The sequence below is a fragment of the Notothenia rossii genome (assembly GCF_949606895.1).
Source record: "Notothenia rossii genome assembly, chromosome: 10".
Classification (NCBI taxonomy): Eukaryota; Metazoa; Chordata; class Actinopteri; order Perciformes; family Nototheniidae; genus Notothenia; species Notothenia rossii.
The window spans coordinates 34,965,816-35,078,982 of NC_136908.1; the positions used below are offsets into that span (position 1 = coordinate 34,965,816).

General features: G+C 42.4%; 3 protein-coding genes and 1 long non-coding RNA gene across 5 annotated transcripts; 2 read left to right on the forward strand and 2 right to left on the reverse strand.

Annotated features, from left to right (window-relative positions):
• Nucleotides 1–13,401: 13,401 nt before the first annotated feature.
• On the reverse strand, nucleotides 13,402–36,369 carry LOC307022457 (ankyrin repeat and MYND domain-containing protein 2-like). 2 transcript variants are annotated; one of them, XM_079655265.1, is made up of 10 exons: nucleotides 36,277–36,369; nucleotides 35,645–35,709; nucleotides 23,394–23,532; nucleotides 23,002–23,100; nucleotides 22,768–22,928; nucleotides 21,637–21,851; nucleotides 16,965–17,100; nucleotides 16,080–16,208; nucleotides 15,861–15,984; nucleotides 13,402–14,122 (listed from the first exon to the last, which is right to left on the reverse strand). In XM_079655265.1, the coding sequence occupies exons 1-10, from the start codon at nucleotides 36,341–36,343 to the stop codon at nucleotides 13,941–13,943; spliced, it is 1,317 nt and encodes a 438-aa protein (XP_079511391.1). In that variant the 5' UTR covers nucleotides 36,344–36,369; the 3' UTR covers nucleotides 13,402–13,940. The 2 variants fall into 2 exon arrangements, with proteins under 2 accessions (XP_079511391.1, XP_079511392.1); XM_079655266.1 differs by lacking the exons at nucleotides 35,645–35,709; nucleotides 36,277–36,369 and adding an exon at nucleotides 26,469–26,602 and having other exon boundaries at nucleotides 13,417–14,122.
• Nucleotides 36,370–45,298: 8,929 nt separating this feature from the next.
• On the forward strand, nucleotides 45,299–46,913 carry LOC307022876. The gene is made up of 2 exons (XR_013803497.1): nucleotides 45,299–46,594; nucleotides 46,814–46,913. It is a non-coding gene; the product is annotated as an uncharacterized lncRNA (long non-coding RNA).
• Nucleotides 46,914–54,326: 7,413 nt separating this feature from the next.
• LOC307022756 (myosin heavy chain, skeletal muscle-like) lies at nucleotides 54,327–102,651 on the forward strand (the record flags this gene model as incomplete). The annotated part of the gene is given in 19 exon segments (XM_079655649.1): nucleotides 54,327–54,413; nucleotides 54,779–54,835; nucleotides 72,007–72,093; nucleotides 72,797–73,042; nucleotides 76,211–76,328; nucleotides 76,815–76,942; nucleotides 77,079–77,275; nucleotides 85,066–85,198; nucleotides 85,282–85,498; nucleotides 85,612–85,748; nucleotides 85,918–86,021; nucleotides 88,092–88,284; nucleotides 88,425–88,628; nucleotides 88,718–88,843; nucleotides 88,936–89,106; nucleotides 89,729–89,896; nucleotides 92,091–92,374; nucleotides 92,377–92,521; nucleotides 101,358–102,651. Coding segments are annotated over 19 exon segments (2,982 nt in total). The 3' UTR covers nucleotides 101,538–102,651.
• Nucleotides 60,645–61,945, reverse strand: LOC307022428 (general transcription factor II-I repeat domain-containing protein 2A-like). The gene is made up of 2 exons (XM_079655240.1): nucleotides 60,807–61,945; nucleotides 60,645–60,701 (listed from the first exon to the last, which is right to left on the reverse strand). The coding sequence occupies exon 1, from the start codon at nucleotides 61,878–61,880 to the stop codon at nucleotides 60,807–60,809; it is 1,074 nt and encodes a 357-aa protein (XP_079511366.1). The 5' UTR covers nucleotides 61,881–61,945; the 3' UTR covers nucleotides 60,645–60,701.
• Nucleotides 102,652–113,167: the final 10,516 nt, after the last annotated feature.

Here is a 113,167-nt window from a genome sequence, read left to right on the forward strand (position 1 = left end):
CCCTGTGCTCCAGTATACTTGACTAGATCTCCTGTGCATTATTGGCATATGCTGAGGACACCTAACAGGCATGCAGGTTCTTGTTGAGGGATCAAAGAGCATCCAATCTCTTCCAACATGAATTAGTGTTAGACGGATGTTGAATGCAGCTCTAATGACAAAGCACGGTCACCTTATTGCCTCTCAATCGTCCCAGCTCCTTCTGAAGGTTATTAAATGGCCTAACAATAATTCCAAACGGGTGCTCCTAAGATGGTCCACTGAAGCAGACATTAAGGATACAGAGTTTACCCACTAGGCTATCCTATTGTAACACACACTAGCCCCGTTGACAGGAGAACAAAAAGCTGTGCTGTTTGTTCCTCATCAGGTATTAGGTGACAGCAAAGCATACTCAAGAAGCATTTGATAGCCTTGTTGTTTTCTCGATGATCTCATCCTACATGCGTTAGCACAGAATTCTATAAAATCACAATCCTTATCTTTGATTATGCATTATAAATATTTCTTAATTGAGTCACATTTGTTTGTTTATGAAGGGATCCTTAAAGGGGCTCTATTCTGCTCATGCTCGTATTGTATGTAGTGTCTCTACTGGGACAAGTCTCCATACTTAGATGTTCAAAAGCTCTTTATTTTTCTCATACTGCCTGTGCTGCAGCACCTCTTTTCACCCTCTGTCTGAAACCAGAGCCCAGTCTGCTCTGGTTGGTTAACTGGCCGGCTCTGTTGTGATTGGTCAACTGCTTAGAGACGTCTCGTCCTTAGCATATCCCCTATGTGTCGCCAATGGAGGCGTTTCAGTCAGGGGGGGAGTGTGTGAAACTCCCTCTGGAGGGAACACAGGGATTGCAGTCTTTGCAGACCATTTACATGCACAGAAACCTATAGAACACACTACAGGAGAGGGGAAACCCCAAAAAGCATTATTAACTATGGCAGTATTGGGCAATGGTTGGTTGGTCAGGGTTCAATTCACTATAATGACCAACTCGCTGCACTCTATCCTGCTAATCACGTTATTACTTACAAATGAATCGATAATTTTGGTTTTAACATATGTCATGTTGAGTCCATTCTACTGTTATAACAGCTGGAAATTCTCTGACAGCAACGTAACATAAAATGACGGAAGCACTAATCTTGAGTCCATAGTTTTGTGCTCTGCACAAATGTAACAATTTAATATTCCTGATGTTTTCAGACAGAGGAAAACAAATGAATTCTCTTTGGCCACAGCTGACCTTACTCTTAAGCCCCAAGCCTCTTTTTCAGGTTTCAGGCTCGAAAATGACATTCCCAGAACAAATGACCATATCTTCCCTTCTAAAAGGGTTAAATTAATAATGTTTTTTCTCAAAGTAATGATAAACCTGTGAGTTGGACGTAGAAAAGTCAGAATCAATATAGATGTTTTTTATTTTAAAGAAAATTCAGATTGAAGATAATAATAATAATAATAATACATGGGACTTTTATAGCGCTTTTCATGAAACTCAAAGACGCTTTGACAGAGAATTAAGAAAAGACAACAAAAAAAAAGACAAAGAAATACAAAAAGATAAACAAAACAGAAAATAGGGGGGGGAGGGTGGTCAGTGGTTGAATGCAGTGTTGAACAGGTAAACATGGTAAAAAACTGTAAATTATAGTGTCCGTCCCAAAAATATGTTGTACTTATAGTGAAAACTAACCTTGGATGATGGGTTAGTAGACTAAAAGCTTTAGGAATCCAAAGTACAACATATAATAAGTACCCTGTATCAAGATTGATGCAAAACAAGTGATATTTTTCCTTTTTAGACAGATTTAACAAAGAAAACCTCTTCTGGGGCCATTTGGGTGCATTTTCCATATCTCTGGCCCCCCTTCTTCGAACTTGACATGTGACAGCTCTTTCTGACCGTTAGAGCCAATAGAATCGAAGGGAAATCGTCCTGCACACACTCATGTTAAAAAAAAAAGATGGCGTCTTCGCCCATTCAATGAAGCTATAGAGCCTAGGAATGGCCTGCTCTACTTTTTTAAAACGGAATTGCAGTTTTATTGCTTATAGATTATCAGAACATTTCAAAGGAGACACAGCCACATTGGATATTAACCTATGGATTAACTACATCATCGTTGTTCTTGTTTTAATGCCATTGAAGACCAGTTTAGACCAGACAAAGACGAAAGTAAGCCATGTTAGCATTGTGAGCTACCTAGCGCCACTTGTTTTGATGTACGTTTTTGTTGATAACGTCGCGAGTTTGTATCTTTCAGTGTTGAGGTGGGCACCGTTAGATTCTGTGTCTTTACGATCATAAACGATGTGTTGGATGTGCAGCTAGGATAAGTAATAAGGGAGCTAGGAGTGATTTTTGGTGCAGTAATAGGTTAGCATTTTTCGCTCGGGGCTAATTCAGAGGCTCACTGTTAGCATTGTGTGGTTTAAATTTTTTTTTTTTAAAACGGAACCGGGTCCGTGGGGCCTAAAAGGTTTTAAGCAACCCTGTCTCCTAAAAATTACGTTCCCACAGAACTAAACTGCATTCTCAATCATGTTTAGCTAGAAACCTATATTTTCTCCCACGTTACGTTTGTTATGAACGTATCTTAAATACGTTTATTTTCTACATATCTTCTAGAAACACATTTTCTCCCACGTTACGTTTGTTATGAACGTATCTTAAATACGTTTATTTTCTACATATCTTTGCCATTTATTGTCTTGCTTATAATAATGATAATACTCATTTATAAATATCATTTTAGAGCACACATTTGAAATCGACAATCGGGCTCCATATATGGTTAAATTAAATTAAGTAGGCGAGGCTGCAATTTCGCCAGCTGTTACTCTCATGAGCGAGGCAGAAAATAATAATTTTAACATGCCAAAAAGCTGCTGTGTCGTTTATTGCACCTCAAACATGAAAACAAATCCAGAGTTACGGTTTTCTGTACTTCCTCTAAGAAGAAAGGACAGTAAAAGAAGATCTCTGTAGCTTCAGGCTTGATCGCCGTTCAAATGACAGCGTTGGTTTCCCCAAAAGTGGGCGGGGCTTGTGGGATTTTTTCATTTGGGGACTGGAAGAAACCTGCCGCCCCAACTCAGATGTTCAATCTGACCATTGATTGACAGTTTTAGATTTAACCTGCTCCATATCTGGGGATAAGATACTGTTTGATGAATGTTGACATGTTTCTAATATTGATTGAGTTATAACAGGTAACACAGATGCAGAATCAGTGGCCAAGGGGCTACTGAGAGAGGTAATTCCAGAATGAGAATACCAGAGAAGGTGAACTGTGATAATGAAAACAATTTTGTAATATTTCAACAGGTATTAAGTAACTGAGGTTTGAAATGTAGAAAGAACATATTACAGCTAAGTTAAAACATAGTAATGTAATGAGATAGAATTTAATTTCGACAACATCTTGTAACTAGCCTGGTAAAGAAGTAAAAGCCATAGACTGTTTAGATCATTATGGGGATGTACATTTAATTTAAATTCATAATAGAAAGACATTTGATGACAGTATGTTGGATTTCTGTATTCATTTTTTCAGCTTGATAATATCTAAGCAGTGACAGGTAGAAGCAGTCTCGCCTGGAAATTATTCACTTTGTCAGTATCATGATTTTAGTTGTTTTTAATCCATAACATTAGTGTGTTCCATTACCAGAGACATTAGCAGTTAATATTATATTTAGATTTTAAATAGGATCTCAAGGATTTCATTTAAAATAACACAGATGCTTGTCAGAAATTCAGAGCTATTGAGATATGTTATTTAGTTGAACTGAAGATGTTGGGGTTTATTTTGTTGACACAGGCCAAGTATTAGAATTCTGAAGCGGCCTACCAGTGGTGGGTCAAACACCTGAGGGCCCAGAAGCCCTGAGCGTATACTTGAGGGGTGGGTATCAGATTTCTCCACACAGGTTGCTGACGCCAAAAGGGGGACCCGCGGAGTAGGAGGCCGACACAGCGGAGTTCGTCAGGCCTACGTGACTCAACCCCAAGTTCTCCGGCCTCTACAGAGTGATCCAGAGGACATCTCATGCCGTCCGCCGAGGAGCAAAGGGGGACATCTGGTACTACTGGAGCCAGTGTGCGGCGAGGAAATCACCGGCTAGGACCATGGAGGACATCAGGACGGACCTGGCTATCGTCAACGAGGACATCCCTACAGCAGACGACTCGGAAGCTGTCATCAGCGGACTGGAGGAGAAGGACCTCGCGGACATCCTAACTGCAGACTACTCGGAAGCGGCTGTCAGCAGGCTGGGGGACTTCTCGAGGCAGCAGAGGAGTCTACTTCTCTCTGATCAGATTCATCAGTTCCACCTTTGATGGAAAGGCCGCATCTCCCCCTCCCTATCAGCTGCCCTTGTTGGCGTTTTCCGCGGGGGGGGGGGGGGGTTCGCACTCTGATAGTTCCTTCACTGACATTGAAAGTTGTGTTCTGTTCACAAAGGTATACTGTTGGGGAGCAGACACAGTGGCAAGGAAGGACAGTAGTTGTGTTTCAAATGTCGTATGTGTGTTGGTCTCGTGGGGGTGAGACCAAAAGGGGGATTGAAGTATTATTTGAGTTATTTGAAGTATTAAAGTAACGTGTTATGGCAGGAAAGTTCAATCTGGTATATTCATTTTAATGTCACCTTATATAGAATGTGTGTTAAACTTGTGATTTCTGCATTGAGTGACTTCTGCCTAGCAGATACCAAGAAGAGGCCCCTAGGGTCTCTCTGTTAATTATCAATAGTCCTTGCAATTAACAGGGGAAGTCCCAGATACATTTTCAGATAATGTAGTTAAAGTCTTGTAGAATTAATGTTTATCTCCTACACATCCTGCAGGCCTTGAGACTTGGGTCACCCAGCAGTAACCAAGATAAACGTCCTTTTGAGCTTATCAATAAAATGTATTCATTCCTAGTAAGCTGACTTTGGGGTGAAGGGAAGTTCAGGGAAGCCATTAAGCCACAAGAACAATTAAACTTCTGTTAATCAACCAAAACTCATGACTTTCACGGGACAGGACATTCGGACCTATAACAAGGGTCACTTCCTAGAGAATATGTGTGTGTATTTCTTACTGTGATCAGATGTCCTGTATAATCATTTATCAACTATTCCTGTATTGGTATTTTATTTGATTCCTCTGCTTTTATTCTTTCATATGTGGGTACTGGAGGGCTACAAACATTGTGGAGAAATTAGCTTAAACATGTTTTATTACTCTATGGGAAATGGAAGCAGCTTTTATGACAGGGACGAGAGAGCTGGGGGAGGGGACATTCTTACTGAGATTTGCAGCATGTCAAATGATCAGGGAAATCTACTTGTTTTAAATAGATGTGTGTGGTTGATTACTTTGTATTAATAATAACAGTATGTGTAAAGGAAGCTGGAAATATGCAATGTGAAACCTTTTATTTGAAATAAAGATTCTGCATGGAATATTCTTAAAGAACAATAGCTCAAGTGTCTGGAAGAGTTGCAGGCTAAATGAGTGTGCGGTACTTTTTAACTGCTTGAGATCAGAGCTGATGTTTTCCTCTTGTTATTATTGTTTGAGGTTAAGGTAACTCACATGTGTTATTTGTATAATCCAACTATAAAAAACTATATCTTAAAACTATCTTTATAAAATGCCAAAAGTATGTGAAACTTGCAAGGAGGGGTTTGTTATCTCGAATGTAAGGGTCGCCTCTGGCTCGCGCTGATTGGCTGTCTTTTCTAAGTGGAGGACCCCTCGGGGGGGGGGGGGGGGGGGGGGGCAGCCGAATAGCTCCTCCTGGGGTTTTGGATATAAGCCTATGTTCTCTTTAGACCAGCCTCTTCTTTTCTTCAAACTGACCAGATCCGTGAGATTGGAGGAAGAGCAGGAAGTACTTCCTTTGTGTTTGTATTTGTATTTGTATTGTTACTTTTTATCATTAAAACAAGATTATTGTTTAACTTGCATTCTGGTGTTTCTTAATCCCTTCCTTTTTACGAATTTACCCAGCTTACCAAACGACACGCGGAGACGAGGTTGGTTTTAAACATCCTCCAAATCTCCAACAGGCTGTAAAGTGACGTAGATTTTACTCTCATCTATTATTCAAAACCATTGTATTTATTCTAACGTAAATTACATGCCAGTGTTTTATCTTTTTATTTAGCGATTTGTTTTTGCATCTTTAACTCAAAATGTTTCCATGTTCGTTGATTGGATGTTTTAGCCGCAATGCACGTTGGGATATGATGTTAACGCGATATGATATCCGAAAAAAAAATCAGAGTTTAGGATGGCCGAAGACACTACACTACCCATAATCCCCAGCTATCGTTTGGGACTACAGTGCCTTTGACAAACGCCGTGATTAATCTTCAAGCTCTGGGATTGGATTTTGGAGTGGCAGTGCGCCAAGGTTACGTCCAGCGTCAAGCTCTTTGAAATGGAACGAAACCACGGCAGACTATTCAAAACTGGACTCGAACGCCCCCCGAGAACTACACATGCTGGCTATTGTGTTTTGCAACATGTTCTCTATGCTGGCACGTCTCTACTGGGAATTGTAGTTTTAAAAGACGTTTTCGTTTTTCCCAAAATTAGAAGTTGACAGTATTAAACTGTGTACAGCCCTGGAGGTTTAGGCAATAGGAAACACATTGGTGTGTACACATTTAAAACATGTAATTAATAAATGGGTGAAAATCGCTTGTATCCATAATGGGCAGCATTAATATATACCCACATGACAGCTCATTGTTACTTTGTAATTCTACTCCTCTACAATTCAGAGGTTAACCTGGTATTTTTACTCCACTACATTTATTTTAATTACTTTGCAGATTCTGATTAATGATGGGAAATATAAACAACCCTTAAATCAGACTTTAGTTACACCTGAGTCAAATTCAGTGAAGGTGATTGTCAAGTGCCAACAATCAGGAGAGATATTTGATAGTTGGTGCTTGAGAAGACTAAACATTTATCTGCAGATCTCATAAAGTATATTTATTACTCGTCATTCTCTACTAATAGTTAATTAAAAACTGTATATAATTTCTAGTTTGCACATCCCTTTCAAGATTTCAAGATTTTCAAAGGTTTATTGGCATATCATATACACAACTACGGTGTAGTTATGCAATGAATGAAAAACTTGGGTCGCAGGTTCCTCAACAGTGCATTACAAGACATCTATCAATATGTGTGTATACCTCCACCATTAAACTGTCAAATTCTGCACATTTCTTATACTATCTACATACATAAGAGTATAATTAATGTGTATAATATCACTTAAAGAGCATCTTGCAGGTTTTTATTTTTTCTACATTTATGCTTAAACTTGCTTGAAAATTACAATTAAAAAAGTGAATGCAGGATTTGATATGTTTTACGAGACATAAGGGCAGGAATTCAGTGGGAAAGGAGCAATTTTGAGCTCTGCTCTTAAAAACGGCTTTTTTTTAAGGTCATAAGTCAAACGCGTCATATTACATCACACAGGGGAAAACAACCGCGGGTATAGTAGAATTGCGTTGAGTAGAGCGGTTGTGTTTTAAGAAGCTGGTATTTTTCGGTAGTTTTACATTGTATTTCACCATTTGTAATCATGGTGCAGTATTGTGTTTGTGCAGGTTGCACAAATACCAGCCTGTCAGGACATCGAGTCCACAGTCAAAAGGACCGGAGCTAGCGTTCGTTCCTGGGTGCATTGTGCATCCACCTCCCTGCAGCATATACTCTCCACAGCTTTATCAGGAAACCGTATTACTTCTCTCTCCCCCCCCACCTTCACTGCTCTCTCTCTCTCCCCTCCGGTACACGGCACCGTAACACATAGTGTGGAGTTGGATTAGGTAACGCTGTGGTGGCTGTACTGCTCCAGCCGTCCCCTTTGTGTTTGTTTGTTTCCCCCTGTCTGTGTTGTTTGTGTGTGCGTGGTGGCTGTCACTCCTGGCTCCCGGCTCAACCTCCACTCACCTGCTTCAATCAGCTGTGCACCCTCCCTGACTACACACCTGCTTTCCATCAAGCCATTTACAACGACATATCAACGGAGGCTCCACAACCTTTCTCCGCCAGATCGTCAAGTATCAGCCGTATCTCGCGTCTCTCCTCCGGTACACAGCACCGTAGTGTGGAGTTGCATTAGGTAACGCGAGATACGGCTGATACTTGCGCATTAGTTTCTGTTATGGATCAGTATCAACAGTCCTGCCAGTAACGTTACTATATTATCAATGCTACTTTAGTTATAGCCTGATATATGATAGCTAACTTTACAATGTTGTGATGTGACGTTAGCTAACATTCTGTAGCTAACGCCGGTCACTCACCAAGATAGCTGCCCAGTTCTCCACTGGTTCTCCTCACACCACAGCTCAATTTCTCTCCGATGGCCGTTATTTCTTCTAATCCTTGGCTGCTCCTGGCACCTTGGATGCCTAGCAGGCTCATAATTATAAGGTTGTGGTCCGTCATATGCATTCGAATATTCATGTTCAACTTCTTCTGTGTCTTCTGTGTCGAAACTAGCATTGGGATCCATGTTGATTAATACATTACACCGGCCGCTCTCCCCCTTGTGTCCCCCGTGTTACACGCGGGAGGTCACGTGCCGAGGCTTTTTTATGCGGAAGTGAACATTTCTTACAAAAACGACGCCAGATGTCACTGTAGTGTATATTTCTGTATATTTTTTTGAAAATCTAGTGTATTCATCATTTTCCTACACATTTATTCACAGGTGTCTTTAACCTGGAAGTTGCTCTTTAAAATAAGTGCTTCAACACAGTTAACATTGCTGGAAAGCAATATATTAGACATTAAGTATTTTGTCAGGCTTAATATTTATCTGTGGATAGAGACCCCCAAAGCTTTTTTCTTATTTAAAAGAAGACCTTAACCTAAAGTATTCTTTAATGTGTTGATAAAGGTTAATTAGTTTGTCTGTTTTGCACATCCTCCTATTAATATCTTTGTACATCCAGCACTAAACTGTTTTATTGTAGAGATCACTCACAGTATCTTCTTGATTTTTTATATTCTATATTTCTATCATTGACCTTATACTTTCCCTATGAAAGTATGTACTCTTAATATGTTTTTCATCAAATAACATTATTCAACAAAATAACATTATTCAACTAAAATAATTCAATAACGTGCTTTAACCACTAGGCGGTGCACACAAGGTACACACAGCATACTAATAATAACTTTGTATTATTAGTGTAGGACACTTCTGTATAACATCTGAAGATGTGTAGTTTTATTCATGTTGAACTAATGGGAATTAATGGGGAGACAGCAAATAAATGCTGCCATCACAACGAAGTTAGAGGCCTTTGCATATTTAAAACCAGTGCCAAATATGTAAAATCTGTAAAGTTTATTCATGAAGTACGTAGAGAACTATAGCCATATGCTGCCTTGTCATGTACCTTGGAGAAAAGGAAGAGGACTGCATTCTGACTAAGCATTCTGCGTTAAATGTGTTCATACTTTTTGAAATAATGACTGTCGGCAGAGTAAACATCTTTGTTACATCTTTTGTAAAATTGATGTGCGTGATCTGCAGATTGGTAGCCGTTGAGAGTTTGTTACTGTAGTTTTACAAAAACTTTACAGATTTTACATATTTGGCACTGGTTTTAAATATGCAAAGGCCTCTAACTTCGTTGTGATGGCAGCATTTATTTGCTGTGTCCCCATTTCCCATGGTAATATGGCTAATGTGTTATTTATTATTTGTGAGGCAATTTAAATGTGTTATTTATCTTTTTTTTCAATATTTAAATGAAGCTCAGCACAAGTTCTTTCAGGAAGACTGGGTGTATACATTCACTCCACAGCTGCATATAATCAGCTCATCACAGGCGTTCTCTTTAACCTATTACATTTCACCTCTTTCTCCAGCAGCCAATCAACGTGCTGCAGCCAAACTATAAAATGGTTCTCCTCTCTCCTGCAGTCAGCTGTGATTTCAGGTGTTCATGCACCTTATCATATGGCATGTGTCAATAAATGTTCAAACTAAATGAATTCTCTCCTGATTGAAACATCATGTGTTGAAATAAACAACTGCAGTTCAAATTAAAAAGTGAATTGCCTAATATTTTTGTTGTGGAATCAATTAATTTCTTTCTTTAAAGGCAAAAACATGAAAAAGCTAAGAAAAAAAACTATTGAATACAATATATTTGGAGCAACTTCATTAATAAATGGTTGTCAACTTAAAAACGTGTGTTCACAATGATGGTAATTAAGTACATACAACTTAAAATTCCTTTTAAGTCATATGTTAAATCTAGTTGGAACAACTTAATTTTTGGAGTTATCAACTTAAAAACTTGTATCCCGAATGAGGGTAATTAAGTACATATAACTTAAAATTCCTTTTAAATCATGTGGTAAAACTTGTCGGAACATCTTAATTTTTTGAGTAATCAACTTCAAAGCTTGTGTTTATGCCACCAATTATTAAGTAAGTGGTAATTAAAAACACCTCTGATTGTAGAGGAAAAGCCTAACTCTCCCCTAACTCAAATAACTTTGTTGCTTTAAGACAATTTCATTAGAAGTTGTCTTAACTCAATAAACATCGATGCAAACTGTTGTGTTGATTTTCTTTGTTGAGCCAAGGCATTTGTTTTTAGAGTGTAGTTGAGGGGTGAGTAATTCCAATGTAATTCTCTGGATCACTTAATTCTCTGTTAATATTGGAGTTCTTCACTTAGCCTCATCCAGCCAAGTCTGAGTGCATGAGCTCATCATCATGATGTATTCGTATGTCCATTATCCAAATCATACAGTAGCCAGACAAAGCCTCCTCTCCACCTTTATCCTGCCGAATGTTGGCCCCTGGACCAAAGGTGTCCTCTTACAAGCCTTTCCCAGGGCCCTCTGACAATGACTTTCCTCCAACTTTCCTTGTCTCCTCTTTGTTGCCACTTCTCCCCCTATTTGCTCTCAAAATGATCTCCTATTACCCTTTAAAAGCTGTGTTTGTCACATCACATCATCGAAGTGGAGATATGGATGAGTAGCAGCTGAGAAAAAAAAGAACCTTGGGGGCTTCAAAGACGTTATTTGATCGGACGGAGCATTTGCTAATTTTTACATCTCAGAAACCGGAAATTTGAGATCAACCTTTTGTACTTGGTTACGGTCCAGAGTGAGTGTGACACCCATATAAGGGAAGAGGGAATAATAGGGTGAAAACAGGAGGATGGGGCTACAGTTGTGACCCCATTAACAATCTGTGTGACAGTAGCCATGCTTGATGCTAATGCCTAGGAACATAGTGACAGGTCAGTGTGCTCCCGTGGGAGCAGAGCTGTGTAAAATGAGGAACAATGCAGTCAGAGTGAAGGCAAGGCTCCACAGAAACCCAAAGCATCGCCGAAGGATGTTCTTCGCGTGTGAAAATACAAAGCTGAGGAGGAGCCATTTTTTTATCTTGTCATTACGTCTTCAAACGGTCATAAAATTAATATCTAGATTGTCGGTTTAGTCAATACATCAAAGTTAAAGGTTATGGGAAATTAATGAATGTTTAAAACACATTTCTTGAATGAATGTTTAAAACAAATCTATAATCAGGGGCCATCTCCAAATCCCAGTAAGGGACATTTTACTGTCCTCCTAATAGTCCATCCCACATAATCAAACGACAGACAGGAAATTGATTTAAAGCTCCAGCTTTACTGTAGACTTGTCGATTGTGATGATACAGCGAAGGATTAAAGCTGGAATAAACAGAAATATGCATTGAATTATTTATCTGGAAATAGTAGATGTAAAGTGATACGTTTGATAAAATGTTACATAATACAAAAATCACCAAATGTGCCCGAAATAGCCTATGCTAAATGTAACTAACATGTGTTAGAAATTAAAATCAATGTTTTGATGGTATAATGTAGCTTAAACATACCGTCAGTTTAAACGCTCTTTTATACTGAAAAACCAGAAATTCTTGTGCACAAGCAGTTAAGCTTTTATTCTGAAAATCCTTCATCTACGGTTAGCATGTAGCATGTGGTTAATATACGATTTCCTAAAGAGGTGAATTGAGGAGCGAAATGACTTGGTGTGGTGAAAACCGGAACCTACTGATTTAACACTACAACGATAGATGTCGAGATACTACCATGTTGAATATTAAATGAAAGTACAGTTTATTTGAATACATTATTGTTTACAGACGAGAGTAGCATGTGACAACATCCGGAATGACCGGCAACCAAACGAGCCGAGAAGTATTGATTACAGCGTTTAGAATGTGTTAAATGAAAAGTGATGAAAGAGAATATGAGGAGAAACGGCGTGTTAAGCATATATTGAATGTGAAAAGAACCTATCCTCTGTTTAAATGCAATAACGGACATTGGAGACGAGGTGAGCCGGCTGGCGGGGAGGAGCCAGCAGAGGATATATATAGCAGCGCCGGGGGAGAGATCCGCGGTCTTCTTGCTCAGGAGAACCGGACCACAGCTGTTTGTCTGACGGAACAATATTCTGTCTGTAACACTACCGCGCCTTTTTTAATTAAAGTATCCCATTTGAATCTTTTCAGAGACTCCATTTAGTCTCATTTTAAAGCTTCTCTCCTGGACGCGAGAATAAAGAACATATTTAACACATGCTACTAATATATGTAGAAGGACTCACATACTAATCATGACATTTATAGCGTGAATGGGACAGAAACTCCCTCTGGAGGATACACAGAGATTTTAGCCTTTGTAGACCATTTACAATCAGAGTTACTCCAAAACAACCTAGCACTCTGATTGTTCACTCTGTTTTCTCCTTTAAAGGTGCAGTGTGCACCTGCTTCAAATAGGGGGCAGCATTTCACCACTGTTACTGACCAATACAATCCGGATGTACAGTTACCAGTTATTTAGAAAAGCTATTTTAAATCCAATAAACAAACTGTCTAAGAGACATGGACCATAGCGGTTTTATATCAGCGATATTTCATATTTTTCTGTTTTCTAATTAAATATCCAACAGACAGGATTGGGGAGTAACAGGCTACTTAGATTGGGATTAAGCAATCAGGATTTTAAAAAATAACTGTATTCCCTCACAGTTACATTACAAAAGATGCACATTAGTATCTCAATGGTCTCTAATGCCCTGGGCTCACTCAATCACATGGTAACCAACAGCCTGTCATCATTCATTCTTACCAGTATAGAGAATGCTCTACCACCAAGGCAAGCTAATGGTCAAATAATGTTAGGTTCTGAAGAGTTCCTTATGTATTGCCATGTTAGGCCATTATTAGGTAGTGACAGTAAAGAGATACAGGAAGTGGAGAGAGAGAGAGAAATGTGGATCAAAGCTCCTCGGCCCAACACAAACTGAGCGGTTCCCCCTGCTGTTAAAGGTTGGAGGGAACAGGAGGACCAGGTTCTAGTTTTTATTTTAACAACTCTACCTTATCATAAAACCGAAAAAGCCAGCTGTCCAACACCTTCATTGGGATAAAAATGGAGGACATTATTCTTCTGATGTCTTTATTGATATGACGGACCTTTTGGTCTACATGCCCATTAATCTGTTCTGAGGCTTCTTGCTAAGAAAATGATAATATCATAACATTACAGAACGAAAAACAGGAGAAAGAAGTCACCATTTTAAAGATTTTTTTGATAAAATTGTTGAGGTCAGGTTAATATGAATCCAAATGGACTCCTGACAGTACTGAACTGTTCCACCCAGAAAATGCTTGAAATAGCAACATTATACTTTATGCTTCTCATATTCCCTGATCAGATTTAGCATGAATTTATTATATTTCTTATTATACATTTTGAAAATACCTCTACTTATTGCAGCTGCCACTGGAGCATGTTATTGCTAAGATGGTTTATGTTCAGCCATTCCTCTCCATTTATAACTTTTGTGAAAATTCGCAGTCCTCCTTCAGGGCCCCTGTTGGGCTGTTGCCTCAGTCTTGGGTGAAGGAAGGTCCCTCAGCAGAGGGGGGGGGGGGAAGGCACGGAGCTCTTCAGGGCAGCCTCCAGCAGCAGCCACCTGGTCCTCCGCCCGCAGACACAGCTCCTGCAGGAAGTTGGCTGTCTCCATCACCAGGTCGCTCTCATCATCTAAAGCAGAAACACACCGAGTGATAAGGGCCCGAGCAGCGAGTCAGAGCAGAGGACCTTTGAAATCCCTCAAGATTGATTCTCTTTGTAGCAAAAATGAATCACATTTTTGAGGGCCTAAAAGTGTACCCAACATGTAAGTTGGCAGGATAATCAGGACTGGTGAAAATGTTAATAATGTAGGGGGCTCGTTCTCGGGGTGTCGGTAAAAAGCTCTGTAAAAAGCTCTATACGCTCCCTGCAAAGTTGCCAAAAGGCAGCCCCCCCACTCAGGTTCACTTAGACATTGGGTAGGTACAGTATATGTAGCTTGGTGAGACGCACTAAAAAGCTTCTTGGAGGCTTTTTTCTCACCAACTCCTCCGACGGTTTTCATCCAAACAACTTCAAATTAAGTCAGTAAGTCTTAAGACCACGAGGTTAAAAAGTTATTAAAAGCTTTAGTCTACATTAAACAGCCTCGCCATGACATGGCGTGGAAAATGTGCCATTGGCTGTAAAAAAGGAAGTTGCTGTAACTCAAGCATTTATTCTCAAATATGCTTCAGATTTCTTATGGATGATCAGAGACCAATCCTGAAGATATTTGCATGCCAATATACACTCATTGACATAGCGCCACATAGCGTTTGGCCCTTTAACGTCCTCCTCCAGGCAGATTATGAAGGCGACCCAAAGACTTTTACAGGTCAACATTGGGTCATATGTATAGCGCCACCTAGTGGCACGGGAATGTTTAGTCAGGTTTATGTGCCAAACATCAGTCAATTGACATGGAAATGACATGCAGCCTGCTAATGGAATTAGCACATAATCCTTAGCGCCACATAGTGGACACCAGAGGTGCTGCAAGATTCACAATGTCATTTCTAGAGCATCACACTCCATTCAGTAAGTAATGTTCATTACGTCTGGAACGCTCGTGCCAATTCACTGCTGCGGCCACAGGAGTCCTGGTACTAACCCTGATGGTATGGATGTGTGAGGGCCTGTCCACCACTGTCTGTAAATGTAATTATGACTGGTATATTTACCACAAGAGGGCACACTAGACTGTCAATAACACCGCAGCCTGATGTGCAGCACTAGTTTAAGACTTCAGTGTTTTGCTGCCATAAATTACATTTATAAAACAGGATATTGGGTTTAACCATAAATTATAGTAAATCTGAAGTGGATCAAAACTTAAATCCATCTCCAACAATATACCTTTTTCCCAATTTTTTTTTACTTGATTTGATTTGACTTGTTTATCAGAATATATCGGAAAATGTGTCGTGCACTCCCAACTAAATAGCTCAAATTCAAAATTCAAAAATGTAACTATACTACAAACATCACATCAGGGCCCACATTAAGGGTCATTATTGAATGATCAAAAGCGCATGGTTCAAAGCACATAATGCAAGTAATTCAAGACTTGTCCAACTCCACTTTTGCAAGCTGAACAGCGCATTATCTGGTCACAAAATAAGGCACAAGGAGCTAACTTTCAAGTTTGAGTTATTTTCACCTTTTGCTGTCACTCAGACCCTTTGATTAGGTCCCGCCCTCAACCTGTTGTTTCAATCTGCCCTAGTTGGCTCTAAATGTTGAACTGCAGATGAGATTTAGTGAGTGCTGTGAATTTTCTCTCTGCTACACAGCCTCAAGCTCATCATAATCATCGTTGTAGAAGATTATTCTCTTCATATGGAATCAGAGTGATTTTTTCTTAAAAGAAGATTCTTCTACACACCTTTCAGTTCTTTGAGCTTTGGAGAATCCTTCTCCAGGTCAGCATCCTGCTCCTGTAGACACCTGCACATATTTTTATGGGCAAACCAGTGGAGGTTTTGGCACGATAAGCTACAGTAAGTCACCTTAAAGACAAATGAAATAAAACGTGACCTGGGGGTAGTTCCTTCCTGAGAGTTGACACCATTGCATTATACTAGAGATGGGGGCATTCACTCACTGCTTTACAAAGGGAGCATCTCTTGTCTGCTCCCTTCTCCCCACACGTAGCACAGTAGTTAGCATCTACAAACGCCATCTGACCAGTGATGGCCTGGTTCAACACCGAGAACGCTGTGGGGTCGTCTCCCTGGAAATAAGATGATGGGGTTATTAGTTATTAGGTCAAGTTATTAGACAAACCAATACAAAAGAAAAAGGATTACTTAGTAATCTTTTATCATCAACTTCTATAGAGTGATGCAGTGATATCGAATTTGTAGTCCGACCTTGAAGTTAGCATTGTAAGGGCTGCCCCGACTAAAAGGAATTCGGAATATTGGAGTAAATAAGATCTGTGGCAAACACAGGTTCATGGTATTCCCAAGTTTTGTTAAGAAGGATCATCTTGTCGTATTAACACCATCTCTGTCTAAAGTGTAAAATATGATCCCCAGAAGTAAAAAGCAGAAGTTAGGCTATAAATCAACTACATCACAGTCGCATGGCTGCACATCACCAGCGCTAAGCTAAAGATGGCTAATGTTTGGCGGGATGACGTTTGAGAGTCTCATTTAGTTACGTGTTAGCTACTGTTGTTTCTAAGACACATAGAAGCTTAAGACATCTATGAGGGGGTATTTACTGATTCATTGTATGTCTTTATGTTAAAATCTATGAAGCCTTTGTTAACAACATACGTACCTTATTTCAGTCAACAACAAAAAAAACAAGGAAACCAGATGTAATAAAATGCTAACTCAATGTTGGGTTTGAGGACTCATTCCTGCACCACTCATTTAACAACTGTTCTAACATCATTCTCCCTCATTTATGCTTACCATGGTATTTTGGTAATTATATACTGCATATTACACTTCAATTCTCTGATATGTTCTTCACTTACAATCTCTACCGGTGCTATGCTCCTCACCAGCTCCTGAAGCAGTGTGGCCTCACAATAAGGAAACTTCCTGATACAGTCCCGAATGAACTTCTCCTGGTACTGAGGGAAGCCATCGCTGTCTCTCCCCTTCAACAAGCTGGGGCCGAGCAGCATTCAGGCAGGTGAAGGACAATGAAAAAGAGAAATGGATAATTATATTTATCCCAATGTTACTCTCCATAGATTTAATTTACCATTTTACACATCAGATGTAGGTACAACCTTGTAGATTAGTTTGAAGATTATTCAAAGAAGCCCTATTCTGCTTTTTGTGGTTTTCCCTCTTCTGTATGTTTTATAGGTTTAAGTGCATGTAAATGGTCTGCAAAGGCTAAAATCCCTGTGTTCCCTCCAGAGTGAGTTTACCTCCCCTCAACTCCTGAACAACAACAAAAAGCTGGCGTTTTATCCAGTTTGTACACAACAATGGAGAAACTTGACAAGCAGCAGTGGTCCACTGAAGAGACCAGCTACCTACTGGGAATCTGGTCTTCCGAAGAGGTACAGAGGAAGCTGGAGCACAATCGGCCGTTGTTGTTGTTGTCGGTGTCAGCTGTGAGGGGTTTCCGGTTTGGCTTTATGAAGCAGGCACGCAAACGGTTACGTCATGACGCAAACGATGACGCAATGACGCAGCACCAGTCGGACTCTGGGCAGTGTGAAAAGAGCCGGAGCTAAACCGAAGAACCGGTTCTGAACCTGAAAAGCTCTAGCACGGAGCTTGAACCGGTGTTGCGTTGGTGTGAATGAGGTATTAGCAGTTTACCGATCACCTTAACACAGCATGGGGCCAAATTATTTAACCAAATTTCCTCATGACAAAATATGGTTCATGTATAACACAGCTAGCAATTTGGTCAGCATGCATATCTTCTAATGTGAAATGTTAAGCAAAAACACAAACATTTTATAATACAGCATTTAAAATGGTGCAGAAGAGAAGGATTAGGCCTTACGTCTGTCTATATATTGATCTAACCATGGGCGGCACTTAGTTAGAAAAAGTGGTGGGGACCCTTTTTTCAGATAAAAAAAACCATTACTGCATTAAAGGTCCCATGTAATGGCAATTTCTACTGATCATAATTCCATTGTTGAGGTCTACTAGAATAGATTTATATTGTGCAATTTTCCAAACTCACATTGGTTTCTCATACAGCATCTCTGTCAAGTATGTGACCCCCCCCCCCCCCCTCCCTGTGAGCCCAGTGTGCTCTGATTGGTCGGGACGTTGAGAGGCTCGTTGCTGCGATCGGCTGCGAGGAGTGACTGTCCGCTCCTCGCAGCAGATCGCAGCAACGAGCCTCTCGGCGATACAGCTAGAACAGTGTTTCTCAAACTTTTTCATACCAAGGACCACTTAACCAATAAAAAAACACTCGCGGACCACCTAACTCCCCAAATATAAAAAAATACATCGTTTTTCTAGAACAGATTACAAATCGCCTGAAAATGGTACAAACAAGTGGCAACATGTGTGATGAAGGTGTTGCGCTGGGCTATATCGAGGGGTGAGAACCAGAGGGCCGTAAGTGACATTTTGGTCAAAAATGAGTTATATATATCAAATGAAAGCTCTCGATGAGCTCTACTGCCAAAAGGGTGCATGTGAATTCTAAACCAATCCAGAGTTATTCATCAAAAACCAAAAGACCTAACACAGAACACACTGAACTATTTGGCCATCTCCATTATTGACCATACATTCATGGAGTCTGGACACAGCAAGATGGAATGTGACAGTGTTCATGCAGCCATTGAGACCCACAGAAAAAAGGGCCTTTGTACAGTTCGGAGGGGTACTACACTCTTGTAAGGATGGCAAGGAGGCCATAGAAGATGATTGAGCTTGGGCACAGTGACTTTCTGGATTTCAAGTCCCTCTCACAACACACTAGGGCTGCTCAATTATGGCAAAAATCATAATCACGATTATTTTGGTCAATATTGATATCACGATTATTAAATACGATTATTCATTGACTTTGAAAACATCCATTTATTATTGAACTTAAAAAAACAACAGTATCTTTTTAACAGTTGATTACCCTGAACTTTAAGTATAACTTAACAGCAAAGTATTCAGCTGAAGCCACATCTTTTTTAACTTCCCGACAGCATTTGTCATATAGGGCCGGCAGTGCAGATCTGGTTAAATGCCGCCGAGATGGCATCGCTTAACGCTTGTCCATAGTGTTAGCCAGTTGCTTAAACCCCTGGTTGCTAACCGTGCTAACCGGGCACATGTCTTTAGCTATGTAGAATGTGATGGCATGTGTTATATCTTTGTGTCCTTGCGAGCTGGTTAAGTGGGCCGTTGCACTGTAAAGTGCATCCTTAATTGATGACTGTGATAAGGTGGATGAAGTCGAGGGGGCACGCTCGTGAACTTTCAACAGGGGGGCGGGGGGGGGGGGGGGGGGGGGCCTCGCTGCGGGGAAACTGTGTACCTCGTTGCAAGCCAAAATCGTAATCGAGATTAAAATATGATTAATTGCACAGCCCTACAACACACGGTCCGAAACAGAACCAAAAACACACGGAGGGACAAACAGTTTGTTGGCAGAAAATGAAATGGCTGCTACACAAAAGAGGATCCGAAAAGGATTCAGTTCAAATATGAGCTGTCCGACCAAGATGCAAGCTGGAAAGCAGGAGACCAGAGGTGCTCATGCAATTGAACCAAAGAAGATGCACACAGGTCCACCTGGGATCACTGCTGTGAAAAAGAAAAACGTACTCACACAAATGGGAGTATCCCTCACTCCTATGTGGACTTCGACCAGTCTTTGCAAGTCATTCAGGCAGAGTAGGCTAGTATATCGTTTCAAATCAATCTGAAACGTACATGATCTGCATGAAATATGCTGTTGTCGTATATAATTATATTTGACATTCCCAATGTTCTAAAGTATTTTTTGATTTGCCAAACAGTTATTAGGCCAGGTTTAATGTAATTTATTGTTATTCAGTGAACTAATGTGATATTGATATGTTATATGATCACGATGGACTCTGTAGCCTATTTTCAATTGGTTATTTGGGGAAATGGCTAAATAATTAACTATTTGGCAAAGTGGTTATTAATGTTTTTTTTAAATAATTACATTCAATGAACTAATATGATAAGGATATTTTCATATAATGTTATTATAACAATTGATTACTGTTACTTTTGAACTCATTAATGTAAAGCCTTTTTCCTATTTTTATCAGATACGCCCTTTTTCTTAGTTCATATGAGATAAAATCTTAGTTCCAAAAAGGCGCATGTGACTTTCTTCCGAATAAAAAAAAGATAGAAGAATATTTTTTTCAATGAAAGTCAGAATATTGTTCATTAAGTATATTGTCATCCACATGTTTAGGAAGTTTTCATATTAAAGATTGAATTTAATAAACATAGTCAGGACAAACTATGGTCATTTTTTGTTTTGGCTCTCCTGTAAAGTTGGTCAAATGTCACTTACGCCCCTCTGGTTCTCACCACTCTATATCATGCAATCGATAGTGAAACTTAACCTCACTCTATTGCGGAGATATTCCCGCGAGAGTGCGGAAAACTGAAATGTATTTATTTATTTAAAATGTGAAATGTTACCAATATACTCACGGACCACTAGGGGGCGCTCACGGACCACCAGTGGTCCGTCCGCGGACCACACTTTGAGAAGCACTGAGCTAGAACAAGCTAAACTCATCCTGAGCACACACAAACACTCACAGCCGAAGTAAAAACAATAAGTGTGGCTTGATATTGAGTAAGAAAAAGGTTTATGAAACTGTGAGAATGGGTCTGCGGTCATTTCTCCGCCATCCCAACTTAGTCCGAAAAACGTTTACCCATTTAAACAGTCGTGGTAGATACCTTGTTTGTTTTAAACATCATAAATACACAAACAACAATGAATACTTACAGGTTGTGTACCCGAATCTCCCGCTGGTCCAAACAAAGTAGGAACAGCATCGTTCTTCAGTGCCCTACGCTGTGCATATCCGGCATGAATGCTGAAAGGTTTGGGAAGCTTTGTTTCGTGAAAGGCTGGCAGAGGGCGTGGCTACTGGGTATTCACACGTCACAGTACCCAGGAAGTAAATGAGAAATCTCCAACGAGGCGTTTTGGGGAGGTCTTTTCTGTGTTAGAGTTTCACTCCCTACAGGGTGTACTTTGAGGGTTTTTTGACACTGCAGACCGTTTACATGCATAAAAACGTTCATAACACACAAGGGAACGGGTAATAACCGGAAAAGCATGACATGGGACCTTTAAACATCCCTCGCAAACAATACATACTTACAATACTTTTTTTGACAACTAGTGCAATAAGCTACACTGCAGCAAAGCAGGGGCAACAATTGCTTTTCTATTCTCCATTGAATTATATATAATATTAGACGTGTCGCAGGTCCAAACTACACCACTTGTGTTACCAGAAATACACCCAACAAGTGAGAACAATCCTCCAGATTTGACATGTTCTCTTGCTTGTGCAAATAAAGCTTTCTCAAAGTGTACAATTCTTTGTGCACAACATTTTAGAACAATGTTAACAAATGATCCTAATGCAAAGGGTTGGGGAAATAATGGGAGTGCTGCTGTGTCTATAGACTCATTCCACTCAGAAGCCTCACCTCTTGACAAGTGCGTCCAGCTTGTCATCTCGTTTTTGCAGGAAGGCCAGGCATTTCTGGAGCACACAGCTGATGTAGTGCATCTTCATCGCCAGGACCTCGTTCATGTCCTGCTGCTTCACACACTGCTCACACAGCAAGTCCATCACCTGGTGACACTTCTCCAGAGCTGCCACGTTCACCAGCACAGGGTTCTCCTTCACCAGCAAGACTATCTGGAGAGGCGGAGGGGAAAGTGTAGTAGGTCAGCAGATCACTAAAGATAATGTTCATCCTCTGGGCACCAATAGTATGTGAGTTATTCAATAGGATAGAAATGTAACTGAACACCATAATTATGAATTATGTTATGTTACATTGAAGCTGAGTGCAGAGCAGCTTTAAGTATTTTGGAAAAATGTAACAAGCGTTAAAAAAAGCTCTTTATACTCAATAATAATGTATTTTCTTAATTTCTTGGCAGGTACAGCCAAGGTATGAGAGCAACCCATCTGGGTACTTTCCCTATTTGTCATGGCCTCACATCTTTTTGGGTGAAAAATATCTGGTGTCTTTTGACCGGCTCTAAATATAAAGATTTGAAGGTCTTTGCCAATCAAATAAAAAAAATTAAGAAAACCATAAATGTTGTATCTACACGAAGCCCAAATATGATGGTCAGTCAGGCAATCAATATACTATGGTAAAATTAAAGCTATAGTGGATTGATATTTTTAATTTCTATCTAACAGTGGATAACTCTTAATCTGGCATTTTCCTTTGATTGTCAGTGGTTCATTACCTTGACTTTAAACACCAATGTTAACTGTGGTGATTGAGGTTAGCCTCATTAGCATCATTATGTAGCTGTGAGGAAGGGTTTCCCAAAAACCTACGTTCTGGATCATTTTTGTTGTAAAGACATTATGAAACTACATTTTAACGTTTTGCGCCAATTCTTTGTTTTCACCGAAAAATGGGCGGGGCCGTCTTTTGAGGTGCAGTGATGTAGTGCTGCTCCCATCGTTTGGATGGATAGCCATTTCATGTGGGATTGATGTTCAGCATTCCCAGAGCTTGAACCCTAATGACTTTGCACTTCACTTCCCCATTAGTGCTGCCATCCTCAGTAGACCTGTGAGGAAGCCTCACCTTGACCGGGTTGAGGTTGGTGGTCATGATGATCCTGTGCAGGGGCCCAGCCAGCGTGGGGGGCAGCCTGGGCTCCCTCTCCAGCCCATGTGGCCTGGTGTAGAACTCCAGCTTTGCGAGCGAGAAGAAGTTATTGATCACTGTGACACAGTCGTGCTGGCCTGTGAGGAGAGAGCACAGGTTAACATGAACCCCCCCCACAGTCACCTGACAGCCAATCTCAACTTGTCTCACCAACAAACGCTGCCATCTGAGCCGCAGTGCGACCCACAGAGTTCACTTGGGTTGTCTCTGCACCTGCATTCAGCATCATGGAGGTGATATCTGTCCTCCCTGAAAGGTTAATGAAAGTCTAGTTCAGGGGTAAGCAACCTTTACAATCAAAAGAGCCATTTTCCCCTGCCATCACGTAAAATGTGTCCACTGTGCAAAAAAAAGAGGAGCTTTAGCTTTTATTTATTACTATGTAATACTTTGTGAAAGCCACATTGAGCCAAGGCAGAGCGGATGAAGGGCCACATGTAGCTCAAGGGCCGCGGGTTGCCGACTCCTTTCCTAGTTAAATCAGATTTAATAATACAAAAAAACGTCCAATGTAAGCTGAAAACCTGACTTCACAGTTTTACCTGACAGGCCAGCAAACATGAGAGCAGTGTATCCGTATTCGTGCTGGTTGCAGTTGACGTTGGCCCCATGCAGCAGCAGCAGACGACACATGTCCGCCTTGCCCTTATAGGCTGCATGAATCAGGGGAGTCATGCCATACTTAGGAAACCAAGCAGAGGAACAACATTACATGAGGAGATGTTTTTATGTATAAAGGAAAAAGAAACATGTCAGGTATAAAGCAGCATTAATTGATTTGATGGCCACAAGCTGAAAAAACAACATATGAAGCTCAGCACAAGTTCAACCAGCATCTTTACTCATTCATTCACATATTCCCAGTTTACTACTCTCTCTCCTCTCAATCAGTGATCAACAGCTAAACCTATCACTTCGCCTCTATTCCCTTCCTCACAGTTGTCATTTCAGCTGACTCAATGCAGCCCTCCTCCCCCACTTCCACCTTCCTTTCTTCAAAAATCCAGGGTCAAGGTTAAACTACTCCTCTTCAGACCGACCTCGATCAATCCCTTCATGCCTCCACCACCACCAGTGTCTAGACCCCAGGGGGGGTTTCATCGGTTCGGCTTTTCCCCTCCCGAATGATATTCCAGCGGGGTCTAATCGCCAAACACCATTACATGCATCTGTGTATTCCCGGCAATACATTTATATTGTTGTATCAAAAGAAAACTTGTCTCTCCTGATTGAATTACATACAGTGGCGTAACTATCGATGGTGCAGCCAGCACAACGCACCGGGGCCCATAGCCGGCCATGCAAAAAACTAAAGAAAATAATATTATTTTAATTTCTTTTTTGGGGACCAATGGCATTGACCGGTTCACGCAGTCTTCAAAGTAACCAAGCAACCTAAATGAATGTTTAATTTGTCTGTCCAATGACCTTGCTCCCTTTCATGTCATGTGATACCTTGCATGACGAGCGAACCGTTTAATCAACCTGTACTGTACTGTAGCTAGCAGCAGCAAGTTTCGGCAGCATTGTAAAAAATGTAATAGCTTGCATTTATAATGTACAGCAAACCAAAGCACAAGAATAGCGCTCAATAGAGAAAGGACAAGAGAGAATAAGGAGATGTAACAGCTAAACTGACAAAATTACAGTTTTTGTCATACATCGTCCTCAAAATCGAGCGCTAACGTTAGCAATGTTGACGTGCAGCCGGAGCCGGAGGCTAACGATAGCTCACCTGCCTCACCACCATCATTGCCATCTAGCTCCACAAGTGAAGCTATATCCGTGGCCGTGGCTGTGCAACCTTCTTCTCCAGCCAGCCAGGAGGAGAGGCATTTGGCTGTGTTGGTGGTCCAACAGTTCCCCCAAGGGCCCCAACCGATTCTATGGCGCTATTGAGACCCCCTACGCCAAGATCAAAAGCTATAATATAGCAACATGTCCATGTAGGCCTACCGGCCCATTCCCCAGAGACAAACATCAAGGAAACAGGTTTCATTCTCTTCTTAGTTCGCTGTGCCATTGTCAGGCTGTGGTGGTCTGAGGCCAGGGCAGGCAGTTGTTGATAGCCTATACATGTGGCGCTTCTGAGTGGTTGTGTATGTCCGTCATAGGCGGCGCTAGGGGGTGCTGAAGCTCCCCCTAGGATAGCCATAGCACCCCCAAAGCACCCCCAAGAAATGTATGTCTTTTTTTATTTGTACGTGTGAAATTCATAATTTGAAAAATTCATAATTCGAAAATAATATGCCACAGTACAGAACAAGAACTTCTGGGTCTCTATGTTTCATTCAAGCTCGGCTCTGTGTGTGTGTTTGGCAGGCACGCATTTGGTGTGATTAAGCGAGAGAGAGAGAGCGCACCGGTGCCAGGGACCGTGTTGTGTTTAGCTAGCTGCACTAACGGATATAAGGAGCTGTTTTCTACAACAAGGTGAATGGAATGTTCTCTCCTGTCAGACTGAGGGACTAAGGTGAGCTAAAGGACTCTCTGAGTTTTTAGATAGTTAACTTTAGTCTAAGTTATCTCAGTGGGTCTCAAATGGTTTGGTCACGATTAACGCAAAAAATTATTTCCGAGGCACACCTTCATACGATCATTATAGTTATAAAACAATAAGAGAATACATGAAAAACAGTTATGAAATACTATATGACAGTAAAACACGATTACAGTTTAAAAGGGGAGTGATTTGTAAAATATCCATAAATAGAAAGTAAATCTGTTTACAGTTCTGTTTCATATGGATGTTGACTGTCGAGAGATTTATCCATTGATCTCTTCATTTTGCTCTCAAAGTGCAACAGATTGATGCATTTAACTTCAATATTAAAAAAAAAATCTTCCCGGGGGAGCATGCCCCCGGACCCCCCAAGAGGAGGTTAGGTCCACCCCCCACTTAAATATAAATATCTTTTAATATAAAAAAATAAATAAAAATAGCACTTTACCCCTGCTTACACCTATATGCCGTGAGCTGATTATCGAGCCTTCATTAACAAGTGTATATGTGACCTCCATCCATCCATCTTCTCCCGCTTATCAGTGGTCAGGTCGCGGAGGTAGCAGTTCCAGCAGAGAGCCCCAAACTTTATTTTCCCTGGCCACATCAACCAGCTCTGACTGGGGGATCCCAAGGCGCTCCCAGGCCAGCGAAGAGATATAATCCCTCCACCTGGTTCTAGGTCTACCCCTTGGTCTCTTCCCAGCTGGACGTGCCTGGAACACCTCCCTAGGGAGGCGCCCAGGTGTCATCCTAACTAGGTGCCCGAACCACCTCAACTGGCTCCTTGTATATGTGACCTGCTCCATAGAAATCAGTCGCATTGACCGAAAGACACATTTTGAGTTGTATACACTGTTGGAAAGAGGAGATTCCTAGCTTTCTAACAGTGCCGTGCGGTGAGGTTCATGGTTGGTGAGGCACTGAGTCAGATATATAATTACAAATATTATATTTTGACCTTAATCAAAATATTTGGTTATTTTCAAAAGCTTTTTTAGTCTGGTGCTTCGATTCATTTTAACCGACCACTCAACAAAAGGATACCCAAAATCTAAATATTGGATTGTTCTTTCTTAGTAAGATCCCATTTTCATTACAATTGTGGTCTTACCTTGACTTGAAGATTAAGTCCATTCTCTCCTTCTGGACAACAATCTCTATTAGTTTGTTGTAAAAGTCCTGCTTATCTTCCTGTAATTTCAAAAGTCTAGTTTGTTGTTTGCGTCTACTGTCTCTGCGTAGAATAACAGTAGCAACAAGAACCTGTGGGCTCACGTGCGCCCCCTTCAGTGCGGCAGAGGTTATGGCTGCCTCTCCTGCTGCTTTTTTCATTGCCGTTATATGATGAGACCAGCGAGCCTAAATATCATATATACGTTAAATAAGATATTTAGAGACTATGGATGGCGAGGATACATTTAATAAAGGGATCTACAAACATTACATTGGTGTCATACATTGAGATGGTAACAGGCATGAGCTTAGTGCCCGCTTTCCAGCCAGTTTCTGTGGGGTGACACATTCTGAGGTGAGGCAGAGCTCATCTGTGCCTCACCTCACCCCAAAGTAACTGGCTTGAGCGCGCTCACAAAATAAGTTCAGCTAAATTAGTGCCCGTGCTCCAGCAAGTTACTGTGGGCTTAAGAGGCAGAGCTCGTCCCTGCCTCACTTCTCATCGCTACCCGTAGTTGCAGCGGAGCTCGGCAAATTTGCTGATTTTGACTTTAAAAAGCGATTGGAATCATACATAAATCACACTTACATCATAGATCAGTGGAGACATTTTATTATTATTACTATTTCGTTTTTCTTTAGTTGTTTTTCCGTTACATTGGAGTATGACAGGTGAGGCTCTGCCTCCCCTGCCTCCCCTGACTGCACGTCGCTGCTTTCTAATGAAATCAGGATTGTTGTTGTAAAATATTTCACATTATATAATGACTGTCACCGAGTCATCATTTTGAGAAAAAGGCCTTCAAAGTTTCCTCTTCTCTGGAATCCATCAATCTGATTGATTATTAGCGGAGCAAATGATCAAAGTACGGAGGGAAGATATTTTCGTTTGGATTGCCGGTCTGGGGGAAGCTTGCGAGTGTGTGTGTGTGTGTGCGTGTGTGTGCGTGTGTGTGTGTGTGTGTGTGTGTGTGTCTGTGTGTGTGTGTGTGTGTGTGTGTGTGTGTGTGTGTGTGTGTGTGTGTGTGTGTGTGTGTGTGTGTGTGTGTGTGTGTGTGTGTGTGTGTGTGTGTGTGTGTGTGTGTGTGTGTGTGTGTGTGTGTGTGTGTGTGTGTGTGTGTGTGTGTGTGTGTGTGTGTGTGTGTGTGTGTGTGTGTGTGTGTGTGTGTGTGTGTGTGTGTGTGTGTGTGTAATTTTGCATTTGTGTGTATTGTGTTTGTTTCCCGGGGAAAACCCTCACGAGAAACACCGGCTGTTGTTATGCTGTGACGTCAAGTTACTCCGTTCTCCGCTTGTAATTATGCCGTTACAAGCTTCAAAGTTGTATTTATCATCTGAATTTGCCCAAACAAGTTTAATATTCTGAAAGCCAAAACTTTGTTTAATTGAAATCAGATGAAAACAAACTGTAACGGACCCTGCCGTGTTATCTATGATTCAAGGGCGCCGGAAGCAATGGCCCCCCCACTTTACAGCCCTGCCCCACATTTTCGCAGCAGCGGATGCCGCGGAACACTGTACACATCCTGTTTCAATAATTCCGCTCTACTCTAAAGTTGCATCTAAAAAGAACGCAATCTGATAGCTGTGTATATTTTGTTATTTTTTATTGTTACATTCAATCTCAATAGCTACAGGCATTTTTGAAGCTTGTAAAGGGAAGATGACAGCTCGCCTCTCACTCGCCACTCTGCTCTTCCACAGCGCCGCTTCCCCTCTCTCCGGCTGAAATTATGAATATAAGGCGTATAGTAATCATAGATAACACGGCAGGGTCCGTTACAGTTTGTTTTCATCTGATTTCAATTAAACAAAGTCTTGGCTTTCAGAATATTAAACTTGTTTCGGCAAATTCAGATGATAAATACAACTTTGAAGCTTGTAACGGCATAATTACAAGCGGAGAACGGAGTAACTCAACGTCACAGCAGGCATAACAACAGCCGGTGTTTCTCGTGAGGGTTTTCCCCGGGAAACAAACACAATACACACAAATGCAAAATTACACAAACACACATACACACACCCGCGAGCTTCCCCCAGACCAGCAATCCAAACGAAAATATTGTCCCTCGGGACTATTGTTGATAATTTGCTCCGCTAATGATCAATCAGATCGATGGATTCCAGAGAAGAGGAAACTTTGAAGGCCTTTTTCTCAAAATGATGACTTGGTGACTGTCATTATATAATATGACATATTTTGCTTAATATTTACAACAACAATCCTGATATCATTAGAAAACTAGGAATCTCCTCTTTCCAACAGTGTATACAACTCAAAATGTCTCTTCGGGTCAATGCGACTGATTTCGATGGAGCAGGCCACTTTGCATTCGGTAAAATAAAGCAGGCAGACATAACAGGAAGAATATGTACATTTGAACCCAATCAAATAGGACATTGTCACACCATTCAAATGTATCCATGTGCATTACAACCAATAAAAAAGCTTAGATGTGTTTATTTGTTACGTTTTTTACGTTATTTGTTACGTTGTTCTGTGTGTGTCAGCCGTTAACCTAGATAGATAAACTTGCAAACATGTCCCTGACATCCACAACTCCGGGGCCTGGCCCTTCAACCATAGAAACAGCGCAGCCAGATGAAACCAAAAGCAGCAGCTCTGCGGCCGCAGAGACTGTCAAAACCGCTGCCGCCGGCATCGCTGGACCGAAACAGGCTGGTTCCGACTGCATGGAGGTTTGTTGTCGGGACATTGAGACGGGCAAATAAAAGCTTATTTGCAGGGGTGCACATAACGTTTTTTGCCCTGGTTCTCAAAGGAGCACCTGCAGATGTTGCTTGGTCCTCATCCTTAAAATGAAATAAACCGTAACTTTTGAGGGGCTCTTGACTTTATTTGCCAGACACACGGCACTACCACATTAGCATGACCAGTAATCCTACAAGCTGTCATCAATACCCTCCTGACTGTTCTCTGGTTGAGTCTGCGATTAGCTGCTTGCATCCACAAGTCAACAGCTGGTTTTGGGTCGAAAGTCTCTGTTGTCATCTTAGACACGTGGATGCAATCAAATAAGTATGTACATAACCATTAACCAATAACCTACCATAGCCAATAACAAATGAATGCAACTTATTTTATTTGTGTCGTTCATTCATATCTTATTTTTACCTTAACATTTATTTATTTATGCATTTTTTGTCTCTCCAGTTTTAAAGGATATTTTTGGTTACTGTCCTATAGTATACATTGGAATGATTTCAAACCTGTTCATCCCAATAATTATAAAGGAGTGCCTTGGAAATATGTGTTTACATAAATTGTGACCAAACCGTTGAACTTAGACTAAAGTGAACTATCTAAACACTCAAAGTCCTTAGCTCACTGAGCTGTAGTTATCAACCTCTCAGTCTGACTGGAGAGGACTCTCCCTCCACATTATTGTAGAAACATCTTCTTCTAATGCGTTTTCAGCTCCGGCTCGGAGCTGGAGCCTGAAAAGTACAGGTTTTTCCTGTTCACACCGCAGCGGCGCCGCCTCTTAGCTCCGGTTAATCTAAGAGATATCCGGTTCACTTCCAGCTCCAAAACATTGTCGGTGTAGAGGCAAGAGCTAAGAGGCGGTGTCGCTTATGTTGAGGCGTGCAGGAAACTAAACCCACCTCCCCTGAAAATGGGTCGACTGAAGAGTCTCGTCATGCCTGCCTACAAGCAGTAGTGCTGAGCAAAGTGACTAGAAGGCAACCACACACTTATTAAAAAAAACACACTTAATACAGTCAGGCAACATTAACCAGGCTTCGTGTGATTCTGTTTATTTGCATCTTACTTTGACCATCCGTTCACTGTTATTGATCATTGTGGATAGAGGCAGACGTTTTGTTTTGTATTATAGCAGCTATCGGATGGTTGTCATGTCCGACTATCACAAGTAGAATCATAATAAAAATACGCCGGTAAAATGTGCCTGTAGAAAACGGCTTATGCCACAATAGGATAGCAATAGCAAGTAGTCAGTTTACCTTTGGTTGCTATGCTAACATCACCCATTTATACCAGAGACACTTTAATAACAGCGTTGTGATGCCAAACAGCGTCAATTCAGACTGACACACATTCACTTAAGGGGAACTGGGGATACGTATGTATCAGCTGCTTGTGTGACAGTCAGACAGTGAATACTTTAGAGAGGCCGCTCTAAAGTATTAGCTAACCCGGAGCTAACGGGAGAATAAACTCCAGTGGACAAGCAGCACTGCAGCGGTCGGTAAATGCCGCTGAAACACATTAATAAACAATGAACCACGGCACTCTGGAGAAAAGTATAAGCTTGGAGAAGTCGTTATTTTATTTAATCTGACTTCGTATGATTAAAAGCAACACGATCATCGACCCGACGCAGTCCCCCGTTGTTGTTGTTGTTGTTGTTGTGAGCGCCGTTGGGGAGCAAATCAGCTATTTAAACGGTGACGTCATGACGCAGCAGCGGCTGCACCAGTCGGGCTCTGGGCGGTGTGGACAGAGCGGGAGCAGAAAAGGGAAACCGGAGCTGAACCAGAAAAGCTTTAGCTCGGAGAAAGGGAAAAGTGCTGGTGTGAAAGCCGCATTATATCCGTTAGAGCAGCTAGCACCGGATTCTAATAACAACATCGCTGGTACCGGTGCACCCTCCCTCTCTTCCTCGCTCACTCTCATTTTGGCTGTGAGCTGCGGGCGCCAGATAAGCCAAAATCCCCCATTTTCATCACTTACAGCGCCCATCGTACAGGGCAAATGAAACATGTAACCGGGGTGAAAATGGTGTTACATTGACTTAATTATGAATATTGTTACATCAAGGCCGAAAATTAGGATGAGCACCAACGGTCAAAAATGTTTTTTTCCCTCCCAGAACTGCCAGCGCAGTGCCTCCCCAGGTCTGGCGCCCTAGGCGAACATCTATAACGAGGCTACGGGCCGGCCCTGAGTTCATATCATAAGTTGATATGCAACTCGCAAATATCTTTCTCTCTCTCTCTTCTCTCCTCTCTCTCCTCTCTTCTCTCTTTTCTCTTCTCTTCTCTCTCTTCTCTCTCTTCCTCTCTTCATCTCTCTCTCTCTCTCTCAATGTTGGTACGCAAATGCGCCTTTTTTCAAATGACCCGGTGCTCTTTTTTTGGGGGAGGTGCGTATGCGGATACAAAAGGTACTGCTGGATACAAAATGCATAGTAGTAAAGATATTGTAACTTCAATGCATAATGGTACAAAAACAGAGAGTGGTTCATTCTTTGCAAAACCACTAAACGAGCCTTCTCTGAAATATGCAGATTTGCTGCTGTCAAACGACTTGTAACTTTCTCCAAATGTGGAGATGACTGCTTTGTAAATACCAAGTTAATAACTGGAACTTTTCACAGAGCTTACTTCAGTCAAACACCAGTCAACATTCAGCTTGTCAAACAAGAGCGTATTGAGCAGAAAAAAAGAAGAGATGGAATAAGCAACTGCGCTGTCATATGTGTGGGCTGGACCTGTATAGTTTAATTTACAGTAAAGGAGTGAGCAGAGGGTAGAGTTGTCCATTCTTGTTCTGTTTTCTGTGACTATCTTCCTCCCCATGCTGAACACCCTCTCAGACTTTCAGTTACGTGCGCTACTAAGAGAGGCGTTACTAAGGGACGCGTTACCATGGAAACCAAACAATGATGTAGCTGTCTTGAAGTCCGAGTGGAAACAGTAACATTTGGAGCGTTATGTTAGAATGAAACAGGTCGTGACTCACAAATCAGATTTGGTCAGAAATCGAGAGAAATGAGGGATAAATATGACCCCGGGAGGAAAACGGGAGTTTCCCGCGAAAATCGGGAGGGTTGACAAGTATGTAACATACACACGCACTTTTTGGCCCCCCCACTTCTGAAATGAATCCGGCGCCGCTGCTCTGATTACTATACGACTTACATTAATAATTTCAGCCGGAGGGAGGGGAAGCAGCGCTGCGGAACAGCAGAGTGGCAAATGAGAGCTGTCATCTTCTTTACAAGCTTCAAACATGTATTTATCGTGTGATTTTAGAAATAAAAGTTTCATATTGTGAAAGCCAAGACTTTGTTTATTTAAAATCAAACAAAGCACCCGAACCCCCGAAAAAGTATTTTTTTACGCAAATCCTCGTTTACTTTTAAATGAGCCGTTGCGACTTCCGACTGATTTCGATAGAGCGGGTCACATATGTACTGTGTATGTGCGTGTGGGGAGTGTTGCATTAGAAAATTCCACTGTAGCGCCTGGTAGATTAAGGGAAAACCCTAAATGTTTGAGCACCTTCTGTGAAACGTCAAGCTACCCCACAGCACCCCCAAAAGAAAATATCTGGCGCCGCAACTGATGTCCATGCGTGTGTGAGCGCATCAGTGTGCACTTATGTTTTGGGCGATGTGGGGGGGGGGCCCCAAAACAATATTTGCACCGGGGCCAATCACAACCTTGTTACGCCACTGATTACATATATAACGTTAATATGGCTAACATGTTCAGAAGCATTTGTTGACTTACACATTCAGCCTTCACAGAACAACATAATTCATTTGGAGTCTTTGTGTTTGTGTCCACATGATAAATATCTTTGTCTTTTAGCTTTGATTTGGTCCCCACCGTCTGAAAGATATGGCTGCTAAATTCAGTTATCAGTTAGTTAATAAAAATTATAAGAATTCTATTAACATCATTATTATTATTATTTTTAATTAATTGATAACGGCTGCATTGGATGGTCATGTTTGAATTTAATTTTTTGAAAAATGTAATTATTGTAATTTATTCATTATTATCTGATTCAGTATAATGCAGCTGGTGACCCCCTCTTTGCAGAATCCGACCCCCAGTATAAAGTAATGGACGTAGCCAGATTTAAGAAAACCCTAATAATAGACTTAATAAACCAAGTTTAAGTGTGGTTACAACTAGGGCCGGGACTTTAACGCGTTAGTTAAGATTAATGAATTACACAAAAATTAACGCGTTAAAAAAATTAACGCATTTTAATCAAACTTATTTTTGCACCGCGGAACGTTTGTCACTGGAAGAGTTTCGGGGGTACCGGTTATACTGGAGCACCAACTAACGTTCATTACTTCAGACAACAACAAACCACAGTGAACAATAATCAAACATGAACGAAGAAGCTGATGAGACCGCTTTGGTTGGCCCCGTGGATGGGACATTTTGTTTTAAAAAACGGACGGATGGAAGCGTCAATAAGAGCACGGTTGTTTGCAAATTATGCAAAAAGGAATTCGCATATCACCGCAGCACATCAAGCCTCAAGTATCACCTCAATGCAAAACATATAGCAGCTAGCGTGGAAGCTAGCGTGGAAGCTAGCGTGGACGTTAGCCCGACTCGGAGTACAAGGACCCACACCCAATTCGCGTTGATCAAACAGTGGCCTATGCAACAGAGAGATTTTATTTTTCATCAGGATATTGGAAGAATTGGAGGGATTGAGGTCAATCACTGGCACTTTTTTATTTTATTTTAAATGGTACAGTACACTTTATGTTGAACTATTTATTAGGTTGTTGCTGCAACTGGCACTTTATGTTGAACTGTTTATTGTTTTGGCCAAGGTTATTGAGAGAGTTGGACTGAAATTGATTAGATTTTTTAAATCAACTGTTGGTAAATCAACAAAGTCTGTTATAGCCTCTGAAGCATCAGAGAGATGTTTTCTAATAGTCAGGGTTTCCAATGTTCTGAATGTACTTGAAAGTATTGTGTTTTACTTAAAAAACAAAGTGTTATAGTTTACAGAAGGTCTACCTACCTATAGGCTACCTGAATCTCTGAAATGTACTATATTCCTAAATATGCTATTGCTACACTTTATGGCAAAAATTGCACTTTTCTGTTGGTCTTGGTTAAGTACCACCTTGAAAAAAATAAACAATGTTTTGTTGCTTAAGCTTATGTATTCAGTCATTATTCAATGGTATACTAAAATCCATGTGAAAAAAATTGCTTCTCACTGTTCTCAGGTCAAATATTTATATGTGATTAAAAATGCGATTAATTTCGATTAATTAATTACAAAACCTTTTAATCGAGTCCCGGCCCTAGTTACAACACAATAACCATCACTCCCACATGTTTTATTCCAGACACTTTAAGCATCTACTTTATTTATCTTAAGTTTGTTAAACATACCAATGATGGAAACATTTGAAATAAAAAGTGGACAGTATAACAAGGTTACAAATAACTATGAATTAAATACCAGGCCCTGCAAAACCCCAACATATTCAATTGCCTATTATTTAAGATACAAATAATGTTTATTTTTATTTTACAACCACATAATGTTGAATTTCATTATTTAATTTGACTTGTCAGAATGCAGGACCCTGATATGCAACAGGTCCTCGATAAGATAATCCTGCAGGCAGAAGTGCACATTTTTAAGATTGAATAAAAAACATATGCCTTACATCACACCCAGAAACACTTTGGTGCCTGTGTTTGTGTGTGAGGGGAGTGTGTGTGGGGGAGTGTGTGAACACCTGCTTCTGACAGACAGGCAGTACGAAGGGTCTGTGAGCTACTTGTAGTGGCGTGAAGCTTTATCAAACACCTTCAAGGGTCTGCCTCTCAATAGTCGCCTCCATATGTCCCGATCACAATGGATAACATATGTTACAGTGACATAATTGTTGCATTGTGGGTGGAGGAAGGATATATATATTATGTATATATTGTTTTATTTTTTGAAAGGTTGTGGAAGAGTTTCTCAACTTTGGGTTTGGTTGAATTTATTGAAAAAATGTACTTCATCAAAATACATATCACAGTTGTACAATACAACACGTGCTAGCAGGAACAACTTTTTAGTGTCTAAAGTCACAGTTAGGAAAGGTCATGAAAAATCTGCACTTTTGATGCTTTCGGTGGACTGGTCCTTTCAATATGGAAACATTTCTTGGTATATACTTTATTTACTTCAATATATTATTTAGTGGAGCCTGAAGGTTATTTTTGACTTTGACCGGGTTGTTTGATGTTAAACACTTGCTATTTTCTTAGCTTTGAAAGCTTAAGAACATTTGGCAACAAAATAAATACTGTTTGTAAAATTCTTCAACTAAAAACGTATAAAAATTGCTTTCATACCTCATCCAAACAGTTGACTCGTACTTCTTCACTGGCCAGCAGCTGGGCAGCTTCCTGTACGTCACCTGCACAACAGAAGTTTCTAGTAAACATGAACCTGTGGACATTAAGTAAGAAAACTCAGAACTGCAGGGAGATTGCACCAGCGCCGTCAACACAATTCCTACACCAATTATATATAATGTTGTTATAAAGGATTTTGGTTAAGCGTTTATTTTATGGCTTTGACATTTCTGAGTAATAACCCTTTTCTGTTTCCTGGGAATATATATATAATCCGGTACCAATACACGGAAATCAATATCTTTCTATAAAAATAGGTAAATTGAATATTAATTCTTTTTTTATTTATTATTATAGATTCAATTTTTCATATGTACACTGAACTGCACTTTATAAGTCATATTGTAATACGTTAGCTGGTGGTATATTAAACAAACTGTATCCAGAAAACCTTTTTTAAATATTCAAAAATGACATAAAAGTTTGGACAATTTCTTGCTACAAAATTACTTGAAGTGAGTGGGTTTGACAAACAACTTGGTCCTGACAAAATAAATTGCAAGTTATATAAGCTTGTGTGAAACACAGTAAATTAAGTTTAAAGTGTAATAAAAGGAACCAGTACTCACCTGCAGCGATGACCTGCAGGATCTTCCTCTCTGCTGATGATAGATCTCCTTTCTGCTGGGCCGCCATCCTCTGTGATCTCTGGGTGATCTGTGTCTCTGTCCTGCCGACAGTCACAGTGTGCATGTAGGCTGAGTCACTGCATGGACTCAACCAACATCCCTGGAACATACCAAGCAAAGGGGGGGACCACTGTGGTCTGCTGGATACAAAATGCATAGTAGTAAAGATATTGTAAGTTTCTGATGATTCAATTTAGATAATTTATAACTTAAAAGATAAAGGTTTTGCTGTCCAGGTCTGACTGTAGTTTAAATAATGTTTTATTTATAGAAAAACTAAGAAGGAACAAAATAGTTTTGGCTAAATTCAATGACCCCTGGCCCTGATGTGGAACACAGATTGCACCAAAATGTGTTGTTCGGTGTTCACATTAATACGTGGAAGTACCATTTTTAACACGCCTGCTTTGAAAGCCCTAAAGCGTTTGGACCTTTAAGCTTTCACGCTAGTAATTGCCGCTAATATGTACCCCCTATGCCCCCTACGTGCCCGACTCCACCTGCAGGTACAGTGCATGACATTAAGGATTTTGGTGGGCCATCTAAGCTAATTTACAGATGGCCCTGAGCCCAATAGAGATTGCCCTGAAAAATGCGCGTAGACGAAATGACACACGAAGGGTTTGGGGGGCCTCCCCCTAGAACATTTAGATTTTTGCAGGCCTTAGATGCTGTCTGGTGCATTCTCTAGACTGAATTATAAGATGAACCACCGCAATATTATATTGTACAATTTCAATGTTATTCTTCATTTCACTTGTTTGTTTGTTGTTGTTTGTGTTTGCTCGCTTGCATGTCCTGCATAGCTATAAGAAATAATTAAGTTGTTGGTCAAGACACTTTCCATCTGATGAAGGCAAATGCCTTCCCAGATGTAAAAAAGTAGAAAACATTACATTCAGTTGTAACTGCCAAAACAAACATTATTTACACTATTATGGCCCCTGTTCAAAATGTTTGTAATGTTATCTACTGTAAGTTGGTCGAACGAATGCCTCCTCATCCGGAAGCTGACCGAGCAGACCCGAGCAGCAGTCGAGAGGAGCCGAGCGCATCCGCGAAGCACACAAAATGGCGACGTCAGAGTTCCCGTTAGCCGGCAAATCTAAATCTCTTCGGTCAAAATAATTTCCCTTTAGCGCAATACCGCTTCAGTTGCGCCACTTATGTGACAGACAAGAATAGTCAATTCTTATGTCTAACACTTAATGTGGAGCAAGAGATGTCCTGTATGGGTTGATTGTGCGTTGATCTGTTGGTAATGCCTCGGGGTTCCGGTGGGCATGTAAACAAATGCATAATGCTGCGCTATACTGTGTGGCCTCACCCGGTTGCATAGCGACACTTATTGTTTAGGTGTCTTTTAATAAGCAGGTAGTCATATCATTAGCTAGAACTAGCTGGATCTGATCGGTATGGACATAAACGCGAGTGAAGTCTAATTTGACGGGAGAGAGAGATCAGCTGCTGCTGACGAGTCGACACGCAGCTCTGCATGATCACATGCAGCGGTGAGCGGACAAAACACACACTTAAGGTTTGAATATCGCACGTAGCTATTTTAATTACCTCTCAAAGTACCGTAACTAGTTATAGATATGTTTAGTTTCACTGTCGGGTCACTCATTACTGGATCCGCAAGCTGCATGACACTGGCATAATAGATTGCCCGATCGGGCAACCAGCAGGTGAGGCTTCATGGCCCGAGCTAAATACTAGATGGCCCTGGGCCATCGGGCAGCCCTTAATGTCGAGCCCTGAGGTAGATCACAGACTTCCTGTCTGACAGGAACCAGCACGTGAGGCTGGGAAAACACGTCTCTGACCCCCGGACCATCAACACCGGTTCCACTCAAGGCTGCGTTCTTTCCCCTCTGCTCTTCTCCCTGTACACCAACAGCTGCACCTCCAGTCACCAGTCTGTCAAGCTCCTGAAGTTCAGACTATACCACCCTCATCGGACTCATCTCTGGTGTGGACGAGTCTGCCTACAGGTGGGAGATGGACCATCTGGTGACCTGGTGCAGGGACAACCACCTGGAGCTCAACGCTCTCAAGACAGTGGAGATGGTTGTGGACTTTAGGAAGACCACAGCCCCACCCACCCCCATCACTCTGTGTGACTCCCCAGTAACTGCTGTGAAGTCTTTCTGCTTCCTGGGCACCATCATCGCCTAGGACCTCAAATGGGAGCAGAACATCGGCTCCCTCATCAAAAAAGCCCAGCAGAGGATATTCTTCCTGAGGCAGCTGAAGAAATTCAACCTGCCAAACACGATGATGGTGAACTTCTACACCTCCATCATCTAGTCCATCCTCACCTCCTCCATCACCATCTGGTACGCCACAGCCAAGGATAAGAGCATGCTGCAATCTGCCATCCCTCCACGACCTGCACGCCTCCAGAACCCTGAGGCGGGAAGATAGTGGCCGACCCCTCCCACCCTGGACACAAACTGTTCACCCCCCTCCCCTCTGGCAGGAGGCTGCGCTCCATCAGGACCAGAACCTCTCTCCATCAGGACCAAAACCTCTCTCCATCAGGACCAAAAACTCTCTCCATCAGGACCAAAACCTCTCTCCATCAGGAACAAAACCTCTCTTCACCTGAACAGTTTCTTCCCCTCCGCTACCGGCCTCTTAAACAAGGCCCGGCCCCCCCACTGACACTTTACCTCTGCCACAACGCAGACTCTATATGCATTACATTAATGCACACAATAAAATTGTTTAAATATTGCTTACTGCACATATTTTATATTTCACATTTTATATTCTATAATTCACTGCATTCTATTTTGTTGTAAATTACTGCTTTATTGCTATCTTACTATACTTTTATTAGTGTTCTTAATATAGTTCGCTATCTGTGTACTTTTTAAACATTTTGTTTTAAATTTGATGTATGTGTAACAGAGTTATAAAGGTTGGTGTAAAATCCGGGTTAAATTGGAGAATTACGCCAACTGGTGTTACAAACGCGTGCCTGCATAGAGAACTGCAGTGACGCGTCGTAAAACCCGGAAGTAAACTTCTTCCGGTTCCTTCGTGAAAAACCAATGCAAATTCTCCATAGGATTTTGGAAAATAGCTCGAAATAAGGTCTGTGGTTGACACACATTTAAGAGAGGGATCACGTTTTGTTCAGCCGGATAATCTCCACATGTCAACCCTACTTTTATAATTTTTTAATCATAAATCTAGTCGCCAAAAGCGAAATGCTAACGTTATGCTATAAACGAACTAAAAGCCAGTACAGCAGCAGGGTCGCACGACTTCAACGTCACGCCAACTTAAGATCGTTTCAACTGACTTGCACTGAAACTGCACTTTGAACACTTTAAATATATTAACATTTTAAACTGTATACCCCGGTTATCTAGGCCCTTTTTGTTTTGTTTAATGTGTACCATGTTTATCTAGGCCCTTTTGTTTTGTTTTATGTATACATGTCATACTGTGGGAAACGATATTTCGATATTTCTGGATGTATAACACATGTAGAATTTTTGACAATAAAGCTGACTTTGACTTTCGCGTGCTTGCATATTTTAACAAAGCTATTCATTTTAGCAACACTGAATTTAACTAGAAGTCATGGCTGTGTCAATTACCAGTCTCATATCGTTTTACAAAGATGACAAGAAGAGTGTATAGAGGAGAGAACCACTACAAGTCAGGACACGTTACAGTGCAGCCTAGATGAAGGTGTGCTTATCGGTGTTGTCAGGGCTAGCATGAGTGTCGCTGAGTAGTGATAGCAAGAGTACCGTTATCCTAGAGTTAATTTATTCATATTAATTCCCATCAACAAATCCATTTTATGTGTCACATGAAATCTTTATTAGGCAAGGCAAGGCAAGTTTATTTATATAGCACTTTTCAACACAAGGCAATTCAAAGTGCTTTACAAAAAATGAAAGACATTAATTTTTACTCGCTTCATGGTGTACTTTAAGGTTTTTGACTCTGCACACCGTTTACATGCAGAAAAACCTTCATAACACACAAGGGGACGGGTAATAAGTTAACCGGAAAAGCATGACATGGGACCTTTAAGAAAATGGCATTTAAAATCAGTCATTAAAAATAAAAGCTAATCAAATAAACATTAAAAGAAAAAATACATGGATAAAGGTTACAGTGCAGTCTAAGATATGAATAGTTCGATTAAAAGCAGCGACAAAAAGAAAAGTCTTCAGCCTGGATTGAAAAGTAGTAAGAGTTGCAGCGGAGCTGCAGGTTTCTGGGAGTTTGTTCCAGATATTTGGAGCATAATAACTGAACGCTGCTTCTCGATGTTTAGTTCTGACTCTGGGGACAGAAAGCTGACCAGTCCCTGAAGACCTGAGAGATCTGGATGGTTCATAATTTAGCAGGAGGTAGACATGTATTTTGGGCCTAAACCATTCAAAGCTTTATAAACCAGCAGCAGTATTTTGAAATCTATTCTTTGACACACAGGAAGCCAGTGTAAAGGCTTCAGAACTGGAGCGATGTGATCCACTTTCTTAGTGTTAGTGAGGACTCGAGCAGCGGTGTTCTGAATCAGCTGCAGCTTTCTAATAGATTTTTTAGTGAGACCTGTGAAGACACCATTGCAGTAGTCCAGTCTACTGAAGATAAAAGTATGGGAACGTTTTTCCAAATCCTGCTGTGACATTAGTCTTTTAATCCTAGATATGTTCTTTAGGTGAAAGCAAGCTGATTTAATAACTGTTTTAATGTGACTGTTGAAACTCAGGTCAGAGTCCATGACTACACCTAGATTTCTGGCTTTATCTGTTGTTTTGAACATTGCAGGTTGAAGCTCAGCGCTAACTTTTAAACGTTCTGCCTTGACTCCAAAAACCATTAGCTCAGTTTTATCTTTGTTTAATTGGAGAAAGTTCTGACACATCCAGTCATTGATTTGTTCAATGCACTTACTCAGTGTTTGAATTGGAGCATAGTCTCCTGGTGAAATGGTGACGTACATTTGTGTGTCATCTGCATAGCTATGGTAACTTATTTTGTTGTTCTTCATTATCTGAGCCAGTGGTAGCATGTAGACGTTAAAGAGAAGAGGCCCCAAGATTACAAATATTACACACCAGAAAACACAGAAATATCCATGAAATAAACATACCTTAGGCTGTAAACAATGAAAGGGATAATTGGGAAGGCTCTACAAATGTAAATATATTTTAAATAATAAAACAATCCCACCACCACAGGTATCTAGGAGAAGAGGGAATTCTCTCCACAAAATGTGAATGCCCATGTGGAGAATGGAAATGCAGTCATGCGGCTGCATGAGCCATCTTTGCCATCCACAATTTCAGCTGCACTGACACCCCCTGTCAGTGGAAAAGCCAAAGGCAGCTAAACGTATGCATTCAGTGGAGGAGCTATTTCCTCCAACCAATAACTAATTTAACCCGCTGACAAGAGAGCCCACCTCCGAAGATCGTGACTGGCTGAGGGACAGACTCGGGGGCAGGTTCTCAGGAATTTCTTGGCTTCTCTCCCCCGAGCCAGAAGAGGAAAACTGCAGCTTGGAAACACTTACTGTTCCTGAAATTATCAAATCTGTTGGGCATCAGGGACCTGAGGAAATTGTGGCAAGCATGGCATTGTCTGAAGAGCAACAGAGGGCAATTCAGGTGGCTACCACTGGTCAGCGAACCAACCCAAACTGGCATTTGTTCAGGAAAGGAAGGTTGACTGCCAGCAACTTTGGAGCTGTCCTGAGGTCAAAGCGTGTGAATGCTTCCTTTATTGCCAGGGTACAGTGGGGGACTATGAATGAATGTGAGGGCGTCAGGGCATTCACCACTGCAACCCAGATGCAGGTCCATGAGTCAGGTTTGTGGCTCTCCCTATCAGGATTGTTGGGGGCATCTCCAGATGGTCTGGTAGAGTCTTCCGCTGTGCTGGAGGTAAAGTGTCCCTACGGAGCCAGGGAAATGACAATTAGAGAAGCAAATCAAGGGCTTCTGTGTTAGCAAGGAAGGAGAAACATTCAGCCTGCGTGAGGAACATCCTTACTGGCACCAAGTGCAAGGTCAGCTTCACCTCACTGCAAGAAAGAAGAAGAAATAAAAAAATTGTGAATCGTTTTTAATTTACATTTACTCGCCTTTGCAATGTTGTGGTTGTTAGAGTGTTAGGTGTCCTGTCAGCTCGTCTGTTGGGAAGATATAAAATATTAGTTTCATGGAAGTCACACTGCCACATATAAGAGCATTAAGACATACAGTACATGGGCTAAAACAAAACATCTAAAGATATAACCTTGCACTTTGATAAGTCTCGTGAACATTTTCACTATTTTGACATTTTTATAGATCAAAATTGAACTAAAGAAATAAATGTTAGATTAATCCATATCGAAAATAGGTGTCAGCTACTACACTAATTATAATAGTTATATTTCTTATTGAATTAAGATAAGATATTACTGTATTGATCCCAATTTGGGAAATGTTTGTGTTGCAGCAGCATAACAAGAAAAACAAAATATAAGTTATTATATATACAAAAGTATGTGAGGGATGGGATATCAAATTGAATATAAATGTAAAATGTACATGTGATTTTACGTCCAAGAGAAGCTATGGAGCAGAGAGTTCTCTGCCAGCCAGAGTTGATTTGTTATTAGTTCAATATGTCAAGCTGATTTCCCTGACTACAATCTTTAGTTACATGGTGAAACGTTATGCTGCTTGTACTAATTAGACTTATATAAGCCACGCAGGTTTTAATAGGATGTATTCATTATCTTTACTTATGTTGCGGTCTTTTCAGCAGCGCCATCTCTAAAACGGCGATACAAGTCACTACCCATCATTTACATTTCACCGTGACATGGACAAAAATGTAACGTCAGCTTGTCTCATGGCACGAATCCAGACTCTCCTTTGGAAAACATTGGCCGGGAAACGATAGAACAAGCACGTTTCATGCGAAGACCTGTGGCTGCAACCCGGAGCAAAGCAACAAACCATTGCGTGGCTAACTAGTGTTAACTGTGTTCGTTATTCTCCCGACCAGGAGAGAAGCTTTAAAATGAGACTAAATGGAGTCTCTGTGAAAGTTCAATTGGGTACTTTAATTAAAAAAGGCGCGGGTTGGTCACAAGCATGATATTGTTCAGTCAGACAAACAGCTGTGATCCGCTCCTCGATAGGGAAGAGAAGAGAATGGATCTCTCCTCCGGTGCTGTTATATATCCTCTGCTGGCTCCTCCCCGCCAGCCGGCTCGCCTCGTCTCCAATGTCCATTATTGCATTTAAACAGAGGATAGGTTCTTTTCACATTCAATATATGCTTAACACGCCGTTTCTCCTCATATTCTCTTTCATCACTTTTAATTTAACACATTCTAAACGCTGTAATCAATACTCTAAACAATACTTCTCGGCTCGTTTGGTTTCCGGTCATTCCGGATGTTGTCACATGCTACTCTCGTCTGTAAACAATAATGTATTCAAATAAACTGTACCTTCATTTAATATTCAGCATGGTAGTATCTCGACATCTATAGTTGTAGTGTTAAATCAGTAGGCTTCGGTTTTCACCACTCCATATCATTTCGCTACTAAATTCACCTCTTCAGGAAATCGTATATTAGCCACATGCTAAATGCTAACCGTAGATGAAGGATTTTCAGAATAAAAGCTTAACTGCTTGTGCACAAGAATTTCTGGTTTTTCAGTATAAAAGAGCATTAAAACTGACGGCATGTTTAAACTACATTTCTCCATTAAAACATTGATTTTAATTTCTAACACTAGTAGCGCTAGCTTTAGCTAACGTTAGCTAACGAAACGAACTGCCGAGTAAAATTGGAAAACACTGGTAATTAATTATTCTATAATTTGTAAAACTACGGTGTTAAAAACGACAATTTCAAAAATACAGATTCTAATGGTCAGATATAGATATACAGATACTAAAGATAGGCATGTACTTGCTTTCAAGCAGAATACAGGGGAAACAAACTTGGCGGGAGTGTTTACGTGTTAGGCGTAATGACGTACAACGGCCTCGACAATTTCTGTAGTCCTATTCAGCCACTCGGTAACAACCGACTGGACTGTAAGGACTGTCTTAGGTAAGACAGCTTTTATGTGCGCAGCTCCACTTGCTTGGAACAGTCTACAGGCAAAATTGAAATTGAGCATTTTTATTTCTCTGAATGTATTTAAGGCATGTCTAAATGAAATGCTTTCTGACACTCTGGGTATTTGTAAATGTTGAATATGTAAATATGATATCCTCTGTTGTTTGTATGTTGTTTTTATGTTTCATGTGGAACTAAATGATGCAGGTCTCCCTTGTAAATGAAATCGATGATCTCAAGGGACCAATCTGTCTAAATAAAGGTTTGAAATGAAATTGAAAAACCATCGTTTTTCAGACACGTAAACTCTTCAAAAATCACCAGTGGGTTCACTGCTGATGTATTTAATGTCGTAGAACAAAACGTGATTTATCTCTTAAATTTGTGTCAACCACAGACCTTATTTCGAGCTATTTTCCAAAACCCTATGAAAAAAATGCATTGCTTTTTGACGAAGGAACCGGAAGTGCTAAAAATGCTAACTTACTTCCGGGTTTTTGGACGCGTCACTGCGGTTCTCTATAGAGAGGCGAAGTCCCTCCCCTTCCGGGAGCTTCCATGGGACCCCGGAAGCGGAAAATTATACATTGAAGTCAACGGAGAGAGAAAAGTTATGTTTTGATCCCGTTTGAATTGTGTCACGAATGACACATATGATATTTGTCAATCTTAAACAATCATTTCCATGTAAAAAAAGTCACATTTTGTCGTAAAACTGTTGAAATATAAGACCATGAAAAATACGCAACTAGAAAGACTACAAATCCCAAATCGCATTCTGGGTCGCGTAAGTGATGTCATAGGCGATAATGGTCCAAGACTGGTTGGACTCGCAATTAAAGCAAAGAAGAAGAAGAAGATCTCATAACTGATTTATTCCCTCCAATAAATATAAGAGATTGCTCCAATAAATTCACTTTTACAAGATGCGTGTGTGCTTTGTACCAGGTTGTAATCACAAAAGTGATCATACCACTTGCTCGTTCTATCCCTTCCCGTCTGATGAAAGGACCAGGAGTCGTTGGACCAAACATATCAGGTAATATACATGTTTTGCATGGAATATTTAGCTACCTAGCTAGTAGCGAGCATGTTAGTTAGCATTACATTACATTTCTTAGCCTTGTCATTTGTATTAGCCTTAACATGAAGTAAACCAAAATGTTAAACCGTAAGAGTAGTCATGATGGTAAGTATTTTGTGAAACATTTGAAGAGTAGCCCCCTCCACCAGGTGCTAAGGGGGCGGGAGGTACTGTAGGCTAACGCCACATTAGCATCGGGGATATTTTCTACTTCATGCTATCTGCACAAATGGTTAACATTGAACATTAAAATATCAGGCAGTTCAGGGAGAGTTGAAGGAAGGCAGGCAGGCAGCTTTGCATGACATTCTTCTGGACGTGTTTCATTGTGTGTTACGGCTGCTGCCTTCCTGGTCGTCTGAGTGTTTTCAGCTGTGTGTGTTCTATGTAAATGAGCTGTGCGGTTGCCCTCCCGGCATTGGCTGCCATCTCCTGGTCCGCCCCTGAAGATTGCGATTGGAGCACGCCGGGCCCGAGGCACTCCAATCGCAGCGCACAGCCGGCGCACACCTGCTGGAGATTATTACAAAGCTTGGGGACAATCATCATTCTGGAGGCTCTGTATGTGGACAGATGCCTCTCGCTACTTGCTCTTTGTTCTAGGGTTAAAACGTGTGTGATTAGTTAGAGTGTAGAGTAGCTTAGTTAGTGTTTAGAGTAGGTTAGGATTCTGTGACGGTTGCCTTTAGTTTAGCTGTGTTTTGTATTGATTCTTTGGTTAGTTGTACCACTTTCAAAGTGAGGTTTTGTTTCATTCTTTATTTAGTATATTAGTATTTATTTTCCCTGTATGTCTTTAGACTCCTTTCTTAGAGTCCTCCTTTTGTTTGGTTATTTGTCAATATTATTATTATTATTTGTACCAATTACATACTGGTGTGTGTTGCATTCCTCTTCCCCTAGTTGGGACGTAACATTGTGTAAAAGAGATAATTATTCAGTGTTGTTACTTTAAAGTGTTGTTACTGACCTTTTTCTCTTTTATTTTCTTTACCTCACCTGTAACTGCTGAGACCCTGAGGAACATGCACACTGTACTGACCTGCTCTGGCAACCTGATTTCCACTGTACGTAATAGTATTTGGTTATGGTATATTACTTATATACATCAAAGGCACAATGCACCCCCCAGAGACACACATGTATTGAGTGTGATATTTTTGCATTGGTCATGTGAAATCGTCTTTACATACTAGAAAACTGTAGGAGCGGCAACTTGTTTTGAAATTGAATTTTTAATATCCGATAATAAAGTTGATGTTTTCTTTATTCTTCTCTCTTCCCAGCTCCATCCATCACCATTCTCTGTTCCTGCAGCTCCTGCTTGCTAATCAATGCTCATATGTTTTTACACAATTACAAATAAAGTCAATGTATTGTATGACATGAAGTTGTGCTTCATTCTGAGTCAATAATAAATTCATTCTGCCTTCAACTGCAAAATTATTGTGGACTGCACCGACATCCATGTAGCTGCCCCCAGTAAGATGAACCAAGCAAAGTTGACACTCAACATACAGCTGTGCTCTTAAGTTTACATGAAGAATTTGTGAAATATTGGTAATAACAGGTTTAAATGATTATTAGTAATTAATTATATAATTTTCTCATTGTAGACGAGCAGACAGGGAGCCAGATGAGAAAAGCAGAATATGCAGCTGCCATTTTCCACATGGAAAAGAGAAAGGGCCACGTGTATTTGAGTGGACAAAAGAGAAATCCCAAATACAAAAAATAAAATTATACAATTTACAGATATGTATACAAATATATATATCCTATATACACCATGTATAATGATGGTGTATGATGTAGAAGGAAGTGTGGTAGATAACAAGTAAATATAGAGTTACATACAGATCCATGTTACAGCAAAAGATGAATAATTAAGAAGCATGCAGTATAATAATAATAATAATTATATGCAACAATTAAATAACTGCTCAGCATCTCCACCACAATCCCAATCTGCTGTGTCCTGTTTTCCTCCCCTCTGCATAACACCCCATCACACATACGAAACACAACGCAGAGTCCGAGGGTGTTAAAAATATGTTTATTTAAATGTCCTCCTCTCTACTGGCCAACACAGGGAGCATATGCTGGGTGTAGAATTTTTCCAGGAGGAGGAGATTTCCATGCCATGCAGGGTCTTTGGGGATGGGGATGATGATCGCCTCCTTCGTGGTCCACAGTAGCAGAGACTCCGGTCTGTGATGTGCAGCTGTTATATAATATACAATACATTTTTGAAAAACATTTGATCAACAAAAAAAAAGGATTTGCTCAGGATCTAGAGTCAGTGTGTAGTTTATTAATTAATCAATGCTCTCTACATTAGGAAAACACATACCAGTGTACCAGAGGGAGTCACACACAGCTGTGCCTAGATAACCAAACAAATTGACAAGATAACCAAAATCCTTGAATCTACACAAAGCAAATAAACTCAAATGACACAACGAGATGTAAAAGGAGATCACACATATAGTCGATATAAAACTGGCCGCTTCAATCTGAAGAGCAACTAAAACAAAACACGGGAGTGTATCTTGTTCTTGTGAGCACTCATATTACTCACTGAAACCTTGTAAAGCCGGTCCCGCATGCTGGCTCTTACAGAACCGACTAATTCCCCTTTCGTGTATGTACAGCTCTCAACATGCCCATACTTGTAGTGATTTTCACCTCGTTTTATACTTTTTCGCCTCATTCTGAAAGAAACAGGTGAAATTTGCTAACGTGACGGCCATCTTTGTGATGGTGACGCGTATTGTGCGAGACCAGAGACCTGTAGTTCACTGAGCGGTTTCACACAAAACATTTTGTAACTTCACAGTTTTACGACGTAAAACAATTCAAACGGGATCAAAAGATGACTTTTCTCTCTCCATTGACTTCAATGTATAATTTTCCGCTTCCGGGGTCCCATGGGTCCGAAGTAGATGGGCGGGACTTCGCTTCTCTATCGGCCGATACCGATCGCCGATCCGATCGAGTGGGCGGGGCCTATGGGGATCTTCCATTTAAAGTGATGTTTAAAACTCAGTTAATGGGGCTCATTCAATGGCGCTTCCATAAACAACAACCAACATAATTATTACATTCAAATGAAGTACATTATTCCAGTTTACATTCACTTGGGATAATAACACGGGAGAAATGAGCGGAAGCGCTCTTTTCCTCTCTCTCTCCCTCTCTCTCTCTCTCTCTCTCTCTCTCCTGACAGCCTGTCAGTATCTCATGCAGCTCTCTGATTCAGTAATGAGTGACCCGACAGTGAAGAATAAATACATTTAAACTAAACTAGTTTAGCTTGTTCCAGAGGTTGATAAAATAGCTAAGTGTGTTAGGTCTAACTCTTAGTGTGTGTTTTGCTCCGCTCACCGGTCCGTCACTGTGGGTGGAGCTGCAGGATTTCTGCTTGACAGACGTTGCATACCGCTATTTTATTGTCATTTTCGGACACTTAAAATACTGCCAGACCGGTGAAGCCATTTTGTAGAGCTTGTTTTGCCGCGCACAGAGAAAAGTGTCATGTATTTTACGTCATGCGATCGGCTCTCGCGATCGGCATTTTTAGAGAGCATCGATCAATCGACAGAGAGTGAGTATCGGCCGATATCGATCGGCGGCCTATCAATCGGAGCATCCCTATTGAAAATGGAACACAGAAAATTACATCAAGGAATTGTACTGTTCAACAATTCAACATGATGACTTCCAACTTCACTTCCAGTCATTATTTGGCAAAACCAGGTCAAGTTTGCTGTCTTTCTGCAAACCGCTTTCTTTTGGATTTTTCCCTTTCATAACAATTTGGAAAATGTTGTACAGTTTAGTTGGGTTGAACCAAAAAGACCACACAAGACTTCTGGTTTGTGAGAGCCTCATCTCCTCATGCCCTTCTTTTTGGAGAATCGTTTTACACACACTTAATTTATCTGTCCCCTGTATTCCTTATTTAAAGGTCCCATGTCCAGCTTTTACGGTTATTACCCGTCCCCTTGTGTGTTATGAAGGTGCTAGTGGAGCCTCGCAGATGGGGGTGCTGCTGCCCCCTCATCACCCCCCCTTTCCCGCGTCCATTCGTGATGTCTCGCTGTCTCGCAGCAACCAGGAAACCACACCAGTAAGCCAGCTCCAGTGTTTCCCACATAATTTGATTATATTTGTGGGGGCACAAGCAAGAAAAGCCAAAGGCCCCTCAACCTATTTGGGTGGCCCACGCATCCACCCCCCCCTAAAATAAGAAAATACATGAAAGTTCATGGCTACTGTAGACAACATTCTTGTTGCTCTGTGTTGCGTTGTTAATGAGTGAGACACACCGGAGTTGAGGATCTGTGGGGTTTATTCTCCCAAAAATATAATTTACAATTTAGGCATTTAGCAGACGCCTTATTCCAAAGCGACTTACAATGACCAATTACAGGGACATTCTCCCCGGAGTAACTGAGGGCTAAGTGCCTTACTCAAGGGCACACGAGTAGTGGTGTTCCAGGCGGGATTTGAACTCGCAACCTTTCGATCATCAGCCCACCTCACTATCAATAGAGAACCGCAGTGTTAAAACCCAGAAGTAAACTCCTTCCGGTTCCTTCGTCAAAATTGCAATACAATTTCTCCATAGGATTTTGGAAAATAGCTCGAAATAAGGTCTGTGGTTGACACAAATTGAAGAGACAGATCACGTTTTTTTTCAGCCGGATAATATCCACATGTCTACCCTACTTTTATAATTTTCGAATCATAAATCTAGTCACCTTAAGCAAAATGCCAACGTTATGCTATAAACGAACTACAGCAGGGTCGCTGCTTTAACGTCACGCCGACTTAAGATTGATATTCAAACATACAGATTCTAAATGGTACAAGTTGAAGCGTTTGTTTGAACCGTTTGCAGGAGGCAGGTACTTGCCTTCAAGCCGAACAGGGCAAACAAACTTAGCGGGAGTGTTTTACGTGTTCGGTGTAATGACGTAAAACGGCCTGGACAACTTCTGTAATCCTATTCAGCCACTTGTTAACAACCATCGTTTTTCAGACACGTAAACTCTTCAGAAATCGCCATCGGGGTCACTGCTGATGTATTTAATGTTGTAGAACAAAACGTGATCCGTCTCTTCAATGTGTGTCAAACACAGACCTTATTTCGAGCTATTTTCCAAAATTCTATGGAGAAATTGCATTGCTTTTTGTCAAAGGAGCTGGACGTGGTAAAAATGCTAACTTACTTCCGGGTTTTAGGACGCGTCACTGCGGTTCTCTATTAGACCACCAAAATAAAAACAAAAATGTATTTTTAAAATAAAAAAAGATTATTTTTTTATTTTTTATGAGATCCATTTGTAAGAAATACAGTACATTACACAGACTAGTGTTTAAAGAATTGGATGAAATGACAATAATTTAACAACTGCATTGCATGTTGAGTCCTTAATGCTGCTTGGCAAAAAGCTTCATATACTTCCAGCCAGGACAAGGGTTCAACTAACCAAACACAAATGTAAGGGAAATGGCACTGATTCGTCTTTCTGCCGGGACATAGCAGATTCACTTAGACTACAGATAATGATGGTGGCTATGGACATTCCTGCTCTTAATTGCTACCTGAGAAAAAAACGAGAGGCGTGACAAATTGCTAGTAAAAGCAGAATATTTGAAACCGCCCAAAAAACCACAAAGTGAAATAGCAATAGCAATATAATATTAATAGTAAACAGTCAGAAGGATAGAGGCCCTGTTCGGCCGGAGGATACCCGCACGCCTTCTGATATCCTAGTAGTATTACACATGTGTCACACTCCTAGGCTCATGTCACGTTGGTAGTTTTGTATGTTTAGGTTATGTCACGTTCTATGTCTAGTTTTGGGTGTTTTGCTGTTTTCCCTGTCATGTTTTCCTCCTGTTAATTGTCTGGTCCTTTTCCCTGTGTTGTTTCTCCTGTCGTTAGTTTCCCTGGTGTGTCTAATTGTCTGATTATGTTCACCTGTGGCCCCTGTGTTTCCTCCTCCCTCCTCACCTGTGTCTTGTTGTGTGATTAGTCTTTTGTGTATTTAAGTTCTGGGTTTTCTGTCTGTCTTTGTCGGTTCGTCTTTTGCCTTGACTAGTTCTGCGGTGAGTGTTCTGTTTTGTCTTTGCTAATATCATAGCCTTGAAATAAAGGAGTTTTTTCAGTTTATATCTGCATTTGGGTCCTGCTTCCTTCACAATCCGTAACAGAACGAACCGACCAAGAATATGGACCCAGCGGATATGGAAGATTTTGAGTTAGATCTGTCCGATCTAGACTTTTCCCTTCAATGCTCTCATGCCGAGTGGAAAGGAACTTCTTCTAGGAAGGACAAAGAGGCTATTCTCGAGAGAGCACGAATGGAGGTGGCCGAAATGCCTTGGTTGAGAAGTTTGTTGCCGGATTGGTTACAGCTTTTCACAAGTTGTCCTGAGGACTGGTCCGACGCTTCTAACCCTTTCCTCGGATCCGACTACGGTCGTGTTGGAGGTCCACGGAGTCTCCAAAGAGCCTCTAGGAGACACAGGGCCAGGATTCTAGCCCGTGCTCCAACAGCCATGATCCCGGGGTGGGATTCCCAACCTGGCACCATATACCTCGGTGGGATCCGTCTGAAGACAACCCATGCTTCTGCCCCAGTTCCTGCTCCTGTCCAGGAGTCGTATGCTGGAACTCGTCTGGCTTATGGAGGTCCACGGAGCCTTCAGGCGGCTGCTAAGAGAAGGAGTCGCAAAGCCAAGCTAGCAGCCCGAGCCCCAAGAGTCATGGCTCCTGCCCCAGTGCAGGCCCCAGCAGCCATGCCTCCATGCTCTAGTACCGGCCCACGCAGCTTTGCTTCCATACTCCATTACCTGGCTTACACAGCCGGGGTCCAGGCTTCCGCTCCGCGCCCAACAGCCATGGTTCCAGCTCCAGTGCCGGACCCAGCAGCCATGGTTCCGTGCTCCAGTACCATCCCACATAGCCATGGTACATTACCTTACAGCCATGTTTCCGGCTCCAAAACCGGCCCACACAGCCATGATCCAGGCTTCAGCTCCAGACCTTACAGCCATGTTTCCGGCTCCAGAACCGGACCATACAGCCACGTTTCCGGCTCCAGTGCCGGCCCCAGCAGTCATGTTTCCGGCTCCTGAACCGGACCTTACAGCCATGTTTCCGGCTCCAGAACCGGACCTTACAGCCATGTTTCCGGCTCCAGAACCAGACTTTACAGCCATGGTCCCGGCTCCAGTGCCGGCCCCAGCAATCATGTTTCCGGCTCCAGAACCGGACCTTACAGCCATGTTTCCGGCTCCAGAACCGGACCTTACAGCCATGGTTCTGGCTTCAGTACCGGCCCCAGTACCCATGGTTCCGACTCCAGTTTTGGCTCCAGGACTGGCTTACCGGCCAATGCCAGCTTCCCGAGTCCTGTCAGCATACCGGCCGACTCCAGCTCCTCGTCTCCAGTTGGCTGTTCAACCGACGCCAGCTCCCCGAGTCTTGTCGGCATACCGGCCTACTTCAGCACCTCGTTTCCTGGTGGCTCTCCAGCCGACTCCAGCTCCTCGTGTTCTGTTGGCGAGTCAACCGTCTCAAGTCTCTTCTCAAGTACCCTCTCGAGTCCCTATTCAAGACACTTCTCAAGTATCCTCTCGAGTTCCCTCTCAAGTCACCTCTCGAGTTCCCTCTCAAGTCACCTCTCGAGTTCCCTCTCAAGTCACCTCTCGAGTTCCCTATCGATTCCCCTCTGAAGTCACCTCTCAAGTCCCTTCTCGAGTCACCTCTCGAGTCTCCTCTCGAGTCTCCTCTCGAGTTCCCTCTCGAGTCGCCTCTCGAGTCCCCTCTCAAATCTCTTCTCAAGTCCCCTCTCGAGTCACCTCTCGAGTTCCCATTCAAGACACTTCTCAAGTCACCTCTCGAGTTCCCTCTCAAGTCACCTCTCGAGTTCTCTCTCAAGTCACCTCTCGAGTCATTTCTCGAGTCCCCTCTCGAGTCCCCTCTCGAGTCCCCTCTCGAGTCCCCTCTCGAGTTCCCTCTCGAGTCTCCTCTCGAGTCACCTCTCGAGTCCCCTCTCAAGTCTCTTCTCAAGTCCCCTCTCGAGTCACCTCTCGAGTTCCCATTCAAGACACTTCTCAAGTCACCTCTCGAGTTCCCTCTCAAGTCACTTCTCGAGTCCCCTCTCGAGTCTCCTCTCGAGTTCCCGCTCAAGATCCCTCTCAAGCCATCTCTCAAGTCAACTCTCAAGTTTCCTCTCGAGTCTCCACTCAAGTCCCTACTCTTGTGCCATTGGAGGTTCCGCTGGGGGTCCTGCCAACCTTATATCTTGTGCCGTTGGAGGCCCCGCCGACTACTCTTCTGCCGGGGGTCCTGCCAACCCTATGTCCTGTGCCATTGGAGGCCCCGCCGACTACTCTTCTGCCGGGGGTCCTGCCAACCTTATGTCTTGTGCCGTTGGAGGCCCCGCCGACTACTCTTCTGCCGGGGGTCCTGCCAACCCTATGTCCTGTGCCATTGGAGGCCCCGCCGACTACTCTTCTGCCGGGGGTCCTGCCAACTCTATGTCCTGTGCCGTTGGAGGCCCCGCCGACTACTCTCCTGCCGGGGGTCCTACCAGCCCTATGTCCTGTGCCACTGGAGGGCCCGCCGACTACTCTTCTGCCGGGGGTCCTGCCAGCCCTATGTCCTGTGCCGTTGGAGACCCCGCCGACTACTATTCTGCCGGGGGTCCTGCCGGTCCTGTGTCCTGTCCCGTTGGGGGTCCCGCCGACTACTCTTCTACCGGGGGCCCTGCCAATCCCATGTCCTGTTTCGTTAGAGGCCTCGACATCACCTGTATTGCCGGGGGTCCTGCCAACACCCGTTCCACCGGCTCCGGTTTCTGTCCGGTCAACACCGGCTCCTGCCCGTTCCCCTGAGAGCTGCTCCTTGAACTCTGCCTTGCCCCCGGGCTGTCCGTCCGAGTTCCCCTTTTTGAACTCTGCTTTGCCCCCGGGCCGTCCTCACCTGTGTCTTGTTGTGTGATTAGTCTTTTGTGTATTTAAGTTCTGGGTTTTCTGTCTGTCTTTGTCGGTTCGTCTTTTGCCTTGACTAGTTCTGCGGTGAGTGTTCTGTTTTGTCTTTGCTAATATCATAGCCTTGAAATAAAGGAGTTTTTTTAGTTTATATCTGCATTTGGGTCCTGCTTCCTTCACAATCCGTAACAACATGTAGACAGACTGTTTCAACACAAACCTTTTTTCTCTCTCTATAGGCTCGCATTGAGGAGCTGGAAGATGAACTGGAAGCAGAGCAGGCCATCAGAGCCAAGGTATGATACTCTTATAACGGGCCCAGTATAATATTTCCCCCCTCCCTTGATGAAATAAAGGTCAGATGTGTCGAGCCACAAATGTTTTTTGGTTCCAAATGCGAATAGGCTACTTGCTCCCAGCTGGCCCTGAAACCGCTTTGGTGGAAAAGGGGTACGAGTATCACTTTATTTAATTATGTTTTTCGTGTCATTGTAGTGTGTTAACAATTTTAAAAAAACGTAATAGTACATAAATCTTGGTTTTCATGCAGCTGTGGTCAGGGAATAATCTTGATCTCACGTGAGGCAGAAAACATGGATGACAACATCAGAGTCACCGGTGTTGGGGGTAACAAGCTACAAAGTAACGCATTACTGTAATCAGATTACATCTGTCTGTAATGCAGTAATGTAACATGTTACTTTTGATAACAGAAGTAACTACATTGCAGTTACTTAGCACAAAATTATCTCATTACTTGGGTTACTTTAAGGTCTTAAACTATCTGCCTAATGGGAGGACAGAAAATATATATGTCTCATAGCAGAGATAAACAGGCTTGTTTCAGTAAAAATCGTGGAGAAAATGTTGCCTGTTTCTACGGTGGAATCGCCATCTTTCCAAAACATAATGAGCAAGATACCGTCAAGGGGCAGGAAGGCTCCATCAGACAGGAACACTTTAGAATCTACCTGGACCAGTGTTATGATGAAACTGAGCTAAAGAAAACATGATGTTCAAACAAATAGCAGAAACAGAGGTCTGTGTTCATTACTGTCCTCATTAGATTTTAAGGATTTGTGTTGATCTAGTATAGTTGTGTAACTAATTACTTTCAGTAGTGAGTAATTGAGTAAACTAGGCATTTATTTTTTAAGAAGTAGCTTCTAATATGTAATGCCTAACTTTAGTAACTATCTACCCAACACGGAGAGCCACACACAAACAACAGAGAAACATTCCTACTTCAAAGCGTTGTGCATAGAGTGAGTGGTGTTGGGTGGTGCTGACCTGCATGTTGACTCAGCCAGTGGTGCGCAGGGGAGCGATGAGTGAGCCAAACACAGGTTTCTGAGCCTGAGCCAGGTGAATGAGGGAAAGCTTCAGTGAAACGTATCGGTTTTCATGTTCTACTAGAGATATGACGTCTGTAGCTCAGTGTTGCTTTCTCTCTCTCTCTCACACACACAAACACATTTCTTAAAAAAGCATGTGTATTTATGGTACAATACTTTGTTTCCCCTCTTAAGACCTGCATGTTGTATTCATGTGACAGTACTTAAAGGCAGAAATGCACAAGTACATACATCACCCTGAGTGTTGAATAGAGTGACGACTAGCCGACTTTTCCCCATGGTGGGTGGCATTCCTAATGGTGCTAGCTGCCCCCCAGCAGCCTCCAAAGCCTCAGAGCAATGAAAGAGGCAGGTAGAGACATGCAGTTGTTTATCTGTTTTAGAGTAGGATCTCAAACACGGCATACCTCTGCACACAGGCTGGCTATTGTTTAGCTCAGCTCCGCAAGTCGACAGGGAAATATCATCAGGAGATAAAGGCTGACATACAGCACTGTTTTCAAGAGATCTTTTCACAACTGGAATGCCATCCACTCACACATATATCTGTACAGAGGAATGTTCTCATGCACTCAAATGCACACACACCCAGTATACAATAGTGTAATGGACATTGCTGGAACAGTATGTTGCAGTATTGCTTGTACATGTATTTGCTAATTGGTGTATCTGGAAAGCTGTCTTTTTGGCTGTGTAAGACGCTCTGGTAGACGCAGCCCTCGCACCCTGAATAGTACGCACAACATCTTGAGAGAAGGCCAAGCCTCTCTAAGCATTCCCTTGAAGATGCAGAGATATGACTTTGAGCTTATCTACACATATGGAAAGCACCAACAGTGGATAATGTGAGTACAAGTGAAGAGGATGTGCAAAGTCATGTGAAAATTGTGTCTGCTGCTCTTCCTGTATCAGACACAAAGTCCAGACAGATAGCTGAAGAAATAGCAAAAGACACAGAGCTGCAGTGTGTCATTGCACATATGCAAAATGGATGGCTTGTAGGTTCCTGTCCGCTCTTCTACAATTTTAGAGGTGAACTGAGTGTCGTTGATGCACTATTACTGAAACAACACAGGATTGTCGTTCCACGCGCATTGAGACAGGAAGTACTACAAAGAATCCATGAAGGTCATCTGGGTGTGGAAAAATGCAAAAGACGGGTGAAAGACAGTGTTTTCTGGCCTGGAATTAATAAAGATATTGAGAGACTGATTTGTACATGTGACAGATGCCAGACACACAGAAACAAACCCATGATGGTGACTTATGTGCCAACAGCACCATGGCATAATGTCGGAATGGATTTTAATCTCAAAGGTAAAGACTATTCACACAAACTTTCCTGAAATGGCACTACTGTCAAACTCATCATCAATGTGTGTCATAACACATTCAAAATCCATCTTTGCCAGACATGGCTTACCTAACACAGTAGTGAGCAGGGTTCGAGTTATAATCTGAGCTTTATGGGGGTCTTTAAAACTAACTAGTTTTAAAGACTAGTGCTGGCCTATCACCGGGTAATTCCTTATCCCTCCCTCTGCCGGGAGTTCCTGAGGGTCTACCTGACAGCAGCGGGCGTAGGCAGAAACCATGACGGGGCTCCGGGGCTATCGGGATCGCTGACAGCAGCTCCTCCTGCACTTAGTCCAGGAACCGTGGAATCAGCTGGACTGGTGGAAAAGAGTATAAAAACACATTGGGCCATTTGTCCCACGCTCTGAAGGAGAACCAGAGGGCCCACTTCCCGTTCCCTGCGTGCGGCGAACAGGTCCACCTCCACTCTGCCGAACTTGCTCCAAACCTAGGAGACCAGTTCGGGATGGAAGCTCCAGTCCTCCTGGCGAGGACCTCCTCTGGACATAATGTCTACCCCTTTATTCAATTTACCAGGAATATATACCGTTCTGAAGGACAGTAAGTGTGTGTGTGCCCCCAGCAGCCGTCTGGCTGTGTTCAGAAGCTGCGCTGAGCACTCACCTCCCTGGCTATTTATTTAGGCTGCCGTCGCCTTGTTGTCTGTGTGAATCAGCACATGTTGATTCTGCAGCAGCCGGACACAATGCTGGATTACTTTCCACACAATGAGCAGTTCCAGCGTGTTAATGTGGAGAGACATTTGAACCGGCCACAGCCCCCCCCCCCCCAGCTTCAAGGATGGATTTCTGCTACCTGTGGACCTGCGTCACCCAAGAGAAGCGATTGATGCGCGTCGGGTGAGTGAAGCGCTGGCCACCTTGCTGATCTTCGATGCCTCCTCCAGAGACATGGCGGTGGACTGAGCCGCCAGCTTTAGGAGAGAAAAAGCCAACAGGGAAATGTTGTTAGCCTCCGCCGAAGCCTGCATGGAGGGGGCGGAATCGTCACATGGTCCCGAGAGGCAAGACGCCTGCAGAGAGAGAGCCAGGCCGGCGTGCTGTGTACTATTAGGGTATTCGTTATTCTCGCGTCCAGGAGAGAAGCTTAGGATAAATGAGACCAATGGAGTCTCTGGCATAAGGTTCAAATGGGTACTTTAATTAAAATGGCACGGTAATGAATCAGACAGAAGGTAGTGAGGAGAGAAAGGCTGCAGCTTCCTCTCGCAGTGGCGGCCGTGGAGAAGTGCCCGACACACATTCGTTCTTCCCGCCTGCCTGCATCCCCCTTTGCTCCTCCTCTCTGGGGCTGTGACGTAATCTTCCGCCCTCCTTTCACCAATGTCCGATATCGCAAATAACAGAGGATTTCGACATTTACATTCATTGCTTACTTCCACGCCTTTTCTCCTCCTTATCTCTTTCATTACTTTTTATTTAATACATTTTAACGGCTGTAATCGTGTTTTCCGTAAAACCTGAAGTCAAGCTACTGTTGGTATTTCGGAGATCCCTTCCGGAATTTCAAGTTCAAAATAAACTTTAACCACAGGCGAAAGCTAACCGGAAATATTTTCACAATAAAACCGTTATAAAATTACTGTATGTTTTATCATTAAATATTGATTTTAATTTCTTACAATCCCTCCTTACAGACCCTTTTAGGGTATGTAAATAATACTGAAATCAATGAGTTCTTCATCTGAAATTTGCATAGTACATAAAGTAACTCATATAAAAAACATACAATCAAAATGGAATGGTTCAATAACCGTTATCAAAAATACAAAAGATACTTTGGTTGGTCTTCAACATAAAAGTTTTTCTTTGTGCATAAGTTCTAGTGTTAACATTCAATAAAACTCTTCAAAATAGCGAAAATTAGTTTTTTTATCAGAAAATGTCTTACTCCCTCCTTTCACTGAAATTGTTTCATACTACATTCAGTGTTAAGGCACTTGTTTTTACAAAGTGTAAAAGAAACAAACTATTTTAGAATAGCACAAAGTAATACTACTACCTAGTAGCTGGTTCTTCATTCTAATGATTTCATCATTAACAGTATCACATCCTTTGGACAATCTCATCATCTACATCCATGTCTGTTTATGGGGGTGGGTTATCTTATTCTGCTAGCATTTGTAACTGTTTCCTCATGAGAAATGTACCCTCCCTCCTTTCATACCATTTAAGGTATGAAAGTAATATGTTCTCTAGAAGAGGCCGTCGTTATCAATCGGTACGTTAGGACATGGAATGCAACTACAACATCTAGCCCTCCCCTGGGCACCCCTATGCTATCCTTGTACACTGTGGAGCCTAAACTCCCCCTGGGACTGGTCTCTTAGCCCTACTGGCTTTGGGGTGTTTCGCCATGTTGATTAACTACATAAAAACATCACCGGATGTGCTAGTGCACAGGTCCCAGTCCAATCCTGTGGCAAGACTGAGTACAAGGTTTTAGTTCCACGATACCACCAAACATCTACTCTGGGATACGGCACTTTGGACATAGTTATTTCTGGGAGAAGAATTTGGTCAGTTACAACAGTTGTGGAATTTCATCACTTAAAAGTTCCTACTTCACTACCTTTGGGTGGTCTGTTCTAATGCTGTGATGCAGTCCCTGAAATGGTGTGAAAACCGGTGGAATATCAATAACTCATTATAATAATGTATCTTCAATTCTGGTCTACTTAAATAACTATGCTAACCCCTTTAACAGTGTGTGGAACCTTGGGTGCCCGAGCATGTGATAATTTCTCCCTCCTTTATCAAGGATTTTAAAAACAGAAGTCATTTCATTCATGGTTTGTGGTTCAATTTAGGAATTTTCACTTGTGGCAGGTATGTTTGTCCTTTAAATAACATCTCTAAATTTCAGATCATCACTGATTAAATGGATAACCATTAGGAGGTGGTGGCACTTGTCTTTTAAAACTCATAGTCTGGTGCCGTGCGCTCCCTGTGAAGCGGCAAGTAAGATTTAAAACATCTGCAGGGTGGGTCGAGCGACCCCTTCTCCCTAAACGATATTGGTTGTCAAGAATATGCACCATTACAATGAGTGATCCAAGGCCCCGCATGTATTACTCCCAATTATATTGCTTTTTTCTAAATTAAAATTTGCAATCGCTCTTTGCCCAGTTTATTTTTTAAAACTCTACATCTTGGACGACAAACAAATGTTATTTCCACCTTTAACAGTTCTCCTGTGGTAATAACTATGCTACAAAAGAGAAATCAATATTTTAGATTTGGAATACTATATTTGGCTTGGTACTAGCGCTACCTTTAACATTTTCCATACAAATAAAGATGTGTCTGCTCTTATAGAGTGGTTACTAAAACTATCCCTTTAAACTGTAAAACTATCCCTTTAAACCAGGGGTCTCAGACTCAATTTACCTGGGGGCCGCTGGACGTAGAGTCTGGGCAAGTCTGGGCCGCTTCAAGTATTCCGCAAAACATTTATTAAAAGATACAACATTAACAGTTCTTCAACATCTTCTTAACATGAACTGTTCTTCACAACATAACTATGTCTTTCTTACCTACTCCTTGCTGGTAGAGACCTGGCAGCGCTTCCTCTCACACAGCTGAGCCACATTTGGTTTGAGGGAGGAAGCAGTTGAAACCCTCAGTATGGCTTGAAGATGTGCATCAGTAAGTCTGGACCTGCACTTTGACTTATTGAAGTTCATGGTGGAGAAGAGCTGTTCACACATATATGTGCTCCCAAAAAGGCACATGGTCCGCTTGAACATCCTGGAAATCTCAGGGAAGGAGGGGGGCAATTCTCTCATGAACTGTCCAAGCTTGTCTGCTTTCCCATTCACTTCCCTGAACTTGGCTTTGAGCTCAGAATTGCACTGCAGGTCGATGAGCTCCATTTGAAGCACACCAGGGGCATTTTCCACATCAAAGGAGAAGGGGTCTGCAAACATTTGGAAAGTGGCTCTGTGTGTCTTGAAGTCTGCAAACCGCTGATCGAATTCCTCCTGTAGCTTCACAATGGCATCAATATACTTCTCACCACTGAATGCTGTGCACCTGTCCATGAGAGCCTTGCATGCTGGGAAATGGCAGAGGTTTTTCTGAGGGAGCTGGGTTTTCCATAACATCAGTTTTGTAGAGAATTCTCTGACATTGTCATATGCTACACTAACAAGCTGGCCCTGGCCCTGCAACTTCTTATTCAGAGCATTCAGCTCCTGCGTGATGTCAACAAGAAAAGCTAAGTCCATGAGCCATTTGGGATCACTCAGCTCGGGAACAGCCATCCCACCCTTCTCCAGCATGAATACTTTCAGTTCTGTTCTCAACTCAAAAAACCTCTTCAGGACGTTTCCCCTGCTGAGCCAACGTACCTCTGTGAAGTAGAGCACATCCTCATATTCTGACTCAATTTCCTCCAAAAAAGCACGGAACTGGCGGTGCTTTAAGCCCCTGGATCTGATATGGTTGATGCATTTCACAACGACAGACATCACATTGTCAAACTTCAAGCATTTGCTGCAAAGGGCCTGCTGATGGATAATGCAGTGCAGAGCAATAGCCTCCTCCACACCCTCCTCCTCCAGTTTTCTTTGAACAAGTGCCACCAGCCCGTTTTTTCTCCCTGTCATTGATGGCGCTCCGTCCGTCGTAATTCCAACAAACCTCTTCCATGGCAGACCGATATCCGCAATGGCATCACACAGATGCTGAAATATCTCCTGAGCGGTGGTCTGGTCATGCATTGGTTTCACTGCAAGCAACTCCTCTGTCACTTCAAAATTGTCATCAACACCACGGACATACATCGCGAGCTGAGCGGTGTCAGTGATGTCTGTGCTCTCATCAAGAGCCACAGAGTATGCACGGAAAAGTTTGGCTTTGTCGCACAGCTGATCATATATGTCACTTGATAAGTCAGAAATGCGCTCTGCCACTGTGTTAGCTGACAGGCTGATGTTGTTGAACTGACCCTTCTTTTCCGGACAGACTATACTTGCAGCCTGCAACATGCATTTTTTTACAAACTCGCCTTCCGTAAACAGCTTTCCCGCTCTAGCAATCATCTCACTCACCACATAGCTAGCTTCGACTGCTAAATCAGCCTCATTGCTTCCTTTCTTGAAGAGATTTTGTTGCTTCCATAGAATTTTTTTTAGCTCTGTGACTTTTTTCTCTCTCTCATCTCCCAGGTATTTTGCATACTCTGCATGTTTAGTTGAGTAGTGACGTTTGACGTTATACTCCTTGTATACAGCGATTTTCTCTGTGCATATAAGGCACGTTGCGTTTCCCCTGTACTCAACAAAAAAATATTCAGTCTCCCACTTCTCCTGAAATGTTCTGTGGTCATCACCGATTTTTCTTTTCCCTGAAAGTTTTGGTGAAGACATGGCGATATATTTTGCTTCCACTCTGTGTCACTTTGGATCACTCTGGATTGATTCCGCTGCGCGCATTTGATTGACGTGTGGCGGAGTTCCCTCGGAGGGGGGAGGGGCGAGGGAACTCCGCGCAGCAGTTCCCTGCCAGCAGCAGCAGCAGCAGTGGGAAAAATAAAATTGAAATATAAAGCGCAAACGTCAACGCGCGGGCCAGATTAACACTATTACATGATATCAACAAAGGGGCCATGAGAAACTGTGTCGGGCCTGGAGTCTGAGACACCTGCTTTAAACTGTAGAACTATCCCTTTAAGCTGTAGATCAATATTGTAACAAATCAAATCTTCCCCAAATTCGCACATGAATAAGAATCTCTTAAAGAATAATTTGTTTATATTATGAAAAGATTGAATGATATGTTCTACCCTCAGTGTGTTTTTAGGATTATTTTCTCATTTTACTTTAATAGTTTCCTCTTTATTACTTTCTAAATCTACCAATTGATTAATTCATGGCTAATAAATATTTTTCTTTACGTATTTTCAAGTCAATTTGAGTTCTTTAAATGTGGTCCTTTCTTCTCGTTTGTGAATAAGTGTGTTTATGTGTAAATTCACTCACTCCCGTTTTCCTTTTCTCCCCCTCTGGTTGTCAAGCCACGACCCCCTCACGTTCTGCTGGACCATGCCAACTCCTCCGTCCTGTCTTCTCCTCTGGTCCGGTCTTCTCCTCAGTCCATCCGCTCTTGAATCCTTCCGCTGTACCTCTTTTCAGTGGCCCAACTGCTTTGCATTTCATCTCCTCCTTTACAGTCTCTTCGCTGTTGCATGGAGGGCGTATTCCGCTCTCATGTCCCACACTCTGCTCTTGTGCCAAATCTCGCGGCTCAGCTTGGAACTTCATGTCCTGTCTGAGAGATCGATGACAGTATGCCTCTTTATGTCTGCATGCTGATTTGGTTCTGGATGCCTCAGGTGGAGATGTTTCTGGATGCAGTCTCGTCGTTGTTGGTTCAGCTCCGGTTCTCTGTCTATTCGATGGAGAAGGAGGAGTCTCCTGTGGTGAGGTAATGTCAAGGAGTGAACTCTGAGGCATGAACTCAAATGCACGACTCAGACTCAGATAGTGTTCAAAGTAAAGACTTTACTGGAATAGACACAGTAACAAAACAGGAAAAACAATAACACTCTTTTGAGGAAAAACAAGAACTAAGATCAGGAGCTTAAAGGTACGTGAGATGTCCGTGGAGTAGGCTTGTACGTTAGTCCTGAATGAGGAAACAAACTGGCAATAGACAGGAGGGAGCTAGCACAATATATACACAGGGTAAGGGGAACAGGTGGAAACAATCAGGGCGGGGAAAACAATCGCGGACGCAGGAGACAGATAGGGACGTGGAGGCCTGAAACGAGAGGGAGAATTACTTAACGAAATAAACATAAAGCACAGGACAAAGGGACATGACAAAACTAACATAAAGAATAAACTTTCACAATAAGTTTCTTAGACACGACAGGTAATTTGTCTGCTTGGAAGATGGGGTCGTAGCGGTCTGACAGGCAGAGAGAGAGAGAGAGAGATCTTGGGACGCATTACCTATAGAAAATTCTAACACACTGAGGTAAAATAATCCAATCTTTTCCACTCTATTTTCCTAAACATACTATCTGTCTTAGATGTTAAATGCCATCTAAACACAAATAATCTCTCCTCACATTTTTTACCATATCCCAAAACATTGCTTTCACCCACCGTAACATGTTTACTCCAATTAACTCTTTCAGGAAACCATTTTCTTCTATAAATTGAAATATCTACATGTTTCAAGCACCACATATTTCACACACTATAAAAGAACGTCCCCATATCTTCTCCATCATTTTAAATCTCACTGTTATTTAGAACATAAGAAACTTTTGTGACTGGACATATCTGTGCAATGTCGCCACAATCTGCTGGGGAATTTTGTTCATAGAGTTTGTAGGTACGGTTGTCCTCGTGGGTTAGTAGCCTGTTTCTACTGTAATAATTTTCAATAATTGTGCTCAGATCGGTCACCAGTCGGTTGTTCATAGTCTTAACAGGGGGTGTTTCTGATACAGACTACAACATGGATCCAGTGTATTTGGAGATTCCCCTAATCTGTTAATCCCCATCACTTACATATCCCGATCACTTAAACCCATCTCATCATTTGATACAAGAACTGCATATAGGGGCGGTGAATCATCTTGATTATAACCGCCTCACCTTTGGGAACGAGTATTTCTAACTCCTCCTCTTGTTGCTCAGCTGATCTTTTGGCTCTGGGGATAAGTGAAAGTCTTTGAAACACAGCTGGAGTCTTGTTAGTGATGTGGGCATTCTCTATGAGTGAACTAATTGATCCATGTCTTACATGATATTGTACTCCCCATCCAACCAGAAAGGTGCCAAGTGTAATGAACACAATCAACATTGCTATTCTGGCTCTTATCCCTAGGGGACCCCACAATGGCTTTGGCTTTGTTCTTGACATAATCTCTATTTTATCCATGGTTTTGTCAGTTACAGAATATAAATGATGAGTACAAAAATAACGTATACAAAAATATAAACAAAATGTTGGACTCTTTTTCAGGTGCAAAACAAAAAATAGGTTTCCACTTCAGTGCACAATCTATAAAAAGACAATTTGTCTTTTGAGCTGTTTCTATCTTAATCTTATTTCTATTTATTGTTTTGTTCCAGCTCTGCCAAATCAGTCCTAACTCCCAATAATGTTCTGGAAGTTGCCAGTGAAGGGTGACAATGTGTGAGGTGGTGTCAATTTGCTCCTTTTTCTTTACCCTTAAACCGGAGCGTGTGTGAAGTTTGTTACAACTTTTCACGCTTCCGTCCACCGGGGATGAGCCCACTGTCTTTTGTGAACTTTCACCCTCACCCAATCACCTGGCCGAACAGGAGTCTCTTCTGGTGTCTCGTCTGGTATCTCTGTATCTTTCCTAGCCTGTGTAGACAAAACAGTTACAGAGTTCTGACATATTCATCCACTTCTATTTGTCTAATATCCAAAACTGGACCACTCCCTTATTGGAGGAGGCCCAAGCTTTGGCATACCTTTTGTCGTTATGAGACCTATTGTTAACTACGTTATTATGTATTAACTACTACGTCACTTAAATCGATATATCTGTATAATCATGACACTCCCTCCTTTGAGCATAACATGCTCAATTAATATTGCAATGATTACCCTATTATGAACAGAACATGGAAAACCCATAACGTTGTATTAAATAAATATAACTTCTCCGTGTACCCATAAGGCGTACAAAAATATCGTATGATGTATGGTTTTCTGATGGTATAAATGCATATTCACTAAAGATCTGCCATTAGCACAAAAAATAGTTTACTTGTTCAATAATGGCTTTTGTCATGGTATTATGCATCATTGTTGCTGCGAAAAACAATACCCCTGGTTTTGCTAATGCGTCTTAATTGGCTCTAGGATTAGAGGATTGGTTGAACAAACATATGATAAAATAATATTTCTCTAAACTAGAGGGAAAATACAAACTATTCTCACAGAGGGTTACATGCAGGAGAACATGAAGGGCTGGTGCCCCTTACTCAAAATGAGATATTGCCTTATGCACTACTACATCATAAATCAGTAAAGTCACTCAAGAATAAATAAATAAAAACTGATTCTTGAAACTGTTGTAAAAACCCTACAACTTCTTCATCCAAGCTCTCTATCGGTGTTATGTTATTTAGTTTGCAGCTCATGCCTTAAAACAGATACTTCAGACCGATTATAAATTGTGTTTATGAGAAATATGTAATCTGACTCCATAAATCACATAATTGTTTGACTAAAAAAACTACACTTCCACGAACAATAAATGAAGTTCCCCTTTAAACACAGCCCCGGTCTTCTGACGGGGTCTATCTATGTACTGGCTGGAAAATGTTGTGCCAGTCTCTGCCGCTCCGTCACTGTTCTACCGCTAACAGTCACTCTCTAGTTCAGCTGGGTTCTTGTTGACTTCTTTACTGGTTTGAGACAAGCGACCCTATCGGACACCTCCCTTCGTAGCCAGACTTCACCACAGCAGAATCGAGTTTCTGTTTTCAGGTCTCAACAGCTTCACGTCAGGTGTATCGTCGCCCCTTGAGCTGCAGTCGGTGTAAACAGGAGGATTTGGTAAGGACCCTCCGTATTGGGCGAGTAATAGGTTTTTCCTCTTCATCTTGGAAACCCGTCGTCTTGACCTCACTCGCTGTGTGGACACAATAGTTTTCTGTGTGGGGGAACAACATCATTCGTAATGTTTTTTCCTTCTCATACTTACAAAAATAGTCTGCTAAATGTTCTACTATGTTTTAATCTTCAACTACTAATCTGTGGATGCTTTATATGTAAATGCAATATGCTACTTATTATCTCTTAAATAACTTTCAACCTCTCCCTCCTGTGGTGACAGATGTGGATCAATGTAGCTGGATTTCAAAATACCCTTCTGGGCTGAAGATGCATCACCTGGTGGTCTGGCCCTCTGAGCTTCCTCATTGTTGTGGTTGATACCAAGCTGTCGGTGGTATTTGGTTCATGTTTGGAAATCCTGTTCCTCTTGGTTGTGTCCTCCCCGGTGCTGATATTGTACGGGTGTGTACACGGGTGCTGGTGGCTGTGATTGGGTGGGGACATACACAGGGGTTTGTTGTGTCTGAAATTGGGGATAATACTGTTGTGTCTGAGGCTGCTGAAATGGTGTAGGAAAGTATTGTGGTGCTTGTGGTTGCTGTTATTGGTTTAGCGGACATTCATTGGACCAATGTGACATCTGTCCAAATCTGAAGCAACCACCATTCTGGACACCTCTTCCTCTGCCTCTTCCTTTTCCTCGGAAACCTCCTCCTCTTTGTTGATTCTGTATCTGATTGTCTGGCACTTCCTGAGCTTGAACTGTTGGCGGTGTCTGCACTACGGTCTCAGTTAGTATGGCCTCTATTGTAGCTGCCATTTGCCTTGCCACTTTCTTGTTTTTATTAGCTTCGGTATCTCTCTCAGCTATTTGTATCTTCAAGAGTCTCCTAGCTAGGATTTTGTCGTCTTCATCAATTCCCGTCTTTGTTGCCTGGTATCTGATATCTTGGTGAATGAGATGTTGTCTCCATTCTTCAGCGGGTTTAGTGTCCAATCCCACCACTTCTTACAGACGGGCCTGCACTGCTAGGGGAAGGGCTTTAATGACAGAGTTCTCCCACAACATTTCAACAGATGGAGAAAGATCATGTCGTTCTCCCGTGCTGTCCTCCCACACTCCTTCACATCTCTTCAAGAAGGCATGCATGTCTTCCCCCGGCTCCTTCCTCAAGCTGGTGAGGGCATGTAAACTGCGTGTTGTCGGGTAGATGTGACGAATAGCAGCCCAATAGCTCAACCTGATATTGTTGAATGAAGTGTCATCTGGGTCGTGCATGCAATTGGCCTCGGAATCTACTGCTCTTGCCTCTAGTCGTCCTTCAATCCGTCCAAGCAGGGCCCTCATGTCTCCCAAGCACAGGTTATCTTCAATCAATCAATCAATGTTTATTTATATAGCCCAATATCACAAATGTTACATTTGTCTCAGTGGACTTCACAGTTTGTACAGAATATCAGTATGACAATACGACACCCTCTGTCCTTAGACCCTCACATCGTACAAGGAAAAACTTCCAGAGAAAACCCACAGTTTAAAGGGAAAAATGGGAGAAACCTCAGGGAGAGCTACAGAGGAGGGATCCCTCTCCCAGGACGGACAGACGTGCAATAGATGCCGTGTGTAAATTGAAAAGATAATACATTTGCAACATAGGTAGTCCAAATGTTTGGAAATGCATGTGTGTATAATAGGAAGATGAATCCACGAGTATATCCATCCAGGACTTATGATCCAGGACCACAGCCACGACTCGCAATCCAGGACTCGCAATCCATGACACAGGACCGCAGGATCATCCATGACTCCGGATCCCGGCGTATATAGACACCAAAAAGAAAGACATTTGGGGAAGCTGGGTTAATCGGAACATGAGAGTACACAGGTATAGACAGAGAGAAGGAAGAAGTAAGATGTCCCCCGACAAACTAAGCCTATATCAGCAAAACTAGGGGCTGAATCTAATCAGCCCTAACTATAAGCTTTATCAAAAAGGAAGGTCTTAAGCGCACTCTTAAAAACGGATAGGGTGTCTGCCGTCCGAACACAAACTGGAAGCTGATTCCACAAAAGTGGAGCTTGATAAGAAAAGGCTCTGGCTCCCATTGTACTTTTAGAGACTCTAGGAACAACCAACAACCCTGCATTCTTGGAACGCAATGCCCTAGTAGGACAATAGGGTATAATGAGTTCTTTAAGGTAAGATGGCGCCTGCCCATTAAGGGCTTTGTAGGCGAGAAGAAGAATTTTAAATTCTATCCTGTGTTCTATAGCCAGCCAGTGTAAGGCAGCCAGAACAGGAGTAATGTGGTCCCTTTTCCTAACTCTGGTGACTACACGAGCTGCAGCATTTTGAATCAGCTGAAGCGACTTGACTGACTTCTTGGTACACCCTGATAATAAGGAGTTACAATAATCCAGCCTTGAAGTAACAAATGCATGGACTAGTTTCTCTGCATCGTTTTGAGGCAAGATATGCCTGATTTTTGCAATGTTACGTAGATGGAAGTAGGCGGTCCTTGAAATTGATTTTATGTGGGTGTTAAAGGATAAATCCTGATCAAATATAACACCAAGATTCCTTACAGTCTCACTGGAGGCCAAATTAATGCCATCCATAGTTAATATATCTTTAGATAATTTGTTTCGTAGATTCTTCAGGCCAAGTACAATAACTTCAGTTTTGGTCGTGTTTAACATCAAAAAATGTAAGGTCATCCACGTTTTTAAGTCCTTGAGGCAGTCTTGAATTTTATTTAGATGATTAATTTCATCGGGCTTGATTGATAAATATAGTTGAGTATCATCCGCATAACAATGAAAGTTTACAGAATGATTCCTTATAATATTGCCTAACGGAAGCATATATAGGGTGAACAAAATAGGTCCAAGCACTGAGCCCTGTGGCACTCCATGGCTAACTTTGGTTTGCATGGAAGATTCATCGTTGACACGTACAAACTGAGAGCGTTCAGATAGATAGGACCTAAACCAGCCTAAAGCAGTTCCCTGTATGCCAACTAAGTGCTCTAGTCTTTGCAATAGGATATCATGGTCGATAGTATCAAATGCAGCACTAAGATCGAGCAAGACAAGAATAGAGACAAGTCCCTTGTCAGAGGCTATTAGAATGTCATTTGTGACTTTAACCAGAGCTGTCTCTGTGCTATGTTGTGTTCTAAAGCCAGACTGAAAATCTTCAAATAAATCATAGTTTTTTAAGTAATCACACAGCTGTTTTGCGACTGCTTTCTCAAGAATTTTTGAGAGGAACGGAAGATTAGAAATAGGTCTATAGTTGGCTAAAACCTCTGGATCGAGGTTGTGCTTTTTAAGAAGCGGTTTTATCACTGCTACTTTGAATGATTGTGGAACATAGCCTGATAATAAAGACATATTCATAATATTTAATAAAGAAGTGCTAATTAATGGAAAAACTTCTTTTAACAGCTTAGTTGGAATCGGGTCTAAGATACACGTTGATGGTTTAGAAGAGAGAATCATTGAATTTAATTGTTCAAGGTTTATGGCTGAAAAGCATTCTAGTTTACTATCTAGTGTAATATTAGAACTTACGTTAGGGCTGGGCTGTGTATCTCTCCAGATCATTCACCCACTTCTGACCTCCTTTCGTGAGTGGAGGTAGTTTTCCCACAAATGCTTCCATGTCCCTGTGAGTCCATGATTGGTATTGAAATCCTCCTTTTCCAGCTGCTATCAATGGCATGACGCTATGTGCGGTGCTCCTGAGTCTTTCAGCTATGGGCCCTGTCCCAGTTTGTTGTTGGTCGTTTCCGCCCTTGTTCACTGAGGGTGTTGTAAGACTCTGTTGTTGCTGTGTATGTTCCGGGTATACTGACTGTCTGCTGGTTACAGAATGTGCACTGTCGTTGTCATCTCCATGTCCTTGTCTTACAGTAAATACAGATGTTGAATGTAGTCACCGTCCTACACAGTACTAGCACCTAATTCTGCAGTTTTCCTCAGTTCTACAGGAATGTAATATATTTAATCATTTCACTGTTGCTCAAACTATAACCTTCAGTCTCAGCACTCTCATCAACTTTGCTTCCTGCAGCAGCCTGAGCCAGAGTCTTGCACGGGTCTGATTTTCAAGACCCGCTCCCGCCCCGCACCCGCGACGTGCAATACCGAACCCGCCACGCTACCCGCACATATTACCAATTAGTTCCGCAACCCGACCCGACCCGTCGGCACAGGATCCGCAACCCGACCCGAACCTGCATATATGAGCAGTGGGTCCTGCATCGGCAGTAGGTCCTGCATGAGCAGTGGGTCCTGCATCGTACCCGACCCGATGCAGGACTCTGGCCTGAGCCCCTGCAGTCAGACAGTTTGTTTTCCAGTTGACCAAGGTGGACATTTTATAAGTGTAAAGCTGCCCTCTCAAGATCTGCGTTAGTCTGCGCTGGCTGTGCCGTTGTTCTCCTAAGGAGACAGCGCTGTCGCCCTACTAGGCAGGAAATCTGCCCTTGGATTGGACATCGCTGCAACTTAATGTGGAGGTGGAGTGGTCATCCTCTATTCAGAAAGATGGTGGTTCCATCTCCTGACCCATGTGAATGTGTTATTGGGCACTTAACCCTTGTATGTGTGTGAGAGTGTGTGAATATTAGTCTTCCTTCCCTTTGTATGGCAGCCTCTGCCTCTGCGTACACGTGTGGGAATGGGTAATGCTGACCTGTATGTAAAAGCTCTTTCAGTCATCATAAAGATAAATGTAATCCATTAACTGTAGGCCTTTCCCCTTTAACAGTCAAGAGGAGTTCTGAACTCATCTATTATTTTATGTATTTAGCATAACAATGTTTTCTTACCTCATTAATTTGTTTACTATCCTTATTGTATTTGCCTTTTTTTATGTGAACTGTCTTCAAGGTAAACAACGTAAAATCTTGTTTTTTTGATTTATTTACATGCAGTGTTTTCGCTCCCTTTTCACTTTAGGACTTGTTAAGATTACGTTCTCTTTAGTGGAGAGGTAATACACATTATTTCTACTCAAGATAGAATATAGTAGATATAGATATATTGTGCTATGCATTCTGTACATTATACCATGACAGAAACATAATAGGGTGTTGAATCATCATGGAGTCATTCTGATCATTTAGTATCAAGTACATACCATTTTTTTTTAACTGCTCTAATTTTGGTAGGTTGAGAAGCAAAGAGCAGATCTAACCAGAGAATTGGATGATCTCACTGACCAACTGGAGGAAGCAGGAGGGGTCATCACATCACAGGTCAACTATATACATTCAAAGAAACACACACACACACACACACACACACACACACACACACACACACACACACACACACACACACACACTCATATATGCTTTTTTTGCCAAACGTTAGAACGTTAGATTCAGATAACTTTTATGTCCATTACATTTAAATACAATTGACATTTGTCTCTGGCACTGTCAAATAAAACAACACATACAGTTCATACTGTAACAATACAAAGGAAAAACAAACGTGCATCTTAAATTCCTAAAGAGACAGTCATAATACAAATGTGAAGCTGACTTCTACTGGTTATGGTTAGGCATTGACCTCCACTATATCTGTACATAGCAAATAGTTGTTGCTGCTATAATATTACAATTTAAAATCATAACATTGGGGTCCTCTGAAACTGAAGAATGAACCTAAACTACAGTGTCTAAACTGACCCAGTGAGCTAGCCATGGACCTTTCCATATTACTTATATGCAGACACGTCCAGTTTAACTGTGCCTGAAGGAGCGGGGCATTACCAACGGAGGACACATGTCTCCAAAAGCTCCTTACGTTAGGACATATGCAGCACATAATACAACATGCTACAATGTTATGGGTGCCTTTGGACAGAAAATACCATTTGCGGAGGGTAGAAGTTTGGCACACGTTGCATCATAAAATACAGACCTTGACAACATTCCTGTGTGTTAATTACAGATGGAGGTGAACAAAAAGCGAGAGGCTGAACTGCAGCGTCTCAGACGAGACCGCGAGGAAGCCTCTGTCCAATCAGAAGCGCTGACCGCGTCTCTAAGGAAACGGAACAGTGAGGCCATGGCCAAGTTGAGCGAGCAGTGTGAGGCTCTGCAGCGCAGCAGGGCCAAACTGGAGAAGGAGAAGCAGAACATGGGAATGGAAATGGAGGAGTTGGCTGCTTCTGTGGACAGTCTGCTCAAAGCCAAGGTCAGGAAGTTTTTTTTTTTATTGTTGCAGTTTTTCATGTTTTTACATTTGAACACTTTGCTTGTGGCCGGGCTTGCCACGGAGCCCGGCCGGGCACAGCCCGAAAAGGCAACGTGGGCAACACCTCCGCTTCTCCGTCCCGCGGGCCCACCACCTACGGGAAACAGCGATGGGGTCGGGTGCGCTGCCAGAAGGGTGGCAGTGAAAGCAGAGGGTCTCAACGGACCAGACCCGGGCGACAGAAGCTGGCTTTGGGGACGTGGAACGTCACCTCTCTGGGGGGGAAGGAGCCGGAGCTTGTGCGGGAGGTGGAGCGTTACCAGTTGGATCTGGTTGGGCTCACTTCTACGCACAGCGTCGGCTCTGGAACCTTACTTCTGGATAGGGGTTGGACTCTATTCTTCTCCGGAGTTGCTCAAGGTGTTAGGCGCCGGGCGGGTGTGGGGATACTCACAAGTCCCCGGTTGGGTGCTTCGTTGTTGGAGTTTACCCCAGTGGACGGACGAGAGGGTCGCCTCCCTACTCCTGCGCGTTATGGGGGGAAAAACTCTGACTGTTGTGTGTGCTTATGCACCAAACAGCAGTTCAGAGTATACAGCCTTCTTGGAGACCCTGGAAAGAGTCCTGTATGGTGCTCCTGAAGGGAGACTTCAACGCACATGTGGGCAATGATGGAGACACTTGGGGGGGGTGATTGGGAGGAACGGCCCCCCTGTCTGAACCGGAGTGGTGGTTTGTTACTGGACTTCTGTGCTAGTCATGGATTGGCCATAACAAACACCATATTCGAACATAAGGATGCTCATAGGTGTACGTGGTACCAGAGCACCCTAGGCAAAAGGTCCATGATCGATTTTGTTATCGTATCATCGGACCTGAGGCCGTATGTTTTGGACACTCGGGTAAAAAGAGGGGCGGAGTTGTCAACTGATCACCATCTGGTGGTGAGTTGGGTCGAGTGGCGGGGGAAGCCTCTGGATAGACCTGGTAAGCCCAAACGTGTAGTTCGGGTGAACTGGGAACGTCTGGAGGAGGCCCAAATTAAGGAGGCCTTCAACTCACACCTCCGGCGGAGCTTTTCGGGCATTCCTGTGGAGGTTGGGGACATTGAACCAGAGTGGTCGGTGTTCAAAGTCTCTATTTCCGAAGCCGCGGCAGGGAGCTGTGGTCTCAAGGTCTTAGGTGCCTCAAGGGGCGGTAACCCTCGAACCTCCTGGTGGACACCGGTGGTCAGGGAAGACGTCCGACTGAAGAAGGAGGCCTTCAGGGATCTGTTATCCCGGGGTACTCCCGAGGCAGTTGCAAGGTACCGACAGGCCCGAAGGGCAGCAGCCTCAGCCGTGGCCGAGGCAAAGCAGCGGGTGTGGGAGAAGTTCGGAGAAGACATGGAAAAGGACTTTCGGGCGGCACCAAAGTTGTTCTGAAAAACTGTCCGACACCTCAGGAGGGGGAAGCAGGGAACCATCCAAGCTGTGTACAGTAAGGATGGGACGTTGTTGACCTCAGCTGATGGAGTGTTAGGGCGTTGGAAGGAACACTTTGAGAAACTCCTGAACTCGACAACTCCGCCCCCTATGTTAGAGGCAGAGCTGGAGTATGACGGGGGATCGACACCAATCTCCCGGGGGGAGGTCACTGAGGTCGTCAAACAACTTCACAGTGGCAAAGCCCCGGGGGTGAATGAGATCCGCCCAGAAAGGCTGAAGGCTCTGGGTGTTGAGGGACCGTCATGGTTGACACGTCTAATCAACGTTGCGTGGAAGTCGGAAACAGTACCGAAGTAGTGGCAGACCGGGGTGGTCGTTCCCCTTTTCAAAAAGGGGGGTCAGAGGGTGTGTGCCAATTACAGAGGCTTCACACTACTCAGCCTCCCCGGGAAAGTTTACTCTAAGGTACTCGAAAGGAGGGTGAGGCCGATTGTCGAACCTCAGATTGAGGAGGAACAATGCGGATTCCGTCCTGGTCGTGGAACGACGGATCAGCTTTTTACTCTCGCAAGGATCCTGGAGGGGGCCTGGGAGTAGGCTTATCCGGTCTACATGTGTTTTGTAGACATGTGTTTTGTAGACCGAGTTCCCAGGGAGTTACTGTGGGAGGTGCGGCGGGAGTATGGGGTGAGGGGGTCTCTACTCAGGGCCATCCAATCTCTGTACTCCCAAAGCGAGAGATGTGTCCGGGTCCTCGGCAGTAAGTCTGACCCATTTCCGGTGAGGGTTGGCCTCCGCCAGGGCTGCGCTTTGTCACCAATCCTGTTTGTAATATACATGGATCGGATTTCGAGGCGTAGTCGTGGGGGAGGGGGTCTGCGGTTCGGTGGACTAAGGATTGCACCACTGCTTTTTGCAGATGATGTGGTTCTAATGGCTTCATCGGTCTGTGACCTTCAGAACTCACTGGATCGGTTCGCAACTGAGTGTGAAGCGGCGGGGATGAGGATCAGCACCTCCAAATCTGAGGCCATGGTTCTCAGCAGGAAACTGATGGACTGTCCACTCCAAGTAGGGAATGAGTCCTTACCCCAAGTGAAGGAGTTCAAGTATCTCGGGGTCTTGTTCTCGAGTGAGGGAACAAAGGAGCGTGAGATGGGTCGGAGAATCGGAGCAGCGGGAGCGGTACTGCAGTCGCTTTACCGCACCGTTGTGACGAAAAGAGAGCTGAGCCAGAAGGCAAAGCTCTCTGTCTACCGGGCCATTTTCGTTCCTACCCTCACCTATGGATGGGTCATGACCGAAAGAACGAGATCGCAGATACAAGCGGTCGAGATGGGTTTTCTCCGCAGGGTGGCTGGTGTCTCCCTTAGGGATAAGGTTAGAAGTCCAGTCATCCGGTAGAGGGACTCGGAGTTGAACCGCTCCTCCTTCGCGTCGAAAGGAGCCAGTTGAGGTGGTTCGGGCACCTAGTTAGGATGCCACCTGGGTGCCTCCCTAGGGAGGTGTTCCAGGCACATCCAGCTGGGAAGAGACCAAGGGGTAGACCTAGGACCAGATGGAGGGATTATATCTTTTCGCTGGCCTGGGAGCGCCTTGGGATCCCCCAGTCAGAGCTGGTTGATGTGGCCAGGGAAAATAAAGTTTGGGGCTCTCTGCTGGAACTGCTACCTCCGCGACCCGACCACGGAAAAGCGGGAGAAGATGGATGGATGGACACTTTGTTTGTGTTGTGCTGCAGACGTCCTTAGAAAGCCAGATGAAGAAGCTGGAGGAGCAGCTCTCAGAAGCCAGCAGGACTGCAGACGACCTGCAGAGGGCCCAGATGGAGCTCAGTGTGGCCAGAAACAGACACACAGGTACTTCTCCTCACTCACATTCAAGAACAGCTTATTTTGTGTCTGCTCCAGGGGATTTCCACCTTTTGCATTTGATATAGCAAATAGTCCATTTCAAATCTTCCAAAAATAATTTCAATAGATACTGGTGACTTAAACATTTCTTTTATTTAGGATACACATCCAAGCATGGTCCTCACATTGTTTTGTTGACAAACTGAATAACAATAACCAGTATTTTACTTATTCACCACAGAGCAGTGCAGAAGGCAGAGATAGGAGTATAGGTTACTGGAAAATGAGTTATTGTCTTCATTAGTCCTTGCTACTTTATACTGAAATTATTTTTACTGCTCTAACCAAGCAGATGGTACAACCACAGGACAAAAAAGATCAAATTGTATTCTTGTTTTATTGCTTATTGCACCAGATCATGGCCTTTGTATAGTGCTAAGGGCCTACTATATGCTACAGTGTGAACATCAGTTTCCTTGCGTGTCCTGTCAGCTGATAATGCAGACTTCAGTCGACGGATGGAAGGGGCAGAGAGCAGGGCCGGCCAGCTGTGCCGCTCCAAGAAACTGCTCCAGTCCCAGGTCCAGGAACTGAAGAAACAACTGGAGGAGGAAGTCAAGGTCAGAGTGTGTTTTGTATGGAAGTCTCAATAATAAAATATCCAGAAAACAAATAGATGTAAAAAATCACTCAAAGTGATTGTATATATGATAATAAATATAAAGTAGTATTCTATGCACTCTGCTGTGGCTGCAGTATAAGCAGGCGCTCAGCAGCAGTCTGAGCTCTGAGCGGCAGGACTGCATGGTGCTGAAGGAGCAGCTGGAGGAGGAACAGGAGAGCAAGCAGGAGCTGCAGCGCCACGTCTCCAAACTCAGCAATGAGGTGACACACTGGAGAAGCAAATACGAGCTGGACACCATGCAGAATGCCGACGAGCTGGAGGACACCAAGTACGTTACTGTCATCCATCACATTTGCCTCTTTAAATAATAATAATAATAATAATAATAAACTTTATTCGTATAGCACCTTTCATGCACAAATCATCCCAAAGTGCTTTACAGAAAACATAATAACAATATTGAAAAAAATACAGAACAAGATAAAACATCTACAGTGATCCTAATGAAATTCCTGTGAATTAAAGCTGACAAGAAATTAAAATATGTTAAAATAAAACAATAAAAAGAAATTGTTTAGATAGTTCACTTTAGTCTAAGTTATCTCAGTGGGTCTCAAACGGTTTGGTCACAATTTATGGAAACAAATATTTCCAAGGCACTCCTTTATAATTATTAGGGTAAATAAAAACAGGTTTGAAATCATTCCAATGTATACTATAGGACAGTAAACCAAAAATATCGTTTAAAACTGGAGATATAAAAAAAAAAACATGAATAAATAAAAGTTAACTAGGAAAAATAAGATATAAATGACCAACACAAATAAATTACATTTTTTTGTTATTGGCTGTGGTAGGTTATTGGTTATGTTCACATACTTATTTGGTTATTAAAATGTAAACCGATCTTTTTCATATGGGTGTTTAGAGTTGTACCCCCTAGATCTAGTCTCTTGTAATTCTGCTCAAAGTGCACTAGATTGAAGAATTTTACTTTAAAATATTAAAACAAATCTTTCTGGGGGGGCATACCCCCGGACCTCGCTTGAGGGTGTGACGTCCATCCCCCAATTAAAATATGTTCATACAATAATTAATAAATTTGAAACCTTCTTTATGTATATAACCAGCATGTCAATACGTTTCTGATTTTGTAGTGTATTGGTCTTTTGTAGAGATTTTTCATTTATTTTTCATTTATTCTTTATATATTCTATTGTGTATTGCTTCAAGGGGGGGCACCAAATCATAATCTCGCCTAGGGCACCAAAAATGTCTAGGACCGGCCCTGTAAGTAGTAGTATGAGTTCAAGTAGCATTACATCTATAGGGCTTTTATTTTGAAGGGGTGTGTGGTTTTGGGGAGTGTGAGGTGTAGAAAAACAAAATGAGATGTCTGACGTCAATAAATGGGAGATTATCCCATAAAAACAATGGTTAGGTGGGCAAAGGCCTTTGGTGTGTGTGTGTGTGTGTGTGTGTGTGTGTGTGTGTGTGTGTGTGTGTGTGTGTGTGTGTGTGTGTGTGTGTGTGTGTGTGTGTGTGTGTGTGTGTGTGTGTGTGTGTGTGTGTGTGTGTGTGTGTGTGTGTGTGTGTGTGTGTGTGTGTGTGTGTGTGTGTGTGTGTGTGTGTGTGTATTAGAGACATCCTGTGTATGTGTGTCTGTCTTTACATATGTATTAGAGACATCCAGTGTTTGTGTGTATGTGTCTGTCTGTGTGTATGTGTGTCCCTGTCTGTCTTTCTGTCTGTGAACATATGTAGTATAGACATCCAGTGTGTGTGTGTGTGTCTATCTCTGTATATCATGTCTGTGCGTGTGACCATATGTAGTATAGACATCCAGTGTTTGTGTGTACTTGTACCAGTCTGTCTGTGGGCGTGTCTGCTCTGATTAGATGATGTCACTCAGGTGTGTGGCCCCAATCTGCCCAGCAACAGCACAGTAACCAACTGCAGCACTGAGTCCCACTAGAGAATGCAATTCCTGAAGAAATTGATAGTGGGAATGCTTTATGCTGAACGCTAAGTTGGAACGAGCGGAGAAATGCAGAAAAGTGAAATGATTTGAATTAAAATTGTTACAGCTCAAATGCATTGCAATGACTTTGTTGAAAACTTGAAAGTGAAATGTTAAACTGGAAGAGTAGGAAAAATAGTGAAGAAGCTTAATATTTAAAATAAAATGTTTTAAAAGGTATAAACAACCAAATGTATAGCCTCAATGTCCTGAAATAGCTGAATAAGTTAATAGTTGGTTGGTTTCTGTAACTGAAAATAGGCTGAAGGAGTTACATATCAGATGTACGTAGTAGTGAATGAATGTGTATTAAGAAAGAGAAAAGAAAGTAAAAAGGCTTTGAAAAGCAGCAGAATATTTGAACTGCGAACTTTTGAACTAAAATCAAACCTCACCAATAATGTATAAAATATGTTGAACGTGTTGAAGTCAATGTGAAGTCTCAAATCAGACAGAAAATAATAGGCTAAAGGTTAAACTCCAGTCGGTTTGTTTGTGTTTGAGGTGTGTTTGAGGTGACAACGTTATGAAACACCCGTGTGTGTAAGCCCATAGATAAAAGGTTACCATGGTGATGACGTTATCAAACACCTGTGTACGTGAGCCCAGAGATCAAAGGTTTCCATGGAGATGTGAGATTGTTCTGAATAAGAAATAAACCTCTTACATTTCTAACTATAGTTCAAAAACGGTAGCTGCTTTCGTAAAATGTCAACGCGTGGAGGATGTCAGGACCGCGAGGAGCGTCGGAATTTGCTTTGTGTGTACTTTTGGGTCCATAATGTGGCATTTTTGGCAGATTTACTAAAGGTGTGCAGCTGCTGCTCTGAGGACAGATCATGCAAAAATGTGTTTATGCCATAGCCGAGAATAGTATTTTGCAAGTCCTGCACACTGGAGGCCATGCCCAGTTTCCACAAATGTAGGTATGGAGGAGGTGTCTTTAGGTTTTTCTGTCCTGTTTCGAGCATAAAAACACTAGCAGAGAGGAAGCAAACTCGAGAGGGGGGGTTTTCCCCTGGTATGCTCTCTCCCGGTAAGTTCTCTCCCTGGAGAGCTGGGTTTTTCCTCTGTAAAGTTCTCTCAAACTTGGTAAATATTGCTCGAATTTATTCGATCAATCAATCAATCAATCAATGTTTATTTATATAGCCCAATATCACAAATGTTACATTTGTCTCAGTGGACTTCACAGTTTGTACAGAATATGACAATACGACACCCTCTGTCCTTAGACCCTCACATCGTACAAGGAAAAACTTCCAGAGAAAACCCACAGTTTAAAGGGAAAAATGGGAGAAACCTCAGGGAGAGAAACAGAGGAAGGATCCCTCTCCCAGGACGGACAGACGTGCAATAGATGCCGTGTGTAAATTGAAAAGATAATACATTTGCAACATAGGTAGTCCAAATGTTTGGAAATGCATGTGTGTATAATAGGAAGATGAATCCACGAGGATATCCATCATAACCTATTATGATCGAGGACCACAGTCACGACTCAAGATCCAGGTCTCGCGATCCATGACACAGGACCGCAGGATCATCCATGACTCCGGATCCCGGCGTATATAGACACCAAAAAGAAAGAAATTTGGGGAAGCTGGGTTAATCGGAACATGAGAGTACACAGACAGAGAGAAGGAAGAAGTAAGATGTCCCCCGACAAACTAAGCCTATATCAGCAATACTAGGGGCTGAATCTAATCAGCCCTAACTATAAGCTTTATCAAAAAGGAAGGTCTTAAGCGCACTCTTAAAAACGGATAGGGTGTCTGCCGCCCGAACACAAACTGGAAGCTGATTCCACAAAAGTGGAGCTTGATAAGAAAAGGGTCTGGCCCCCATTATATTTTTAGAGACTCTAGGAACAACCAACAACCCTGCATTCTTGGAACGCAATGCCCTAGTAGGACAGTAGGGTATAATGAGTTCTTTAAGGTAAGATGGCGCCTGCCCATTAAGGGCTGTGTAGGCAAGAAGAAGAATTTTAAATTATATCCTGTGTTCTATAGGGAGCCAGTGTAAGGCAGCCAGAACAGGAGTAATGTGGTCCCTTTTCCTAACTCTGGTTAGTACACGAGCTGCAGCATTTTGAATCAGTTGAAGCGACTTGACTGACTTCTTGGTACACCCTGATAATAAGGAGTTACAATAATCCAGCCTTGAAGTAACAAATGCATGGACTAGTTTCTCTGCATCGTTTTGAGGCAAGATATGCCTGATTTTTGCAATGTTACGTAGATGGAAGTAGGCGGTCCTTGAAATTGATTTTATGTGGGTGTTAAAGGATAAATCCTGATCAAATATAACACCAAGATTCCTTACAGTCTCACTGGAGCTCAAATTAATGCCATCCATAGTTAGTATATCTTTAGATAATTTGTTTCGTAGATTCTTCGGGCCAAGTACAATAACTTCAGTTTTGGTCGTGTTTAACATCAAAAAATGTAAGGTCATCCATGTTTTTAAGTCCTTGAGGCAGTCTTGAATTTTATTTAGATGATTAATTTCATCAGGCTTGATTGATAAATATAGTACAATGAAAGTTTACAGAATGATTCCTTATAATATTGCCTAACGGAAGCATATATAATGTGAACAAAATAGGTCCGAGCACTGAGCCCTGTGGCACTCCATGGCTAACTTTGGTTTGCGTGGAGGATTCATCGTTGACACGTACAAACTGAGAGCGTTCAGATAGATAGGACCTAAACCAGCCTAAATGAGTTCCCTGTATGCCAACTAAGTGCTCTAGTCTTTGCAATAGGATATCATGGTCGATAGTATCAAATGCAGCACTGAGATCGAGCAAAACAAGTCCCTGGTCTGAGGCTATTAGAATGTCATTTGTGACTTTAACCAGAGCTGTCTCTGTGCTATGATGTGTTCTAAAGCCAGACTGAAAAGCTTCAAATAAATCATAGTTTTTTAAGTAATCACACAGCTGTTTTGCGACTGCTTTCTCAAGAATATTTGAGAGGAACGGAAGATTAGAAATAGGTCTATAGTTGGCTAAAACCTCTGGATCGAGGTTGTGCTTTTTAAGAAGCGGTCTTATCACTGCTACTTTGAATGATTGTGGAACATAGCCTGATAATAAAGAGATATTCATAATATTTAATAAAGAAGTACTAATTAATGGAAAAACTTATTTTCACAGCTTAGTTGGAATCGGGTCTAAGATACACATTGATGGTTTAGAAGAGAGAATCATTGAATTTAATTGTTCAAGGTTTATGGCTGAAAAGCATTCTAGTTTACTATCTAGTGTAATATTAGAACTTACGTTTCCGGGAGCTGTTGATAATACTATACTGGTCAAAGGCAAGAGGTCATTAATTTTGTTTCCAAGAGTAACAATTTTATCGTTAAAAAAGCACATAAAATCATTACTACTGAGTGCTATGGGAATAGAAGGCTCAATCGAGCTGTGGCTCTCAGTCAGCCTGGCTACAATGCTGAAAAGAAATATTGCATTATTTTTATTCTCATCTATTAATGAAGAGTAGTAGGCTGCTCTCGCTTTACGCAGTGCTTTCTTATATTCATTGAGAGTAATATGCCAAATTAAACGACATTCTTCAAGTTTAGTGGAATGCCATATCCTTTCAAGTTGTCTCGACTTTTGCTTTATTTAACGGGTTTCGGCATTATGCCATGGAGCTAATGTTGTTTTATTTTCTTCTTTTTCAAAGGAGCAACAGAGTCTAATTTTATTCGCAGCGCATCTGTAGCACTATCAACAACATGATCAATTTGGGGTGGTGTACATTTTGTATAAGTTTCCTCCCTTACATGCAGACATGCTATCGAGTTAAGTATTGGTGGAATCTCTTTCTTAAATTTGGCTATAGCACTAACAGATAGGTTTCTGCTGCAGGAGCTTTTGACTAATGCTTTGTAGTCTAGTAACAGTACTTCAAAAGTTACTCAGAAATGGTCGGATAAAGCAGGATTATGCGGTTCGACTAATAGTTGCTCAATTTCAATACCATAAGTCAGAACAAGGTCGAGAGTGTGATTATAGCAGTGGGTTGGTTTATTTACACTCTGACACAAACCAACATAATCTAATATAGAGTTAAATGCAACAGTAAGGCTATTTTTATCATCGTCAACATAAATATTAAAGTCACCTATGATAATTACTTTATCTGTTTTAAGTACCAAAGCTGATAAAAACTCAGAGAATTCTGAAACGAATTCTGAATAAAGACCTTGTGCACGGTACACTGTAACAAATAAGATTGGCTGCAAAGTGTTCCAGGTCGGATGCCTAAGACTAAAAACGAGGCTTTCAAAGGAGGTATAATTTAATTTTTGTTTAGTGTTGGTAAGTAAACTTGAGTCAACGATTGCTGCAACTCCACCTCCTCGGGCCGTGCCTCGGGCAATATGAGTATTGATATGGCTTTGATGAATGCTGATTGAATTGTTGGATGAAAGTTTGAAACTGTTAGATTCCACTTACCATTTACGAGGAACCGCCTCTGAATGTTGTCAGGCTATAGGTGTGAATGTTTAGACCCGGCGATCAGTGAGGAGATTCCTTTGGATTATGTCGAAATACTTTAATGTCAAAACTATGAATTAAGGTTTCAGATTAGAAAATGACCACAGCTTAATATGTTTTATATTACTGTCATATTGTAACGAGAGAAGGTAAAACCCTGTTCAAGTGTAGGCCAATTTTTCTTCGAATAAACTGATCCCACCTTTTGGATTGGGACAACTTAAAAGACATCTGCGCTCTACTCTCCTGCTTCAAAGGTAAGATTGCACCCTGCCACACTCACACTTAGGTAGGGCCACACCTCATTTACTGATATCAAAATCCTTCGGAATCGGTTAAACAGATTAAGAGAGTTGTCTGAATTGAAACAGCAGTTAATTGAACCTGGTTCTTCAGGAGTTAATAGAGGTGAGGTCTTGCTGACGTTGGTGGATCTGAGCCAAGCAGTAAACTTACATAGACTCAATAACTGCTGTTAGGTCAATTAGTAGGTCTGAGTAATTTGCCGGAATAAATTATCAGGCCTCCCGACTCCCAATACATGTTAAAAGAAAGAGTTTAAAAAGCTGAATATTTCAAAAAGTATAAATGTCATAAACAAGTAAAGTCATAGCACACATGTCCTGAAGGAGCTGAACATTTTAATATTTGTATGGTTTCTGTAGCTGAAACTATGTGGAAGGAGTAGCATTTGGCGCACTGTGTAGTTAAAAGAGGATGTGAAGGTTCCTTTCATTGAGTTACATGTTTAAAAAAGAGTTAAAAAAGCTGAATACTTCAAAAAGTATAACATATTTTGAAAAAGTTGAAAGTGTCCCTTCGTGTGCTGAAAAGGCTGAATATTTTTTGATATTTGAATGGTTTCTGTAGCTGAAAGTAGGCTGAAATTATTCGATGGCAAAATATTGGTTGAAATAAGAAGAAGAAGATGATTAAAGAAACAGAAGAATACTTCTAAGTATGTTGAATACTACTGTGTGTGGCTCCGCCAGTCAAACAGAGTTACAGTAATCCAAGCAACTTGTGATAAAAGCATGTAAAATCATTTCGGCATCATTTTGAGTTAAAAATGGTCTAATTTTGGCAATGTTTCTAAGATGGAAAAAAAAGTTTTCGCAGCCTTGTTAAAATGGCTAATAAAGTTAAGATCACAGTCTAAAATGACACCCAGATTTGTAACTTGTTTTTTACTAAATGTGACAGGCTGGAGAACACGGACTCAAGTTTCTGTCGTTCTGATTTTGGACCAACAATTACACTTTCTGTTTTCTGCTCATTCTGTTTTAAAAAGTTACTTCTCATCCACATGTTAACGCCATTGAGACAGGTTAAAAGTGTGTTAAAAGAACTTGGGTTTTCTGGCGAAATGGAGACATACAGTTGTGTTTCATCAGCACAACAGTGATATTTAACATCATTCTGATTAATAATGTTGCCTATAGGGAGCATTTACAGAGAGAACAGGATAGGTCCTAGGATGCTTCCTTGAGGAACACCATACTTAATGTCGACTTTATCTGAAACACAGTCTAATAGATGAATAGATAAAGTATATGTCGTCCAAATCATTTGTGTTTTACAGGAAGAAGCTTCCAAGCAGACTTCAGGAGGCAGAGGAGGCTGTTGAAGCCACCCAAGCCAACCTTTCTTCCGCGGAGAAAAACAAACAAAGGTTGCAGGGAGAGGTGGGGGAACTCTGCTTGGACCTGGAGAAGGTAGGAAGGGGGCGTTTTGACCAAGTGTTGCAGTGCCCTGATGTTATTTATTGTTATCCTTGAGCCTATGTTCATTGTCCCAGGCCAGCAGCTGTGGTCAAGCTCTGGATAAGAAGCAGCGGATTCTGGAGAAGCAGCTTGGTGACTGGAAGCAAAAGTGTGAGGAGCTGGTTGCTGAGGTGGAAGGCTGCCAGAAGGAGAGCAGGCAACACACCATGGAGCTCTTCAAAATGAAGACTGCCCATGAAGAGTCTTTGGAGCAGCTGGAGACCTTACGCAGGGAGAACAAAACCTGCCAGGGTATAAGAGTTATCATATGAGGGGAAAGGATGATGCTTAACACGGCTTTAAAGGGAAAGTTGAATAGTAACCATGGTTTATTAGATGCATTTGGCTTTTTTTTTGTCTAATAGAAGAGGTAGCTGACCTTACAGACCAGATCTCAGATGGAGGTAAGAGTGTCCATGAGCTCCAGAAAGCAAAGAAGAAGATTGAGATGGAGAAAGACGAGTTACAGGCCTCACTGGAAGAGTGTGAGGCAGCTTTGGAGGTGCAGAGCTTCAGCAAATTCCCTTAGTAGCTGTGACATTTGTGCTTAATGCCAGCTCTTAATTTATCTTTAGTATCTATAGTTGCATATAATTGAATGTAGTTTGGATACCTTTAAAGAAAAACTCCCAGGTCTTTCTTGATTTATTTCTGTTCTTCCTGACCCCCAGGTGGAGGACACCAAGGTGCTGAGGCTGCATTTAGAGTTGTCTCAAGCTAAAGAGAACCTGGAGTTCAGACTTCAGGAGAAGGACGAGGAAATAGACGCCTCCAGGTACCTCAGACTCCTCTCCAGCTTCCTCCATCCAACATGGCACCTCCACTCCTCTTTCCGTGCTCCGCAGACAATATACCTTCATACTGTAGAAAGACATACCTCATTCCAAAGCTGCTTACATCCTAACAGACTGGATGTCCTATTACTGCCACACATGAAATAATACAGAGGTGCCCGGCCGGCCAGGGCAAATGAGCATTTGTGTGTTTGTTAGGGCTGTGCAATTAATCACATTTTAATCTCGTTTTTGGCTTGCAACGATTACGAAAATAACATAATCAAAATAAAACGATTATTTTGCTGCGTGCGCTTTCGCCCCTCCCTAAAAGCCCTCTCGGCCGAGAGGGGTCTGCCTGCAGGCCTCCACTCTCAGGACAGTTCTGGTGTAGGCACCACTCTCAGTACAGGAAGTGACGATTCTGACGAACACGTTTTGTTCCCTGCCCCCCAAAGGACTCGTCTGATGGAAGTTTTCAAATCACAATGGAGACTCACCACGGAGGTGATGAGTCCGCTCACCATGCACTTTGGGTCGGTCTTGGTCAAGCCATTTTGTCGCCCCCAGCGTGGTTCTCGTAAAAGTTGACACCATGGAGGAATGTAACGGGAGTTGACAGGGGACTATGACAGCCTCACGAGTGCCTATTTTCGGACCCTTTTTTTTCACTTTTCCCCCTATTTTCCCCGGTTTCTTTTATGAGAAATGCCATGGGGAAGTTGAAAGATATGTGGCCTCAGCTGAATACTTTGCAGTTGAATTATACTTAAAGTTCAGGGTAATCAACTGTTCAAAAGATACTGTTCAAATTCTTATTTAAAAAATGTTTTAAGTTCAATAAATGGATGTTTTCAAAGTCGATGAATAATCGTATTTAGTAATCATGATATCAATATTGACCAAAATAATCGTGATTATGATTTTTGCCAAAATCGAGCAGCCCTAGTGTTTGTGAGTGTGCGTGTGTTTGTGTGTGTGTGTGCGTCTGTGGCAGCAGGGAAAGTGGATTATATTTGTATATCTATACAGCCAATGAGTTTATGATCAAAGTGTATATAGAGCACAACATTATTGAGGAAAATTCTCTACAACAGCGCAATGTTTTTGATTGAAAACCGCTTAAATTACCAGAATGATGTTGTTCACTTCAAAATGTACGTTCACCCTTTGATCAACTGTGGAATATCCCTACAAAACAGCTTGGTAACAAAATCATGAAACCTTATCATTCTTTCCTGTTTTTAACCCCAAGATATCTTAACTGCTTATGCCCTGTCATTTTCTTGTTCTGAAACCATATTTTGTCTTGCTTGTTAAGTGATCTAGAAATAACTGTGACTACTTATTAGTACACATACTGTATGGCGCTGACGCCCTGGTATTCATCCTGTCCTTTACATGAGGAACCTGACAGGTAGATCCATTTGCAGTGCTTTGTTCATCAATGACAGCTCTCTGCACATGTTTCCGCTAAACACAAAGCTACTTACTAACTAATTCAACAATTTAACTGATAATGTTGTTTTAAAAAAATATTTTTGATTTAAAAATGATCATATTGCTGGTGCTAAGAAAAAAAGTCCATTCTACTGCAGAGCATTTCTGAACTGATGGACTGTCCAATTCTGCTCACATTTTCTTTTAAATAAGACAATCTTTACAGGTGTTCCCTTTGGTGTTTTACTTCTGCTGATCCCTCTGTCCTCCTCTCTTTGAACCTGTTTTCTTCTTTTGCGTTACTTTCTTGTTCTTCTCTTTTTATTTTTGTCCCTGAAGACAGTTCACAGCATGAATAGAAAATAGAGAAACAAATATTCAAAAAGTATTCCATGGTGTTTTCTGACGGAGTAACAAAGGAAACAATGTGCTTTTTAGCCACAGCTGATGTTAAACTGACTGCATCTTTCTGTGGATTGATATGACTGCACATTGTCTTGTGTCCTTGGCCTCCTCTGCTTTCAAACAAGAGCAGACCTTTGAATGTGCTAATTGACCAGTAGCCATGAAATAATATCTTTAGAGGTAAGGCCTGTCTCTGCAGTGAAACCATCCGTCTCCTTGTTTGTCAGAAAAAGCCACCAGAGGGTCCTGGAGTCGCTGCAGGCCTCTTTGGACCTGGAGATGAACAGCAAGGCTGAGGGGCTGAAGCTGAAGAAGAAACAGGAAGCTGACATCACCGAGCTGGAGCTGCAGGAGGACATGCTCACCAAGAACAGCACCGAGCTCAACAAGAACAGCAAGAAGATGCAGCAACAGATGAAGGTCTGCACATAAGACACAGTATTTTTTAACACACTGCTTTCCAAGAGGCTTACATTGGGTATGACTGTCTGTCCTGTCCTGTCTGTCCTGTCCCATCCTGGCTGTCATGTCCTGTCCTGTGCCGTCCCGTTCTGTCCCAGGAGTTGCAGGCACAGCTGGAGGAGGAGGTCTGGAGCCATCAGGAGGACAGGGAGGAGCAAGCGGCCGTGGAGAGGCGCTGCACTCTGTTATTCAGCGAGGCAACAGGGACTCGTTCAGCCCTGGAGAGTGCAGAAAGAGCCAGAAAGTTCCTAAACACTGAGCTGCAGGAGGCCAAGGAGAAACTCAGCTACCTCCACAGCCAGGTTATTCAGTCTGTCTCTGCTTCACTTAAACATGTAACCTGTAATGGCAGAATTGCCGTAGATTTATGATCTTTCTCCTGTGTGTTCAGTTCCAGTTGGCTCTGAGTGGGAGGCGGAATCTGGAGATGGATCTCCAGATTCTGCAGCAGGAGCACGAGGAGCTGAGAGGAGAGCTGAGAGGATACACAGATAGGTCCAAGAAGACCGGCTGTGAGGTAAAACACGCCAAAGACAGCGGGTGAAGAGATATTATAGCAAACACATGTTAAGTCATATCAAATAAACATGGCTGCCAAAATGTGTTTAGTTGGCAAAAGTGGGTGAGGAGCTGCGTCTGGAGCCGGAGCACACGCTCCACCTGGAGAGAAGGAGGAAAGATCTGGAGGCTCAGATCAGAGACATGAGCAGCAGGGTGGAGGAGGCCGAGCAGACGGCTCTGAAGGGAGGCAAGAAGATCATCCAGAAGTTGGAGGGAAAGGTATACCATCACTTTGCACATTTTCATGCTTGCTGTTTTCTATCAAAGCAGGTATGAATTTTCACCACTCGCAGATGTGATTGACAACTCTGACCTTCATTTAAGAAACACTATAAGCAGTGTTGGGTGTAACGGAGTTACAGTAATATATTACTTTTTGCTGTAACGAAGTAATGTAACGCATTACTAATGAAATATGGGTAATATATTACCCGTTACAATGCTCAGTAACACAGTTACAACACATTTTAACCCAAAATTAAATGGTGTTTTGTTTTTTAAGAATGTAGGCCTACTAACATAGCGAGACATTCCGACACCAGAGACAAATTGTGCGGGTAGATTAGTAAACCTGGTGTGTTTACCCTTCAGGCTTCGCGTCGGGATCTTCGGGGGTGCATATGCATGCATTGCACCCCCAGTTGAATGTTATGCACCCTCTATTAAAAAAAGAGAACGGAGCGAAAAATAAAAAGAACAAATTGTGTCAGGTGCGCGTGACCTGCTCCGCTGCGCGTGCATCATTTCCAAAGTGCTTCCACAGCAGTGACACACATCTGTAGATAATCCTTTATACGAAAATGGTTAAAGCAACCATCGCTAAACGCCAGCAACACTGCATCTACTGCAGACAGTAGCAACAGGTCAGATGGGGACATCACGCTACCCTCCGTTGTGGACACTAACTTGCTCCCGCCTGACTCGCCGCCCTCGCCCCCGGAGCAGCAGTCTTCGTCGCCCTCTGCGGCCCCTAGTGCCAGGATACCACGGGAAAACAGAGCCTGCCCAGGTATATCTAAACAAGTACCCGCCTGTATAGTGGGGTTAGGCGGTCATTTTGCAGCTCGTGGTATACAAATAGACAATGGAATATTCATGTGAAAATAGAGCCATATTCTGCCATGCCTGTAGAAATGTTGGGTCAAAAATAATGCATACAATAGCACAGATGCCTTCACCACGAATGGCTACAAAACTATCTCATATCCCAAGCTTATCAACGAGCTGATGTTGCAGCTGAAATGTTCTCCAGGTCACAAAGTCAACCTCACATGATGATGTGATACCAGTTTTCAATCACAGTAAATATTCTCTTCCCAGAGTATATGATGGGACCAAGGTGATGATGTACATGGTTTTAATAATAATACTTTTGCCTTTCAATGTTTGCCATTTTAAAGCATGAGCTGGTTCAAATCATATTTGCCTTGATTTACAATATGTTCTCATTTGTTTTATCAGTACAGTTTTGAAGCTTTTGTGCTTTTCTTTGCCATAGTCCACTTTGGAATATATGAAATATTTCAGGATTGCAATTTTAACTCACTTGAAATGTTCTCACTTGCTTGGTTTCAAAACATAACAAATGCCATAATCTGTTCATTGGGGACCATCAATGCTATTTTTCATTGCAGTTGCCGGCCACTATTGCTCATGTAAACCTACTACTGCTTTGCCCCCTGTAATCTCAGAGGCACCCAGAGTCATTTTGTTCTGGAACCGGGCCTGTACATGGCCATATACTAAACAAACTAAAGAGCCCATTCCGTGTTCCTGTTATGATTTACTTCCTCTCTGCCTTCTTCTGGTGATTTATCTGACGTCCAGTGCTCCGTCTTTTAACATCTTTTCCTTTCTCTTTCTTGATCCTCCTTAGCAACCTTCATTATAGTCCTTGACAGTGGTCTGTACTGTATTAACAACGTTTCACATGTTAATAATTTACAATCAGAATCGAGTATTCAACTAAGCCGTGTAATACAAGTTGTTAGTAGCCTTAAGGGCCTATACACAGTTGTTATGCTATACCACATCGCCCTTCACTGGATGTATAATGAGCTGCACTAAACTACATTTTAGCATTTAAAATACCTAGCCATTCATTTGCGGTTATTTTGGTGAAAGCAACTCAAAAGTAACTAAAGTAGTGTAACTCATTACATTTCAGAGACAGTAATATTGTAATGTAACTTATTACTTTCAAAAGACAGTAATAAGTAATATGTAATATATTACATTTTGGAAGTAACTTGCCCAACACTGACTATAAGGCAATCAACACACAAACATATTATCCAACAAATTGATCGACTAAGTGGCGGGATGTTCCTGACTAAGCGGTTGTCCAATCACAACAGAGCTGGTTTCAGACAGAGGGTGAAAAGAGGTGCTGCAGCTCAGGCAGTATGAGAAGAATAAAGAGCTTTTTGAACATTAAAGCATGGAGACGTGTCCCAGTAGAGACACGTAATACAGTGGCAAGGAAAAGTATGTGAACCCTGTCATCACAACTTCAAATCAGCTGCTGTTTCATGATTTTTTTTTTGTGCTTTATCAGCTTTTGCACCAGCTTTTATATTAATAACGCTTGCCTTTTGTTTATATTCGTTTATCTGCCTCCCCGGTTTTGCACGGCTCTTGGGTCCGCATTCCTGCCTTAGCCTGACATGCTGTCTAGAAATAATTATGAGTTAGCAAAATATGCAAAGAAACACAATATTCATACACACTCCTTTAAGATATTCTTTTAATGCATCCACGCATGACGCCTCCCAAAGAGTGCTTCCTGCTGTCTGTGAAACAGACTGTGTTATAGGTTAACATCAAAGGTCATTTACATGGCACACAACAGCAGGTGATCACAATAGACCCAAACACTGATCAGATGCCCCCCTATACAGGATGCCATGCAACTTGTTTATTCCTCCCTCTCTTTCCTGTAGTCATAAAACCATTTATCTTAGCCCCATGACATAGACCAGATGTTCTTCTCATAGCATACATATATATGCTGTCGCTACGACGACCTGAAGAAAGCGTTTTCTTTGTGTCATGTGCCGTTCATATTTTTCCTTCCAGCTAGAAAACTCAGAAGTGAAAATGGAAATTTAAGTTGAGATAGACGGCTATGAACAGAATGTTTTACCAGTAGCAAGGTACTACTCATTAACAGTTGACAGCTAATGAAAGCTAACTTGTTGCAGGTGAAGGAGATGGAGCTAGAGTTGGACTCGGAGCAGAAGCGGCACGCTGAGACAGTGAAGACACTGCGGAAGAACGAGCGGCGGCTGAAAGAGCTCCTATTTCAGTCAGAGGAGGACCAGAAGAACCAGCAGAGAATGCATGAGCTGGTGGAGAGGCTGCAGAACAAGATGAAGGCTTACAAGAGACAAGTGGAGGAGGCTGCATGTCACATCCACCTGCTGCTCACTCTCACCCTGTTTGACACGCACAGGTTCATGATCCTCCTGTTTGGTTGTCATTGCAGGAGGAACAAGCTAACATGAACCTCGCAAAGTACAGGAAGATCGTCCATGAGCTGGATGACGCTGAGGAGCGAGCTGACATTGCTGAGTCAGCACTCACCAAGATCAGGACCAAGAGCAGAGGCAGCGCTGGGAATGGCTTTTCCTCTGTAAGAACTGTTAGGACACATCCCGGCTATTTTAACATTCAAATTGAATGCTAGTTTTACATTATGCTGCTATATTAAGTGATTTTCCTCCCTTATTTTAGAGAATTATCTTTTAACATAACTAAACCAGCTCATTATCTCCTTCACCTAAAACATAACATTAATGCCCACTCCTAACTAAAGGTCAGAAGCACAGTGTAAAAATACAATTAGCAGTTGTAATATCTTTTGATATGAGCAATGCCAAAACAACAACCAAAAAGATCCCTAAACTTTTAAAGACAAGTTTGAGACCTGATCTCCTTAAATCTGAAAATAAGTATAAAACAGGGAGTCAAAACTAATCACTGCTGCTGCTTTTAGTTCAACATTCAAAATGTTAACAAACAGAATAACAGCACAGAAGTAATTTTGCTACAGTAGATCCACTTCGAAAACGACTTTGTCACACAGGCCTACAGATAGAGACTTGTACACACACAGATCTGTAACCAGACAAAATGCTGAGCCGCTGTTGGAGCAGGAGAGGGGGGCTGAGGTCCTGCTAAGTCATCAGGTGGACCAGAACTCTTTCAGTAGATTGATGTCTGGTGGTAACATCAAACCACAGTCAAGTCGTATGCATCTCGGAGCTACATCTTTTTATTACTACGGTGATCACAGATCAAACTATCAGCGCTTTTGTTTTCAGAAAAATCAATTATTAGTGACTTTCACACCAAGTACTTAGCCGTTACTTGTTCCCAGTACTTAGTCCCCCCAAACTCTTTAGTCCCTGGAAGTGTCCTAGTAGATCGCGTTCTCACCGGAATAAGTCCCTGAGGGAGGATTACGCAAATGAAGCCGCTGATGTCACTTCTTTTTCTGCTGCTTTGGGTTTACTGGCAGGCGCAAACAACTTCACGGCGTATACTGCCACCCGAAGTCCCGGAGTCCCCCGGAGTTGGGGACCGGCTTCAGTAGAAGCTGCTGGGTCGCTCTCGTCTTCCGAGTATACCGCCAGAAGCGCAGACACCTCCAGATTACTCCACCATGTTTTATTTTGTGTTGCCATAAGTTAGTCTCTCTCCGTTGGTGCGCTGGGCTAATGCTAATGCGAGCAAATCAAATGGCGGCTTCCCAAAACTTTTTACGGGGCGTGGTTTGCAATTTGCCCAACCAATCAGAAATTGTTAGTGTGGCCGACACACCCATGAACCATTTCCTCCCCAGGAAAGTACCACCTCTCTAGCAGGGACTATCTGGGGGTGAAAAGGTTTGCGCAAACTAGGGACTAGTTCCAGATCTTTTTGGTGTGAAACCAAATCTCCCCCTCCTATCGGCCTAGTTCGGGGGGAAAAGTACTCCGGTGTGAAAACGCCTATTGTATGGATTTAAATTTCACACACTGATGTGAGGAACATTTGAACAACTTTGGTGCTACTTAAACTTTTCATCCAGCCTCATAACCGTTATGTTATGAAAAATATCACTCGTCACCTGGTCTTCAATATCAGGATACATGTATTTATTATCCTTGTTGCAAGAATGGAAGTAGTCATCACACACAGAGCTGTCTGGGACAAAATAGTTCCCAGAACAGTGTCCTTCATATGCCTTAAATACAAGCGAGGCTGTTACAGTCACAAGATGCAGAATACCAGTTCAAACCAGTATTCAATGTTTAGTTCAGATTAGCTAAGGCAATAAACATGACAGTCATATGTCTATCTCCATAGAGGCTGAATCATCATGTTAATCGTTGTCACATAGCTATCATACGCCTAAAACAGTCCTGATTCTCTTCTAGGTAATCATACATCCTGTTACGTAAGGAATTTCAGAGGGTTCCTCCTCACAGAACTGCTTCAGCTCAGAAATATTCTCAGGATGTCTAGTGTCTCTTGAGGTTATTTCACAGCTCTTCTGGAATAAGCTCTGACTGGACCATTCCACAAGGCAGATTTTCTTTTTTTGAAGCCATTCTGTATCACATTGACTTCTATATTTCTAGTGATGTCCTTCTGCACCCCCCAACCTCGGCTGAGCTTCAGCTGGTGGGCATACACCCTGACATTATCCTGTAGGATATTCAAGGATTCAATTCAAGGATTCAAGGCTTTTATTGTCATTCGTACATAGCTACAGTGTAGTTATGTCAATGAAAATCTTAGGTCCCAGGCTCCACCTACAGTGCAACACAATAAAACAGAATAGAAGTAGTGCCATAAGAGTCTATATACAAGTGATACATAATTTGTAAGTTGCAAACAGGTGAATGTTATGGATGTTCTTAGTTCAGGTGTTTAACAGTCTTATGGCCTGTGGAATAAAACTGTCCCTGAGTCTGGTGGTTTTGGCCCTAATGCTACGGTATCGCCTGCAAGACAGCAGCAGACAGAACAGTTTGTGGCTGGGGTGATGGGGGTCTTTGATAATCCTGAGGGCTTTCTTCCTGAGCCGCTAGGAGTAAAGGTCCTCCATGGATGGCAGCTCCGTCCTGGTGATGTGCTGTGCAGTTTTCACCACCCTCTGTAAAGCCTTACGGTTGAGGGCGGTGCAGCTCCCGTACCAGGCCGTGATGCAGCCAGTCAGGATGCTCTCTATGGTGCACCTGTAGAAGTTCAGGATCCTCTCTATGGTGCACCTGTAGAAGTTCAGGATGCTCTCTATGGTGCACCTGTAGAAGTTCAGGATCCTCTCTATGGTGCACCTGTAGAAGTTCAGGATACTCTCTATGGTGCACCTGTAGAAGGTCAGGATTCTCTCTATGGTGCACCTGTAAAAGTTGCAAAGTATCCTGGAGTCAGAGGAAGAAGAGCGGCTGTCGAGCTGTTTTGGTGATGGTGTTAGTGTGAAGAGTCCATGTCAGGTCCTCAGTGATGTGGACATCGAGGAACCTGAAGCTGCTGACTCTCTCCACCGTAGTCCCATTGATGGCGATGGGGGGTACCTCTCTCTGCTGCTTCCTGTAATCCACAATCAGCTCCTTGGTTTTGCTGACGTTGAGATGGAGGTTGTTATCCTGGCACCAAGATGTCAGGTTTTCGACCTCCTCTCTGTACGCGGTCTCGTCGCCGTCGGTGATCTGGCCGATGACGGTCTTTTCGTCAGCAAACTTCGCGATGGTGTTGGAGCTGTGTGTGGCCACGCAGTCGTGTGTGAACAGGGAGTAGAGGAGAGGGCTGAGCACGCAGCCTTGGGGGGCTCCGGTGTTGAGGATCAGGGTGGAGGATGTGATGTTTCCCACCCGCACTACCTGCGGTCTGCCCGTCAGGGAGTTCAGGATCCAATCACAGAGGGCACTGTTGAGCCCAAGGTCTCTGAGCTTGATGACCAGCTTGGAGGGCACAATGGTATTGAATGCTGAACTGTACTCAATGAACAGCATTCTCACATATGTGTTCCTCTGGTCCAGGTGTGAGAGGGCAGTGTGGATGGTGAGGGCTATGGCGTCGTCTGTGGACCTGTTTGCTCTTTAGGCAAACTGCAGGGGGTCCAGAGAGCCAGGGAGGGAGGAGGTGATGAATGATTTGACTAAACGCTCAAAGCACTTCATGATTATGGAGGTGAGTGCTACTGGACGGTAGTCGTTGAGGCTGGTGATTCGTGTCTTTTTGGGGACAGGAATGATGGTGGAGTGTTTGAAGCATGTGGGGACTACAGACTGCAGCAGGGACCTGTTGAAGATGTCTGTTAACACCTCTGCCATCTGAACTGCACACACCCTGAGAACACGGCCAGGGATGCCATCAGGTCCAGGAGCCTTGTGTGGGTTGACCCTTTTAAAGGATTTGCATACATCTGCGCTGTCTAAAACAAAAGGGTCAGCTTGTCTGGGAGAGATGCACATGCAGACAGTCCCGCAGCACCCCCTGCTGCTTCCTTGTAATCTGTCATTGTTCTTAGTCCCGCCCACATGTTCCGGGTGTTACGGTACGTCCACACGGTTCCGTCGCGTGCGTCAACGGAGACGCTTCCCATTCACTTGGAATGGGGTGACGTCAAGCTTTGCCGAACTGCATCGTGGTTCCGTCGAGTCGCTTTGCCTCCGTTGCTCGCGCTGAAAGTTGAGAAAAGTTCAATTTTCAAGCGTCGACGGAAGCGCCAGCCAATCAAATCATATGCCAGTACAAGCGCTAGCCAATCAAACCGTGTGCTTGTGTCTCCGGGGTAGGAGATTAATGTGATTGGTTGTTTATCGTTTGCCAGACACGCCCACCGGCAAGCTTCAACGCGACGGAACCGTGTGGACGTATCCGTTACAGCCTTTGAAGTCAGACTCCACTTTGTCTCTGTATTATCTCTTTACACTGCTAATAGCTCTCCAAAGTTCATACCTAGATTTCTTGTACTCCTCTGAATCCCCACCTCTGTGCGCGATAGTGCGCGCTTTCAGCTTGGTACGGACCTCGCTGTTTATCCAGGGCTTTTGATAAGGGAATGTCCGTAGAGTAACCTTCGGTACCACGTCATCTATGAATTTCCCAATGTAGCAAATGACCGTGTCCATGTGTGTTGATATGTTTGTCCTCAAACACACGCCATTCCGTAGATTCAAAGCAGTGCTGCAGAGCTGGGTCTGACTCCTCACTCCAGCGCTGTATGCTCCGTGTCACCGGTCTGTCCCGTATCAGTTTCTGCTTGTAAACAGGCAGCAGCAGTGAGATTTGGTCTGATTTGGCGAAGGGAGGGCGAGGGAGAGCTTTATATCCATGTCGGAAAGGGGAATAAACATGGTCTAGTGTATTTCCGCCGCACGTCGGGCAGCTGATGTGTTTGTAGTACTTCGGCAGGACTTTCTTCCTGTTGGCAGTGTTAAAATCCCCGGCTACAATGAAAGCCGCCTCTGGCCGTGAAGTCTCTCTTGTCGATTACACCAAACAGCTGATCGAGAGCTGTGTTGTGGTCAGCCTGTGGCGGAATATATACTTCTGTAAGCACAACCGCTGTAAGTTCTCTTGGCAAATGAAAAGCCCGGCATCTGATCATGAGGTGCTCTATATGAGGGGAACATTCCGAAGAAATAATCCCCACATCTGTGCACCAGTTATTGTTTATCATGACGCACACACCTCCTCCCTTGCTTCTCTCTGAATTAACAGTCCGATCCTGGCAGGAGAAACTTGAGAATGATCATCCTCCCTGATGATAGCTGGCTGTCCAGGCCCAAATCATGAAGCCCCCTCCACCGTTCCTCACTGTTGGTTACATGTTGTGACGCGGCTATGCCTTTTTCATGCCCGGCGCTGTATTCTTCCTGAATAATTCAACCTTAGTATCAACAGTCTTCAAGGTGGCCACAGTACTAAATGGTCTCCATTTAGCAAAAGATGTGGACTGATGGCTATCTAAACTCTAAGGCAGCGGTTTTCAAAGTGTGAGGCTTGCCTCCCCTGGGGGGCGCCAGAGAGCTTAGTGTTAGAAAAAAAATAACAAGACAAAGATGAGTAAAGTGACACTTGCACACTTGTGGCTGTCTGTGGAGACCGAGTTCCCCCACCTCGCCAAAAAGGCTGTAAAAGTGCACATTCCCTCCACCTCCACCTACCTGTGTGAGTCCGGGTTTTCCGCATTGACTCTGATCAAAAGCAAGTGCCGGTCAAGGCTGCAGCCAGAGGATGATCTGCGTTTATTCCTGTGTGCATCAAAGACGCAGACTCATTGTTCCCACTAAAGTAGGAGGTGAGTGTAATAAGGAGGCAACGTTGACGTTCAGTGTGTTGCCGGGAGCATATAAGGATTTATCCACCATGTTGAAAATGTTAAAAAAAATATGTGTTGAGAACACGGCGTGCGAAAATATACGGGTCGTGCTGATTTGTCTGTCGTCTGTAAGAAGGTGTCGGCGACTGACATGCAAGGAAGAACCGCTGTCCACAGGCTGTTCCAACTTTATTAACTTCCAGGGCAGTGAATTGAAGATGCAATTGTAATTGGGTGTGTGGTACATTTTCATGCACGCACACGCATGTTTCACAACACACAAACTGAGAAACACTCAATTGTCCGATCGCTACCGGTGTCCTTGCGATCTAGTGATGTGTCGGTCGCGACAGTGAGTGAGTGTGAGTGTACACACGAGGTCAACCGGCTGGTCGAACCTCCTCTCCGGCACCGGAAAAAAAATTGTTAACAGTCAGATGTTAACCAACGAATGTCGACAGCCGTTAACAGCTAGCCGCTAGCTGGCAGCCAATGGTAGCCGCTAGCCGTCGTTAGCCAACGTGGTTAGCTGCTAGTCGTGGTTAGCTAGCGCGTCCCAGAGAAACAGCCCCACGAGGTAGCAATCGGGTTCATCACTACCCAGTAGGTCGTGCATCGTCTCCCTGTTGGTTGGAAGGCCGATGCGGGAATGGCGAGCAACGTCCCCAGCCATTCCGCGGGGCACGCACCGAGCCTCAGTCCGCGTGCCGGTGGCAGCCACGGACGATTCCAAAAATCCCCGGCATTTCGAGAAAAAAACCTGAGTTTCTTTTGCCGTGTTCGGGTCCATCCCGGAAACTTCACGAGACGTTGTCAGGGTCACCAGTGTAGTGCCGAGAGATAGGGAGGTAGAGGCGGTGAGGCGGTGCAATGAAGGTGCAAAAGGGTACTTTATTTGAGAGCAGAAAAGGACATGTTGTCCGGTTGCAGTCCAGGAAGAAGAGAGAGAAGCGAGGAGGGCACACAATATATATAGTAAACACATAACATGTCTGTGTGGGAACTATACCCCCAACTGTAGTTCCATGTGTGAATTATGTAACCCAGTGTGTTAATGAGTGGTCACTACAATGTATTGATTTAAATTGACATGCATCCGCTAAGAAAAATAGTCTGTTGTTACTGTTTGAACTAACGTAGCAACGGCAGGAACTGCTTTGATAGTGTTTTTGAGGAGCTTTTTGATTACAGATTTGAAAACATTATTGCTTGTTTTAAAAGTAGCACAATTCATTATGTCAAAGCTTGGAAAGTATCTAGATATCCCTGCCCTAATGCCAAAGTAACTGGAAATTGAATAGGTGTCACCGTGTCACCGCTGCGTAAAAAGGAGGGTTTCTGCCCCATTACTTCTCTTCTTACTTCTATAAGAATAAAGCACGGAGGAGGGAGATCTCTTTTTCTCCCCCTCTTCTGACAGCCCAGCAGCTGATCTCAAAGCACGCTCCCCTCTCCTGCAGGGGGGGCGTGGTGGTCAGCTGCAGCTCACAGAATCAGCCCCCTGCAAAAACAAAGCCGGAAAGAGCAAATGGAGCGAAATGAGGCATGGCTAAAATGCAGGATCTGTTTGGTATTTTGAAAAAAAAACTATATTTATATACTTTATATAGGTATGGCCCTACAATATATTGTTAAAATATAGCATGATAGGTCCACTTTAAGTAATACAAGACAGAATGATGATGATGATGATCTCCACGCTACAGCTGCTGTGTGCATGCATAATATCCAAGGATTAGAGGCGGTTGGATGCTGCTGTTTTGAGCATTGCAATTTATTTATTTTCACTATGTTATTTATTTATGATTATCCTTAGGCTCAACAAAGATTTGATGTCAGCTGTTGCTGTCTTTTTTTCTATAGCTAATAGTTACTGAAATAGAGCCCTGCTGTTTTGTCAGGGCCTTTTCTTTAAATATAATTTTAAAATGTCTATACAGTAGCCCCTTCTTTTAAATAGTTTTTATAGGTGTTGCTATCTGCTTTGTATAGCGTGGTTCTACAAGCAAGTCAGTGCATTCATTTGGTGGTATCAGAGAGTTACAAGGGTCTGTAAATGCAATGAAAACATTTGGCCACAGCAAATCATTGATATTAATGTGTAATTTTTACTTTTGAATACTTCAGTACAAAGGTACATTTGATTGAATTATAAAAGGTATAATATGTTGTAAACTGAAGAGCCGTTTGGGAGCCGAAAGAGCCGTCTCTTCTTGGTGAGCCGAGCCAAATGATCCAGCTCACCAAGAAGAGCCGGAATTCCCATCACTATCTTGTTATAACAACAAGTGCACGTTACTGATGCAATATGGTTGAGACCATTCGGGCTTATTCTAGAGGGGTGCAAGGAATAGTCCAAGTACTGGGGGAGATTTATACAATATGTTTAAGACATAAAGATAAAAAGGTTTAAAAAGTTATTGTTTAATGTTTTAAGGAGGTGACGCTACTCAGCCAATCAAATTGGGGCAGTCAGTGAGTCAGCACGATAGATTCAAACAAACAGAGAGGGACGAGACAAGAAGAGAGAAACAGTCTAAACAGAGTCATTTCAAATGGCGGAAAGTGGACATCAAAAACAGAGCATTTAATGAAAGTTTCTCTTACTGGACCTCTTTGAAATGCAATTGAATGCCCCTGCATTATAGCAACAACAACAATAATAATAATAATAATAATAATAGCAATAATAATTGGGAGGGGGGGCTGTTCTGTTCTTATGTTCTCTGAGGGGAGGCTCAACCTTCCCACACTTTGAAAACCCCTGCTCTAAGGGATTACTTTGTAACCCTTTCCAGCTTTATACAAACCAGCAATTGTTGATCGTAGGTGCTCTGATATCTCTTTTTTGCAAGGCATGTTGCACATCTGCTGATTATATATTATAAGTCAAATCACACCTCCAATCTTATTTCACTGACTAAACTAGGTTTGTTAACCCCTAAACTCGACAAGCTTTTGTTGAAGTCTATGGGCTCACACACTTTTTAGAAACAACATTTTTGAAGGATTTATTCATTATGAACAAACACAACAATTAATTCTGCACAGTTATTTAAGACTGTTTGTGTTTGCTTCGTATTGTAATCGAAGAGTACTTCCAAACGGTTCCCTTACTTGTTCTTGCTCCTGTTTGTCTGTACTCCACTAGGGTTACAGCACTCCGTACCCCGGCCTGCTGAGGTCCCCCAGCTCTGTGGGTTCAGAGGGCGGGGGGGGAGAAGATCCTCCGAGACGACCAGTCTGTCAGCTCCCTGATCCCAGCGTACCTGGACTCTCTGCAGAAGCTCATGGTGGATTAGAGCAAGCCGGGGGGGACAGAATGACTTAACACTCACTGTTTCACCTCTCTGTGTTTAATGTGCATTCCCCAATGAACTCCTTTATTCTTTGCATGATTGAAGACTCTAAAGACTTCGTTTTGTTCCTCTTCATAATGTAATATGTTTTTGTCAAAACAGATCCATGATGAATATTTTACTGTTACTCTTTTCAAAAATCCCCAAAAGATAGTCAAATATTGATACATTTATAAGTACTGTACTAGTTATCAGTTTATTTTTTATTTTATTTTTTTATAAACTTTGTTTATTGATTTTTGTACACAAATTAAACAGTTGTGCAGATCACATAACATAGAAACATTACAACAAGACAAAAAAAACAAAAACAAAAAAAAACAGTCTGCTTGGTCACACAACAAAATACAAACAAACACATAACCTCATTTTCTTCAGGTAAGAGTACAAATACATTTAAAATGTTTCACATACAGTATATATATATATATATACACACATACATACATACATACATACGTATTCGGGTCTTATTCCGGAATATCCGGGAAGGTCGTCCTCCCTGCATAGGCAAAGAAAGGCCCCCAGACACTCCGGAACTTCCCGGAGGAGCCTCTCAATGTGTAACGGATTTTTCAAGCTGCAAATTAATAAAAATGTCCCTTATCCACAGAGTGTGGGAAGGTGGTATTGGTGATTTCCATCTTGTTGGAATAAGACGTCTTGCTAGTAATGTTGCAATGGCTATAAGGTCTGCTTTGAGCCGAGGCAAAGGCAGGTTTGGGATGCCAAATACTGCAGTAATGGCATTAGGCTCTATAAGCGTCCCAGTTACCTCTGAAAAAGTACTGAAAATGTAAGTCCAGTAGTTGTGCAGAGACGTACATGACCAAAACATATGCAAATGGTTTGCAGGTGTTTGGTGACATTTTTCCCAAGAAGGATCTATATTGTCAAACACAATGGGTGTGGTGAAAAACTTTACACTGAATCAAACCATGTCTTGCGCAGACGGATGAAGTATGCACACGCTTAAGAATATTGACCCAAAGATCCTCTGAGATCTCCTGACCCAAAACCTCCTCCCAAACAGCTTTCACAGAGTTTAGAGAGGTTGAAGATAGGGTTTGGATTTGATTGTAAATAAACGAAATAATTCCTTTCATCACAGGGGCCTGAGTGAGAAAAGCATCTAGAGGCCTGTCATCAGGCAGGTTAGGAAACTGAGCATATCTATTGCGAGCAAAACTCAGAATTTGCAGGTATCTAACAAAATGATTTTTAGGAAGAGAGAACAATTCTGAGAGCTGTTGAAAAGATGCAAAAGTGTTCTCAATATATAAATCTTTAAATGTTTTAATACCAAGGTTTGACCATATAGGAAATGCACCATCTGATATGGAGGGGGGGAAAACATGATTTGCAGCTAGTGGAGCCGAGGTAGAAAAAGCTTGCAGACCAAAGTGACGTTTAAACCGATTCCAAATCTTTAAGGAGGTTTTAACAACTATATTTTTTAGCATAGAGGGAAACCGGGCTGTTGATGGGGGAATGTACAAGTGATGTCAGTGACACAGGCTTAGAGGAAAAAGACTCCATAGCCAGCCAAGCGGGGCGAGGATGAAGTGTATTGGACCTAAGCCAATACTGTAAGATTCTTAGGTTGGAAGCCCAATAGTCAAATCTAAAGTTTGGCAAGGCCATTCCTCCAAGAGGCTTTGGCCTTTGTAGAAAGTCTATACGAAGTCTACGTTTCTTTTTGTTCCAAATAAACTCCAAAATTGAGCTATCAATTTTCCGAAAACTGCTTGAAAAAGAAAAATAGGTATACACTGAAACAGATTTAGGGAGAGTATTCATTTTTACTGAGTTGATCCTCGCGGCCAAATTTAAAGGGAGCAGTGACCAGCGTTCAAAGTCTTGTTGCATACGTTCTAAACAGGGTGTACACTTGGCCTTAAAGAGAATGTTAAATGTGCTAGTAACTTGTATTCCAAGATATGTAAAGCTTTGCAGAGATACTTTAAATGGGAAGTCATGTAAAGGATATTTACGTGCGGTTGAGTTTAGAGGAAATAATTCACTTTTACCAAGATGAAGTTTATATCCTGATATGAAACCAAATGAGTCCAGCGTGGCAAGTGTAGCAGGGATTGAAACAGACAAGTTCGAGAGATACATAAGAAGGTTGTCCGCATAAAGAGAGACACTCTGTTCTGCGCCATTTCTGATTATCCCGGTAGTGAGGGGGTTAGAGCGAAGCGCAATGGTGAGGGGCTCAATTGCGAGGGCGAAAAGCAAAGGATTCAAAGGGCAACCCTGTCTGGTGGACCTATGAAGAGGGAAATATTCTGATTGATTGTTATTAGTTCTAACGGAGGCCTGAGGCGAGGAGTAAAGCAGTTTAATCCAGGTCGTAAACTTTTTCCCAAAGCCAAATTTGTCTGAGGAGTAGAAGAGATAGCCCCACTCCACACGGTCAAAAGCCTTCTCTGCGTCCAGGGATATTAATGCTTCTCGAGCACTAGAAGAAGATAGGTTATAAATTGTATTAAACAACCGTCTTAAATTAAAAAAGGAATGTCTATTTTTAATGAAACCTGTTTGATCAGGGCAGATAACAGGGAAGTGTCGACTCAAGGCGCAAAGCTAAGAGTTTAGACAGTAGTTTGAAGTCTACATTCAGATTCAGCAAGCTTATAGGACGAAAAGAGGCACAGGACAAAGGGTCCTTATTCTTTTTCAAAATGAGGGAAATCGAGGCCTGAGTGAGAGTCTGGGGTAATTTAAGAGATTCAAATGAGTCATTAAACATGTCAATTAAAATAGGAGCCAATTTATGTAAAAATGCCTTATAGAGTTCAGCAGTGTAGTAGTGTAGTGTAATCTGGTCCTGGACACTTGCCACATTGCATGGACTTGGCTGCCGTAGCCAGTTCCTCAATAGTAATATTTCTTTCCAAATCGTCAACAAAGTCAGGGTGAACGGTTGGTATATGGAGTGAGTTAAAGAAACTATCCAAGTGTGAAGAGTCGGATGTGTTTTCAGAAGTATACAACGATACGTACAAATCTTTAAACTCATCATTGATTTTCTTAGGATCAATCGTCGAGCCTGAAGAGGTCTTAATCTGGGGAATTTGGTGAGACGACGATGTCTGTCGCAGTTGATAGGATAACAATCTACTAGCCTTATCCCCATGTTCATAATAAATATGTCTAGATTTCAGTAACATTTCTGTTGTGTGATACGTAGCTAAGACCTCAAACTCAGTTTGTAAGGAGAGGCGCTCCTTGTATAAATCTGGAGAAGGAGAAGCAGAATAAATTGCGTCCAGCTGTGCAATGCGTTTCGTTCAATTGTGAAGTCTTTCCCTCCTCACTTTCCTCTCATGGCCACTGTAAGAAATTATTTCACATCTGATGTATGCTTTTAAGGTCTCACACAACAGTGACGCGGACACATCGGGAGTTTGGTTTATACTGAGAAAGAGATCTATTTGTCCGGAAACAAATTCCACATTTGAAAGCAAAAGGTTATTGAAACGCCATGGAGCACGGTCTTTATCAGACCCTGTGAAATGTATCCTCATAGTGACTGGAGCATGGTCAGATACGACTATCGCATTATGGGAAATTTATTAATTAACAGAAGGAAGAATTCTATTGTCTACGAAAAAATTATCTATACGAGTAAAAGTGTGGTGGACATTTCAGAAAAATGAATATTCCTTTCCAGAGGGATTAAAAAAACGCCAGGGGTCAGAAATGGCTAATTGTTTTTTAACCCTCCGGTTGTCCTGGGGTCATTTTTCACCCCAAAAGTAAATCTATTTCTGTCAAAAATAGGTTTTTAATTCATCAAATGGTCTGAAAATTATAGGGGTGGTTCAATACTATGCTCTTAACGATTAAAATACATTTGAAGTAATTTCATTGAATTATGGGTGTTTTATTGTATTTTATAAGACCTTAAGCCCTCTGGGGTCAAAAATGACCCCGCAGGACAAAGTGGAGCAATGGGGCACATTTTTTCAGCATAATGCTTCAACAACCCCCTGCCTGCTCCTCGGGGCACACCCACCCACCCACCCACCCACCCACACACACACACACACACACACACACACACACACACACACACACACACACACACACACACACACACACACACACACACACACACACACACACACACACACACACACACACACACACACACAATGTATAGGATCAAGCAATTTTTAGATCAACAAAAAACATAAACGAAAAACAAACAGGCCTTTTCTCACGATTGCTGGGGCATTTCATCTTTTAGTCCCTCCCTCCTTATCACACACACACACACACACACACACACACACACACACACACACACACACACACACACACACACACACACACACACACACACACACACACACACACACACACACACACACACACACACACACACACACACACACACACACACACACACACACACACACACCTTTGATGTATTAGATCAATCAATTGTCAAGTCAAAAACAAACAGGCCTTTTCTCACAAATGTTGGGGCATTTCACATTATATTCTGAGAGAGACAGGCAGCAAAATGAGGAGGCAGAAACATTTGACTGTGGAGGAGGTTCATGAGCTAATCTTTAACCGTGTTATGGAGGAAAAAATCAACCGATGAGGAGGATTCAGGGTCAGAAGAGGAGGAAACTCATGAAGAGGTGATCGATGTAAGTTACAGACCAAATTCTTCCTCTGAAGAAGCCCCCACATCGCCCACTTCTGAAATGGAAGAAGGTTTTGAAATGGAGGAAAATGAATATGAAGAGGTAGAATCAGAAATGGAAGAAGTGCCAGAAGTGGAGGACCGCACTTATTTTGAGGAAGTGGAAGAATCCACTGATGAGGAAGAATCTGAGGAAGAGGACCCAGCTGAGATGGAAGAATATTTCCAATCTAAGAATGAAAAAATGATCTGGTCTTCGGACGTCACATGGTAACAGCAGAGAAAGCAGAGAGGGAGACAAGCCGCCAGGGTCCAACCCTGTATGCAAGGTCTCGTATTGAGGACATAAAGTCCGCTTTTTATCTGTTTCTGCCCAAGGCCATCGAAGAGTCAGTGCTGAGCATGACTAACAAGGAGGGGCAGCGTGTTCATGGGAAAAAATGGAGAAAGATGGATCAAATGGACCTGCAGGCATACGTGGGTTTGTTGGTTCTAGCTGGAGTGTACCGATCCAGCAAAGAGGCTACAGCAAGTCTATGGAATGCAGAGTCTGGTAGGGCAATTTTCCGTGCTACCATGACACTTAAAATGTTTCATAAAATCTCCAGAGTCATAAGATTTGATGACAAAGACACAAGAAAAGATCGCCGGGCACGAGACAAACTTGCTCCAATTCGAGACGTTTGGGACACGTGGGTGTCTCTCCTGCCAATGATGTACAATCCAGGCTCTAATGTGACTGTCGATGAGCGCCTGGTCCCATTCAGAGGTCGCTGTCCATTCAAACAGTATATCCCAAGCAAACCATGGAAATATGGGATAAAAATATGGGAAGCATGCGATGCCAGGTCAAGCTACGCATGGAATATGCAGATATACACTGGCAAACCTAGTGGTGGGATGTCAGAAAAAAATCAGGGCATGCGAGTTGTCCTTGACATGACAGAAGGCCTCCAGGGAAAAACGATAACCTGTGACAACTTCTTTACTTCACATGCCCTTGGCCTGGCGCTGCTGAAAAGAAAGCTGTTCATGGTGGGAACAGTAAGGAGAAATAAACCTGAGCTCCCCCCTGCACTGGTGTCAAAAGCGGACAGGGCTCGTTTCTCATCGAAGTTTGCTTTCACCGAGACCCATGCTCTGGTGTCCCATCTCCCCAAAAAACAGAGAAATGTTCTTCTGATGAGTCTCCGCATCGGGATGCAGCTGTGAGCGACAGGGATGACGAAAAGCCCAAAATCATCGAAGATTACAATCACAACAAAGGGGGTGTCGATAACCTTGACAAGGTATTTCACATTTATTATTCATAATGTTAATAATATTATTTATGGAAGGATAATGCATTGAATTGGTGTGTAGGAAATAAACATACATTTCTGAATATGTTTTGGTTTGTTTATTTTGTTTCAAGGTTACCAGTGTGTACACGTGCAAAAGAATGACAGCCCGTTGGCCCCTAGTTGTCTTCTTCAACATTCTCGACATGTCTGCATACAATTCCTTTGTCCTGTGGTCTGAGATCAACCCAGCCTGGAATCAGGGGAAGTGCAACAAGAGGAGGCTGTTCATGGAGGAGCTTGGACGACAACTTGTGATACCTCACATCCAGCGACGCAAGGTCAGCATTAAGCTTCATTTCTGTTGCTCTTCCTTCTGTAGTGTCCTCACAATTTGTACTTTTTGTATTTGCACTGTGATTTATTATAATAAAGTTTGACTTGACTTGACAGGTTCTTCCCCGCACGCCAGCCGCTGCCAGTTTGGTTATAGAGGTCCAGCAGTTCTGCTCCAGCTCTACCTCTGCAGCAGCTACCCGTCACCCAGCTCCCACTCGCCCAGCTCCCGCTCGCCAAGCTCCCCCTCCTGACCCATCACCCAAAAGGAGCAGGTGCAAATTCTGCCGTCAGATTGATGTCAAAACCAAGAAAATGTGCCAAAGATGCAATGCATACATCTGCAAAGATCACACCATTGTTACCTGCCCTGCATGCAACTGAGGGCACATTAAATGTGTAACACAGAAATGCGTGAGGTTTACACTTTAAATTCTTGAAATAACAGTCAAGCAAGACAGGGTCAAAAAAATATAAATTATTCAAAAAGGGCATCCTTACTAAACTTTGACATATACCAGTCTCTGATAAGACAAATAGTCACAATACGATATGTTCAAATTATTAAATAGTTTCATTTATTTTTGAACTCAGAAAAAGGTAACATTTCATATAAAAAAGATCTTTTGGCCCTAAATTCCAAAACAAAGGGAAAAATGTGTGGTATTGAGTAGGACGGAAGCAAAACTAAAGGTGTAACACAAAATGGATTGACATTTCATACTTTATGCTTGAAATAAGAGTCAAGCAAGACGGGGTCAAAAAGGACCGCAAAGGGCACAAGGTGTGACTATGTGTTGTCATTAAAAATATATAAATTATTCAAAAAGGGCATCCTTACTAAACTTTGAAATATACCAGTCTCTGATAAGAAAAATAGTCACAATACAATATGGTCAAATTAATTCATTTTTTTGAATTTGAAAAACTTCTTTTTTTTTTATCAGCAAATGGTATAATTTCATATAAATAAGGGTCTATCAGCAGTAAATTCCAAAACTGAGGGAGAAATGTGTGGTAATGGGTTGTACTGAAGTAGAACTAAAGGTGTAACACAACATTTATTCACATTTTATACTTTATGCGTTAAATATCAGACAAGCCAGATGGGGTCATTTTTGACCCCAGAGGGCACAAGGTGCATAGTAATCGGGAGGACATTACGAGTTAAAGGATTGAATTGCCTTAGCAGACCTAGACGACTTACAATTTCGGGTCGATGATCGGTCCAGTATAGGATCCAGCCAACAGTTGAAATCCCCGCCCAAAATAAGGAAATGTGAGGATATATCTGGTAGAATGGAAAATAAATGTGTAAAAAACCCATCATCATCCCAGTTTGGTCTATATACAGGACTGTCTCAGAAAATTAGAATATTGTGATAAAGTTCTTTATTTTCTGTAATGCAATTAAAGAAACAAAAATGTCATACATTCTGGATTCATTACAAATCAACTGAAATATTGCAAGCCTTTTATTATTTTAATATTGCTGATTATGGCATACAGCTTAAGAAAACTCAAATATCCTATCTCTAAATATTAGAATATCATGAAAAAGTATACTAGTAGGGTGTTCAACGAATCACTTGAATCGTCTAATTAACTCGAAACACCTGCAAGGGTTTCCTGAGCCTTGAAAAACACTCAGCTTGGTTCAGTAAACTAAATCACAAGTATGGGGAAGACTGCCGATCTGACTGCTGTCCAGAGGACCGTCATTGACACCCTCCATCAGGAGGGTAAGACACAAAAAGAAATTTCTCAAAGAGCAAGCTGTTCACAAGAGTGCAGTTTCAAAGCACATCCACAAAAAGTCTGTTGGAAGGGGGAAATGTGGCAGGAAACGCTGCACAACCAAGAGAGATGACCGCAGCCTTAACAGCATTGTGAAGAAGAGTCGCTTCCAGAATTTGGGGGAGCTTCAAAGACAGTGGACTGAAGCTGGAGTCCAGGTATCAAAAGTCACTGTTCACAGACGTGTCCGGGAAATGGGCTACAATAGCCGTATTCCCATGGTCAAGCCACTTCTGAACTCAAGACAACGGAAGAGGCGTCTGACTTGGGCTAAGGAAAAGAAGCACTGGACAGTTGCACAGTGGTCCAAAGTCCTCTTTTCAGACGAAAGCAAGTTTTGTATTTCATTTGGAAGTCAAGGCGCCAGAGTCTGGAGAAAGGCTGGAGAGGAGCAAAATCCAAGTTGCTTGAAATCCAGTGTGAAGTTCCCACAGTCAGCGATGGTTTGGGGAGCCATGTCAGCTGCTGGTGTTGGTCCACTGTGTTTCATCAAGCCCAGAGTAAATGCAGCTGTGTACCAAGAGATTTTAGAGCACTACATGCTTCCGTCTGCTGAAAAGCTCTATGGAGATGAGGAATTCATTTTCCAGCATGATCTGGCACCTGCCCACAGTGCCAAAACCACCAGTAACTGGTGTACTGACCATGGCATTACTGTCCTCGATTGGCCTGCAAATTCCCCTGACCTGAACCCCATAGAGAATATGTGGGGTATTGTGAAGAAGAAGCTGAAAGACACCAGACCCAACAATGCTAATGAGCTAAAGGCCGCTATTGAAGCATCCTGGGCATCCATAACACCTCAGCAATGCCACAGGCTGATTGCCTCCATGCCACGCCGCATTGATGCAGTAATCCGTGCAAAAGGATTCCCAACCAAGTACTGAGTGCATTAATGGACATTTTCAAATGTTTGATTGTGTTTTGCTGTTATAAATCTTTTTTTTTTACTTGGTCTGAGGAACTATTCTAATTTTTTGAGATAGGATTTTTGAGTTTTCTTAAGCTGTATGCCATAATCAGCAATATTAAAATAATAAAAGGCTTGCAATATTTCAGTTGATTTGTAATGAATCCAGAATGTATGACATTTTTGTTTTTTTAATTGCATTACAGAAAATAAAGAACTTTATCACAATATTCTAATTTTCTGAGACAGTCCTGTACATTGACAAGAAGCACTGGAGTAGAATTAATTTTACCACTAACAATTAAGTACCTCCCGTTTTGGTCTGCCGTCACATTTGAACACACAAAAGGAATTGACTTGTGCAATAAAATAGCTACTCCCCTAGATTTCCCCGTGAAAGAAGAGTGGTAGGTATGGCCAATCCAACAGGCCTTTAATCTGCCCTGATCAGAGACTCTAAGATGAGTTTCTTGTAGAACAATTATCTGTACACCCAGGTGCTTGAGATGGTGCAACACTTAACAGGATTGTTAAGGCCCCTACAGTTCCAGGTACAAAATTGAAGCCCCTCTCCATCTTTTTGTATTAATTTAGGTAAAAACATAGAAGCATCTTAAGAGGCAAGGAGTTAATCTTAAGAGGCAAGGAGTGAATAATATAACATATAAGCAGAATGAGATAAAACGAATAACAGCATTTCAACATGTACAATGTTGATAGACCAAGCCGACACGAAAAAAAACAAAAAAGAAACAACCAAAAACCACACAATATAGAACAACCCTTTGTGGTAAAAGAACCACGTTACTCCCTCCCACCTTGGCAGAAGTGCCTCCCCATGCGAGACATGCCGATCAAACCTTATAGGAATTGCTAAATGCTCCGTCGTAGCTACTACCATCCTAGGCTACTACTAACACAGCATAAAGCTACCCAAAGAGAAAGGTGACTGGGTAAAACAAGAGTAAACACGCACAAAATAAACAGAACATTAATACGTTCGTCACACGTTTAGACATGTTGTCAGTGACTAATTATCATGGAAAGCTACAATGACTTACTGGGAGATGCAGTCCAAGTTGTCATGAACAAAGAAAAAAGAAAGTGTGACAAGGAGCCGGTGTTACAGTATAAGTTGAGTCATGACAACTGGCGACATTCTATTATTTTCGTCATAGGAATCCGGGGCGTGTACATTGAGGACCCATTGTTGACTTACCAGGAAAGAAACATCGTTTGTCGTTTACGTTCATCTTTTGCTATATCTGCCTTCCTAAGATCACTTTGCTGCACATTCAGTACTCGTATGTGAGGTTGTGGGTGAGAGTCCGATATCGTGACGCTTACAGGGAGGTATCGAACATTACAAAGTAGGTGACTGTGTGGATGCCTGTTCAAAACATTGCAAACTTCAATAAATCATTTAAATTATATATTTGTGTCCGACTTTCATTTGTTCATCGTTCTTAATGTGATGTATAGTAGCTTTGATAGCTGTCCATACCTTCAGACAGCCTAAAAGTAAAACACAAGTTGTTTATTCACAGCCCGAACGCTCATCGAGATGACTGGATCAGTCATGACAACTTGTGATGAGCTCCGATTAAATTGTGATATCAATTCTGTAGCTAACCTCCAGGGAGCACGTTTATTTTATGAAATAAACGTTAAACGTATAGGCTTAAAGGCATAATAGAACTACCGTATTATATGTATTCAACTTGTGCCCCGCTGGACTTACTTTTCTGTGGTTTACCGTTACTGTGACATATCAGTAAAGCCACGGAAGATAGTTTGTGTGTTTAATTCCCATGCATCAAGGTTATTTTCATGTATGTAATTGTTTTTCCTGCACAGTGTAGAGTCTTGTTGTGATGAGAGGGATACAGGTATTTCATAAAATAAACGTGCTCCCTGGAGGTTAGCTACAGAATTGATATCACAATTTAATCGGAGCTGATCACAAGTTTCATGACTGATCCAGTCGTCTCGATGAGCGTTCGGGCTGTGAATAAACAACTTGTGTTTTACTTTTAGGCTGTCTGAAGGTATGAACAGCTATCAAAGCTACTATGAAATGAAACTACTACAAATGAAAGTCGGACACAAATATATAATTTAAATGATTTATTGAAGTTTGCAATGTTTTGAACAGGCATCCACACGGTCACCTACTTTGTAATGTTCGATACCTCCCTGTAAGCGTCACGATATCGGACTCTCACCCACAACCTCACATACGAGTACTGAATGTGCATCAAAGTGATCTTAGGAAGGCAGATATAGCAAAAGATGAACGTAAACGACAAACGATGTTTCTTTCCTGGTAAGTCAACAATGGGTCCTCAATGTATACGCCCCGGATTCCTATGACGAAAATAATAGAATGTCGCCAGTTGTCATGACTCAACTTATACTGCAACACCGGCTCTGCTAGCTCAGCCCTGCTCCGTCACACAGCACTTGGAGTGACTGCTTTCTTGAGTTTTGTATTGACAAAGTCATTTGCAGCTGTAGGATCTTCAAACCGATGTGTGTCTCCGCTCGGCAGATTGATTCGGAGCACCGCTAGGTAGAAAAGTCCAAACTTAATGCCCGTACATGAGTGCAGCT

Coding starts and splice junctions, on each gene's coding strand:
- LOC307022457 (XM_079655265.1), bottom strand. CDS start 36,343: ATGGCGGCCCAGCAGAAAGGAGATCTATCATCAGCAGAGAGGAAGATC. Junction 23,533..35,644: donor GAGTCAACTGTTTGGATGAG/GTATGAAAGCAA, acceptor TGGTTTCCTAAG/TATGGCATGACTCCCCTGAT. Junction 21,852..22,767: donor CCAACCTCAACCCGGTCAAG/GTGAGGCTTCCT, acceptor CCGCCTCTCCAG/ATAGTCTTGCTGGTGAAGGA.
- LOC307022428 (XM_079655240.1), bottom strand. CDS start 61,880: ATGACAGGGAGAAAAAACGGGCTGGTGGCACTTGTTCAAAGAAAACTG.